Source organism: Bufo bufo, chromosome 7, assembly GCF_905171765.1.
Source record: "Bufo bufo chromosome 7, aBufBuf1.1, whole genome shotgun sequence".
Taxonomy (NCBI): domain Eukaryota; kingdom Metazoa; phylum Chordata; class Amphibia; order Anura; family Bufonidae; genus Bufo; species Bufo bufo.
In genome coordinates this window covers 52,778,687-52,922,865 of record NC_053395.1, presented here as the reverse complement: position 1 = coordinate 52,922,865, position 144,179 = coordinate 52,778,687, and the positions used below count along the sequence as shown (strand labels likewise).

General features: G+C 48.3%; 1 protein-coding gene across 1 annotated transcript; it reads left to right on the top strand.

The window, feature by feature from the left end:
- Positions 1 to 33,246: 33,246 nt before the first annotated feature.
- Positions 33,247 to 135,588, top strand: LOC121007531 (nodal modulator 3-like). Its single transcript, XM_040439519.1, is given in 34 exon segments — positions 33,247 to 33,521; positions 47,363 to 47,452; positions 50,251 to 50,296; positions 58,050 to 58,150; positions 58,342 to 58,448; positions 59,801 to 59,873; positions 60,378 to 60,530; positions 61,394 to 61,531; positions 69,529 to 69,618; positions 77,077 to 77,182; positions 77,886 to 78,036; positions 78,110 to 78,287; positions 79,450 to 79,591; positions 80,881 to 81,012; positions 84,701 to 84,837; positions 85,150 to 85,237; positions 88,961 to 89,024; positions 90,996 to 91,091; positions 91,545 to 91,754; positions 93,750 to 93,832; positions 93,941 to 94,100; positions 95,642 to 95,768; positions 95,859 to 95,972; positions 103,800 to 103,927; positions 114,743 to 114,794; positions 114,796 to 114,822; positions 114,824 to 114,886; positions 115,403 to 115,429; positions 115,432 to 115,488; positions 116,796 to 116,906; positions 119,250 to 119,351; positions 120,965 to 121,084; positions 122,203 to 122,295; positions 135,073 to 135,588. Coding segments are annotated over 34 exon segments (3,630 nt in total). The 5' UTR covers positions 33,247 to 33,389; the 3' UTR covers positions 135,205 to 135,588.
- The last annotated feature ends 8,591 nt before the right edge of the window (positions 135,589 to 144,179 follow it).

Sequence of the window (144,179 nt, the reverse complement as noted above, 5' to 3'; positions counted from 1 at the left end):
TACAGGCATTAGTCAATTGGGTGGCCGACAGTGGCTCCAGCACGTTCACATTATCTCCCACCCAGTCTTCTGCAGAAAGCGCACAGATGGCGCATGAAAACCAAGCCCATCGGTCTGTCACATCACCCCCATGCATATCAGGGAAACTGTCTGAGCCTCAAGTTATGCAGCAGTCTCTTATGCTGTTTGAAGACTCTGCTGCCAGGGTTTCCCAAGGGCATCCACCTAGCCCTTCCCCAGGGGTGGAAGAGATAGAATGCACTAACGCACAACCACTTATTTTTCCTGATGATGAGGACATGGGAATACCACCTCAGCACGTCTCTGATGATGACGAAACACAGGTGCCAACTGCTGCGTCTTTCTGCAGTGTGCAGACTGAACAGGAGGTCAGGGATCAAGACTGGGTGGAAGACGATGCAGGGGACGATGAGGTCCTAGACCCCACATGGAATGAAGGTCGTGCCACTGACTTTCACAGTTCGGAGGAAGAGGCAGTGGTGAGACCGAGCCAACAGCGTAGCAAAAGAGGGAGCAGTGGGCAAAATCAGAACACCCGCCGCCAAAAGACTCCGCCTGCTACTGACCGCCGCCATCTGGGACCGAGCACCCCAAAGGCAGCTTCCAGGAGTTCCCTGGCATGGCACTTCTTCAAACAATGTGCTGACGACAAGACCCGAGTGGTTTGCACGCTGTGCCATCAGAGCCTGAAGCGAGGCATTAACGTTTTGAACCTTAGCACAACCTGCATGACCAGGCACCTGCATGCAAAGCATGAACTGCAGTGGAGTAAACACCTTAAAAACAAGGAAGTCACTCAGGCTCCCCCTGCTACCTCTTCTGCTGCTGCCGCCTCGGCCTCTTCTGCTGCTGCGGCCGCCTCGGCCTCTTCTGCTGCTGCTGCCGCCGCCTCGGCCTCTTCCTCCGCCTCTGGAGGAACGTTGGCACCTGCCGCCCAGCAAACATGGGATGTACCACCAACACCACCACCTGCGTCACCAAGCATCTCAACCATGTCACACGGCAGCGTTCAGCTCTCCATCTCACAAACATTTGAGAGAAAGCGTAAATTACCACCTAGCCACCCTCGATCCCTGGCCCTGAATGCCAGCATTTCTAAACTACTGGCCTATGAAATGCTGTCATTTAGGCTGGTGGACACACACAGCTTCAAACAGCTCATGTCACTTGCTGTCCCACAGTATGTTGTTCCCAGCCGCCACTACTTCTCCAAGAGAGCCGTGCCTTCCCTGCACAAACAAGTGTCCGATAAAATCAAGTGTGCACTGCGCAACGCCATCTGTGGCAAGGTCCACCTAACCACAGATACGTGGACCAGTAAGCACGGCCAGGGACGCTATATCTCCCTAACTGCACACTGGGTAAATGTAGTGGCGGCTGGGCCCCAGGCGGAGAGCTTTTTGGCGCACGTCCTTCCGCCGCCAAGGATCGCAGGGCAACATTCTTTGCCTCCTGTCTCCTCCTCCTCCTACTCAGCTTCCTCCTCCTCTTCTTCCACCTGCTCATCCAGTCAGCCGCACACCTTCACCACCAACTTCAGCACAGCACGGGGTAAACGTCAGCAGGCCATTCTGAAACTCATATGTTTGGGGGACAGGCCCCACACCACACAGGAGTTGTGGCGGGGTATAGAACAACAGACCGACGAGTGGTTGCTGCCGGTGAGCCTCAAGCCCGGCCTGGTGGTGTGCGATAATGGGCAAAATCTCGTTGCAGCTCTGGGACTAGCCGGTTTGACGCACATCCCTTGCCTGGCGCATGTGCTGAATTTGGTGGTGCAGAAGTTCATTCGCAACTACCCCGACATGTCAGAGCTGCTGCATAAAGTGCGGGCCGTCTGTTCGCGCTTCCGGCGTTCACACCCTGCCGCTGCTTGCCTGTCTGCGCTACAGCGTAACTTCGGCCTTCCCGCTCACCGCCTCATATGCGACGTGCCCACCAGGTGGAACTCCACCTTGCATATGCTGGACAGACTGTGCGAGCAGCAGCAGGCCATAGTGGAGTTTCAGCTGCAGCACGCACGGGTCAGTCGCACTGTGGATCAGACCCACTTCACCACCAATGACTGGGCCTCCATGCGAGACCTGTGTGCCCTGTTGCGCTGTTTCGAATACTCCACCAACATGGCCAGTGGCGATGACGCCATTATCAGCGTTACAATACCACTTCTATGTCTCCTTGAGAAAACACTTAGGGCGATGATGGAAGAGGAGGTGGCCCAGGAGGAAGAGGAGGAAGAGGAGGAAGAGGGGTCATTTTTAGCACTTTCAGGCCAGTCTCTTCGAAGTGACTCAGAGGGAGGTTTTTTGCAACACCAGAGGCCAGGTACAAATGTGGCCAGACAGGGCCCACTACTGGAGGACGAGGAGGACGAGGATGAGGAGAAGGTGGAGGAGGATGAGGATGAAGCATGTTCACAGCGGGGTGGCACCCAAAGCAGCTCGGGCCCATCACTGGTGTGTGGCTGGGGGGAAACACAGGACGATGACGATACGCCTCCCACAGAGGACAGCTTGTCCTTACCTCTGGCCAGCCTGGCACACATGAGCGACTACATGCTGCAGTGCCTGCGCAACGACAGCAGAGTTGCCCACATTTTAACGTGTGCGGAATACTGGGTTGCCACCCTGCTGGATCCCCGGTACAAAGACAATGTGCCCACCTTACTTCCTACACTGGAGCGTGATAGGAAGATGCGCGAGTACAAGCGCACGTTGGTAGACGCGCTACTGAGAGCATTCCCAAATGTCACAGGGGAACCAGTGGAAGCCCAAGGCGAAGGCAGAGGAGGAGCAAGAGGTCGCCAACGCAGCTGTGTCACGGCCAGCTCCTCTGAGGGCAGGGTTAGCATGGCAGAGATGTGGAAAAGTTTTGTCACCACGCCACAGCTAACTGCACCACCACCTGATACGGAACGTGTTAGCAGGAGGCAACATTTCACTAACATGGTGGAACAGTACCTGTGCACACCCCTCCACGTACTGACTGATGGTTCGGCCCCATTCAACTTCTGGGTCTCCAAATTGTCCACGTGGCCAGAGCTAGCCTTTTATGCCTTGGAGGTGCTGGCCTGCCCGGCGGCCAGCGTTTTGTCTGAACGTGTATTCAGCACGGCAGGGGGCGTCATTACAGACAAACGCAGCCGCCTGTCTGCAGCCAATGTGGACAAGCTGACGTTCATAAAAATGAACCAGGCATGGATCCCACAGGACCTGTCCATCCCTTGTGCAGATTAGGTATTAACTACCTCCCCTTAACAATATATTATTCTACTCCAGGGCACTTCCTCATTCAATACTATTTTTAATTTCATTTTACCATTATATTGCGGGGCAACCCAAAGTTGAATGAACCTCTCCTCTGTCTGGGTGCCGGGGCCTAAATGTGTGACAGTGGCCTGTTCCAGTGGTGGGTGACGTGAAGCCTGATTCTCTGCTATGACATGAAGACTTATTCTGTGCTGACATGAAGCCAGATTCTCTGTTATGCGACCGCTCTCCTCTGCCTGGGTGCCTGGGCCTAAATATGTGACAGTGGCCTGTTCCAGTGGTGGGTGACGTGAAGCCTGATTCTCTGCTATGACATGAATACAGATTCTGCGCTGACATAAGGCCAGATTCTCTGTTACGGGACCTCTCTCCTCTGCCTGGGTGCCTGGGCCTAAATGTGTGACAGTGGCCTGTTCCAGTGGTGGGTGACGTGAAGCCTGATTCTCTGCTATGACATGAAGACAGATTCTGCGCTGACATAAGGCCAGATTCTCTGTTACGGGACCTCTCTCCTCTGCCTGGGTGCCTGGGCCTAAATGTGTGACAGTGGCCTGTTCCAGTGGTGGGTGACGTGAAGCCTGATTCTCTGCTATGACATGAAGACAGATTCTGCGCTGACATAATGCCAGATTCTCTGTTACGGGACCGCTCTCCTCTGTCTGGGTGCCGGGGCCTAAATGTGTGACAGTGGCCTGTTCCAGTGGTGGGAGACGTGAAGCCTGATTCTCTGCTTTGACATGAATACAGATTCTGCGCTGACATAAGGCCAGATTCTCTGTTACGGGACCTCTCTCCTCTGCCTGGGTGCCTGGGCCTAAATGTGTGACAGTGGCCTGTTCCAGTGGTGGGTGACGTGAAGCCTGACTCTCTGCTATGACATAAAGACAGATTTTGCACTGACATAAGGCCAGATTCTCTGTTACGGGACCTCTCTCCTCTGCCTGGGTGCCTGGGCCTAAATGTGTGACAGTGGCCTGTTCCAGTGGTGGGTGACGTGAAGCCTGATTCTCTGCTATGACATGAAGACTGATTCTGCGCTGACACGAAGCCAGATTCTCTGCTATGGCATGAAGAGACTGATTCTCTGCTGACATGAAGCCAGATTCTTTGCTATGGCATGAAGAGACTGATTCTCTGCTGACGTGAAGCCAGATTCTCTGCTATGGGACCTCTGTCCAATTGATATTGGTTCATTTTTATTTTTTTAATTTTTATTTTAATTCATTTCCCTATCCACATTTGTTTGCAGGGGATTTACCTACATGTTGCTGCCTTTTGCAGCCCTCTAGCTCTTTCCTGGGCTGTTTTACAGCCTTTTTAGTGCCGAAAAGTTCGGGTCCCCATTGACTTCAATAGGGTTCGGGTTCGGGATGAAGTTCGGATCGGGTTCGGATCCCGAACCCGAACATTTCCGGGAAGTTCGGCCGAACTTCTCGAACCCGAACATCCAGGTGTTCGCTCAACTCTACAGAATAGGCTTTGTCTTTGACGCAATCAACAAATTACAATTACCAAAACACAATGGGCTCTGCCTGTGATACAATTACCAAACATAATGGGCTAACTTAATCACTCACAGGCAGAAAACACACAGTTTTCCCCAACACACAGAAACCACCTCAAAACCACACATATCCCCATAATTTATACATCCATGGATAGCTCTGATCTGGGTGAACAGCATATCCAAAAATCACCCAGATCCGAGCAGGGGTTCCCGAATTCCATGGAAGTCACATTTGGCCGACCGCAAGCATGGCTTTCCTGCCCAAAACAGTTCCACAGATTTAGGCTGTGCGGCCGGCCTGTCTTCTCCTTCAAAGTTAATATATGGGCCATAATCCTGAGGCAAGAGGCTGGCAAGCATGCCCCTCCAAAAGCCAGTGGCAAGGTTATTTTCGCCACAAGGGCTATAACTCCTATCCTTGCCTAAATGCATATACTGCTGTCTGGGAGAGAATTGCACTGTGTACAGTTGGGACCGTGTTTTGCTGTATTTAGATGAACTACAATTCCCATTTTGCTATACAGTAAAGAGAGACGTGTATTTTTCTACCTCTGGCCTATTTTTCTGACTCCTACACCATACACTGGCCATTGCACTCTACACGCCCTGCCTTTAACCTATCCAGACACCTAACATCAGGGGCATAGGTTGGCCGGATAATTATACTGTGTCTGATAGTGCTCCTCAGTATTTATAATGCCCTCTGTAGTGCCCCCAGTATAAATACTGGGAGCACTACAAGAGACAGTAAAACTATTGGGGCACAAAGGGGGCATTATAAAGATGGGGGGCAATAACAACAAACAGTGTAACTATTGGGGGCACTACAGGGGGCATTCTAAATATTTGGGGCACTACAGGGAACATTATAAATACTGAGGGTGCCATTACTAATGAGTGTGTTCTGGAAGAAGATTAGATATTCAGTTCAGCAGACAGTTTCATATATGATAAGATTAGATACAGCAGCTCAGCAGGTAGTATCACACATGATGGAATTAGATAAACAGCGCACCTGCTTGGCAATTTTTGAAAGTCTCATACCAGTGAACCGAGAGGACACTGTGCATGTGCAGGGATCTCTCCATTCACTTCAAGATCTGTCCCACAGGTGGTACCCAAACCTATCTGACATTTATGGAATATTCTGGTGGTATGCCATAAATGTCCCAGATAGGGATATCCCTTTAATTAATTTCTTCTTTGAAGTTCATTTGTTACCCATCCTTTAAGGGTTCAGCCCTGTACCCGTTCAATACTCCCCTAGGATACCTATAGAAAACAGGTGCACAGGAGAAATGGTACTATTTAATATTTAAGAAAAAAAACACAATCTTTTTTTTTAAAGAAACATACAAAAAAAAAAAAATATTATAAAATGGTCGTGGATTTCTGTGGCTTTGGCACTTTAAGGGAGATGAAGGCTCCTTCTTCACTTTCTCCTGGGATTCTTGCATTGGAGGAGGTTGAGTGTCGCTCCTGAAGCAGATTTTTGGGGGCCGCAGAGGGTCATACACAGCTCTCACATTGTAAAGAAAAGAAAATAAAGATCAGCAAAACAATTCCCAAACACAAGGAGAAAAGTGGCTAAACTTACCTGATCTAGTCTGTGCTGCTTGTCAGAGGACCCTAATGATGATAGCCAGCCCTGGAGACTAAGGCTGGGGTCTGTGCGTCACCTCAATTTATACCCACTGTCGATTATGATGTCATATGTAAATGAGCCATGTCTCCCAGTATGATGCCACAAGTAAGTGAGTCATCTACCAGGATTCTAATGATGACATCACAAGCAGGGTCTCAACATGGCAGCGGCCATTTTGAATGTAATAAGGTAAAGACTACAGATAATGGGTTAGTACTTTGTTCTTGCAATACTCCAGAGCAGAGAGTATCTGCAAATGGTTTGTTCTTTAATCTAATGTTATTTAATGTTATGGTAAGTATTGTTTTGCTATGTATTGGACCTAGCATAGCCATGTATGGATGGCACTGCCAAGAGTTAATAATCCTGGCTCACTCCTTTGCAGCAGGTTGGGTGGGAAACCAGGATCCGCCCCCAGGAAAATTAGGGGGTGATTAGTGAGAGTTTAGAGAGAAAGAAATTTGTGCCATATGCCCCCTTTTCTTAGGCCCAGGAAACCTACTGAGAATAACAGATTTATGCAAGGTCCACAGAAAGAGGGAAAGACAGAGAGAAAAGCAGAATTTAGAGTCTGCACAGCCAAGCATAGGAATTAGTAAGGTAATCTGTGCCTACAGCCATTCAGACTTTGCTGCAGTGAGGGACACTGTTAAGACACCCTTCACACATGGACAGACGCTGACCAGATGTGCATTTAAAACCCTATATCCTGAAATGGATTGTGTACTGTAGCGTTGTCCTGTTGAAAAACCCAGTCGTTACCACACAGATGAGGGCCCTCAGCCATGAGCAATGCTCTCTGCAACATCTGGACATAGCCAGCGGCCGTTTGACGCCCCTGCACTTCCTGAAGCTCCATTGTTCCACTGAAGGAAATAGAACCCCAGACCATTATGGCGCCCCCTCCACTGTGGCGCGTAGAAAACATCTCAGGTAGGATCTGCTTGTCATGCCAGTAACGTTGGAAACCATCAGGACATTCAAGGTTACATTTTTTTTCATCAGAGAATAAAACTTTCTTCCACCTTTGAATGTCCCATGTTTGGTGCTCTCTTGCAAAGTCCAAATGAGCAGTTCTGTGGCGTTCAAGGAGACGAGGTCTTTGAAGACGTTTTTTGTTTTTGAAGCCCTTCAGTCTCAGATGCCGTCTGATGGTTATGGGGCTGCAGTCAGCACCAGTAAGGGCCTTAATTTGGGTCGAGGATCGTCCAGTGTCTTGACGGACAGCCAATTGGATCCTCCGGCTCAGTGCTGATGTAATTTTTTTGGGTCTTCCACTTGACTTTTTTGTTCCATAACCCTCAGGATCATTTAAGAAATTCCAAATGACTGTCTTACTGCGTCCCACCTCAGCAGCGATGGTACGCTGTGAGAGACCCTGCTTATGCAGTTCAACAACCCGACCACGTTCAAAAAGGGAGAGTTTTTTTGCCTTTGCCATCACAACGTGTGACTACCTGACAGAAAATGACAATGAATCCACATCTTTGCACAGATTTGGCCTTTTAAAGGCATGTGGTCCTAAAATTTGGATCAGCTGAAAAACAGCCTGTTTCAGTTTAATCGTTATTTTCAATTAATTGAATGCTCAAAAAATGTTTTGTCTCACTCCCATTTCTTCTTGTTGCATGTTGAAGCTCTACTTGGAACCTTGTTAAAATCCAACAATGTAAAATATTATTTTTTGCCATTTTTCAGGTGGTCTTAAACTTTTGATCAGGACTGTACTATTGCCAGCCATAGATTCCACCGAGGGAGACTTTAGCCAGAAAGTGTACAAAGAGGGCTATTCCGTATTTTTCGCCCTATAAGACGCACCAGCCCATAAGACGCACCTAGGTTTTTAGGAAGGAAAATAAGAAAAAAAATTTTTTTAACCAAAAGGTGTGCTTTTGGTGGGTTTGAAACTAATGGTGGTCTGTGGATGGCACTATTACTGGGGATCTGTGCATGGCACTATCATGGGGGATCTGTGAAGGACACTGTTATGGGGGGATCTGTGAAGGACACTGTTATGGGGGGATCTGGGGATGGCACTGTTATGGGGGAATCTGTGGATGACGCACTGTTATGGGGGATCCGTGGTTGACGCACTGTTTTGGGGGGACCTGTGGATGATGCACTGTTATGAGGAGATCTGTGACGGACACTGTTATGGGGGGGAGATCTGTGACGGACACTGTTATGGGGGGGGGATCTGTGAAGAATACTGTTACAGGGGGGATCTGTGGCTGACACTGTTATGGGGGATCTGTGGATGGCACTGCTATGGGGGTTCTGTGGATGGCATTGTTATGGGGGATCTGTGGATGGCATTGTTATGGGGGATCTGTGGATGGCAATGTTATGGGGGATCTGTGGATGGCAATGTTATGGGGGATCTGTGGATGGCACTGTTAGGGGGGATCTGTGGATGGCACTGTGATATATGTGCCATCCACAGACCCCTTACCCCATAACAGTGCCATCCACAGACCCCCCCCCAGCCCATAACAGTGCCATACATAGACCCCCCACCCCTTAACAGTACCTTCAACAGATGTGGATCCACAGATTCCGCCCACCCCACCGCTCCAGTGCTGCAGTATACAAATATAAAATGTCTCATTCAATTAAAAGTGATTAAACATGCCCCCTCACTCCTAATATTACTGTACACCCTAACAGCTTCTGTACAACGCAGGCAGGCAGGCCGGGCGGCCAGCGCGTCACTCACTGACGTCACGTGCCTGCGCTGCCTGCTTCATGTTTAATCACTTTTAATTGAATGAGACTTTTTATATTTGTATAGTGCAGAACTGGAGCGGCGGGGCCAGGGTACAGTGACTACACCACTCCGCCGCAATTGCCGGCCCCCAGCTCCTCCTCCCAGTCCCTCCCCACTCGCTCATACATCGCAGCCTGCGATGTAAAAACGTCAGCATTCGCCCCATAAGACGCAGGGGCATTTCCCCCCATTTTTTGGGGGGAAAAAGTGCGTCTTATGGGGCGAAAAATACGGCAATTCCTATCCTTGCCTAAATGCATATACTGCTGTCTGGGAGAGAATTGCACTGTGTACAGTTGGGACCGTGTTTTGCTGTATTTAGATGAACTACAATTCCCATTTTGCTATACAGTAAAGAGAGACGTTTATTTTTCTACCTCTGGCCTATTTTTCTGACTCCTACACCATACACTGGCCATTGCACTCTACACGCCCTGCCTTTAACCTATCCAAACACCTAACATCAGGGGCATAGGTTGGCCGGATAATTATACTGTTTCTTATAGTGCCCCTCAGTATTTATAATGCCCCCTATAGTGTCCCCAAAATAAATAATGGGAGCACTACCAGAAACAGTAAAACTATTGGGGCACTAAGGGGGCATTATAAAGATGGGGGCAATAACAACAGACAGTGTAACTATTGGGGGCACTACAGGGGGCATTCTAAATATTTGGGGCACTACAGGAAACATTATAAATACTGAGGGTGCCATTACTAATGAGTGTGTTCTGGGAGAAGATTAGATACATAGTTCAGCAGACAGTATCATATATAATAAGATTAGATACAGCAGCTCAGCGGGCAGTATCACACATGATGGGATTAGATAAACAGCTCACCTGCTTGCCAATCTTTAGATGTCTCATACCAGTGAATGGAGAGGACACTGTGCATGTGCAGGGTTCTCTCCGTTCACTTCAAGACCTGTCCCACAGGTGGTACCCAAACCTATCTAACATTTATGGAATATTCTGGTAGTATGCCATAAATGTCCCAGATGGGAATATCCCTTTAATTAATTTCCTCTTTGGAGTTCATTGGTTATCCGTCCTTTAAAGGGGTTTTCCGGGTTCAGAGCTGAACCCATACATACACATATTTTCACCCAGGCAGCCCACCTGATCTTAGCATAGGAGCATCTCATGCTCTGACGCACTCCCTTGCTCTGCGGTAGATCGCGCAGGGCATGGGCTCTTTTGTTTACATTAACACACTGCTGGGTGGAGGCTACAGCTTGGCAGTGTGTTTGGTGACATCACCGGCTCTCATGGGCGTGCTTTAGCGCTGCCCCAGCCGTTTTACTGGCTAGGGCAGCGCTAAAGCCCGCCCATCAGTGCCGGTGACGTCACCGGGCTTCCTGGCAGCCCCATGGAGAGCCCAGTTAGTCACCGGAACTCTGAAAAATGTCTTTGCCCTGCGCGATTTAGCGCAGGGCAAAGGAGAGCATCGGAGCATGAAATGCTCCGATGCACAAGTCAGGGGGGCTGCCTAGGTGAAAATGGAGGTATGTCTGGGTTTAGCTCTGAACCCAGACAACCCCTTTAAGGGTTCAGCCCTGTACCCGTTCAATACACCCCTAGGATACCTATAGAAAACAGGTGCACAGGAGAAATGGTACTATTTAATATTTAAGAAAAAAAACACAATCTTTTTTTTTAAAGAAACACATACAAAAAAAAAACTTTATTATAAAATGGTCGTGGATTTCTGTGGCTTTGGCCCTTTAAGGGAGATGAAGGCTCCTTCTTCACTTTCTCCTGGGATTCTTGCATTGGAGGAGGTTGTGTCGCTCCTGAAGCAGTGCGTCACCTCAATTTATACCCACTGTCGATTATGATGTCATATGTAAATGAGCCATGACTCCCAGTATGATGCAACAAGTAAGTGAGTCATCTACCAGAATTCTAATGATGACATCACAAGCAGGGTCTCAACATGGCAGCGGCCATTTTGAATGTAATAAGGTAAAGACTACAGATAATGGGTTAGTACTTTGTTCTTGCAATACTCCAGAGCAGAGAGTATCTGCAAATGGTTTGTTCTTTAATCTAATGTTATTTAATGTTATGGTAAGTATTGTTTTGCTATGTATTGGACCTAGCATAGCCATGTATGGATGGCACTGCCAAGAGTTAATAATCCTGGCTCACTCCTTTGCAGCAGGTTGGGTGGGAAACCAGGATCCGCCCCCAGGAAAATTAGGGGGTGATAAGTGAGAGTTTAGAGAGAAAGAAATTTGTGCCATATGCCCCCTTTTCTTAGGCCCAGGAAACCTACTGAGAATAACAGATTTATGCAAGGTCCACAGAAAGAGGGAAAGACAGAGAGAAAAGCAGAATTTAGAGTCTGCACAGCCAAGCATAGGAATTAGTAAGGTAATCTGAGCCTACAGCTATTCAGACTTTGCTGCAGTGAGGGACACTGTTAAGACACCCTTCACACATGGACAGACGCTGACCAGATGTGCCTTTAAAACCCTATATCCTGAAATGGACATTGCAGCCATTACTGCCAAGGTACAGTCCTGATCAAAAGTTTAAGACCACTAGAAAAATGGCAAAAAATCATATTTAGCATGGCTGGATCTTGATAAGGTTCCAAGTAGAGCTTCAACATGCAACAAGAAGAAATGGAATGAGACAAATCATTTTTTGAGCATTCAATTTAATGAAAACTACGAATAAACTGAAACAGGCTGTTTTTCAGCTGATCAAAAGTTTAGAACCACACCTCCAAAGAAAAACTAAACCCCCCCAAAATAGAAATCCAACTTCCAAACATGAACTCAGTAATGAGTAGCTCCACCGCTATTGTTTATAACTTCAAAAATTGGTTTCGGCATGCTTGATGCAAGCGTTTCCATGAGGTGATGGCCTTCCACGAAGGCCATCTACTGTCTGGAACTGTTGTCCATTTTTGTAAACTTCCCTTGCCATCCATCCCCCAAGGTTCTCAATTGGATTTAGATCAGGGGAACACGCAGGATGGTCCAAAAGAGTGATGTTATTCTCCTGGAAGAAGTCCCTTGTCCTGCGGGCATTGTGTACTGTAGCGTTGTCCTGTTGAAAAACCCAGTCGTTACCACACAGATGAGGGCCCTCAGCCATGAGCAATGCTCTCTGCAACATCTGGACATAGCCAGCGGCCGTTTGACGCCCCTGCACTTCCTGAAGCTCCATTGTTCCACTGAAGGAAAAAGCACCCCAGACCATTATGGCGCCCCCTCCACTGTGGCGCGTAGAAAACATCTCAGGTAGGATCTGCTTGTCATGCCAGTAACGTTGGAAACCATCAGGACATTCAAGGTTACATTTTTTTCATCAGAGAATAAAACTTTCTTCCACCTTTGAATGTCCCATGTTTGGTGCTCTCTTGCAAAGTCCAAACGAGCAGTTCTGTGGCGTTCAAGGAGACGAGGTCTTTGAAGACGTTTTTTGTTTTTGAAGCCCTTCAGTCTCAGATGCCGTCTGATGGTTATGGGGCTGCAGTCAGCACCAGTAAGGGCCTTAATTTGGGTCGAGGATCGTCCAGTGTCTTGACGGACAGCCAATTGGATCCTCCGGCTCAGTGCTCATGAAATTTTTTGGGGTCTTCCACTTGACTTTTTTGTTCCATAACCCTCAGGATCATTTAAGAAATTCCAAATGACTGTCTTACTGCGTCCCACCTCAGCAGCGATGGTACGCTGTGAGAGACCCTGCTTATGCAGTTCAACAACCCGACCACGTTCAAAAAGGGAGAGTTTTTTTGCCTTTGCCATCACAACGTGTGACTACCTGACAGAAAATGACAATGAATCCACATCTTTGCACAGATTTAGCCTTTTAAAGGCATGTGGTCCTAAAATTTGGATCAGCTTAAAAACAGCCTGTTTCAGTTTAATCGTTATTTTCAATTAATTGAATGCTCAAAAAATGTTTTGTCTCACTCCCATTTCTTCTTGTTGCATGTTGAAGCTCTACTTGGAACCTTGTTAAAATCCAACAATGTAAAATATGATTTTTTGCCATTTTTCAGGTGGTCTTAAACTTTTGATCAGGACTGTACTATTGCCAGCCATAGATTCCACCGAGGGAGACTTTAGCCAGAAAGTGTACAAAGAGGGCTATTCCGTATTTTTCGCCCTATAAGACACACCGGCCCATAAGACGCACCTAGGTTTTTAGGGAGGAAAATAACCAAAAGGTGTGCTTTTGGTGGGTTTGAAACTAATGGTGGTCTGTGGATGGCACTATTACTGGGGATCTGTGGATGGCACTATTATGGGGGATCTGTGAAGGACACTGTTATGGGGGGATCTGTGAAGGACACTGTTATGGGGGGATCTGGGGATGGCACTGTTATGGGGGAATCTGTGGATGACGCATTGTTATGGGGGATCTGTGACGGACACTGTTATGGGGGGGAGATCTGTGACGGACACTGTTATGAGGGGGATCTGTGAAGAATACTGTTACAGGGGGGATCTGTGGCTGACACTGTTATGGGGGATCTGTGGATGGCACTGCTATGGGGGTTCTGTGGATGGCATTGTTATGGGGGATCTGTGGATGGCATTGTTATGGGGGATCTGTGGATGGCAATGTTATGGGGGATCTGTGGATGGCACTGTTATGGGGGATCTGTGGATGGCACTGTGATATATGTGCCATCCACAGACCCCCCCCAGCCCATAACAGTGCCATGCACAGACCCCCCACCCCTTAACAGTACCTTCAACAGATGTGGATCCACAGATTCCGCCCCCCCCCCCCCACCGCTCCAGTGCTGCAGTATACAAATATAAAATGTCTCATTCAATTAAAAGTGATAAAACATGCCCCCTCACTCCTAATATTACCGTACACCCTAACAGCTTCTGTACAACGCAGCAGGCAGGCCGGGCGGCCAGCGCGTCACTCACTGACGTCACGTGCCTGCGCTGCCTGCTTCATTCATAAAGTAGGTGGCGCAGGCACGTGACATCAGGGAGTTACGCTGCCGCCCGCCCGGCCTGCCTGCATTCTACAGAAGCTGTTAGGGTGTACGGTAATATTAAAAGTGTGGGGGGGGGGGGGGGGTGGGCATGTTTAATCACTTTTAATTGAATGAGACTTTTTATATTTGTATAGTGCAGAACTGGAGCGGCGGGGCCGGAGTACAGTGACTACACCGCCCCGCCACAATTGCCGGCCCCCAGCTCCTCCTCCCAGTCCCTCCCCACTCGCTCATACATCACAGCCTGCGATGTAAAAATGTCAGCATTCGCCCCATAAGACGCAGGGGCATTTCCCCCCATTTTTTGGGGGGAAAAAGTGCGTCTTATGGGGCGAAAAATACGGCAATTCCTATCCTTGCCTAAATGCATATACTGCTGCCTGGGAGAGAATTGCACTGTGTACAGTTGGGACCGTGTTTTGCTGTATTTAGATGAACTACAATTCCCATTTTGCTATACAGTAAAGAGAGACGTTTATTTTTCTACCTCTGGCCTATTTTTCTGACTCCTACACCATACACTGGCCATTGCACTCTACACGCCCTGCCTTTAACCTATCCAAACACCTAACATCAGGGGCATAGGTTAGCCGGATAATTATACTGTTTCTTATAGTGCCCCTCAGTATTTATAATGCCCCCTATAGTGTCCCCAAAATAAATAATGGGAGCACTACCAGAAACAGTAAAACTATTGGGGCACTAAGGGGGCATTATAAAGATGGGGGCAATAACAACAGACAGTGTAACTATTGGGGGCACTACAGGGGGCATTCTAAATATTTGGGGCACTACAGGAAACATTATAAATACTGAGGGTGCCATTACTAATGAGTGTGTTCTGGGAGAAGATTAGATACACAGTTCAGCAGACAGTATCATATATAATAAGATTAGATACAGCAGCTCAGCGGGCAGTATCACACATGATGGGATTAGAGAAACAGCTCACCTGCTTGGCAATTTTTAGAAGTCTCATACCAGTGAATGGAGAGGACACTGTTCTTGTGCAGGGTTCTCTCCGTTCACTTCAAGACCTGTCCCACAGGTGGTACCCAAACCTATCTAACATTTATGGAATATTCTGGTGGTATGCCATAAATGTCCCAGATGGGAATATCCCTTTAATTAATTTCCTCTTTGGAGTTCATTGGTTATCCATCCTTTAAAGGGGTTGTCCGGGTTCAGAGCTGAACCCATACATACACATATTTTCACCCAGGCAGCCCACCTGATGTTAGCATCGGAGCATCTCATGCTCTGACGCGCTCCCTTGCTCTGCGGTAGATCGCGCAGGGCATGGGCTCTTTTGTTTACATTAACACACTGCTGGGTGGAGGCTACAGCTTGGCATTGTGTTCGGTGACATCACCGGCTCTCATGGGTGTGCTTTAGCTCTGCCCCAGCCGTTTTACTGGCTAGGGCAGCGCTAAAGCCCGCCCATCAGTGCCGGTGACGTCACCGGGCTTCCTGGCAGCCCCATGGAGAGCCCAGTTAGTCACCGGAAGTCTGAAAATTCCTTTCCCCTATTTTTCTGACTCCTACACCATACACTGGCCATTGCACTCTACACGCCCTGCCTTTAACCTATCCAGACACATAACATCAGGGGCATAGGTTGGCCGGATAATTATACTGTTTCTTATAGTGCTCCTCAGTATTTATAATGCCCTCTGTAGTGCCCCCAATATAAATACTGGGAGCACTACAAGAGACAGTAAAACTATTGGGGCACAAAGGGGGCATTATAAAGATGGGGGGCAATAACAACAAACAGTGTAACTATTGGGGGCACTACAGGGGGCATTCTAAATATTTGGGGCACTACAGGGAACATTATAAATACTGAGGGTGCCATTACTAATGAGTGTGTTCTGGAAGAAGATTAGATATACAGTTCAGCAGACAGTATCATATAAGATAAGATTAGATACAGCAGCTCAGCAGGTAGTATCACACATGATGGGATTAGAGAAACAGCGCACCTGCTTGGCAATTTTTGGAAGTCTCATACCAGTGAACCGAGAGGACATTGTGCATGTGCAGGGTTCTCTCCATTCACTTCAAGATCTGTCCCACAGGTGGTACCCAAACCTATCTGACATTTATGGAATATTCTGGTGGTATGCCCTAAATGTCCCAGATGGGGATATCCCTTTAATTAATTTCTTCTTTGAAGTTCATTTGTTACCCATCCTTTAAGGGTTCAGCCCTGTACCCGTTCAATACTCCCCTAGGATACCTATAGAAAACAGGTGCACAGGAGAAATGGTACTATTTAATATTTAAGAAAAAAAACACAATCTTTTTTTTTTAAAGAAACACATACAAAAAAAAAACTTTATTATAAAATGGTTGTGGATTTCTGTGGCTTTGGCACTTTAAGGTAGATGAAGGCTCCTTCTTCACTTTCTCCTGGGATTCTTGCATTGGAGGAGGTTGAGTGTCGCTCCTGAAGCAGATTTTTGGGGGCCGCAGAGGGTCACACAAAGCTCTCACATTGTAAAGAAAAGAAAATAAAGATCAGCAAAACAATTCCCAAACACAAGGAGAAAAGTGGCTAAACTTACCTGATCTAGTCTGTGCTGCTTGTCAGAGGACCCTAATGATGATAGCCAGCCCTGGAGACTAAGGCTGGGGTCAGTGCGTCACCTCAATTTATACCCACTGTCGATTATGATGTCATATGTAAATGAGCCATGACTCCCAGTATGATGCAACAAGTAAGTGAGTCATCTACCAGGATTCTAATGATGACATCACAAGCAGGGTCTCAACATGGCAGCGGCCATTTTGAATGTAATAAGGTAAAGACTACAGATAATGGGTTAGTACTTTGTTCTTTCAATACTCCAGAGCAGAGAGTATCTGCAAATGGTTTGTTCTTTAATCTAATGTTATTTAATGTTATGGTAAGTATTGTTTTGCTATGTATTGGACCTAGCATAGCCATGTATGGACGGCACTGCCAAGAGTTAATACTCCTGGCTCACTCCTTTGCAGCAGGTTGGGTGGGTAGCCAGGATCCGTCCCCAGGAAAATTAGGGGGTGAGAGAGAAAGTTTAGAGAGAAAGAAATTTGTGCCATATGCCCCCTTTTCTTAGACCCAGGAAACCTACTGAGAATACTATTAACCTACAAAAAGGCCACCTGTCAACTAAACAGCTACAAATACCACTTGTAAAGCATCCAAGATAGACCAAAACGAACAAGTGGAAATGATGTATCAAAATATTAGTTTATTATAAAATATAAAATATGGAGAAACTACAGGATGACATACAAAGATACGGAAAAGCACAGGGTCAATGACCCCAACCAATCACCAATGAGTCTGTGAAATATAACACACAGAAAGGTACGATCCATGAATCAAAAATCAGAGCTCAAGGAGAACCAGGATGGCAGAACACCAAATCGCCGCTATAAGGCTATGCACAAAAAGTGCAAATGACCATACCTGGTGATCCATGAGCTGACTCACACATAACACAGTGCATAAATATCTGGACCGACCAATATAATGATGGGTACTCGAAGTAAGAATAAATATCTCAGTCAGGAAGAAGATGGTAACAATATGCACAAAAAATATATATAAGGGACTCACTATGGATATAAGCAGAGATCCCATGGGCAGTGTGAAGCGATGCTAGTAACAGGACGTACCTGAGGACATGGTGATGGATGGAATGTCAGACCCTGAGCGCGAGACCTTTGGAAATGATGTATCAAAATATTAGTTTATTATAAAATATAAAATATGGAGAAACTACAGGATGACATACAAAGATACGGAAAAGCACAGGGTCAATGACGCCAACCAATCACCAATGAGTCTGTGAAATATAACACACAGAAAGGTACGATCCATGAATCAAAAATCAGAGCTCAAGGAGACCTTTGAGGTCTCGCGCTCAGGGTCTGACATTCCATCCATCACCATGTCCTCAGGTACGTCCTGTTACTAGCATCGCTTCACACTGCCCATGGGATCTCTGCTTATATCCATAGTGAGTCCCTTATATATATTTTTTGTGCATATTGTTACCATCTTCTTCCTGACTGAGATATTTATTCTTACTTCGAGTACCCATCATTATATTGGTCGGTCCAGATATTTATGCACTGTGTTATGTGTGAGTCAGCTCATGGATCACCAGGTATGGTCATTTGCACTTTTTGTGCATAGCCTTATAGCGGCGATTTGGTGTTCTGCCATCCTGGTTCTCCTTGAGCTCTGATTTTTGATTCATGGATCGTACCTTTCTGTGTGTTATATTTCACAGACTCATTGGTGATTGGTTGGCGTCATTGACCCTGTGCTTTTCCGTATCTTTGTATGTCATCCTGTAGTTTCTCCATATTTTATATTTTATAATAAACTAATATTTTGATACATCATTTCCACTTGTTCGTTTTGGTCAACCTACTGAGAATAACAGATTTCTGCAAGGTCCACAGAAAGAGGGGAAGACAGAGAGAAAAGCAGAATTTAGAGTCTGCACAGCCAAGCATAGGAATTAGTAAGGTAATCTGTGCCTACAGCCATTCAGACTTTGCTGCAGTGAGGGACACTGTTAAGACACCCTTCACACATGGACAGACGCTGACCAGATGTGCCTTTAAAACCCTATATCCTGAAATGGACATTGCAGCCATTACTGCCAAGGTACAGTCCTGATCAAAAGTTTAAGACCACTAGAAAAATGGCAAAAAATCATATTTAGCATGGCTGGATCTTGATAAGGTTCCAAGTAGAGCTTCAACATGCAACAAGAAGAAATGGAATGAGACAAATCATTTTTTGAGCATTCAATTTAATGAAAACTACGAATAAACTGAAACAGGCTGTTTTTCAGCTGATCAAAAGTTTAGAACCACACCTCCAAAGAAAAACTAAACCCCCCCAAAACAGAAATCCAACTTCCAAACATGAACTCAGTAATGAGTAGCTCCACCGCTATTGTTTATAACTTCAAAAATTGGTTTCGGCATGCTTGATGCAAGCGTTTCCATGAGGTGAGTGGGAACATTTCTCCAAGTGGTGAAGACGGCCGCACGAAGGCCATCTACTGTCTGGAACTGTTGTCCATTTTTGTAAACTTCCCTTGCCATCCATCCCCCAAGGTTCTCAATTGGATTTAGATCAGGGGAACACGCAGGAGGGGCCAAAAGAGTGATGTTATTCTCCTGGAAGAAGTCCCTTGTCTTGCGGGCATTGTGTACTGTAGCGTTGTCCTGTTGAAAAACCCAGTCGTTACCACACAGATGAGGGCCCTCAGCCATGAGCAATGCTCACTGCAACATCTGGACATAGCCAGCGGCCGTTTGACGCCCCTGCACTTCCTGAAGCTCCATTGTTCCACTGAAGGAAAAAGAACCCCAGACCATTATGGCGCCCCCTCCACTGTGGCGCGTAGAAAATATCTCAGGTAGGATCTGCTTGTCATGCCAGTAACGTTGGAAACCATCAGGACCATCAAGGTTACATTTTTTTTCATCAGAGAATAAAACTTTCTTCCACCTTTGAATGTCCCATGTATGGCGCTCTCTTGCAAAGTCCAAAACCCTCAGGATCATTTAAGAAATTCCAAATGACTGTCTTACTGCATCCCACCTCAGCAGCGATGGTACGCTGTGAGAGACCCTGCTTATGCAGTTCAACAACCCGACCACCTTCAAAAAGGGAGAGTTTTTTTGCCTTTGCCATCACAACGTGTGACTACCTGACAGAAAATGACAATGAATCCTCATCTTTGCACAGATTTGGCCTTTTAAATGCATGTGGTCCTAAAATTTGGATCAGCTAAAAAACAGTCTGTTTCAGTTTAATCGTTATTTTCAATTAATTGAATGCTCAAAAAATGTTTTGTCTCACTCTCATTTCTTCTTGTTGCATGTTGAAGCTCTACTTGGAACCTTGTTAAAATCCAACAATGTAAAATATTATTTTTTGCCATTTTTCAGGTGGTCTTAAACTTTTGATCAGGACTGTACTATTGCCAGCCATAGATTCCACCGAGGGAGACTTTAGCCAGAAAGTGTACAAAGAGGGCTATTCCGTATTTTTCGCCCTATAAGACGCACCGGCCCATATGACGCACCTAGGTTTTTAGGGAGGAAAATAAGAAAAAAATACATTTAACCAAAAGGTGTGCTTTTGGTGGGTTTGTAAACTAATGGTGGTCTGTGGATGGCACTATTACTGGGGATCTGTGGATGGCACTATTACTGGGGATCTGCGGTTGGCACTATTATGGGGGATCTGTGAAGGACACTGTTATGGGGAGATCTGTGACGGACACTGTTATGGAGGGAGATCTGTGATGGACACTGTTATGGGGGGGATCTGTGAAGAATACTGTTACAGGGGGGATCTGTGGCTGACACTGTTATGGGAGATCTGTGGATGGCACTGCTATGGGGGTTCTGTGGATGGCACTGTTATGGGGGATCTGTGGATGGCACTGTTATGGGGGATCTGTGGATGCCATTGTTATGGGGGATCTGTGGATGGCACTGTTATGGAGGGGATCTGTGGATGGCACTGTTATGGGGGATCTGTGGATGGCACTGTTATGGGGGATCTGTGGATGGCACTGTTATGGGGGATCTGTGGATGGCACTGTTATATATGTGCCATCCACAGACCCCCCACCCCATAACAGTGCCATCCACAGACCCCCCCAGCCCATAACAGTGCCATACACAGACCGCCCACCCCTTAACAGTACCTTCCACAGATGTGGATCCACAGATTCCACCCCCCCCACCGCTCCAGTGCTGCAGTATACAAATATAAAATGTCTCATTCAATTAAAAGTGATTAAACATGCCCCCTCACTCCTAATATTACAGTACACCCTAACAGCTTCTGTACAACGCAGGCAGGCAGGCCGGGCGTCCAGCGCGTCACTCACTGACGTCACGTGCCTGCGCCGCCTGCTTCATTCATAAAGTAGGCGGCCCAGGCACGTGACATCAGGGAGTTACGCTGCCGCCCGCCCGGCCTGCCTGCATTCTACAGAAGCTGTTAGGGTGTACGGTAATATTAAAAGTGGGGGGGGGGCATGTTTAATCACTTTTAATTGAATGAGACATTTTATATTTGTATAGTGCAGCACTGGAGCGGCGGGGCCGGAGTACAGTGACTACACCGCCCCGCCGCAATTGCCTCCTCCCAGTCCCTCCCCACTCACTCATACATCGCAGCCTGCGATGTAAAAATTTCAGCATTCGCTTCATAAGACGCAGGGGCATTTCCCCCCATTTTTTGGGGGGAAAAAGTGCGTCTTATGGGGCGAAAAATACGGCAATTCCTATCCTTGCCTAAATGCATATACTGCTGTCTGGGAGAGAATTGCACTGTGTACAGTTAGGACCGTGTTTTGCTGTATTTAGATGAACTACAATTCCCATTTTGCTATACAGTAAAGAGAGACGTTTATTTTTCTACCTCTGGCCTATTTTTCTGACTCCTACACCATACACTGGCCATTGCACTCTACACGCCCTGCCTTTAACCTATCCAAACACCTAACATCAGGGGCATAGGTTGGCCGGATAATTATACTGTTTCTTATAGTGTCCCTCAGTATTTATAATGCCCCCTATAGTGTCCCCAAAATAAATAATGGGAGCACTACAAGTAACAGTAAAACTATTGGGGCACTAAGGGGGCATTATAAAGATGGGGGCAATAACAACAGACAGTGTAACTATTGGGGGCACTACAGGGGGCATTCTAAATATTTGGGGCACTACAGGGAATATTATAGATACTGAGGGTGCCATTACTAATGAGTGTGTTCTGGGAGAAGATTAGATACACAGTTCAGCAGACAGTATCATATATGATAAGATTAGATACAGCAGCTCAGCGGGCAGTATCACACATGATGAGATTAGATAAACAGCGCACCTGCTTGGCAATTTTTAGAAGTCTCATACCAGTGAATGGAGAGGACACTGTGCATGTGCAGGGTTCTCTCCGTTCACTTCAAGATCTGTCCCACAGGTGGTACCCAAACCTATCTGACATTTATGGAATATTCTGGTGGTATGCCATAAATGTCCCAGATGGGGATATCCCTTTAATTAATTTCCTCTTTGGAGTTCATTGGTTACCCATCCTTTAAAGGGGTTGTCCGGGTTCAGAGCTGAACCTCTACATACACATATTTTCACCCAGGCAGCCCACCTGATGTTAGCATCGGAGCATCTCATGCTCTGACGCGCTCCCTTGCTCTGCGGTAGATCGCGCAGGGAAAGGGCTATTTTGTTTACATTAACACACTGCTGGGTGGAGGCTACAGCTTGGCAGTGTGTTTGATGACATCACCGGCTCTCATGGGCGAGCTTTAGCGCTGCCCTAGCCGTTTTACTGGCTAGGGCAGCGCTAAAGCCCGCCCATCAGTGCCGGTGACGTCACCGGGCTTCCTGGCAGCCCCATGGAGAGCCCAGTTAGTCACCGGAACTCTGGAAAATGCCTTTGCCCTGCGGGATTTAGCGCAGGGCAAAGGAGAGCATCGGAGCATGGACTGCTCCGAATCTCAAGTCAGGGGGCTGCCTAGGTGAAAATGGAGGTATGTCCGGGTTTAGCTCTGAACCCAGACAACCCCTTTAAGGGTTCAGCCCTGTACCCGTTCAATACACCCCTAGGATACCTATAGAAAACAGGTGCACAGGAGAAATGGTACTATTCTAATATTTAAGAAAAAAAACACAATCTTTTTTTTTTTAAGAAACACATACAAAAAAAAACTTTATTATAAAATGGTCGTGGATTTCTGTGGCTTTGGCACTTTAAGGGAGATGAAGGCTCCTTCTTCACTTTCTCCTGGGATTCTTGCATTGGAGGAGGTTGTGTGTCGCTCCTGAAGCAGATTTTTGGGGGCCGCAGAGGGTCATACACAGCTCTCACATTGTAAAGAAAAGAAAATAAAGATCAGCAAAACAATTCCCAAACACAAGGAGAAAAGTGGCCAAACTTACCTGATCTAGTCTGTGCTGCTTGTCAGAGGCCCCTAATGATGAGAGCCAGCCCTGGAGACTAAGGCTGGGGTCAGTGCGTCACCTCAATTTATACCCACTGTCGATTATGATGTCATATGTAAATGAGCCATGACTCCCAGTATGATGCCACAAGTAAGTGAGTCATCTACCAGGATTCTAATGATGACATCACAAGCAGGGTCTCAACATGGCAGCGGCCATTTTGAATGTAATAAGGTAAAGACTACAGATAATGGGTTAGTACTTTGTTCTTGCAATACTCCAGAGCAGAGAGTATCTGCAAATGGTTTCTTCTTTAATCTAATGTTATTTAATGTTATGGTAAGTATTGTTTTGCCTTGTATTGGACCCAGCATAGCCATGCATGGATGGCACTGCCAAGAGTTAATAACCTCCTTTGCAGCAGGTTGGGTGGGAAACCAGGATCCGCCCCCAGGAAAATTAGGGGGTGATTAGTGAGAGTTTAGAGAGGAAGAAATTTGTGCCATATGCCCCCCTTTTCTTAGGCCCAGGAAACCTACTGAGAATAACAGATTTCTACAAGGTCCACAGAAAGAGGGAAAGACAGAGAGAAAAGCAGAATTTAGAGTCTGCACAGCCAAGCATAGGAATTAGTAAGGTAATCTGTGCCTACAGCCATTCAGACTTTGCTGCAGTGAGGGACACTGTTAAGACACCCTTCACACCTGGACACACGCTGACCAGATGTGCATTTAAAACCCTATATCCTGAAATGGACATTACAGCCATTACTGCCAAGGTACTATTGCCAGCCAAACATTCCACCGAGGGAGACTTTAGCCAGAAAGTGTACAAAGAGGGCTATAACTCCTATCCTTGCCTAAATGCATATACTGCTGTCTGGGAGAGAATTGCACTGTGTACAGTTGGGACCGTGTTTTGATGTATTTAGAAGAACTACAATTCGCATTTTGCTATACAGTAAAGAGAGACGTTTATTTTTCTACCTCTGGCCTATTTTTCTGACTCCTACACCATACACTGGTCATTGCACTCTACACGCCCTGCCTTTAACCTATCCAAACACCTAAAATCAGGGGCATAGGTTGGCCGGATAATTATACTGTTTCTTATAGTGCCCCTCAGTAATTATAATTCCTACTCTAGTGTTTCCAGTATAAATATTGGGGGCACCACTAGAGACAGTAAAACTATTGGGGCACTAATGGGGCATTATAAAGATGGGGACAATAACAACAGACAGTGTAACTATTGGGGGCATTCTAAATATTTGGGGCACTACAGGGAACATTATAAATACTGAGGGTGCCATTACTAATGAGTGTGTTCTGGGAGAAGATTAGATACACAGTTCAGCAGACAGTATCATATATGATAAGATTAGATACAGCAGCTCAGCGGGCAGTATCACACATGATGGGATTAGATAAACAGCTCACCTGCTTGCCAATCTTTAGATGTCTCATACCAGTGAATGGAGAGGACACTGTTCTTGTGCAGGGTTCTCTCTGTTCACTTCAAGTCCTGTCCCACAGGTGGTACCCAAACCTATCTAACATTTATGAAATATTCTGGTGGTATGCCATAAATGTCCCAGATGGGAATATCCCTTTAATTAATTTCCTCTTTGGAGTTCATTGGTTACCCATCCTTTAAAGGGGTTGTCCGGGTTCAGAGCTGAACCCATACATACACATATTTTCACCCAGGCAGCCCACCTGATGTTAGCATCGGAGCATCTCATGCTCTGACGCACTCCCTTGCTCTGCGGTAGATCGCGCAGGGCATGGGCTATTTTGTTTACATTAACACACTGCTGGGTGGAGGCTACAGCTTGGCAGTGTGTTCGGTGATGTCACCGGCTCTCATGGGCGTTCTTTAGCGCTGCCCTAGCTGTTTTACTGGCTAGGGCAGCGCTAAAGCCCGCCCATCAGTGCCGATGATGTCACCAGGCTTCCTGGCAGCCCCATGGAAAGCCCAGATAGTCACCGGAACTCTGGAAAATGCCTTTACCCTGCGCGATTTAGTGCAGGGCAAAGGAGAGCATCGGAGCATGAACTGCTCCGATGCTCAAGTCAGGGGGGCTGCCTGGGTGAAAATGGAGGTATGTCCGGGTTTAGCTCTGAACCTGGACAACCCCTTTAAGGGTTCAGCCCTGTACCCGTTCAATGCACCCCTAGGATACCTATAGAAAACAGGTGCACAGGAGAAATGGTACTATTTAATATTTAAGGAAAAAAAACACAATCTTTTTTTTTTAAAGAAACACACACAAAAAAAACCTTTATTTATTATAAAATGGTCGTGGATTTCTGTGGCTAGAATGGCCTGTAAGTCAAAGTGTTTTAAAGTTATCACCACATAAAGTGACATTGGTCAGATTTGCAAAAAATGGCCTGGTCCTTAACCACTTCCCATCTGGGCCCTTTGCCCCCTTCCTGACCAGGCCAAATTTTGCAAAACGGACATATCTCACTTTATGTGGTAATAACTTTGGAACGCCTTTATTTATCCAAGTCATTCAGAGATTGTTTTCTCGTGACACATTGTACTTCATGATAGTCATAAATTTGAGTCAAAATATTTCACCTTTATTTATAAAAAAATCCCAAATTTACCCAAAAATTTAAAAAAATCGCAATTTTCTAAATTTCAATTTCTCTGCTTTTAAAACAGAAAGTGATACCTCATAAAATATTTATTATTTAACATTCCCCATATGTCTACTTTATGTTGGCATCATTTTGGAAATGTCATTTTATTTTTTTAGGACGTTAGAAGGCTTAGAAGTTTAGAAGCAATTCTTCAAATTTTTAAGAAAATTGCCAAAACCCACTTTATAAGGACCAGTTCAGGTCTGAAGTCACTTTGTGGGGCCTACATAGTGGATACCCCCATAAATGACCCCATTGTAGAAACTACACCCCTCAAGGTATTCAAAACCGATTTTACAAACTTTGTTAACCCTTTAGGCGTTCCACAAGAATTAAAGGAAAATGGAGATCAAATTTTTAAATTTCACTTTTTTGGCAGATTTTCCATTTTAATCAATTTTTTTCTCTAACACATCGATGGTTAACAGCCAAACAAAACTCAATATTTATTACCCAGATTCTGCGGTTTACAGAAACACCCCACATGTGGTCGTAAACTGCTGTATGGGCACACGGCAGGGCGCAGAAGGAAAGGAACTCCACATGGTTTTTAGATGCCATGTCCCATTTGAAGCCCCCTGATGCACCCTTACAGTAGAAACTCCCAAGAAGTGACCCCATTTTGGAAACTAGGGGATAAGGTGCCAGTTTTATTAGTACTATTTTTGGGTACATATGATTTTTTGATCATTCAATATAACACTTTATGGGGCAAGGTGACCAAAAAATTGGTTGTTTTAGCACAGTTTCTATTTATTTATTTTTACAGCGTTCACCTTAGGGGTTCAGTCAAGTGACATTTTTATAGAGCAGATTGTTACGGACGTGGCGATACCTAATATGTATACTTTTTCTCATTTATTAAAGTTTTACACAATAATAGCATTTTTGAAACCAAAAAATTATGTTTTAATGTGTCCATGTTCTGAGAGCTATAGTTTTTTTATTTTTTGAGAGATTTTCTTATGTAGGGGCTCATTTTTTGCGGGATGAGGTGACGGTTTTATTGGTACCATTTTGTGGGACATACGCGTTTTTGATCACTTGGTGTTGCACCTTTTGTGATGCAAGGTGACAAAAATTGCTTGTTTTGACACAGTTTTTTTTTTTTTTTTTTACGGTGTTCACCCGAGGGGTTAGGTCATGTGATATTTTTATAGAGCTGGTTTTTACGGACGCGGCAATACCTAATATGTATACTTTTTTTTATTTGTTTCACTTTAACACAATAATAGCATTTTTGAAACCAAAAAAATTATGTTTTAGTGTCTCCATGTTCTAAGAGCTATAGTTTTTTTATTTTTTGAGAGATTTTCTTATGTAAGGGCTCATTTTTTGCGGGATGAGGTGACGGTTTTATTGGTACCATTTTGTGGGACATACGCGTTTTTGATCACTTGGTGTTGCACCTTTTGTGATGCAAGGTGACAAATATTGCTTGTTTTGACACAGTTTTTTTTATTTATTTTTTACGGTGTTCATCTGAGGGGTTAGGTCATGTGATATTTTTATAGAGCTGGTTTTTACGGACGCGGCAATACTAAATATGTCTATTTTACTTTATTTTTTCTATTTTAATTTTTTTTTTTTATTCCTAACTTGGGAACTTTTTTTTTTTTTACATGTGAAACTTTATTTTATTTTATTTTTTCAACCCTTTATTTTTTTTATTTTTTTTTACACTTTTCATCCCCCATAAGGTCATACAAGACCTCTGGGGGACATTTGCTTCACTTTTTCTTTTTTTTTTCACAGTTGATTTCTCCTGTAACTGGGGCTGAGATAGTAGCCCCAGTTACAGGACAAATGCACCCCTATAGAGGCTGTACAGCAGCAATCCTGCGCTGTACAGCCTCAGAGCAGGGCTGATCGAGGTCTCTGAGAGACCTCACACAGCTCCTGCACTCTCCGGTCCTGTGTCTGCTCTGCAGACACAGCGCTCGGTGAGCGCTGTGTCTGCAGCGATCGTGAAGGCAGGGACACCTGGGCACTGTCCCTGCCTTGTCTTAGGGTTGCCCTGCTGTCACTGACAGCGGGCAACCCGATCAGCAGCTGCACGATTAGCGTGCAGCTGCTATTTCTGACAGGACGTTTTAAAACGTGCTGTCAGAAATAGACGTCCACCCATAGGACGTTTATATCCTATGGGCGGACGTGAGGCGGTTAAGGTGAAAATAAGCCCGGTCCCCAAGGGGTTAATTTTTATTTTTAACCCCTCCAGCCCTATTTTACTAAGCATTCTGTATCAAGAATGCTATTATTTTCCCTCATAACCATGTTATAAGGGAAGATAATAAAGATCAGGTCCCCATCCCAATCATCTCCGTGAAAATCACACCACATCCGCACAATATAGAGCATGCTGCGATTGTCACGCAACGCACAAGTGATGCGTGAAAATCACCGCTCATGTGCAAAGCCCCATAGAAATGAATGGGTCCGGATACAGTGCGGGTGCAATGCGTTCACCTCACCCATTGCACCCGCGCAGAAAACTCACCCGTGTAAAAGAGGCCTTAGAAGTTTAGAAGCAAATGTTGAAATTTTTTTGAAAATGTCCAAAACCCACTTTTTAAGTACCAGTTCAGGTCTGAAGTCACTTTGTGAGGCTTGCATAATAGAAACCACCAGGGATGGACTGGGACAATAAAGTGGCCCTGGACTTCAGCCAGACCGGCCCACTTTATTTTTCCCAAACACACTAAAAAAAAAACATGTGAATGGTGCTGTTATGGAGGGGATCTGTGAATGGCACTGTTATGGAGGGGATCTGTGAATGGCACTTTTATGGAGGGGATCTGTGGATGGCACTGTTATGGAGGGGATCTGTGGATGGCACTGTTATGGAGGGGATCTGTGGATGGCACTGTTATGGAGGGGATCTGTGGATGGCACTGTTATGGAGAGGATCTGTGGATGGCACTGTTATGGAGGGGATCTGTGGATGGCACTGTTATGGGGGGATCTGTGGATGGCACTGTTATAGAGGGGGATCTGTGGATGACACATACCGTATATAGCATCTTATGCTATGTGTCATCCACAGATACCCCTCCATAACAGTGCCATTCACAGATACCCTCCATAACAGTGCCATCCACAGATCCCCCCCATAACAGTCATCCACAGATCCCCCCATAATAGTGTCATCCACAGATCCCCCCATAACAGTGTCATCCACAGATCCCCTCCATAACAGTGTCATCCACAGATCCCCCCATAACAGTGTCATCCACAGATCCCCCCCATAACAGTGTCATCCACAGATCCCCCCCCCCATAATAGTGTCATCCACAGATCCCCCCCATAATAGTGTCATCCACAGAACACTGTTATGGAGGGGGATCTGTGGATGACATTGTCATGGGGTGGATCTGTGGATGACACATATAGCATAAGATGTTATATACGGTATGTATCATCCACAGATTCCCCATAACGGTGCCATCCACAGATCCCCTTCCATAACGGTGCCATCCACAGATCCCCCTCCATAACAGTGTCATCCACAGATCCCCCTCCATAACAGTGTCATCCACAGATCCCCCTCCATAACAGTGCCATCCACAGATCCCCCCCATAAGTGTCATCCACAGACCCCCCCCCCATAAGTGTCATCCACATGACAGACCCCCCCCCCATAACAGTGCCATCCACGGATCCCCCTCCCTATAACAGTGCCGTCATCCATAGATCCCCCTCCCCGCCACTCACATCTCACAGTAGTATACATTAATAAATCGGTATCCGATCCGGCTGCAGTGCAGGCTGCAGACAGTAACTTTAATTTTAACACAGGCAGCGCTCATCTCATCTCTTTAGTCTTTACTACAGTACCTTACAGGCTTACATTCATTCAGCTCCCGCCTCCAGCCTGAGCCTCCAGTAACAAGTGCGGGCGGCAGCGCTCACTCACTGACGTCACGCGCCTGCGCCGCCTAGTGGGAGGAGCAGGCGTGTGACGTCAGTGAGTGAGCGCCGCGCCGCCGCCCCCACACTGCCCTGCTGTTACTGGAGCTTTACCCCCCTGCCCCTGATGGCGGCCCTGGCCGGCCCATAATTCGATCGGCCCACCGGGATTCTCCCGGTACTCCCGATGGCCAGTCCATCGCTGGAAACCACCAAAAAATGACCCCATTTTGGAAACTACACTCCTCAAGGTATTCAAAACTGATTTTACAAACTTTGTTAACCCTTTAGGTGTTCCTCAAGAATTAATGGAAAATGGAGATGAAATTTCAGAATTTCACTTTTTTGGCAGATTTTCTATTTTAATCCATTTTTTCCCACTAACAAAGCAAGGGTTAACAGCCAAAAAAAACTCAATATTTATAGGGTCCATTCACACGTCCGTAGTGTATTGCGGATCCGCAATACACCCGGCCGGCACCCCCATAGAACCGCCTATTCTTGTCCGCAATTGCGGACAAGAATAGAACATGTTCTATTTTTTTCGGGAGCCGCGGACCGGAAGATCGGGGCCGCGCTTTGGAAATGCGGATGCGGAGGGCACGCTGTGTGCTGTCAGCATCTCTTCCGGCCTCATAGAGAATAAATGGGTCTGGATTTGTTCCGCAGGATCCGGACCCAATCTCCGGACGTGTGAGGGATTTTTATTTTTCTAATTTTAACAGCGTGTTTCTGCAATGAGCCGAACCGTGGGTGCAGTTACACGGACACCAATTATGCAGTGGGTCAGGGTATGAGTATAATAGTCTATGGTTTTTGTTCGTGACGCCAATTGCAGCGTGCGCAGGGTACAGTCACAGGGCCCTTTAAGGTGTTGCAACTCACGTACCAGGTTAGGAATGCCAGAGTGGGGTAATGTCTCTGTGTGATAGTGGCAATAGTGTCAACGGTGTCTCCTACCTTGGTACGGCTGGACTCCTGGATCCTGGCTCACTTGCAATAAATGAGTGTTGCTAGTAGGAGTAATTGAGGAACTTGGTAGCAATAATTGAGATCCAGACTTGGAATATAATTCAAACTACTTTTTACTGGATGCAGCATTAATCCGCATGAGATACAGCAATAGTCTTTGGTCCCAGCAGGTATTGGCAATGTATGGCAGGAATCTGTCTTCTGCTTCTATCATGTGCCTGGAGCTCTCTTGCAGGATAAGTCGTCTGCTTGTGGCTCTGTAATATTGCAGGAATCTATATATTCTGCTTTGTCTACCTTCTGCTGTCTATGGGACTGACTAGCTGAGGAGGAATTTGGCTTCTCCTGGTCTCTGGACGGCTAAACCGGAATGTACTATTCCAGTCTAGATACACTAAACTGAACTAAGTCTCTTCTAAACACATTGCTGCCACCTGCTGGTGTACATGGAAATTACAGCAAAGTATATTTAACAAGGATTCCAATGCACATTAGTGAGGGTGTGATGTTAAATTACACAGGATGACAATGCAGATAGACTTAACAGGTTGTAGCGGGGTAAAAGAGTTTAGTAACATAACTCTGGGATCTTACATTTCTTTGTAATGTACACATAATGCGCATGTTCACACCGTGCGGTTTTGGTGGACAACCTGTTTGACACTGGGTTTTCTCTCTTTTCTTTTCTTTTATGTTTTTCTCTCTTTATGCGGTCCATTGTACTGATTTGAATGCATTTATGGGATGCACAGATTTTATTTATGTAAGTGAGAAAATAGTAATGTTCAACCGCTGAAAAAAGTTTGTGGTGTTTGAAGATAAGTGTGGCAGGCGACTGATTGTGAGGTGTTCAGCCCAAGGTGACCTCCCATCCCCCTTTTCCCATAGTTTCCCTTCCCTTTCTTCTTATTTCCCTTTCCTCCCATGTTTTGCCCCCTCCCTTCCTTTTTTCCCATTGGAGGTTGACGTCCGTTTCTACCCCTGATGCTGAACACCACACAGGTAGTGTTTAGCGAACTTCTGTTTTAAGTTCGGCAGCTAAAGTTCGGCTTCCGGTTAGCGGAGGATCCCGATATGGATTCCGAATTCCGTTGTGGTCCGTGGTAGCGGAATCAATAATCGGCCATTATTGATTCCGCTACCACGGACCACAACGGAATTCGGAATCCATATCGGGAACACTACACACAGGGTTATGATTAAGAACGATGGCGGGTGCAATGCGTGGCGTGAATGCATAGCACCCGCACTGAATCCGGACCCATTCATTTCAATGGGTCTTTGTACATGAGCATTTTTTCACGCATTATCGCGTAAAAAACGCAACATGTTCTATATTCTGCGTTTTTCACGCAGTCCTGGCCCCATAGAAGTGAATGGGGCTTCAGTGAAAAATGCATCGCATCCGGAAGCCAGTGCGGATGCAATGCGTTTTTCAGTGATGGTTGCTAAGACATGTTGTTTGTAAACTTCAGTTTTTTATAACTCGCGTGAAAAACGCATCAAAACACAAAAAAAAAAAAAACGGACTGAACTTGCTTGCAAAATGGTGCAAGTTTCCCTGAACGCATCCGAAGCCAATCAGTCACGGATTAGGTCCGGATGCGTTCAGGGAAACTCGCACCATTTTGCAAGCAAGTTCAGTCAGTTTTGTCTGCATTCAGTTTATTCCACGCGGGTGCAATGCGTTTTGATGCGTTTTTCCACGCGAGTTATAAAAAAACAGAAGGTTTACAAACATCTCCTAGCAACCATCAGTGAAAATCGCACCGCATCCGCACTTGCTATGCGATTTTCATGCATCCCCATTCATTTCTATGGGGCCTGCGTTGCGTGAAAAATGAAAAATATATAACATGCTGCGATTTTCACGCAGCGCTCGTCTGCACAGCCCCACTGAAGTGATTGGGTCCGGATTCAGTCCAAGTGCAATGCGTTCACCTCACGCATTGCGACCGCGCTGAATTATTGCCCGTGTGAAAAGGGCCTGACTGTGATGAAAAAAAAATGACGTGAAATCCTCTTCAAAAGGGGAAGTTCGGCTGTGGAACATGTAACTGCGCTGCGGTTTACAAAACTGCGAGTGGACAGAACGAAACATGGCGTATAAATTACCATGGGTTTAATCCACTGAAATCAAAGGAATGTGGAGGATCTGCTCCAAAATTCACCCTTACCCCCCATTCTGTGCCACAACTAAAAATGCACCCAATTTTTTTTTCCAGGTGTGAACAGGGTCACAAAGTCCCCACTGACATGCACCAGATGGACGACCTCATCTAATTCTGAACTTATGAATGGCAAAATATTATACCTCTAAAAATCAAAAATTATAAAAAAAAACTAAAAAATCAACTGATGTAGTAAGTTGCTGCAGAACCTCCCGAAACCAATATGCGACTATACAGCCGTGCGCTGGCCGCGTGCAGTAATTCCTCCGCGCCGGCAGATGGCAGCACGTCACCTCACCGGCTCTCTATAGAATCGTGACTATAGTAACAACTCTAAGCTACAGCCTTCGGCCGGGTGCAGAGCGCATGCGTGAAGGAATCCGGGCGGCCCGCAGCTGACACCTCTCGCCTGTGTCAGCAAAAAGCAGGCGGATCGTAGCACAGGCCGGCAGCGTACTGAGCGGCCCGGGAGAGGGGAACCAACCGACGGGGGCATGGACGGCTGGGCGCTGTGGACGGTGCTGGGCGCCTTTTGCTTGCAGTGCGGGCTCGGAGCGGATGACATGGTGGTGGGATGCGGGGGGTTCGTGAAGTCGGACGTGGACATCAACTATTCGCTGATCGAGGTGGGTGAGAGGCTGTGGGGGCAGGGCCGGGTTCTGTGGGGTACCCCCAGGTGTCGGGGCTGTCCCATGTGCCGCCGCCGTTCATTCACTTCCTTCACCTTGGAGGTGCTGACCTCTGAACCCTGCTGTCAGAGGATCTAGTCATGGGGGTTATTGGCCTGTACTACAACCCCCACCGTGCAGTGTAGCCATGTGTGATCTTTATAGACATGGGATGAGAGGGATGTGCTGTGTGAGGTGCAGTGGGGGCTCTAAAGCAGCCCAGACACCCACCGCACCGGTCAGCACTCCTCATTCCTCCCCCCACATGCACGCTTGGCTAAGATTGCATGTATTCTGAATGGGAAGAGAGGAATAACCTATTGCCAGACAACCCTGGCGCCGCTGATCTCCGGTGAGAACTTAGGATCGGTCAACAAACATCCTCGTGTGAACGGGCCCCGAGGACACCTGCACATGATGCATTGTAAACTGCAGAGTAACACAGGGCGGCAAAGTGAATGAGATCTGACAAGTCTTGGGGCAATATGAGATCAGTCTTAATGGGCATCTGTCAGCAGTTTTATACCCATGACACTGGCTGACCGGTTACATGTGCACTTGGCAGCTGAAGACATCTGTGTTGGTCCCATGTTCATATGTGCCCGCATTACTGAGAAAAATGATGTTATACTATATGCAAATGAGGCTCTAGGAGCAACGGGGGCGTTGTCATTACACTTAGAGGCTCTGCTCTCTCTGCAACTGCTGTGACCTCTGAACCTTGATTAACAGGGCCAGGTATTATGATGTTTTTACTGCCTGGTCCTGTCAATCAAAGTGGAGAGAGGGCGCAGCAGTTGCAGAGAGAGCAGAGCCTCTAGGTGTAATGGTAACGCCCCTGTTGCTCCCAGAGCCTCATTTGCATATATTAAAACATCATTTTTCTCAGCAATGCGGGCACATATGAACATGGGACCAACACAGATGTCTTCAGCTGCCAAGCGCACATGTAACAGGTCAGCCAGTGTCATAGGTACAGATCTGCTGACAGATGCCCTTTAATATCAGACACATTTCCTATTCTGGTTCATAGACCTGTAAACTACGACTATCAAATCCTGAACCAGATTTATGCCACAATTCTGTCCATGCTGCAAGAAACAATTGTTTGATCCTCCGCCGGGTCTCAAAACTGCAAAGGAAAACGCAGATGTAAAAGTAGCCGAAGTTTCCGCCATCTGGAAGACTGGTGCATTTTCGATAGTAAATCCTTTTTCCGTCCAGAAATGGGCCTGTCATGCGGATTTTGAAATGGTTAGCAAGTCGATTGTTCCTGCTGTTCTTCATAGAAACCTAGAATGTGTCGGCAGATAAGAACCATTTGGCCCATCTAGTCTGCCCAATATACTGAATACTATGGATAGCCCCTGGCCCTATCTTATATGAAGGATGGCCTTATGCCTATCCCATGTATGCTTAAACTCCTTCACTGTATTTGCAGCTACCACTTCTGCAGGAAGGCTCTTCCATGCATCCACTACTATCTCAGTAAAGTAATACTTCCTGATATTACTGTTAAACCTTTGCCCCTCTAATTTAAAACTATGTCCTCTTGTAGCAGTTTTTCTTCTTATAAATATTCTCTCCTCTTTTACCTTGTTGATTCCCTTTATGTATTTAAAAGTTTCTATCATATCCCCTCTGTCTCGTCTTTATTCCAAGCTATACATGTTAGGTCCTTTAATCTTTCCTGGTAAGTTTTATCCTGCAATCCATGTACTAGTTTAGTAGCTCTTCTCTGAACTCTCTCCAAAGTATCAATATCCTTCTGGAGATATGGTCTCCAGTACTGAGCACAATACTCCAAATGAGGTCTCACTAGTGCTCTGTAGAGCGGCATGAGCACCTCCCTCTTTCTACTAGTAATGCCTCTCCCTATACACCCAAGCATTCTGCTAGCATCTCCTGCTGCTCTATGACATTGTCTGCCTGCCTTTTAAGGGGTTGTCCGGGATCAAAAAGATTTTTTCAAATCTAGTTTACTCACTATTACTAGCCGAGTCAAGATTCCCCCGATGTTTTTAGGTATTTTTTAACCTGCTGCATGGCTCCTATGGTCCCCCACAGATTGTTGACATGGATGTTTATTTCTGTGATGACTTCCTGCCGCACTGCACTGTGGGTCCCAGCGCAGCGCGGCATCTCCTGGTTTCTACTGTCTTTCAACTCGTCCCTGCCCCCACCCCCCCCATACATATTCTCCTGCCGCACATCGTCCACTCCCCCATCGATCCCCCTCCAGCAGCACATATTCCTCTTCCATATTTACACCCATAAACTCCTCCTAGCTCTGTCTTCATTCTGCCTCCATTCAGTAGAGAGATCCATGCCGGGTGACGTCACCGGACCGGAGGGGCGTGGCTTAACGCAATGTCTGCAAGCCTAGTTACCGCCCCTCCGTGCGCTCTGCATAATGAGTTAGACTGACGGTGACGTCACCGGGCTCCCTGCGAAGCCGGAAGAAGAGGCTTCGCTTGCCTGCAAGGGACCCGGTACGTCGCTCATTTTACAAAAATAGTCACTTCCGGCCAATAATTTGCAGTATCAAAACGGGGCTTCAGAAATATGTGGTGCAGGTAGGACATGCATGTGTGACATATGTATCTCACTCTGGTACTAATTCAACAATGTCCCCAATCCCGGACAACCCCTTTTAATTCTTCTGAAATAATGACCCCTAAATCCCTTTCCTCAGATACTGAGGTTAGGACTGTATCACTGGTTTTATATTCTGCTCTTGGGTTTTTACGCCCCAGGTGCATTATCTTGCACTTATCAACATTACATTTTAGTTGCCAGATTTTTGACCATTCCTCTAGTTTTCCTAAATCCTTTTCCATTTGGTGTATCCCTCCAGGAACATCAACCCTGTTACAAATCTTTGTGTCATCAGAAAAAAGACACACCTTACCATCGAGGCCTTCTGCAATATATATTAAACAATATGGGTCCCAGAACAGATCCCTGAGGTACCCCACTGGTAACATGACCTTGGTCTGAATATACTCCATTGACTACAACCCTCTGTTGTCTGTCCCTCAGCCACTGACTAATCCAGGGCTTGACAAATTTCCTTGGAATCTAGGAGCCAGCTAAAAAAGTTAGGAGCCAGCATCCACCACCACCCTGCATCCACCACCATCCTGTCAGGAAACTGCCCTATACTGCCACAAATCCCTCATTTTGGAAGGCTTTAACCTGCCAGCTGCGATTTGACCCTACCTGGAGCTCTCTAGGTGCCGGTGAACCGGAGATGTGATCGGGGCCTAGTTAACAGGCGGCACCCGGATCTAACACACAGGCCGGGACATAGATTTTACATACCTCCCAGCGAATAACTACAGGGAGAGGTAAAGACCGGAGCTTCCCTGGATGGGATCCCGCTGCAAATAAGAAGCCTGCGCAGTGTGGAGTGAGAGTCCCGTTGTGCCGAACGTTAGCAGCGCGTGGCAGAGCCGCCTGAAGTACGGCGCCATCTTAACAGGGAGCATCTCCGGTGGAGGATTAGAGACCCACTCTGCATTGATCGGAGCTGAGGCCCTCTGAGGTGAAAGGAGGCCTGCTGTTCATTGCCCCTCAGGCTTTGCATATTGAAGGTACTGTGTCTTTTCAATTCATACTAGAGGACCCAGCGCCATTAAAGGTGAAGTGCCACTAGCACATAAAGCATCTGGTCTCCCCAGTTATCTCTGGATCGATTTACTGTGAGGACTGAGTCCTAATGTTTTCAAATGTCCCTCCTTTTACCTGTTGAGAGGGGGTCTATCTATCCTACGTATTAGAGCCATAGGCTCAATGTTTTCAGATCATTAATTATGATCTATCCTGTCTGGACACCTTTATAGCTTATGTGAGGAAATGCTGCACGCAAAGGCATAGCATCTTTAAGTGATTTCTCCAGCTTCTAAAGGACTTAAACCACCTATCTTGCAATGGTTAAATACGGCCAACCTGTTTCTAGGGATCCTAACATGCCTCAGAAAACTCCGCATGGCAAAGGCAATATAGAGAAATTTATTACAAAAGCGTCTGCAAATGCTGAAACATCTGCTCATGTGAATCAACCTTTATCCTTAAGTGACACACTGCAGGATGAACCACAAGCTGCAGCACAGACGGATCTCCCTCAAGGGACTTTTTTCAGCAAACCCTTACCAATGCTCTGTCGCCTCTAGCACAGAATTTACAAGAAATTAAACAAGACCTACGCCATATTGGTCACCGTGTGGATAGTTTAGAGGACACCACAGCAGAACTCTGCAATCATTCCAGAGAAGTTGCCACTCATTTTCAAACATGTCAAGATCATCTGAACCAGATATACATCCAAATGGAGGACCAAGATAATCGTAATAGGCGCAATAATTTAAGAATCCGTGGCCTTCCTGAAACGTATACTGCAGAATCTCTACTTTCAACGGTGAAACAGATTGCCATATCTTTATTAGGAGACCACTACCCCCTCTCCATTGAAATTGAGAGAGCACACAGAGCACTAAGACCAAGACCTAACCCTAATGATCCCCCCAGGGACATTATTTGTAGATTTCTGGACTTCAGAGTCAAGGAAGATATGCTGGGGAAGGCTAGGGTATCCCCCTCTTGGTCTTTTGAAGATCACCAACTTGTGCTATTCCAAGACCTTGCCCCTATAACTCTGCACAAAAGGAAACAACTGAAACCCCTCACAGATTTGCTGCGAAATAGGAAAATATTATACCGCTGGATGTTCCCGTTTGGACTCTCTACCACGGTGGCGGGGAAAAGATTCTCTATCCGTCGATATGAGGACCTTACGGAACTTTTATCAGCACTGGGAGACCCCATGATCTCCATTGAAGATTGGTGCAGTGTCCAAAATCTACAGGCTTTTCCAGTAATACCAGCCCCGATCCCGTGGTCCACTGCACAAGCTGGCAGGCATGGGAAAAGTAATAAAAGAAAGAATGATCGGTTGTCCCCTAAACAACCCGATGAGGAGATAACATGAATATTTTCTAATATAAAAATTTTCTTATGATGTGGGAACTCTCATGTATCCTAAACTGGGACATCTACGTCCTTCTATTCTATATTCGATCTTTCATTAACCCTTACATAAACTGCCTAATATTCCTTCTTTTCTGTCTATAAAGTGAGCTGGAATGGGTAACACTTCTACTGTTGTAGTTGCTATGCCAAATCTATTATCTTTTCTGAATACTCTAACCTCAAAATCACTTATGGTTCTTATAAACTAAGGTGATCCTGTCAGGATCTTTCTGTTTAATTTGAAAACCTTTGCGCTCCTGAAAACTTATGGGCGCTTTCCTTTGGTTTTTGTACCAATATAGGCATGTTTGCCTAGTTTCACTTTGTGATCTCGTTAACTTCTGTTGTTTCTTCCAGAATCAATGTGATCCCGAATCTGCTGTGTCCGTCTCGCCGTCTGAAATCCGCCGTTCTCTCCAGTTTAACGCCAAGTACTCACTTGTCCCCACAAACCCACAATGGTACTACACCTAATGTCTATAAATGTAAAGGGGCTAAATTCCCCCTACAAGCGCTCTGCACTGTGGAATGATGCGAATAAGACTAAGTGTGATATAGTGCTAGCTCAAGAAACTCATTTGCTGACCAAAGATGTTGGTAAGTGTTCAAATAGGCACTACCCGCATCTTTATTTTGCATCAGCAGAAGCTAAAAAAGCTGGGGTTCTTATAGGAGTTAGGCGTTCGGTCCAATTTAAAGCACATCAAACTATTATTGATCAGGCGGGACGATATATTATTCTCCTTTGCTCTATCAATCATGCTGAATACACCATAGCTAATGTCTATGTACCTAATTCTCACCAAATTTCTTTCCTTACGAGGTTCTTTAAGAAGTTGCTGAATTTTGCCAGGGGTTCCATCATTCTAGGAGGGGATTTTAACCTGCCCATTGATCCTTTGATGGATTGTTCCAAGAAAACGGGGGGTCATTGGCCTGCGTTGGGTAAGCTTCTCAAAACTACTCCCCTACATGATATATGGAGGTACCAACATGCGACAGAAAGGGATTATACCTTTATGTCCCAGGTTCATATCTCCCAATCTAGAATCGACTATTTCCTTATTTCCAAAGACCTTCTTCATAAAACCTCTCACACAGCAATAGGTAATATTACATGGTCTGATCATGCTCCAATCTACCTACACATCTCAGATAATTATCCTAATCCTAACCCACCGCTTTGGCGCCTTAACTCATTTTTGCTGAGGGATGAGAATCGGCACCAAATATTCTCTAAAGCTTTGGACGAATATTTTGTTCTTAATGACACGCCAGATATTAGTGTCTCCACATTATGGTGCGCCCATAAAAGTTTCATGAGAGGCCTTTTCATTCAGACTGCGTCCAAACTTAAAAAGCAAAGAGATAAACGGATGCAAGATATTTTAGCTCAAATAGTGGAGGCAGAAATGCGATTTAAGGAGACACCTACAGATACACTATCAGCCCAAATCACAGACTTGCGCTTTCAATTACGCTCTCTCTTGCTTTGCAAATTTGAAAAGGCCCTAACCAGGTCAAAGGCAAAATGGTATCACTTAGGAGATAGAGCCGGAGCTATGCTAGCCCGCAGGCTGAAAAAAAGGGAAGTAGCCTCCCGTATAGACTCAATGAAGCAAAATAATGGAAAGATGACTACACACCCGATTGATATTGCGGATGCGTTTGCGGATTACTATAGTTCCCTTTATAATTTGAAAAATGACGATGGCACCCCACAACCTACCTCACATACCATACAGAATTTCTTAAAATCAGTATCTCTCCCAAGTATTGCCTCCCAAGATTTGGAATTACTCAATGCCCCCTTTTCAGAACGAGAAGTAGATATAGCTATTAAATCATTAAAACTGCACAAAGCTCCAGGCCCAGATGGCTTTTCGGGGGACTATTATAAATCCTTTAAAGTAAACTTGTTACCATACATTACGCGGCTTTTTAATACATTTCTGCTTCCGGGTGCTATACCCAAAGAGATGTTATGTGCTATTATCACAACAATCCCTAAACCAGGGAAACCTCATGATACTCCAGCAAATTTCCGACCCATATCTTTATTAAATAATGACTTAAAATTATTCTCTAAACTACTGGCCCTAAGGTTACAGCCCCTTCTTCCTAAATTAGTGTCCACTGACCAAGTTGGTTTCATCCCTGGCCGCCAATGTAGGGATGGAACTCGTAGAGTAATTGATCTGCTCCAAATAGCGGATTCCTCCAGTGCACCCACAATATTTATATCGCTTGACGCTGAAAAAGCTTTCGATAGGGTGCACTGGGGGTTTCTGACGGAGGTGTTAAATCATTTTGGGTTCCGGGGACCTATTCTATCGGCTATCTTAAATCTATATTCTCTGCCATCAGCTCGAGTTTTAGCATCTGGCTTTTATTCCAAAAGCTTTGATATAACGAACGGTACCAGACAAGGCTGCCCGTTGTCACCGTTGGTTTTTGCGCTAGTGATGGAGCCCCTGGCAGAAAGAATCCGCTTGGACCCAGGTATTTTAGGTATACATGTGGGTAATACATCACACAAAATAGGATTATACGCAGATGATGTCCTGTTATCACTTATGAACCCAGAGATATCTCTCCCAAACGTTATGGAAGTCTTAAATGAATATGCTCAAGCCTCCTTCTATAAACTTAATGTTACAAAATCGCATATTCTCCCATTTGCGATCCAAGAACCCCTCAAAAGGGAAATTCTGGCGAGGGCTCCATTTCAGTGGGCAGAGGATGGCATAGTTTACCTGGGCATACTATTAACACCTCGTATACAAAATTTGGTGAGAAGCAATCTCGACTCCCTGAGAAAAGAATTACTAACAGACTATGCCGAGTATTCTAAACTGTTTATGTCATGGCTGGCCAGAATTAATGCGGTCAAAATGATGATTCTTCCTAAGATCCTCTATAAACTTAGATGTATTCCTCTTATCATTCCACAAAAAATATTAAAAATATTGCAGTCGGACCTTATAAAATTTATATGGGGTAACAAAGCACCTAGGGTGGACCGTCGAGCCCTATACCCAAAACTGAGAGAAGGGGGCCTTGGAGTCCCGGACCTCATTCGTTATTATAAGGCGAACCTCATTGAGCAGACTAAAGAGTGGTGGGCGCCTTCCTCGCTACAGAGATGGCATGAATTAGAATCCACCTACACAAAACTGGGTTCTCTCCCAGGCTTTCTTGCCGCCCTTTCCCTAGAAGCGCCTAAATCTACACCCCCTCTCTTGACTATGCAAGCGGCAGTTTGGACCTGGTCCAATTATATAGAGAAAGGGTTGCTTTTCACACCTAAGAGATCTGAGATCCCACTGGTTGCGCTTACATATGGGGTCCCTGATCTCTCCTTAGATAAATGGGAGAAGGCAGGTATCACACGTCTGGATCAGTTGTATGAAGGTGATACTATGAAAACATTTGAGACCTTACATCAGAATTATGGTATACCTAACACTTGTTTTTATCAGTACCTACAAGTTAGGCATATGCTGCACAGAACGAGACTTCCCACTATTTCAATGAATGAAACGACCCCTTTTGGTAAATACTTTACTGGTACGACAGGTCAGGGGAAAGGCCTTGCTACTGCATATCATGCACTTGACCCTACTTTAGAAACAAAGCTTAACTTTATGGTGAAATGGGAAGAAGAATTTGAGAGCTCTTGGTCGGTCGGGAAGTGGAGGGATGCTTTCCACTGGACGATAGCTACTGCCAAATGTATTAATCACATTGAACAAAATAGGAAAATACAACTTAGATGGTACTTGACGCCGGCCCGCATAGCACACATGGATCCTGAATATAGTTCAAACTGCTGGAGGAATTGTGGGGAAAAGGGAAGCTTATCACATATGTGGTGGTCATGCCCTATTATTCTCCCTTTTTGGAGGAAGATTTTTGACCTTATCTCGACAGTGGCGGGCTTCCAGATCCCCCTCGACCCTCCATTAGCTGTGTTATCCATCGGAATAGGAGATTTACCTCACTCCCATAGACCGGTTATGATGGGCATTCTCTCAGCTGCAAGGAAGCTTATTGCAACCTCATGGAAGCTGCCCATTACTCCTCAGGTGCCTGATGTGATCTCACTAGTTAACCAGTATATGCAACATGAATATATATATGCAGATTCTTACTCTGAACGCTTAAAGGCTCACAAAAGATGGGAATTGTGGAGCTCATGCCCGTTTGCAGTTAAGATTCACTCTGTAGCTCTGTAGGGACTAATACTGTGGTATACATACATAGCGGGAGAGAGCGGTGGATGGAGGACGGTGGATGGATTACGGTATAGGGTAAGCATATATAGCGGTACACTAAAGTATAGAATAAAATATATCTTAGAAATGGATCACAAGTTCTGGATTCAATCTATTAGTCTTGTTCTTGAATTGACTATGTTACAATTTGTTGTATATGTCATCAATATGCTTAACATATATTAAGTGATAGTTGCTGGATTATACAAGTGACATTTATTAGCTGGTATTCTTCTGTTGGCTTAAATATGTAACATCACAATATAAATGTCAAAGTTGTACTTGCAAATCTTAACATTGTTCTGGCTTATGCAAATGACATATTTACTGTCTGATTTTCTTATGTTGAAAAATCAATAAAAATTGAAAGTTTAAAAAAAAAGTTAGGAGCCAGGCGGAGCCGCGTCATAAAATCTATATTGCGATATAATTTTAAGCATGTGCGATATATATCGCGATATATTGTTTTCTATATTGGGGGGGGTGTTTAAACTTTTTTTTTTTTACTTTTTATTTAATAACTATTAGCCTCCTTAAGGGCTAGAACCCTTGTCATATTCACCCTAATAGAGCTCTATCAGGGTGAATAGGACTTTACACTCTCCCTGCTGCCCTGTGCTTTGTGCACACAACAGCAGCCAGCCTCTCATGTGCCCCCCAGCCTCTCATGTGCCCCCCAGCCTCTGATCAGCCCCCTCTGGTAACAAACCCCCCCCCCTCCCCAGTATTAATCATTGGTGGCAGTGGCCACAGGGCCCCCCCCCCCCTCCCCTCCCCAGTATTAATCATTGGTGGCAGTGGCCACAGGGTCCCCCTCCCCCTCCATCATTGTTGGCAGTGGGCAGTTCCGATCGGAGTCCCAGGGGCTCCGATCAGTTACCATGGCAGCCAGGACGCTACTGAAGTCCTGGCTGCGATTGTATGTTAGTGAGCAGCATTATACTCACGTGCGCTGTGATCGCCGGGAGCTCCTTCTTCTCATAGGTCTGTGCGGCGCATTACTAATGCTATAAGCATTAGCAATGAGCCGCACAGACAGAAGAAGGAGCGTCCGGCGGCCACGGCGCACGTGAGTATAATGCTGCTCACTAACATACCATCGCAGCCAGGACTTCAGTAGCGTGACTCCTGGCTGCCATGGTAACCGATCGGAGTCCCAGCATTACACTGCTGGGACTCCGATCGGAACTGCCTACTGCCACCAATGCAGACAAACATTCCCGGCACCCGACCTCTGACAGGACGCTGCGATCTGCGCGATTAACCACAGCGTGCAGTCATAGGGGCCGGGATATGGCCGGCACATTGGTATTCAGGCATTCATTGGTGGCGCAGTGGCCACAGTCCCTCCCCTCCTCCTACTCTGTTCTCATTGGTGGTCAGCGGCAGCCGCGCACAGTGGGGAGGGAGGGACTCCTCTCCTTCTCCACTCTGCCGGCTCAGGAAACCATGGTGTGCGCCGAGAGCGCATCTTTGAAAACGGGCTGACAAATACCCAAGCGCCAGGACCAAATTCCTGGTCGCCATGGCAACCTGGCGCCTGAGATTTGTTGAGCCCTGGCCTAATCCATTCAACAATATGGGAGTCCAAGCACAAAGACTGCAATTTATTGATAAGCCTTCTATGTGGGACAGTATCAAAAGCCTCACTACAGTCTAGATAAGCGATGTCTACTGCACCTCCACCGTCTATTATTTTAGTCACCTGCGTTGTGTGTCCATCGAGTAGACATGTCCAGCTTCTGTTGGCTTTTAGGCCCCCTGCACATGAACGTGTGCTTCCCGTTGCCGTATTGCGGACCGCATTTGCGGATCCACAATACACGGGTGCCGTTCCGTGGGCATTCCGCTTCACGGAAGCACTACGGAGTGCTTCCGTGGGGTTTCGTCCCGTACTTCCGTCCCGCAAAAAGATAGGACATGTTCTATCTTTTTGCCGAACGGCCGGATCGCGGACCCATTAAAGTGAATGGGTCCACGATCCGCTGCGGCTGCCCCACGGACTGTGTTCGTTAATTGCGGCCCGTGTTTTGCAGTCCGCAGCACGACTACGGGGTGCACACGTTCGTGTGCAGGGGGCCTTATTGTCAGGTTAAAACGCCACCAGCTATCACCTCTGAGATGGCAGGTAACAGACGTGCGGCGCAGAGGGAAGCGGAGTACCCTTCCACTAGGCAGAGGGAGGAGTGGTGACCCCTAGCGCACCTGGCTGCCCTGACGTCCCTAGATGGGCTGCTAACCTATATGCCAATCACGTGCCTCATCCCTGGCTTACCCTGAAATAAGCCCTAGGTAGTGAATAGGGTGGGGGGGGGGGGGGGGGGAGCACTAGTCCTCACCACTGACATCTAGGGGAACAACAGGGAAAGGACAAACGCCACAAATAATCCCCAAAGGGAGACAACAACAGGAGTGAACCGGAGATCCAACGGCTCCACAGCAACTGCAACTCCACCAGAGGTCAGCATAGAAGATCTGGAAGGAAGGGAAGCAGAAAGGGAGAATGTATAGTGGCTGACAGAACAGCGGAAAGGAAAAGCTACGGATTCCTAAAACAAAAAGGATCGCAAACCTAAGCAGGAAAACCTGGACCGGAATCCATTCTCACCATTAGGTCATGGAGCGATCCCTTGAGAAACCGAGCGCGTAGCCACCCGCTGCGACCTTCGGACCCCAGGCACAACAGGATCAGCGATAGGTCGTGACACCAGCCGTACAATGAATGTCCACCAGAGCAGAGTCTGGAGTTTCTACGGCTTCTGGTGCATGCCACCAGCCACGAGTTCCAGGATCTGCTCAAAACCCAGTGTATTGGTGCAATATTAATCCAGTGGACATCTGTGAGGGAGGATATGCGGTAGAAGATCTGCAAGCAGAAATCACACTGTCTTGTGCAGTCATAGACTGTATTGTATCGTGTGGACTAGGGTTGTCACGATACCAAAATTTGGATTATTTTTTTTTTTTTTTTTTTTAGGCGGCGCCATATACATATTACACACACAGCTCTACCACATGCCCATTACACAGATAGAACTACTGTGTGCACATTACACACAGAAGACTGGTTACACTGACATAGCCCTGCTTTATACACACTTTCCATACATAAAGTACCTCTGCATTGTCCACCAGCACAGTCCTACAGGAAGCCTGTGTTCCCCTAACTCGTCCCACACACACGGTTGATCACATGACTATGACATCACCACAGGTCCTGTAACCACAGTGCAGTGTTTAGTACAGATGTCCGTGAGGGGCGGGGCTTCTTGTGTGCTGGACCTGGCAGCACTTCACCACCAATGTTTTTAATTGAAGATAATTTAATTTTAATACAGATACAGGGGGCCTCTATGCGGCACCTGAGGGGTTAACTGCCACTGATCGCAGCTCCCTGTCGTAGAGGTCGGGTGCTGGCTATGTGATTCTGCTGCTGGCACCCGCCTCCTGTATCTGCATTAACGGATTACTTATCTTCATTGGTGGCGCAGCCCCTCCCCTCCTCCCCTCTCATTGGTGGCAGCGGCACAGGAGGGAGGCTCTGCTTCCTTCTCCCCTGTGCTGCTGAGGGAACATGGCGCGCGCTGAGAGCAGCACGCGCCATGTTCTCTGATACTGCGCAGCCTGGTAGCTGTAAAAGGTAAATCCCGATATCGAATCGATACCGGTACAAAAGTATTGATTGGGTATCGATAATTCGATACCCGATGCAACCCTAGTGTGGGCATGTCATGTGCCCAGAAGTCACAACGCAGTGCCGGATCTGTCACCAACCGACGCCAGCAGAGCCTGAGAGACCCCACTGTCTTGTAATGGGGGCTGTCGTTGAATAATGTTGCATGCTGCCCGATGCTCCCCATCAATCCATGATGGAGCCTACAATGAACGCAGACTTATTCTTCGCGCGCTCGTCCGTTTCCCTATTTAGGTCCACGACCCCAGACCTGCCAAATACCTTGTGTGTGCATTCCATACCTCCTCACTCCCATCAATGGAGAGGACTATTCTCATCTGCAGTGCAGAATAGGACGTGTTCTATAATTTGCATAGCGGGCGCAAAAAAATGTGTGCATGGCTCCATAGAAATGAATGGGTCGATGTGCCATTCACAAAAAAAAAACGCAGATGGCACAAGGCTTTGGTCTAACTTCTCTTTAAATGGGTTTTCTGGGATTTTGATACTGATGACCTATCTTCAGGATAGGTCATCAGTATCTGACTGTGGCGGTCCGACACGTGGGACCCCCCGCTGATCAGCTGTTTGAGAAGGCAGTAGTGCTCCTGTGAGCGCCGCAGACAGCGCCGGACATTGTATAGTGGCTGTGCTTGGTACAATGGGAGAAGACCTGCGCTCTCAAACAGCAGGTTGTCGGGGTTCCCCCACCGATCAGATACTGATTACCTCTCCTGAGGATCAAGTTTCAAACATGCCGAAAAGTTTTTGGGAATTGATTCCTCCCCGTTCACTCTGATTGTGCCTTCTTTTTTCAGATCAAGTTATACACGAAGCAAGGCACGCTGAAATACCAGACCGACTGCGCTCCTAATAACGGATACTTCATGATTCCTCTGTATGATAAGGTGGGTAACCAGTCATACCTGCGCATTGCTGCTTGTGTGTAGATGTCTCCACTCCTGATATGAGATCAGATGGGAGTTTGAAAGTAAAATGACACTTTCATTGTCGCCCACTTGCTCATTTTTATGGGGTGCTAGGGCCGCAGTCCTTTTGGCAATCATTGGTCTGAGAAGAGTGGGAGTGTTTGGTAAAACCCAGCGCAGTGCCGCTGTTGGTGCCATCACTGTGTATCCTTTCCCACGGATTCCTTTTTTTTTATGGACTTTAGGCCAGTTTTAGAAGACCTCTGCTTGGGAACGTGATTTTCCATCCTGCCCTTATGATGGGACCTCTGTCAGCACAATCCATCACAGTGGGCAGGGACACACAGCATTAGAGGTTACAAGAGCAGAGTCCAGGATGGGAAATCGCTCCCCCACACAGAGCGTGTTTCTCACAGTGAACTCACTCTGAAACTAGCCTTATACTTGGAGAAATGCTGGGATTTCCCTGTACCCCCATAAGTATTGCCTCACCCGGCTAGCACACAAAGAATACTAAAATGCGAGCGGTGCAGTTCGACTTAGCCAATTAGCAGTTACTTTGCACAGTGCCTGTCTTTGATGTGATTTCTGAAATGGACCTAATTATGGTTTTAATGTGTAGTGTCTCCTCACTAGCTGAAGATGGGCTCATAGACTTCCTGCCTCCTTGTGGTAGAGATCATGGGGGTCTCAGTGCTGTGACCGGCACCGATCAGAACTTTTAATGTATTACTGTCATGTGTCAGAAGCTTACCAAACGGTGCGCCCAGTCTTCATGAGACTCCCAAACGGTGCGCCCAGTCTTCATGAGACTCCCAAACGGTGCGCCCAGTCTTCATGAGACTCTCAAACGGTGCGCCCAGTCTTCATGAGACTCCCAAACGGTGCGCCCAGTCTTCATGAGACTCCCAAACGGTGCGCCCAGTCTTCATGAGACTCCCAAACGGTGCGCCCAGTCTTCATGAGACTCCCAAACGGTGCGCCCAGTCTTCATGAGACTCCCAAACGGTGCGCCCAGTCTTCATGAGACTCCCAAACGGTGCGCCCAGTCTTCATGAGACTCCCAAACGGTGCGCCCAGTCTTCATGAGACTCCCAAACGGTGCGCCCAGTCTTCATGAGACTCCCAAACGGTGCGCCCAGTCTTCATGAGACTCCCAAACGGTGGGCCCAGTCAAAAAAAAAATATCAATAAAAGAACTTGCCTCTCCTGCTCCGGATGGCACCGCCATTCAGGAGATCCAGCGCATTCTTTCTGCTGTGGTGCACTGTGACCTTACGTTGCACGACGTCAGGTCATATTGTGTGCTAATGCACAGTATGTCCTTAGGTTATAAGTTGTCAGTACACGGCGCAGCACCTGGGGAAGACCAGGGAGCGGTGAGTAATACCAGCGCTAGCAGTGCTACACTCACCGTTCCTACTGTACTCATGAGTTCTTCCATAATGGGAGCACTTGTTAGTATTCACTTTATATGATGCACTGTCATCCCCTCCCCCCCCCCTAACTTTTGGGGAGGAAAAAGGGTTTCTTATAGAGCGACAAATACGGTTTTTATACCATATCTCTTACAGCTGCCGGTACATTGTTCTTAGTGTTCTGGACATAAAGATATTGGTCCACATTTACGAATCCTATCTTAGACAACGTAAACTTAAACCAGGCGTCGCAAAATGTGCCAAACTTATCGCAGTCACTTGCGCTCTGCAGTACTGTCGATCTGGTGCATTTTATTCTGTTTTCACACCTAAACTCAGAAAATTTCAGGAATATCACGTCTGGAGGTTTACCGGAGTTTGCCTTTCACACATGTAGGGATCAGCCCGGAGATGTGCCGTGTTGGGCGTGTCCTCACTACGGAGGAAATGTTCAGGGTGCCTAGATATGAGGCGGGTATTTCAATACTGCCACTGTGATTTTGTGGAACATTTTATTGCTGTTTTTACACATGCGCTTACTCGGACAAAACCTGGGTTTAGTACTAGGAGTCTGGAGATTAAAGGTCTGGGTAAAGTCCAGGACGGATATTGTGGATGTTTTGCGTTTCCGTGTAAACTCCAGAAAATGTCTAAGTGTGAATGGGGCTTTAGTTGGTTTACTGAAGACCATTATTTTGGCCAAAGACTACCGCTGGTTGGTAATAATTCTGACGACAACTTGACAAAGCCAAATCCCCTGTCTACACCCTTTTAAAAAGTCGGCGCCACCATTTTTGTGAGACGAATCAGCACTACCTTTGTCTAAATGGATGCGCCAAAAAGATGGCGCAACTGACGCCAGTGTAAATGTGTGCCACTCATTGCCTTTGCTGGCCGACCATGTAGGGACTGCTGGATGGGCTCATCGTTCTCTCTCCTGACCCCTCCATACACATGCATGCTTGGCTCGACATATGCACAGGAGTATCAAATGCCGTAATACTTCACGCGGTGAAATTCTTACCCTCGCTCGTTTCCTTCATTGTGTAATCGCACGATACCCTGAAGTAAGAAAATGTCTCATTTGAAGCCTTGTAGTTTGGACGGTAGTGGCCGGTCCTGCATGCGTGTTTATTACGTGTGTGTTTTTTGTTTGTTTTTTTTTTCCTCCCATTTTATACCCCATTTGTGTTTTGATGGAGGAGCTGATAAATCACATTGCGATGATACAAATATATCCGGAGTAACCGGTTGTGCCGCCCTCATCTGCTCTCTCTGTCTTGGGTCTGTGCCAAAGCCCGCTGCTGGAAACGTCTGCCTTTTGTCTGTCGTAATCGCCATTGTTTTGTCCTCTTGCAGGGGGATTTTGTGCTGAAGATTGAGCCGCCCCTAGGGTGGAGTTTTGGTAAGTTGCTGTAATAACTATGTTCATGTCCCTGTGGCATTGCTTGTGTACATAGTTCCCATTCCCTGGTTTCCCCTATTTGCATTCGTTAGATGTAATCAGTAAATCCCTGGACACCGCCATTAAATGCAGCTATGTTGTTAAAGGAGCGCGGCGACACGTTCAGCGCTGCATCTCATTTCAAAAATATATGTAAAATATGTTCGTCTACAGTATATAGTGCATGAGAGAAAATACCGGTTATTCTGCATCTATTATTCCTGTATTTTATATTTCATTGGTGCATGTAAAAATGGAGCCATTTTATAACTGTAAAAATAGCAATTTCTTAAATATCCCATGACTGTTAAAAATGAAAAAATAAAAATCAGACATAATATAGTACATGATGATAATTTCTTTCTTGGGCTACTTTCACACCTGCGTTTAGGTGCGGATCCGTCTGGTATCTGCACAGACGGATCCGTACCTATAAATGCAAACGCTGGTATCCATTCAGTACGGATCCGTCTGCATAACTTAGTCAAAAAAAGTCTAAGTGTAAGCAAAACGGATCCGTCCTGACTTTACATTGAAAGTCAATGGGGGACGGATCCGTTTACAATTGCACCAATATCCGTTTGGCTCCGCACCGCCAGGCGGACACCAAAACGCTGCAAGCAGAGTTTTGGTGTCCGCCTTCAGAGTGGAATGGAGGCGGAACGGAGCCAAACGGGTGCATTCTGAACGAATCCTTATCCATTCAGAATGCATTGGGGCTAAACTGATCCGTTTGGGGCCGCTTGTGAGAGCCTTGAAACGGATCTTACAGGTGGACCCAGAAACGCTAGTGTGAAAGTAGCCTAACAAAGCTAGAACCAGCCCTGCACCTCACCTGGGTCCAGAGATCTCCACATTCATTGCTCTGCTAGATTTATATCAAGCTGACAGCTCAAGGGGAGTGTCCTTTCTGCTGCAGCTCAGGGGGGCGTGTCCATGCTCTGCCTATCACAGCTCAAGGGGCATTTGAAGGATGAAACTGAGCATGTGCGGCCATCTCAGTGAGCAGGACAAAGAAATAAGGAAACAAAAAAACTGCAGGTGGCGCTATACAGATACAGTGTATTAAATAACTCTGTTACAAAAGGGTTCAGATCCAGGTGCTGGCTTGAAAACTGAAGAATATTTTTCGTGGGACAACTCCTTTAACCACCTCCGGACCGCCTAACGCAGGATCGCGTTCCGGAGGTGGCAGCCCTGCGCAGAGTCACGCATATATGCGTCATCTCGCGATGGGCGAGATTTCCTGTGAACGCGCGCACACAGGCGCGCGCGCTCACAGGAACGGAAGGTAAGAGAGTTGATCTCCAGCCTGCCAGCGGCGATCGTTCGCTGGCAGGCTGGAGATGTGTTTTTTTTAACCCCTAACAGGTATATTAGACGCTGTTTTGATAACAGCGTCTAATATACCTGCTACCTGGTCCTCTGGTGGTCCCATTTGTTTGGATCGACCACCAGAGGACACAGGTAGCTCAGTAAAGTCCCACCAAGCACCACTACACTACACTACACCCCCCCCCCCGTCACTTATTAACCCCTTATTAGCCCCTGATCACCCCTGATCACCCCATATAGACTCCCTGATCACCCCCCTGTCATTGATTACCCCCCTGTCATTGATCACCCCCCTGTAAAGCTCCATTCAGATGTCCGCATGATTTTTACGGATGCACTGATAGATGGATCCGATCCGCAAAACGCATCCGGACGTCTGAATGAAGCCTTACAGGGGCATGATCAATGGCTGTGGTGATCACCCCATATAGACTCCCTGATCACCCCCCCTGTAAAGCTCCATTCAGATGTCCGCATGATTTTTACGGATGCACTGATAGATGGATCGGATCCGCAAAACGCATCCAGACGTCTGAATGAAGCCTTACAGGGGCGTGATCAATGACTGTGGTGATCACCCCATATAGACTCCCTGATCACCCCCCTGTCATTGATTACCCCCCTGTAAAGCTCCATTCAGATGTCCGCATGATTTTTACGGATGCACTGATAGATGGATCGGATCCGCAAAACGCATACGGACGTCTGAATGAAGCCTTACAGGGGCGTGATCAATGACTGTGGTGATCACCCCATATAGACTGCCTGATCACCCCCCTGTCATTGATCAACCCCCTGTCATTGATCAACCCCCTGTCATTGATCACCCCCCCTGTCATTGATCACCCCCCTGTAAGGCTCCATTCAGACATTTTTTTGGCCCAAGTTAGCGGAATTATTATTTTTTTTTCTTTCAAAGTCTCATATTCCACTAACTTGTGTCAAAAAATAAAATCTCACATGAACTCACCATACCCCTCACGGAAACCAAATGCGTAAAAATTTTTAGACATTTATATTCCAGACTTCTTCTCACGCTTTAGGGCCCCTAGAATGCCAGGGCAGTATAAATACCCCACATGTGACCCCATTTCGGAAAGAAGACACCCCCAGGTATTCCGTGAGGGGCATATTGAGTCCATGAAAGATTGAAATTTTTGTCCCAAGTTAGCGGAACGGGAGACTTTGTGAGAAAAAAATTAAAAATATCAATTTCCGCTAACTTGTGCCAAAAAAAATAAATTTCTATGAACTCGCCATGCCCCTCATTGAATACCTTGGGGTGTCTTCTTTCCAAAATGGGGTCACATGTGGGGTATTTATACTGCCCTGGCATTCTAGGGGCCCCAAAGCGTGAGAAGAAGTCTGGTATCCAAATATCTAAAAATGCCCTCCTAAAAGGAATTTGGGCACCTTTGCGCATCTAGGCTGCAAAAAAGTGTCACACATCTGGTATCGCCGTACTCAGGAGAAGTTGGGGAATGTGTTTTGGGGTGTCATTTTACATATACCCATGCTGGGTGAGATAAATATCTTGGTCAAATGCCAACTTTGTATAAAAAAATGGGAAAAGTTGTCTTTTGCCAAGATATTTCTCTCACCCAGCAAGGGTATATGTAAAATGACACCCCAAAACACATTCCCCAACTTCTCCTGAATACGGCGATACCACATGTGTGACACTTTTTTGCAGCCTAGGTGGGCAAAGGGGCCCATATTCCAAAGAGCACCTTTAGGATTTCACAGGTCATTTACCTACTTACCACACATTAGGGCCCCTGGAAAATGCCAGGGCAGTATAACTACCCCACAAGTGACCCCATTTTGGAAAGAAGACACCCCAAGGTATTCCGTGAGGGGCATGGCGAGTTCCTAGAATTTTTTATTTTTTGTCACAAGTTAGTGGAAAATGCAGATTTATTTATTTATTTTTTTTTTTTTTTTCATACAAAGTCTCATATTCCACTAACTTGTGACAAAAAATAAAAACTTCCATGAACTCACTATGCCCATCAGCGAATACCTTGGGGTCTCTTCTTTCCAAAATGGGGTCACTTGTGGGGTAGTTATACTGCCCTGGCATTCTAGGGGCCCAAATGTGTGGTAAGGAGTTTGAAATCAAATTCTGTAAAAAATGACCTGTGAAATCCGAAAGGTGCTCTTTGGAATATGGGCCCCTTTGCCCACCTAGGCTGCAAAAAAGTGTCACACATCTGGTATCTCCGTACTCAGGAGAAGGTGGGGAATGTGTTTTGGGGTGTCATTTTACATATACCCCTGCTGGGTAAGAGAAATATCTTGGCAAAAGACAACTTTTCCCATTTTTTTATACAAAGTTGGCATTTGACCAAGATATTTATCTCACCCAGCATGGGTATATGTAAAAAGACACCCCAAAACACATTCCCCACCTTCTCCTGAGTACGGAGATACCAGATGTGTGACACTTTTTTGCAGCCTAGGTGGGCAAAGGGGCCCATATTCCAAAGAGCACCTTTCGGATTTCACAGGTCATTTTTTACAGAATTTGATTTCAAACTCCTTACCACACATTTGGGCCCCTAGAATGCCAGGGCAGTATAACTACCCCACAAGTGACCCCATTTTGGAAAGAAGAGACCCCAAGGTATTTGCTGATGGGCATAGTGAGTTCATAGAACTTTTTATTTTTTGTCACAAGTTAGTGGAATATGAGACTTTGTAAGAAAAAAAAAAAAAAATCATCATTTTCCGCTAACTTGTGACAAAAAATAAAAAGTTCTATGAACTCACTATGCCCATCAGCGAATACCTTAGGGTGTGTACTTTCCGAAATGGGGTCATTTGTGGGGTGTTTGTACTGTCTGGCCATTGTAGAACCTCAGGAAACATGACAGGTGCTCAGAGTCAGAGCTGCTTCAAAAAGCGGAAATTCACATTTTTGTACCATAGTTTGTAAACGCTATAACTTTTACCCAAACCATTTTTTTTTTTTACCCAAACATTTTTTTTTTATCAAAGACATGTAGAACAATAAATTTAGAGCAAAATTTATATATGGATCTCGTTTTTTTTGCAAAATTTGACAACTGAAAGTGAAAAATGTCATTTTTTTGCAAAAAAATCGTTAAATTTCGATTAATAACAAAAAAAGTAAAAATGTCAGCAGCAATGAAATACCACCAAATGAAAGCTCTATTAGTGAGAAGAAAAGGAGGTAAAATTCATTTGGGTGGTAAGTTGCATGACCGAGCAATAAACGGTGAAAGTAGTGTAGTGCAGAAGTGTAAAAAGTGGCCTGGTCTTTCAGGGTGTTTAAGCACTGGGGGCTGAGGTGGTTAAAGGTCTTCTGTCACCCCACTAAACTCTTTTTTTTTTTTTTTTTTTGTGTACTTATAATCCCTATCCTGCCATATTGCCATACATTATGTTGTTAATAATTTTCGTTCAGTAGATTTAGCAAAAAACTTACTTTTATGATATGCTAATTACCTTTCTACCAGCAAGTAGGGCGTCTACTTGCTGGTAGCAGCCGCAGAAAACCGCCCCCTCCTTCTGTTGAATGACAGGGCCAGCCACGATCTCCTCCTCCGGCCAGCCCTGTCAGCATTTCAAAAATCGCGCGCCTGTGTTGATTCGGCGCAGGCGCTCTGAGATAAGGAGGCTCGCCTCCGATGACGTCACTGAAAGAGAAGACGTCATCGGCGCAGGCGCACTGAGGGAGTGCTGAGGAGGCGAGCCTCCTTATCTCAGAGCGCCTGCGCCGAATCAACACAGGGGCGCGATTTTTGAAATGCTGACAGGGCTGGCCGGAGGAGGAGATCGTGGCTGGCCCTGTCAATCAACAGAAGGAGGGGGCGGTTTTCTGCGGCTGCTACCAGCAAGTAGACGCCCTACTTGCTGGTAGAAAGGTAATTAGCATATCATAAAAGTAGGTTTTTTGCTAAATCTACTGAACGAAAATTATTAATAACATAATGTATGGCAATATGGCAGGATAGGGATTATAAGTACACAAAAAAAAAAAAATTAGTTTAGTGGGGTGACAGAAGCCCTTTAAAGGATACGTCATTAATATAAGATTGGCGGGGGTCTGACTCCCGGGACCCCTGCTGATCAGCTGTACAAATAGGCTGCGGCGCTCCGTGAATAGTGTTGAGCGAACTTGTGTTTTAAGTTCGGCGTCTAAAGTTCGGGTTATCGAAGAATCGCGTTATGGATTCTGCTACCACGGAGCATAACGGAATTTAGAATCCATAACGCGATTCTTCGATAGCCCGAACTTTAGACACCGAACTTAAAACACAAGTTCGCTCAAGACTATCCGTGAACACTTGCGCCAGCTCCTAGGCCATGTGACGTCACGGTCATCGGTCACATGGCCTAGGAGCAGCTCAGCCCTGTTTAAATTAATGGGGCTGAGCTGCAATACAAAGCACAGCTGCTATACTATGTACGGCGCGGTGCTTGGTGAGCTGCGAGGAGGTTGTTTCAAACAGCTGAAGAAACTGTGGTTTCAACCATCTCGTCTGTGTCTGTCTTTAAAGACGACCTGTCACCAAAAAATACAATGTAATCTGACAGCACCATGTTCTAGAGCAGGAGGAGCTGAGCAGATTGATACACAGTTCTATGGGAAAAGATTCAGTAAAACCTGTAATTTATACAGTTATATCTGTGCCTTTTTCTACCCCCTGTGAAGAGCTATCGGTACAGGAGGGAGGGGTTATCAGTGACTGACAGCTCTCTATACACACAATGTTATTGATCAGTAATAACCCCTCCCTCCGGTACCGATAGCTGTTCACAGGAGGTGGAAAAGGCACAGATATAACTGTGTAAATTACAGGTTTTACTGAATCTTTTCCTACAGCAATTTATACAGTTATATCTGTGCCTTTCCACCTCCTGTGAACAGCTATCGGTACCGGAGGGAGGGGTTATCACTGATCAATAACATTGTGTGTATAGAGAGCTGTCAGTCACTGATAACTCCTCCCTCCTGTACCGATAGCTCTTCACAGGGGGTAGAAAAAGCAAAGATATAACTAGGGGTGCACCGAAATTCCGGCGGCCGAAAATGCACCTAATCCACTTCGGCCGATATTGTTACATATCGGCCGAAAATATGGGGTGTGGGATTTGTCACCCACCATCTGCGGGCGGGCGCCGGGCGGGCGGTTTACTTTGTCACTGCATCTTTATTTTACCTTACAATCGTGACGCTCCAGTAACTAACAACTCTGCAGGCAGAGCGGAGGCCGGCGTAACGTCACTTACTCACGTGACGCGCCTGCTCCGCCTCCTTTATTCATAAAGTGGGCAGAGCAGGTGCGTCACGTGAGTAAGTGACTTTACGCCGCCCTCCGCTCTGCCTGCAGAGTTGTTACTGGAGCGTCACGATTGTAAGGTAAAATAAAGATGCAGTGAGTGATGCTGTGAGCAGCAGGGCCGGGGCTGTTATGGGTAGGGGGATCGGTCTATGGCACTGTTATGGGGAGGGGGGGATCTGTGCACTGTTATGGGGAAAGGGATCTGTGCACTGTTATGGGGAAAGGGATCTGTGCACTGTTATGCCCATAACAGTGCACATATCCCCTTTCCATAACAGTGCACAGATCCCCCTCTCCATAACAGCGCCACCCACAGATCCCCCTCTCCATAACAGCGCCACCCACAGATCCCCCTCTCCATAACAGCGCCACCCACAGATCCCCCTCTCCATAACAGCGCCACCCACAGATCCCCCTCTCCATAACAGCGCCACCCACAGATCCCCCTCTCCATAACAGCGCCACCCACAGATCCCCCTCTCCATAACAGCGCCACCCACAGATCCCCCTCTCCATAACAGCGCCACCCACAGATCCCCCTCTCCATAACAGCGCCACCCACAGATCCCCCTCTCCATAACAGCGCCACCCACAGATCCCCCTCTCCATAACAGCGCCACCCACAGATCCCCCTCTCCATAACAGCGCCACCCACAGATCCCCCTCTCCATAACAGCGCCACCCACAGATCCCCCTCTCCATAACAGCGCCACCCACAGATGAATTTCATTCATGAAAAAGAATTATTAATAAAATCATTAAAAAAAAAAGTATTTTAAAAGTATTTGGGCAAAAAGGCGGTTTCGGTTTTCGGTTTTCGGTCAAGGGCATCCTGAATTTTCGGTTTCGGTTTCGGACCAGAATTTTCATTTCGGTGCACCCCTAGATATAACTGTATAAATTACAGGTTTTACTGAATCTTTTCCCATAAAACTATATATCGATCTGCTCAGCTCCTCCTGCTCTATAACATGCTGCCTGCAGATTGATTGTACTTTTTGATGTCCGGTCCTCTTTAAGCCCAGTGGTAGAAGTAGTTTTTTTCATGTTTTCTTTCTTATTTGCAGAGCCAACCAGCGTCCCGCTTCACGTGGATGGAGTGAACGACATCTGTACAAAAGGGGAAGATGTCAATTTTGTATTTACTGGCTTTTCAGTCAGTGGGAAGGTATGGAAAATATTGCTTGTTTTAATGGTGAAGGCTGATGTGGGGTCACTGCTGGTATCGCCTGCTTTCTTCTGTAAATGCTCAGATTTTTGTATGTGTGTGTGTGTATATATATGTGTGTGTGTGTATATATATATATATATAATTTTTTTTTAAGATTACCCATTCAAATCTGAATAAATTATTTCCAGGTGCTTAGCCGGAACCAGAATGTGGGTCCAGGTGGAGTTCATGTCGCCATGCGAAGAGCAGGGACTGGAGGCAGCTTTCAGACAACGGTTACTCAACCTGGCGGGAAGTAAGTTGGTCATAAAATAAAGTAAATGTGAATAAGGTCACATTGCAAGTTGTCACAGCCATGACCCGACAGTCACAAGAAATCCAAACCTGCTGGGTTTCTTGCAGCTGTCGGTTCGCATCAGTTTGCAAGTTGAAACACGACCCTGTTCACATCTGTTATGTTGCCGTGTACAGAAACATCATGACGCTGCGTTCTGTGTGATGTCGCAGCCCGGCCTGAAAGGGCGATCAGGTTCTGAAACCTCTTTTTCAAATACTCCCATTATGTATTACTGAGTTTAGGAGTATGGGGGTTGTGTTATCTCAGACATTGGCATATTGCTAGGTTTGGTGTTACCATAGGTGGGACGTGCTCCTATCTCCAGAACAGGACCCCCTGAAGTGAGCGGAGAGCAGCCTTGCATGAGCAACTCCCCTCCGTTTCTATGGGAGGTCTGAAAAAAGCCAAACAAGGGCGCCCGTCTGTTTCCGGCTGTCCCATAAGTGAGGCCTCTTCTAAAGATGGGTGCGGGTCTCAGAGGTGGGATCCTAGCAATATGCCATTAACGTCCCAGATGACAAAACCTCATGCACATGAACGTATTTTCTTTCCGTGTCTGTTCCGTTTTTTTTTTGCAGACCTTATGCGGAACCATTTCAATGGGTCCGCAAAAAAAGGGAAGTTACTCCGTGTGCATTCTGTTTCAGTATTTCCGTACCGCAAAAAAATAGAACGTGTCCTATTATTGTCCGCATTACGGACCAGGATAGGACTGTTCTATTAGGGGCCAGTACTCCCATAGAAGTGGGTTGAGAGAGCTACGCATGCACAGTGATTCCAGGTTGGGAATTTGGGAAACTCCTGTCCTGGAGTTAGATGTGGGGCTGCCCCTTTGATAGAGGGTAAAGATCCCATGTTTATTACTCTCTTAATGAAATGAACACTTGCTGTTGTGTTCCCCCAGGGGGGGGTCTCCACAAAAGGGTTACTTCGCCTGACAAAAACATTGGTGGATCAGTAGGCTGATTTGCCATTAGGAATGCGAATAGAAAGTGGAGCAGCCAATCAGACTCCAGCTCTTATTTTTTTTTTCAAGGCCTTTTTGAAAATGAAAGACTCATTTGGGTTGGTTGTAATGGGTTTCTACTCCACTTGCACTGGAGTTGCTGGGTATTCACATAGGCTCGCTGTAGACTCAGCAGGATCTGTAGGAGAAATGTTCGATATGCCGGCTGCGGGAACATAACTGCGTGACAAGAAAGCGTAGTAGCTTCATTACGCACACGGTGACACACCCTGAACGGTCGTCATTCAAATCACGTTAGCATATTTCCTTCTTACAGACTGTTATATTTGTTCTTTTTTTTAAGGTTTTCCTTCAATAAAGTGCTTCCAGGAGATTATGAGATCATTGCATCCCACCCCACTTGGACCTTAAAAGAGGTATGTCCATGCATTACATGTATGTCAGCACGTAGCAGCCGCTGCGGGGCAAGTGTATGGCTGCCCATGGCTTCTCTGCAAATAACAACTGGTCATCGGTGGGCAGGGAAGCCGAACTTCCACTCTGCCTTAAGATGGCCATACATGTCCATACTTGGCTGAGCTGAGCACATGGGGTCTTTCATACTATCGGCTCAGCCGAGCATGCATGTATAGTGAATGAGGAGAGGGGAGAAAGCCCGTGGCAGCGAATCATCTTCCTGTGAACAAAAGGTTTGGGAATTGAAATCCAACATGCCCGATCCTTTTCTCCTCCCGACATCATGTCGTGAGGCCCCATGCATATTAGAGGGTCGGCCAAACCTGTTGAAATCGGTGGGTTAGAGATCTATTGTGTATGGCCAGCTGTAATCTTATATGAAATGATGTCCCATCTTGAGCATAGGCCATCACTTGTACAGTCCTGGACAACCCCTTTAATTGTAGTTGATTTCTTTATTTCAGGCAGCAGCAATGGTACAAGTGAAAAATTCCAATGCCCAAATATCAAGCCCACTTGTTGTCGCTGGCTATGATGTGTCTGGTGCCGTTCGTAGCGATGGCGAACCAATGAAAGGCGTCATGTTTCTGCTGTTCTCATCATCTATCAGCCGAGAGGTAAAGTCACCTTGATGGTTCTTGACCATTTATTTGCGTCATCTCTCATCTGTGGGTTAAAGGGCTATTCCAGTTATAACATGTTAGAACTATCACATCGGTGGTGGTCCTGAAATGGATGGGGCGTCTGGTTGAAAAATACGCTCCATTCATTTCTACGGGAGCCCCTGATATAGCGGTAGGACCCCCACCAATCTGATATCTATCCTCTATCCATAGGATAAGGGATAACTAACGTGTTATAACCTGAATACCCCTTTAAGGAGCATCTGTCACCAAACTATACTGTAATCTGTGATATTACTGTCCTGAATTCTATCTTTCCTAAAAAATGTCAGTTACCCCTTACCCCCCCCAAAACCTGCGTCTTGGAAGCTGCTTTGTCAGTGTCTTGGAGCACACAAGCACCATTTAAAGAGGACATGTCTGTTTGGAAATAATTGTGCTCCCATAAAGCAGTTCTGGGGCATCCTTTCTTAGAACTCTGTGTTGTGCTGTTCCTCTGTTATTCCTTTTTATAAATAAATAAATGAATGAATAAATGGGAAACTGGATGTGACTAGTGGTGGGCCTGTCTCTACACGGTCTGATGCCCAATGAGGGCTGACTCTGTAGGAGCACACCCCTTTGGCAAAAAGAACGGTACCAACCATTTGTCCATTTATTCATAAATTTCCTGGAGGAATAACAGAGCAGCAGCACAAGAAAAGACGCTCGGGAATAATTTTATGGGAAGTAAAGCAGAAGTGTCAGAAGAGCCGACGGGTCCGCTTTCTAGGGCTCGTCCTGTCACCAGTCGTCTTAAAGTGACAGGTCGCCTCTTTTACTCCTACTTTGTTGACAAGCTGTACTTCTCGCTGCAGGATATTTTAGGCTGCAATCTGTCACCCGTTGAGGGCTTTCAGGAAAAAGAGGAGTCCGTTTCATACCTGTGTCACGCCACCTCTAAAGACGATGGATCCTTTACTTTCTTGTCACTGCCAAGCGGGGATTACAGCGTGGTAAGTGAGGAAAGTGTCTCTTCCTATCTGATGAAACATCTGCTGTCACATACAGACTAGACGGTTAATCTCCTCTTAGTGGAGGGGGCCATTAGCTAACTCCATCAACAAAGGCTCTCGCTCATTACGTTAATCTGTTCTCTTTCTACTAATGCCCAGCTCCGCCAGCCATACACGGGATCGCTCGTCCAGTCGATCACCGCAACATGCCAGACTGGACTGACTATACATTTATACATACGGGAATCTCCTTTTGAGCTGACCAATTAAAAAGAGGTGTCAAATAACAAATGTTCAGATGTGCCAGGTTATAGGATTAATCAGACCACGTGCCCACTGTTGGGCATCCTGAACTAAAATTGCTGTGCGTCTGATTTGGATCTGTCACAGCCTCCAAAAAAAAAAAAAAGTCGGACTGCCAGTACTCGCCACTAGAGGGAGCGCTGTTCTGCCTAAAGGGCTTCTCCTGTAATTATGCCATTTTACCATGTGCCAGCAGCCTGCCCAACTAACGCCTCTGCTGTCTCCATCTTCTGATCCCTGCAGTGTTTTCTTCCTGTGCTGCAAGGTCATGGTGACGAGCTCCGCTGCAGCCAATAACTGGCTTTAGCAGTGAGGGCCTGCTTGTGGCCACATCACCGCTGAAGCCAGTCATTGGCTGCAGCAGTAAAATAGAAAATTGCGGCACACGGCTCTTCGTTTGCAATTGAAGGCATTTTATGTATATCGCATCACATAGAATTTATGATCCAGTAATATCTCTGAAGCGCAATTGGTTATGGGTATTAGATTATGTGACCGGACGTTTCGGCCTGTCAAGGCCTTCCTCGGCGGTCTATTATCTTCCTGTGGCTTCAATGCGGTCTCTGCGCTGGATCACAGTGTCTGTGTGCGAAAAATGGATTTTTTGTACTCACCGTAAAATCCTTTTCTCGTAGTAGGCATTGGGGGACACAGCACCATGGGTATATGCCCAGCTGCCACTAGGAGGCTGACACTAGAAACAAAAAAGTGTTGGCTCCGCCCAGGTGGGCTATACCCCTCTGCAAGAGCCGAGATACACCAGTCGGTACAAAAGCAGTAGGAACGCCATACACCTGAACAAACAGAAAACTGAACGCCAACAAGTCTTCAACTGGGGAAACCCAACGACCACAAATCGCCGGGACCACAACAAGAAGAAACTCAGTAAGAAAATGGGAGGGATCTGTGTCCCCCAATGCCTACTACGAGAAAAGGATTTTACGGTGAGTACAAAAAATCCATTTTTCTCGTGCATGGCATTGGGGGACACAGCACCATGGGACGTCCCAAAGCAGTCCCTGAGGGAGGGAAGAACAACGCCATGTCGCCAATCTAAAGCACAGCTGCTTGCAGAACCTTGCGCCCCAGGCTAGCGTCAGCGGAAGCCAGGGAATGAATGTGATAAAACTTAGAGAAAGTGTGAACTGACGCCCAGGTGGCGGCCCGGCAGACCTGGGAAGCAGATGCCTGATGACGCACCGCCCAGGAAGCCCCAACTGCCCTAGTCGAATGAGCGGTCAACCTGGAAGGGGGAGCACGGCCCTTTGCGATATAGGCCTCCTTGACAGCCGACCGAACCCAGCGAGAGATGGTGGCCTTGGAGGCAGGCAAACCCCTACGAGGACCCGCCGGGACCACGAAAAGGGAATCCGAACGACGGAAAGGTTCCGTGAGGCGAAGGTACAGGCGAAGGGCCCGAACAACGTCAAGGCAATGGAGGGATTTCTCCCTAGGGTGAGAAGGATTAGGGCAGAAAGAGGGAAGGACGATCTCTTCATTGATATGAAACGAGGAGACCACCTTTGGAAGGAAAGAGGGAACGGGACGCAGCACCACCTTGTCCTGATGGAAAACCAGGAAAGGCGAACGGCAAGAAAGCGCCGCCAGTTCGGAAACCCGGCGGATGGAGGTGACTGCCACTAAGAAGGCCACCTTGAACGAGACAAACGACAGAGATATCTCTGCCAAAGGCTCGAAGGGAGAAGACTGAAGGGCGCCAAGGACGAGATTCAGGTCCCACGGCTCCACTGGAAAACGAAAGGGGGGGGCTCGACGAGCGACACCCTGCAGGAAAGTCCTAACCTGAGCCCGCGAGGCCACAGGACGTTGGAAAAGGACTGAGAGGGCCGAAATCTGTCCTCTGAGAGAAGCCAGGCGAAGACCCTTCTCAAAACCGGCCTGAAGGAAGGCCAGAACGTTAGGGACGGAGAAATGAAGAGGGCGGAAGCGCCCAGACTCGCACCAGGCAAAATACGCTCTCCAGGTCCGGTAGTAAATACGGGCTGACTGGGGTTTGCGAGCGTGAAGCATCGTCTGAATGACAGAATCCGAGAGGCCACGGGACTTCAAAACCGCGGTCTCAACGGCCACGCCGTCAAACGAAGCTGAAGTAAATTCGGGTGGTACAGAGGACCCTGAGAAAGGAGATCGTGGCGCAGAGGAAGTCGCCACGGAGCGTCGGCGAGCAGAAACACTAGATCTGCGTACCACGCCCTGCGGGGCCAATCTGGAGCCACCAGGATTGCCGAAACCCGGGCTGCCTTGAGACGCTTGAGCACTCTGGGCAGGAGGGGAATGGGGGGGAACAGGTACAGAAGGTTGAACTGAGACCAAGGCAGAACTAGGGCGTCTACCGCGAAAGCCTGAGGGTCTCTGGACCGCGCGACATAGCGCGGAATCCTGTGGTTGAGACGTGACGCGAAAAGATCCACGTCCGGAGTTCCCCATCGGTGACAAAGTTGGAGGAACACCTCTGGGTGAAGAGACCATTCGCCCGGGTCGACTAGCTGACGACTGAGGAAGTCTGCCGCCCAGTTGTCGACCCCGGGAATGTGCACCGCGGAGAGGACGGGAACGTGGTTTTCCGCCCAGCGCAGGATATGGGAGGCTTCCTGCAAGGCCATCACGCTCCTGGTGCCCCCTTGGTGGTTCAGATAAGCCACGGCGGTGGAATTGTCTGTTTGAACCCGGACCGGGAGACCGCGAAGACGTGGGGTCCAGTGAGACAGTGCCAGGAAAATTGCCCTGAGCTCGAGTACATTTATCTGCAGGGAGGACTCCTGAGCAGACCAAAGACCCTGGACTGTGAGAGAGTCGAGGACAGCTCCCCAACCCGAGAGGCTGGCGTCCGTCGTGATCACCCGCCAACTGGGGGGAAGAAAAGAACGGCCCAGGGACACCGTCCGAGGAAGCAGCCACCAGGAGAGGTCCTGGCGAAGCTGGAGAGGGAGACGAACCAGGCGATCGAGACCTGCCTGGGACTTGTCCCACCTGGATAGGAGAAACAACTGAAGGTCCCGGGAGTGGAATTGGGAATAGGGAATGGCTTCGAAGGAAGCCACCATCCTCCCCAGGACGCGCATACACGTCCTGATAGTCAAGGTGGACGGACCGCGGAGAAGAGTCACCCCCGCCTGAAGGGAGGCAATCTTCTCTGGGGGGAGAAACACCCGCCCGAGGCGAGTGTCGAAAATCATGCCCAGGAAAGGCATCCTCTGGCATGGGACGAGGGAGGACTTGGAGTGGTTGATGAGCCACCCGAACTGAGCAAGAGCTGAGAGGGTGATGTGCAGGCTGGACAGGTTGTCCTCCAACGACGGGGCCCGAATCAGAAGGTCGTCCAGGTAAGGTACCAAAGCGACCCCCCTGGTACGTAGAAGGGCCATGAGAGGCGCCAACACCTTGGTGAAGACCCTCGGAGCAGAGGCCAGGCCGAAGGGCAGGGCTACGAATTGGAAATGAAGAGAACCTACCGCGAAGCGAAGGAACCTTTGGTGGGAGAGGGCAATGGGTACGTGGAGATAGGCGTCCTGAATGTCGATGGACGACAGGAACTCGTCCGACTCCAAGGAGGCGATCACCGACCGGAGGGATTCCATACGAAAGTGGCGGACCCGGACAAAGTGATTCAGCGCCTTCAGGTCCAGGATAGGACGGAGCGAACCGTCCTTCTTGGGAACCGTGAACAGATTCGAATAGAACCCCCGAAAACGTTCTGATTCTGGAACCGGAACGATGACCCCTAGAGAGCGAAGGGAACGAATGGCCTGAAAAAAACCTTCTGCCCTGGAGGGGGACCTGGGGGGCGACGTCAGGAAGAACCGTCCCGGCGGAAGATCGGAAAACTCGATCCTGTATCCGGAGGAGACTACCTCCAGAACCCAAGCGTCTTCTACGCTTGCTCGCCAGCCGTCCTGAAAGGCGAGCAGACGCCCTCCCACCTTGACAGAGTCATGCGGAAGGAGGTTTAGTGGACTGAGGGCGAGCAGGTTTGGACTTGGCATGCCAGGAGGGCTTGGCCTTAAAGGAAGGCCTGGAGGACTTCTTGTCAGTTCGGGCAGCGGGGGCCCGAAAGGACCGAAAGGACTGCGCCCGAGAGGACGACCCAGGAAAGCGACGGCGGCGAGGCTGATTCTGGGGAAGAAGAGAGCTCTTACCGCCAGTGGCCTCCGAAATGAGCTCCTCCAAACGCTTCCCAAAGAGCTTCCCACCGAGAAAGGGAAGGGAAATCAGAGCCTTCTTGGAGGCGGAATCTGCCGCCCAAGAACGAAGCCAGATGGTGCGGCGAATGGCCACAGAGTTAGCGGCCGCACGGCCGGATCGGCGGGCCGATTCCATAGAGGCATCGCAAAGAAATTTGGACGCCTGGTAAATTTGAGAGGCAAGCACTGCCAGTTCCCCTTGATCAGAGTCTGGGGGTAAGGCGCGAACAAGCTGTTTTGCCCAGATAGCGCAGGCCTTAGCCACCCAGGAGGCGGCAAACGCAGGGCGGATGGCGGCACCCGCTGCGACGAAAACAGACTTGGCCAAAGAGTCGACCCGTTTGTCAGCGGGATCCGACAAGGAAGCCGCGTCAGCCAGGGGAAGGGTAGTAGCCTTCGCCAGGCGAGCAACCTGAGGGTCCACCTGAGGAGGAACCGTCCAGGTGTTGACAGACTCCTCAGAAAAGGGATAGGGGACGTCAGAGGCCCTGGTAAGATGAAGGCGCCGATCAGGATGACGCCACTCCTTAGCCAGAAGCGCGTCCAGATCCTCGTGATTCGGGAAGACCACAGTGGAACGTCTAGCCCGGCGGAAGGACACCGACTCCAGGGAGGAGGAGGAGGGAACGTCCTGCACATGGAGCGCGTCACGGACGGCTTTGATGAGGTCCTGAATGGCCGCAGACATCGCCGAGAACCGCTCTGATTCAGAATCAGAAGCGGAGGAGTCCCCTGGAACGGCGGAAGCGGCTGAAGAAGAAATTTCGCCCGACTCAGACCTAACCGGGGAGTGATCCGGGGTAGCTGAGGAAGAATGGGACCCGGCCGAGGCGGTGCGAGGTCGATTGCTGGACCTTGTACCAGAGCGGGAACGGACTTCCCCGGCGGGGGGGTCCCTGCCCGAGGCGGCCGCAATCTGAGCGGGCAAGCGGTCCAAGGACTGCGCTAGGGATTGGGAGAGGCTGGCAAGGTTACCTATAGCCTGGGATAGGGTAGCAGCCCATTCCGGAAGGACCGACAAGGAGGAGGCCACAGGGGCGGACTGGGTGGGCCCGGGGGGAAGGCACTGCACACAGAGAGAGGAAGACTGACCACATGGGAACTTCCTACTACACACAGAACAGGCGTAATGAGTAGAAATGGTGGCAGGGGGAGTGGGGGCCCGACCAGAAGAAGACATGAGGGCGGTATGGAGGAGCCTGCAAAGCAAAAAAGAAGAGTCAGCCAGAGGCTGCCTACCAGACCCAAGGTGCTGTGTCCCACAGAAGCACGTCCAGAGAGACGAGTCGCAGGAGAAGCTGCAGGCAGGACAGGAGCCGGTAGTAGAGGAAGCCACACCCCCCCAGCAGCCCGCGCTGGGGTAAGAAAAAGCGCGCCTCCCAGGGCGCCACCCACAGAGGGGAGGGAGAGGCGAAAAACCCGGGAAGGCAGGAGGCGGAGCGGAGCTCCGCCCCACGTGACCTGCGGCCTAGGCTGAAGAAAAGCCGGGGCCTAAAGTAGAAAAAACTGCCGGAAACGGACGCCCGCGATCGCGGTAACGCCCGGAGGCAGCAGCAGGAGCGGAGAAGCAGCGCCGAGTCCCCGGCGGGGTGCGGGGGCCCGGAAGGCCAGGTAGGAGCAGGGGAAAACCCGTAAGTACGGGAAGGAGCCGAAAAAACAGAACCGGCCGTCTTAAAGGGCCAGACCCTAGAAACGAGGGTGCCCCAAAAGGTTTTGCCCCACGCAGAAAAGAACCCCAGGCAAGCGTGCAGTGCCCCCTAAGTTGGAGGAACTCCTCCGGACCCAGGTGCTAGGCTAAAAAGGGGGCCAGGACACAAGGAGACACAGGGTGGAGGGGGAGGGGGAGACACTGCCATACTCACCTTCTGACGTTTTCAGGCGCAGCAATGACCACCCCCTCGGCGGACTCAACACGGGAGCCGTGGGTCCGCCGGAATTCCTCTGCGGAAGCAGATAAGTGGGGACTAGGTGGCTGCCGGGTACCTGAGTACGCGCCCGCAGGGGGGCAACTAAAGTGGAACACGATGGAGCCACCCCTGCATCAGGAAGAACCTGTAGAAAAAAAGAGAAAAAATAGAACAAAATAAAAAATAAATTCAGCAGGATGACCTGCAAGACAGGTCATGTCTGCCTCCTACGGACACTAGAACTAGACTGGTGTATCTCGGCTCTTGCAGAGGGGTATAGCCCACCTGGGCGGAGCCAACACTTTTTTGTTTCTAGTGTCAGCCTCCTAGTGGCAGCTGGGCATATACCCATGGTGCTGTGTCCCCCAATGCCATGCACGAGAAATAAGAAACCACATTGAAGCCACAGGAAGATAATAGACCACCGAGGAAGGCCTTGACAAGCCGAAACATCCGGTCACATAATCTAATACCCATAATCAATTGCGCTTCAGAGATATTACTGGATCATGAAATCTATGTGATGCGATATGAATAAAATGCCTTAAATTGCAAATGAAGAGCCGTGTGAGCAATTTTCTATTTTACTTACTACGACTGACAAGTCCTTGCTGGCACTGGCAACTACGGTGTGCGGTGCTCTACCTTTAAGACATTGGCTGCAGCAGAGCCTGTGACCCTGCCCATGAGGTGCCAGAAGGAAACAGTGCAAGGACTGGAAGATGGAGGCGAGGCAACACAGAGGGCCGGAGCGGCAGGGATCAGGTATGTATGAATCGTTAGCTTAGTCAGGCAGGCTGCTGGCACTTGGTAAAATTGTGTTATTACCGGAGGACCTCTTAAAAAGGAGTTGGCCACTGCCGTTCACTAGAACAGGGGTCCCTAGCCCCAGTTATAGAGGCGTTTGAATGGAGCTTTGGTCATTACCATCTGTGGGACTGACTGAGATTGCGGAGTACTGCACTCATCTATCTGTGGTAGTCCCATAAACGTGAACTGAGCGGGGAATACACATCGTTCCATTCACACATGAGGCTGTAGGGCCCCCAATCTCGTGATTGTTGGGCATCCAAGCGGCCGATCCACCAGCTGTTAATAGGTGTCCGCTATGGATCTGCAAAAAACGCTTCCGTTACAATAATACAACCGTATGCATCCGTCATGAACGCATCCGGTTGTATTATGTCTTCTATAGCCAAGACGGATCCGTCATGAACTCCATTAAAAGTGAATGGGGGACGGATGTGTCAGAGAAAACGGAGGACGTCTCGCTCCGCATCCCAGGTAGCGTTTTGGTGTCCGCCTCCAGAGCGGAATGGTGACTGAACGGAGGCAAACTGATGCATTCTGAACGGACACTGATCCGTTTTGGACCCCTTTGTGAGATCCCTGAACGGATCTCACAAATGGAAAGCCAAAACGCCAGTGTGAAAGTAGCCTAATGCAGTCGTGTGTTGTGTAGATGGGATACGTGTGTGTTGTGCATGTTCCAGAGTCAGCCATGCCATTACCTTTCATGGACTCTATTTGAATGTTCTTTTCATGCATGCACTTTTAACCCCTTCCTGCATTTTTATTTTTCTAGATCCCATTTTACAGGGGGGAGAGGATTACATTTGACGTTGCACCATCCAGGATGGATTTCACTGTAGAACACGACAGCCTTAAGTTACAGGTAGAATAACAATCTATATTAGCACATACGTCTGGTTTATTTCGTCCTCTTACAGCGGCTGTCCCTAATATAATTATTACAGTGTTGCTCCAACTTATGCAGTAAGTCACCAAACTTCTGACATCCAAAGAACTGTAGATGCCTCTACCTATATGTGTCTCCTAAAGCTCCCTTTTGCCTAATTTAACCCTTCATTAAAGCATCTCCTTATAAATAGAAGCAGTTCCATAGGCCCCAATTCACCCAATTTCTCTGCAGTTTTGTGCACTATTTTTATACAGAAGCATCTAGTAACAAAGTAAATCGTATATGGCCTGTGGGTGACAGATGCAGTTGTATTGGCTATACAGTAGCATCCACCGAAGGTATGGAGCAGGAAAACCCTCCCAAATGTGCACCTCTGATGGACACAGCAAACGCGTGCAGAATATGTTGCCATCAGAGGTCTTACATGGTGGCCATTCAAATGAATGACCGAGCAGCTGTCCTCAGTGGTGACCCACACAGGAACCCTCCTCCCCATGGGATATCCATATGCCAAGTGGAAAGGGTTAATCATTTTGAGAGAAATCTTAAGGATTGGAAATCAACAGTATAACGGGACTTGAGCAGGGGTAAATACTTTTTCATATAGTTGTAGTTTACGTGCGTCTTTCTGGAGGACCGCCACTCTTAAGAGTATGTCCATTTAATGTTTTCTGACTGTTTCAGGGTTAATAGCCTTTGGCTGTATTGTGTAGTATGCAATTTAGCAAAGTAACTCTTTCTTTAAGGGGTTTGATGACCTTGTCCTCGGGGATCTGACAACGAGCACCTCCACCGATTAGTTGTTTCGGGTTGTCACAGCGCCAGAAGCTAGGCAGTGTGGCGAGCCTCCTGCTTCCACCCCTTAGGCCCCTTTCAGACGAGCGAGTGTCTTGCTGCGGACTTGCAGCGAGGCATCCGGCCTGAATTTCCAGCACTGCCTGAGTCACATAGCATTATATCAATTTAGCTGACAATGACTTAATGCTTTCAGTGTTATCCAATTCATTCCAGAACTGTAAGGGTTACATAGCATCATAAATCGCTATAATGCTATGTGACCCCGGCAGTGCTGGAAGTTCAGGCCGGGTGCTCGTCTAAAAGGGGCCTTAGAGTGTTGGTCCCCCTGTGCAGCTGATCGATGGGTGTGCTGGGTTTCGGATCACCGCCAATCTGATATTGACCTATCCATAATTATCTGTAGCCTGGAGAACCCAAACTTTTGTGCACCCTTAGTATTGAGTGAGTATTTAGACATCGGTGTAACCTTTATGACAGGGATGCTCCACCTGCGGCCCTCCAGCTGTTGTAAAACTACAACTCCCACCATGCCCTTCTGTAGGCTGTCTGGGAATGATGGTAGTTGTAGTTTCTCGCCCATATTCCTTGGGGGACACAGGAAACCATGGGTATAGCTCTGCTCCCTAGGAGGCGTGACACTAAGTGAAAGCTGTAAGCCCCTCCTCCATCAGCTATACCCTTCAGCCTGGAGAAGAGACTGCCAGTTTTTGCTTAGTGTCCAAGGAGGCAAGACACCCCCTGCTTAGGCAGGGTTGTTTTCCTATGATTTTTTATTTTTGCGTTATTTGTTGTTTTTAATTCGATTTTTTTCTACCTACAGGGACAACAGAGGCGCATTAGACCCCTCTGTTTCTCCCGGGGTTGAGTTGCGCCAGTGCCGGTAATTCCGCACTGCCGCCTCCCCCACAGAAGACAAGGTGGACCAGGGCAGCCTCGCTCCCCTGCGTCCCGCCAGCTCAGGGTCGTCCGCACGCCAAGTCCCTCCCCCGGCTTCCTGCCACTGCGGTGCCAGGAGCTGAAGGGGCGACCCCCGCTGGATGGACTGAGGGCGAAGACAGCGTATGGTGAGAGTGGCTGCTCCAGCCTCCCCTTCCTCCCTCCCACCGCTGCTACAGGCCTCCTGGGCTCCCATGGCCACTGCTACATCCCCCTTGGCCACTGCTACATGGCCACTGCTACATCGTGCGTCCACCCCCCCCCCCCCCCCCCGGGCATATCGGGACCGTTACCGGCAGGGGAGTTTATCTGGGCAAGTCCTTGGCAGGGACGCTGCCTTCAGGGGACGGCTGCAGGAAAAAAGCAAGCCGTCTGCCACATCCAGGCGCGGCGGGGGCCGCTTACTTGGCGTGAACGGCGCCATTTCAGGCCGGCACTTCATCATCCTTGGGGGTTAAAATCATTTTGCCGCGCGCGGCTCTGCTTCTTCTTCAGCGCGGCAGAGGGGGGGCGGAGCTTCCTACATGCGCTCCGCTACTTCCGGTTTCATCGGGCTCCACTTCTCAGTGCTGCGTGGAATCCTTTCTGCCGTGCGATCCTGAAGCCATTCATCTCCGTGCTGCTGCCTCTCCTCCACAGCCTCCTCAGTCTGTTCCCCTTACCGCTGCCACTTGCATCATCCGGGTCTGGTAGGACTGTTAACCCCCTCCGTGCCACCACTTTTCTTGGGGTCTCCCACTTTAAGTGCAACATCTTTTTTTCCACCATGTCAGACCCTTCTGCAGCCGCCAAGCCTTGGTACCATGCCTGTACCGCTTGTAGGGAACCCTTTCCCCGGGGGCAGTCTGATCCGCACTGTACTGCATGCCGAGCTCCACCGCAGCCTCAGTCGCCCGCTGTGTCGCTCCCTGCTGCCTCTGACCCGCCTGACTGGGCTAGATCCCTGTCCCAGGCCGTGGAAAGCCTCACTCATGTCGTGGGCCGCCTAATAGACAGGCCACCTACCCCGCAGGACGCCTCTCTGACTGTCGCGCCCTCCGGGTCCACTGCTTCTGCCGCTGCAGGGGGTTCACTCTCTCTTAGTGACCCCTACCGAGCTAGGCACTCTCAGAAGCGTATTAGAGTAGAGCGAGCCTCCTCCTCTGAGGCCTCACTCTCCCCGCCACGCGTGCGCACCCAGACGAGCCTCTCCTCTCCAAAGGATTCGCTCTCTGAAGGTGAATTGGCGGTTTCAGATTTGGAAATGGACTCGGCCCTGCCGTCCAAGCTAGCCTCAGCGATGGGTCAGCTCATCTCTGATATTCGTGACACCTTTAAGGTGCAGGATGATCCCCCTAGCTCTGACGCAGCTAGCGTCTCCTTTATCAGACCCAGGCAGGCCTCAAAAGTCTTTCCAATCCACTCTGATTTCTCCTCTGTGGTGTCTAAGGCTTGGGCTCGCCCGGACGCCCGTTTTGTCAGCCCCAAGAAGCTGGACATTTGCTATCCTTTCCAGCCGATGTCGTGGCCACATGGTCTTCCCCACCCAAGGTGGACCCCCCTGTGGCCCGGCTGTCAAAGAACACTGCCATCCCTGTTCCCGACGGGTCCTCTCTTCAGTCAGCGGAGGACCGTCGCATGGAGACCCTTTCCAAGGGCATTTTTGCTGCCTCCGGTTCTGCTCTCAGACCGGTTTTTGCCTCTGCTTGGGCAGGGAAAGCAATCTCTGCTTGGGGTGCGCAGCTGGAACAGGAGTTGGACTCGGACGTCCCCATCCAGGACCTACGTTCCTTGGCCCAGCTTATTATTCGGGCCGGGAATTTTGTTTGTGAGGCCTCCCTTGATGCGGGAGCCCTTATTGCACGCTCCTCCGCCCTGGCAGTTTCCGTCAGGAGGGAGCTCTGGCTGAAGGTTTGGAAAGCGGACGCTGCCTCCAAACGTTCCTTGGCGGGGCTACCGTTTGCGGGTTCCCGCCTTTTCGGGGTCCGCCTAGACGAACTTATTTCGGAGGCCACGGGTGGTAAAAGCACCCATCTTCCTCAACCCCAAGCAAGGGGCGCCCCCCGCGGACGCCCTGGTGCGTCTCGTTTTCGGTCCTCCCGCAGGGCCTCTGGGGCTCCCACCACAGCTGCCGCTTCGGCTCCTCCCCAGGACAAGCGTAGGAAGCCGTTTTTTCGGGCCCAGCCCTCCTGGCGCAAGCCGCAGGCTGCCCGCACACCCGCAGCAAAGCAGTCCTCTGCCTGAAGGCGCGCCCCCACCCACCCGGGTGGGGGGCCGGCTCCTCCTTTTCAGGGACGTCTGGATGGCTCACGTCTCCGACGCCTGGGCCCTCGAAATTGTGTCCTCCGGATACAAAATCGAATTTGCATCCTTCCCTCCAGATCGGTTCTTTCGCTCCCGCCCGCCGCGGGACCCGCAAAGCGCGGCTGCGTTCTCCGCGGCCGTTCAAGCCTTACTGGACAGGGGGGTGATTACCCCCGTTCCTCTAGAGGAAAGGTTCCAAGGGTTCTATTCGAACCTCTTTGTAGTTCCCAAGAAGGGAGGTTCGGTGCGGCCCATTTTGGACCTCAAAAAGCTCAACCGTTTTCTCCTCCTTTGACGCTTTCGGGTGGAGTCCCTCCGTTCCGCGGTGGCTTCCCTGGAGCAGGGAGATTTCATGTCTTCCATCGATATACAGGATGCCTACCTCCATGTTCCGGTAGCCCGGTGTCACCATCGCTTCCTCCGATTCGCCGTGGGGGACCTCCACTTCCAGTTTGTCGCCCTTCCCTTTGGGCTGGCAACTGCCCCCCGGGTGTTCACCAAGGTCCTGGCCCCGGTTTTGGCCTTACTCCGTTCCAGGGGTGTTTTTCTGCTACCGTACTTGGACGATATCCTCATCAAGGCTCCGTCCCTTTCTCAAGCGGTTGCCAGCTTGGATCTCACTCTAGAGACTCTGGCGAGGTTCGGTTGGGTCATCAACTTCCCCAAGTCCTCCCCCCCCCCTCCAGACAGCTAGTCTTCCTGGGAATGCTTTTAGACACAGGAGCGGCGGAGGTACGTCTTCCCTCGGAAAAACGTCTGACCCTCCGTGGGGCGGTTCGGGGTCTCCTTCTCCACCGTCGACCGTCCTTCCGCTTCTGCATGCGGGTCTTGGGGCAGATGGTTGCCTGCTTCGAGGCGATCCCATTTGCGCAGTTTCACTCCCGCCCTCTCCAACGGGCGATCATCTCCTCCTGGGACAAATCGCCGGAGTCTCTGGATCATCCCTTCCGTCTATCGCCTCCGGTGCGGTCATCTCTCCGCTGGTGGTTACAGTCCCCTCTTCTGGGCAGGTCCTTTCTGCCACTCAACTGGTTGGTGGTTACAACAGATGCCAGTCTCTTGGGCTGGGGAGGCGTGTTTCCTCCCCGATCCGTCCAGGGCATTTGGTCTCCATCGGAGTCCAAACTCTCGATCAATGTCCTGGAGCTGAGAGCGGCCCTTCTGTCTCTACGACACTGGACTCATCTGCTGAAGGGTCATCCTGTTCGTGTACAATCGGACAACGCCACGGCTGTGGCGTACATAAACCACCAGGGGGGCACTCGCAGCGCTGCAGCAATGCGGGAGGTCACCAGCATTCTCCGTTGGGCGGAAGCCCACGTCCCGGCCCTATCTGCAATTTTTATTCCAGGGGTGGACAATTGGGCGGCGGACTTCCTCAGTCGCACCACCGTCGACCCCGGCGAGTGGTCTCTTCACCCGGAGGTATTCGAGGCCATTTGCCTTCGTTGGGGCATACCGGACGTGGACCTCATGGCCTCAAAATTCAATCACAAGGTCCCCGCCTATCTGTCCAGGGCCAGGGATCCGGGAGCTTGCGGAGCCGACGCCCTCGTTCTTCCTTGGCGAGGCTTCGCGCGCCCATACATATTCCCTCCCATCCCTCTCCTGCCCAAGGTCCTTCGGAAGATAGCGGCGGAAGGCGTCTCGGTGATTCTGTTCGCTCCGGACTGGCCCCGCCGGTCTTGGTATGCCGACCTCATGCTGCTCCTGGCAGACGCGCCCTGGCCGCTGCCCGCCAGGGAAGATCTTCTCTCTCAGGGACCGATCTTCCACCCGCGTTTAGGGTCCCTACGTTTGACGGCGTGGTTGTTGAGACCACCGTCCTGACGCGTAGGGGTTTTTCTGCGGACGTCGTCCGCACCATGATCCGCGCCCGTAAGCCGTCCTCTTCTAGGATCTATTATAGGACCTGGAGGACCTTTTTGGGGTTCTGTGCCGATCTGGGGATTCCTCCGCTCCGCTTTTCTCTCCCCACCGTTTTGTCCTTCCTGCAGAGCGGACTGGCCCAAGGGCTGGGTCTTAGTTCTTTGAAGGGTCAGGTGTCTGCGCTGTCCATTTTGTTTCAGCGCCCACTGGCCCCCCTTGGTCCTGTCAAGACCTTCCTTCAGGGCGTGGCTCACGCGGTTCCCCCGTACCGTCCTCCGGTACCGCCCTGGGACCTGAACCTGGTTCTCTCAGCGCTCCAGGCTTCCCCTTTCGAGCCTCTGCGGACGGTTTCCTTGCGACTTCTGTCCTGCAAGGTTATTTTCCTTGTAGCCGTCACCTCTCTTCGGAGGGTGTCCGAATTGGCTGCACTCTCCTGTCTGGAACCTTTCCTAGTGTTCCACCAGGACAAGGTGGTTCTTCGTCCGGTCCCTTCCTTCCTTCCTAAGGTGGTCTCCGCCTTTCATCTGAACGAGGACATCGTTCTCCCCTCTTTGTGTCCTTCCCCTTCCCACCCGCGGGAGAGGAAGCTTCATCGCCTGGACGTTGTCAGGGCGCTCAAGATTTACCTGGAAGTAACCAGCTCTTTCAGGCATACTGACTCGCTCTTTGTGGTCCCGGAAGGGTCGCGCAGAGGGATGGCCGCATCCAAAGTGGCTATCGCCCGTTTTGTCAAGATGGCTGTTACTGAGGCTTATCTCGCCAAGGGCAAGGTTCCGCCCCTTGGTGTTACCGCTCACTCCACTAGAGCGGTCGGGGCTTCCTGGGCTCAGAGGAATCGGGCTTCTACGGAGCAGATTTGCAAGGCGGCCACTTGGTCCTCCTTGCACACCTTCACCAAGTTCTACAGGGTGCATACTCATGCGTCGGCTGACGCTGCTTTAGGCCGTCTGGTGTTGCAGGCGGCAGTTGATTGATGCCTCTGGTGTTGGTTGAGTTTGTTCTGGTCCCTCCCTTCTGGGACTGCTCTGGAACGTCCCATGGTTTCCTGTGTCCCCCCCAGGAATATGGGCGAGAAAAGGAGACTTTTGTATTACTTACCAGTAAAGTCTCTTTCTCGCTCTTCCTTGGGGGACACAGCACCCGCCCTTCATTTGGGTTACAGTTGTGGTTCCGGCTTGGTTGCCCCCGTTGGGGCTCGACAGTTCTTTTTCCGGTTGGTGGTTATCTTTCACTACTTGGACACGCAACTGGCAGTCTCTTCTCCAGGCTGAAGGGTATAGCTGATGGAGGAGGGGCTTACAGCTTTCACTTAGTGTCACGCCTCCTAGGGAGCAGAGCTATACCCATGGTTTCCTGTGTCCCCCAAGGAAGAGCGAGAAAAAGACTTTACTGGTAAGTAATACAAAAGTCTCCTTTTTACAACAGCTGGAGGGCCGCAGGTTGATCATGCCTGCTTTATGCTATTGTGAATTTGTTAATATCATATGACCTTTTTTCTGCCAGTCTTTGGGAAATAAACCTATTTTTTGCCTTCCTTTATTGCAGCCGATCTTTCACGTCATGGGATTTTCAGTCACAGGACGTGTGTTGAATGGGCCAGATGGTGAAGGTGTTGCGGATGCTGTGGTTACACTTAACAACCAGATGAATGGTAATGGCAAGGCTCTTCACTATGTCGGGGTGGGCCTACTATTAAGAAGGCAGAAAAGGGCATCATGCCCACGGCAGTTCCGAGCTGAGGTGCAGTAGGAAAGAATATCCATCCCTTCCTGATCAGTGGGTGCCTGATTGCCAGGACTCCTCTTGTCTAGAGTGATTGGTAGGGGTCCCTGCTCCCCCATTTGAATGGAGCCGAGGTCACGCATCTTGATTGCCGTTCCATTCAACTCTGTGCTCCTGCCAGCTTTCTGACCACTACTTATCAGGCCTTTACCCTGTAGACAGGGGGATGTGTTGTTCTATGGAAAACCTCTTCAATCACTCCGATACCCCCCCAGTCCCAGGAACGAAGAGACCTAAATCCTTTTGATGTATTCCGGTTAACTTGAATGCAGCTGTGCTGGTTCTCCACACACAAGGACCCCCGAGAAGGGGATATGGCCATGTCAATCCCATCTCTTTGTTTTTGGGATTGGCAGGGGGAGTTACAGAGGTCAGACTAGCATGGAAGTGCCCCTTTCTCTATAAAATAAGTCACAGTTCGCTGAGTGACATCATTTTTCACTTGGCCCTAAAAGGCAGATTCAGGAGAACTCCTTATTGAGGCTTATTCTTATAATATGTGCCTTTTGGCTCTAGTAAGGCAGAAGGTGATTTTCCGAGTGCCTTAGACTTTTTTTAAAATCTTTACATAGTTATGACCAATGCTGATGGATCCTTCCGTCTGGAGAACATGACTGCTGGTACATACAGCATTGATGCGCGGAAGGAACATATATTCTTTGATACGCTCACGGTGAAGATTGCTCCAAACACGCCACAGCTTGCTGATATTGTGGCAGCGAGGTAAGTAAGACGTCCTGCGTATTACGGGCTGGGATGCATAGACCCAAAGTCACTTGTTTTTTCTCTTTTCCAGATTCAGTGTGTGCGGAGATATTTCTATCACACATTTTCCTGAAAGTATGAAGACGATGAGTAAATATAAAGTCACGCTGACATCCCAAGACAAAGACAGGACGTCCGTCCTGACAACGGAGTCCGACTCTCATGGAGCCTTCTGCTTCCAGGCTAGAAGAGGATCGTACAATATACAGGTGAAGCAGCACAAGATATGGCTCTATACATAGGGTAGTTTTTACCATCTGTGCTAAAGAGAAATGGACAGCTGGTGCCAATACCACCCATAGCATGCACTGATCAGTAGACCAGTCATGTGAGGGACCAGTCACATGGTATGAAGTGATTGTTAAAGGGATTTTTCTACAGGGTGATTGATTGCTAGGGGCAATACCGCCACCCCCGCTGATCATGAGAACCAGGTCTTGGGAGTGGGTGGGCATGTGTGCTGCCTCTCCATTTAGACTATGGAATGGGCACCCTGTTAATACATTGTAAATGTGCAGCTTTTAAAGGAGTTGTCTATGAAAACATGACCTATGCTCAAGATAGGTCATCAATATCAGATCTGCGGGAGTCCGACACCCAGGACCTCTGCTGATCAGCTGTTAAAGGCTGGGTGCTCCATGAGCACTGTGGCCCCTTCCTAGGCCAATAAATGGCATTGGTGGACACAGCACCATGGGTATATGCCCAGCTACCACTATGAGGCGACACTAGATAACAGAAAAGTTGGCTCCGTCCAGGTGGGCTATACCCTCTCCAGAGCCACTACTAGGCTATTGAGTTTCAGTCTAGTGTCCTGCATGCTGGATGACTTTCCGTTTGTCTGCCGGAACAGCGTGCTGTCGTTTCACCCCAGAGATGTGAAACTAGCCTAACTTGCAGTCTGTCGGGATTTCCTCCAAGATTTTCCAGTAGAGTTTTCCTTTGGAGATTTCTATCAGACTGTAAAAAAAATGTGCTATAAATCTCCATACTGAAGATTAATTTATTCTGTTGAGCAGTGTCAAAAATTCGTCATTAATCTATTAGTCCGTTTGGTTCTGTTACACGCTAAATATTAAAGGGCTTATTCCCTTATCCTTAATACACAGCTTAGTACTCGGGTGTATCAGGCTGTCCCACAGAGTCAATGCAGTGGCAATACGCAAGCGCAACCTGCTGCTTCTTTCATTCTGGGGACTCTGAACCCCCGTTCTTGTGATCAGTAGAGGTCGCAGTGGTCCGAGCCCCACCCATTAGATCCACAGGATTGGTTATAGTTTAGTATCTTGGGACAACTCCTTGTCACAACCTGTATAATGTCACCTTGAAGAAGTCTTGATCCTAATATTGAAGATAATGTCTCTTTTTCAGGTCTCCATTCCAGAAGCTGAGGCTAAAGCCGGACTGGCATTAAAACCATATGTGTTCCCTGTGACTGTGACAGACAAACCTGTAATGGATGTGGCATTCTCCCAATTTGTGGCTTCTGTTTCGGGCAAAGTATCTTGTCTCGGTATGTTTCATTTTGCATAATGTCAGTAGATGGTTTTTACTGTCCAATAGGTGCGGTTCACACCTTTCTTGAGAATGGGCCACCATCTTGTTGCCGCTGTGAATGGAGAGGTGGTCACGCATGCCCGGCTATATCTATTCACATCTGGGATAGTTATGGACTTTGTTTAGGCCTCTTTCACACTTGCGTTATCCGGATCCGGCGTGTACTCCACTTGCCGGAATTACACTCCGGATCCGGAAAAACGCAAGTGTACTGAAAGCATTTGAAGACGGATCCGTCTTCCAAATGCGTTCAGTGTTACTATGGCAGCCAGGACGCTATTAAAGTCCTGGTTGCCATAGTAGGAGCGGGGGAGCAGTATACTTACAGTCCGTGCGGCTCCCCGGGCGCTCCAGAATGACGTCAGAGCGCCCCATGCGCATGGATGACGTGATCCATGCGATCACATGATCCATGCGCTTGGGGCGCCCTGACGTCACTCTGGAGCGCCCGGGGAGCCGCACGGAAGGTAAGTACACTGCTCCCCGCTACACTTTACCATGGCTGCCAGGACTTTAGCGTCCCGGCATCCATGGTAACCATTCAGAAAAAGCTAAATGTCGGGTCCGGCAATGCGCCGAAACGACGTTTAGCTTAAGGCCGGATCCGGATCAATGCCTTTCAATGGGCATTAATTCCGGATCCGGCCTTGCGGCAAGTGTTCCGGATTTTTGGCCGGAGCAAAAAGCGCAGCATGCGTTCCGGAACTGAAGACATCCTGATGCATCCTGAACGGATTTCTCTCCATTCAGAATGCATGGGGATAATCCTGATCAGGATTCTTCCGGCATAGAGCCCCGACGACGGAACTCTATGCCGGAAGACAAGAACGCAAGTGTGAAAGAGCCCTAAGTTACATGTATGAATAAATAATAAATTCTGTTTAAAGGGGTTTTCTGAGACTTTAGAACTTTTGACCTATCACCTGGGACCCCCCGACAATTAGCAGTTTGAGAAGGCAGCGGCGTAGCCTTCTCTCAGCTTTTCCTAGACCAGTGACTAGCACTGAGAAGGCCGCGCTTCTCACAGGAGCATCGGTGCCTTCTCAAAAGCTGATCGGCTGGGGTTCCTGGTAAAGGACCCCCACCGATCAGATACTGATGTCCTATAAGTCTTGGAAAACCATTTTAACCTTTATTTTTATTTTTTATATTTTTTATGTTCAAACATTTTTGTAGTTTGTTTTGTAGACTTTTTAGTTTTCTTGTCGGTGTATTAAAATATGCCATGTCTTTCTGATTCTTTAGATGCTTGTGGGGATCTGACTGTGACATTGCAGTCAGTGAGCCGGCATAGAGAAAAGCGTTCTGTCCAGGTCTCCAGCAAATCAGAAGGGGTGACTTTCACTTTTGAGGATGTTTTACCCGGCAAATATAAAGGTAGAGAAATATATAATGTGTAAAACAAAAATACTGTTTCCAGGTTATAAATGGTAGCCTACTTTTGACAATGCAGGGTGCACACGGCTGGTGTCCGTGTTTTTCAGATGCGTAGTTTGCGGTCCGCAAAACTGATATGGCTGTGTGAATACCCCCTTTAAGCAGATTGTTACCTACTTTCATAATTGAGGTTATTGAAAATACTATTGTAATACATCCCAGTACAAGTTTACTGATCTCATGAGGTGCATCCTAGGGTTGCACCGGGTTTCGAACTATCGATACTTTTAGACCCGGATCGATTTGATGCCGGTTTTTACTATTTTCCGACACCAGGCTGCGCTACTGCGCGCGCCATGTTCTCTTCAGCAGCACAGTGGAGAAGGAGGTAGTCTCTCCCTCTCCACTGTGACGCAGCTGCCACCAATGGGAGGAGGCCACTGCGCCACCAATGATTATAATTTATAATACTGGAGTTGGGGGGGCACACTGTGCCACCAATGAAGATAATTAATTTGTTGATACAAATGTAGGATGCGGGTGCCGGCGGTATCACATACCTGGCACCCGCCCTCTATGAAAGGCGATGCGATCCGCCGAACTGTGGCAAATAGCCCCTCAGGTGCCGCACCTGAGGGGTTAATTGACGGGGATCGCAGCACCTTGTCATAGAGGGCGGGTGTTGGGTATGTGATACCGCTGGCACCCGCATCCTACATTTGTATTAACAGGTTAATTATCTTCAATGGTGGCGCAGTGTGCCGCCCCAACCCCCCCCAATATTATAATCATTGGCAGTGGTCACAGGGTCTCCCCCTCATTGGTGGCAGTGGCAGCTTCCAATCATAGCCCCAGCAGTGAAATCGCAGGGCACCGATCGGTTACCATGGCAGCCAGGGACGCTACTGAAGCCATCCATGGCTGCCACGGTAAGCTCCCTGCTGCCGTGTTCACAAAGCCCAGGGCAGCAGGGAGAGTGTAAAGTCCTAGAGCACTATTAGGTTGAATAGGACAAGGGATTAAAAGATCCCAGGTTCTAGCCTCTAAGGAGGCTAATAGTAAATTAAATAAAAAGTAAAAAAAAAAAAAACACCAAAATATTAAGTTTAAATCGCCCCCTTTCCCAATTTTGCATATAAAATATATACCGTATTTTTCGCCCTATAAGACGCATCGGCCTATAAGACGCACCTAGGTTTTTGAGGACAAAAATAAGAAAAAAAATATTTTTAACCAAAAGGTGTGCTATGGTGGGTTTTGAATTAATGGTGGTCTGTGCATGACACTATTATGGGGGATCTGTGGATGACGTACTGTCATGTGGGGGATCTGTGGATGGCGCTGTTATGGGGGATCTGTGGATGGCGCTGTTATGGGGGATCTGTGGATGGCGCTGTTATGGGGGATCTGTGGATGGCGCTGTTATGGGGGATCTGTGGATGGCATTGTTATGGGGCGGGGGATCTGTGGATGGCATTGTTATGGGGCGGGGGATCTGTGGATGGCATTGTTATGGGGTGGGGGATCTGTGGATGGCATTGTTATGGGGTGGGGGATCTGTGGATGGCATTGTTATGGGGTGGGGGATCTGTGGATGGCATTGAATGGGGTGGGGGATCTGTGGATGGCATTGAATGGGGTGGGGGATCTGTGGATGGCATTGTTATGGAGTGGGGGGATCTGTGGATGGCATTAAATGCGGTGGGGGATCTGTGGATGGAACTGCTATATGTCATCCTCAGATCCCCCTCCTAACAGTGTACCCCAAAATACACCGTCCCTCCGCTCACCGCAGTATTTATAAACATGAATCCTCATCCTGTAACTAACGCTGCGCTCTCCCATGTTCCCATGTCCCCTGTATCCCCACAGCACTTACGAACAAGCTCCCATAGCAGGCAGAGCGTCTGGCAGCGTTACGTCACTCACTGACTGCCTGCTCCGCCTGCTTCATTCATAAAGTGGGCGGAGCAGACGCTTAACGTCAGTGAGTGACGTTACTGCTGCCGTCCGCTCTGCCTGCTATGGGAGCTTGTTCGTAAGTGCTGTGGGGATACAGGGGACATGGGAACACGGGAGAGCGCAGCGTTAGTTACAGGATGAGGATTCATGTTTATAAATACTGCGGTGAGCGGCGGGGCCGGTGTAAGAGTACAGTGACTGCACCTAGTTCCGGACTCCAGCCCCTCCTCTCTCCCGGCTCATACATCACAGTCCGCGATGCTGCAGCGTCGCAGACTGCGATGTAAAATGGAAGCATTCGCCCCATAAGACGCAGGGGCATTTTCCCCCTACTTTTGGGGGGGAAAAGTGCGTCTTATGGGGCGAAAAATACGGTAAACAATTAGAAAAATAAACATATTGCATATCGCCACGTCTGAAAAAGTCCAAACTATTAAAATATTCAAAAATATCTCCTATGCGGTGAACGCTGTAACAGAAAAAAAATAAAAAAACACGCCATTCGCCATTTTTTTTAGTTGCTTGTCCCTCCCAAAAAATAGGATAGGACTGTTCTATTATGGGCCGGACATTCCATAAAATGCGGAATGCACGCTGCTTTTTTGGTCTTTTTTTTTTTTTCCGCATGGTAGCCAGTATCGCAATACTTTTTCATGGTATCAAAATCTAATCAAAATTCTGGTATCATGGGCTGTTCTGTATTCGCAAATGTAGTCAAGGCCCTTTGATCTTTAGTCGTCTGTCGTATACCGTGTGATACCGGCCTGGATTTCTTCTGAGTGCAGGAGCGCACGGTGTCATTGGTTGCTATGACGCCGTGCGCTTTCTGCTGCTGCCGGTATATGATCTATACCAGTGCATTACTGTACTGCGGCGGCAGCAGGAAGCTCGCAGCGTCATAGCAACCAATGACACCGTGCGCTCCTGCACTCAGAAGAAATCTAGGCCGGTATCCTACGGATCGTGTCCCACGGACGTGTGAATCCAGCCTTTAAAGAGTAAATTTAATGGTGTTTGAATGAGACAGTAGATCTAAGTCATCAGTATCAGGTTGGCGCGAGGTTCTAACTCTTTGCACCCCTACCAATCAGTTGTGGCTTTGTCCCCTGTGTATTGGCTGGAGGTTGTTACTGCAGTGCTGCTCCCATTCACGTGTATCTGCAGAAGTCAACCCTGCCTTCTACACAGAGGACTTACCTGTTTCTGGTGCTGGCGTTTGTGAAAACAGTACGTCAGCAGGGGGTCAGACCCGCATAGATATAATACCGATGCTCTATCTTAAGGATAGGTCATCCGAAAGTACGTTCTGGAGAACCGCTAAAAAGGGTTACTAAACCCCAAAGGCCCGGACCCCTCATGCAGGTTATACTTGACTGCTTCCCGGCATAACAGGCCATGACTGGGACGAGCCTCCCTAGCATAGCGGGTGACGCTAGAGAGGCTCATTCCCGTCGCGGCCTGCTATTGGCTGCCCCAACAGGGAGATGCAGAGGAAGCCGTGCGGGCATCGGGAGTTGCGGTTGCTGGGGAGCGGGGTAAGTGTAACCTGTATGAGGGGCCCAGGCATTATAGGGGTTGGATAACCCCTTTTTACTCCACACATTGACATACAGTACACAGCCATTCTGTCCTAATATAGGGTGTAGCATATTTTAAATTCATGAGCTTTGTAATCCTTACTTGATATCCCTAAAATACATGGTTGTCTTTTTTTTCTCCCCCCAAGCGAGCATCATTCAGGAAGACTGGTGCTGGAAGAATAAGTCTCTGGAGTTTGAGGTTACAGAGGATGACGTTGTTGGCATTGAGTTCAGGCAGACTGGTTACATGCTCCGATGTTCCCTCTCACATGGCATAACTCTGGTGAGTGAAGACCTTGCATGAAGATGCATTCTAGATCTCACTGCCTGCTCTTCATGGCTCCTTTTGCTGAATCTCCTACTCTCCTTGATGCAAAATCATTACTTTAAATGGGCCTGGAGTTGCCAGTCTGATGTCTTAGCAACTAAACGTAGAAATTGAATACTGGCGGACTATACGGGTGGTATTTTAGTCTCCCCCAGTGGAATCGGTGCTATTGTGTTTAAGAAGTAAGAGGATCGATTGAAATATTTTTTTCTTTTGTTGATCTCCTTCATGTTCTATTTTATAATTCCTGTAAATTTCTTTCGCCAGGAATTTTTCCAAGATGGAAATGCCCCAGAGCATGTTGGTGTGTATAATCTAACAAAAGGAGTCAATAGATTCTGCCTATCAAAACCAGGTACATTTTTTAATTATTATTATTTTTTTATAGATTTTGCTTTCAGATTCAGCTTGGTTGCCATTAAAAGATTAACCACTTCGCCACCGCTGTACCACTATATACGTCAGCGGCAGAGTCTTTAAAGATAGCATCCACTCGGGTGTGGAGCGGGTGCCATAGCCTCCAGGTTTCAACTGTTTTAAACAGTAGACTCCCGGAAGCAATATTTGTGATCGTCGATTATGTCGATCGCAGACATTAAATTTTTCAGATGCCGTGGTCAGTTGTGACCAAGGCCTCTGATGTGGCTTTTCCTGAAAGCACTGTGCTCCTGGGGCCTGAATGGCTTCCCCACGCAGAGATTAGGGAAGCTGTTCCTTCTCTGTAATAGCCTCTGTCTCTAATAATTGGAGACTATGACAACTCTAGTTCTTAAGGAGACCTTCAGGTGGGAGGGCTCCTTAGCAACATAGCAAATCTCCCATACACTGCAATGATAATTCATTGCAGAGTATAGGAGAAGCAATTTTCTGATTCTGAAGAGTCTCCAAAAGGGCACGTTAAAAAAAATAAAAAAAATAAAAATAATTCACATCACCCCTATTATAAAAATAAACAAACATGATATGCATCGCTGCATCCCAAAACATACTATTATAATCAAAATGTATTTATCACATATAGTGAAAACCGTAACTGAAAAAAAAAATCGAAATCACCTTTGTCACTTCACCTTGAATAAATTGAATAATAAGTGATCAAAATGTCATACACACTCCAAAATATCCATCAAAACTACAGATTGCCCTAAAAAAAAAATGAAGCCGTCATACAACTTGGTAGACGAAGTTTTGGGTGGTCAGAATATGCTGATGTAAAAAAAAAAAAAAAGGTTTTTCAAACCTATTGTATTAAAACAGAAGAAAAACTATATAAATGTAGCATTGCTGTAATTGTACTGACCTGTAGAATGAAGGGAACAGGTCTGTTTTACCACATGGGGAACACCATAAAAATGAAAACCATAAAACTATGGCGGTGTTTGGATTTTTATTTTTATTTTTCTTCCAATTCCACCCCATTTGGATTTTTTTTTTTTTTTTCTAGCTTCCCACTTCATTGTATGCAATATTAAAAGGTGCCATGAAAGTACAACTTGTCCTGCAAAAACAAGCCCTTATACATCTATGTGAACGAAAAAATAGTTATGGCTGATGTTCTCTGTGCTCCTCTGGATTCTCCACTTCATTTCTCCAAACCCACCTGCCCTGTTCTGCTTGGGCAGTGTGGGTCAGGAACTGCCCATGATGTCATTCAGGCTCCCCCTACTACTTCAGTATGCCCTAATGGACAGGGGGTAGTCTTGGTGAGATGTCCGTATGGACAGGGGGTAGTCTTGGAGAGATGTCCGTATGGACAGGGGGTAGTCTTGGTGAGATGTCCGTATGGACAGGGGGTAGTCTTGGAGAGATGTCCGTATGGACAGGGGGTAGTCTTGGCGAGATGTCTGTATGGACAGGGGGTAGTCTTGGCGAGATGTCCGTATGGACAGGGGGTAGTCTTGGCGAGATGTCCGTATGGACAGGGGGTAGTCTTGGCGAGATGTCCGTATGGACAGGGGGTAGTCTTGGCGAGATGTCCGTATGGACAGGGGGTAGTCTTGGCGAGATGTCCGTATGGACAGGGGGTAGTCTTGGCGAGATGTCCGTATGGACAGGGGGTAGTCTTGGCGAGATGTCCGTATGGACAGGGGGTAGTCTTGGCGAGATGTCCGTATGGACAGGGGGTAGTCTTGGCGAGATGTCCGTATGGACAGGGGGTAGTCTTGGCGAGATGTCCGTATGGACAGGGGGTAGTCTTGGAGAGATGTCCGTATGGACAGGGGGTAGTCTTGGCGAGATGTCCGTATGGACAGGGGGTAGTCTTGGCGAGATGTCCGTATGGACAGGGGGTAGTCTTGGCGAGATGTCCGTATGGACAGGGGGTAGTCTTGGCGAGATGTCCGTATGGACAGGGGGTAGTCTTGGCGAGATGTCCGTATGGACAGGGGGTAGTCTTGGCGAGATGTCCGTATGGACAGGGGGTAGTCTTGGCGAGATGTCCGTATGGACAGGGGGTAGTCTTGGCGAGATGTCCGTATGGACAGGGGGTAGTCTTGGCGAGATGTCCGTGTGGACAGGGGGTAGTCTTGGCGAGATGTCCGTGTGGACAGGGGGTAGTCTTGGCGAGATGTCCGTGTGGACAGGGGGTAGTCTTGGCGAGATGTCCGTGTGGACAGGGGGTAGTCTTGGCGAGATGTCCGTGTGGACAGGGGGTAGTCTTGGCGAGATGTCCGTGTGGACAGGGGGTAGTCTTGGCGAGATGTCCGTGTGGACAGGGGGTAGTCTTGGCGAGATGTCCGTGTGGACAGGGGGTAGTCTTGGCGAGATGTCCGTGTGGACAGGGGGTAGTCTTGGCGAGATGTCCGTGTGGACAGGGGGTAGTCTTGGCGAGATGTCCGTGTGGACAGGGGGTAGTCTTGGCGAGATGTCCGTGTGGACAGGGGGTAGTCTTGGCGAGATGTCCGTGTGGACAGGGGGTAGTCTTGGCGAGATGTCCGTGTGGACAGGGGGTAGTCTTGGCGAGATGTCCGTGTGGACAGGGGGTAGTCTTGGCGAGATGTCCGTGTGGACAGGGGGTAGTCTTGGCGAGATGTCCGTGTGGACAGGGGGTAGGCTTGGCGAGATGTCCGTGTGGACAGGGGGTAGGCTTGGCGAGATGTCTGTGTGGACAGGGGGTAGGCTTGGCGAGATGTCTGTGTGGACAGGGGGTAGTCTTGGCGAGATGTCTGTGTGGACAGGGGGTAGTCTTGGCGAGATGTCTGTATGGACAGGGGGTAGTCTTGGCGAGATGTCTGTATGGACAGGGGGTAGTCTTGGCGAGATGTCTGTATGGACAGGGGGTAGTCTTGGCGAGATGTCTGTATGGACAGGGGGTAGTCTTGGCGAGATGTCTGTATGGACAGGGGGTAGTCTTGGCGAGATGTCCGTATGGACAGGGGGTAGTCTTGGCGAGATGTCCGTATGGACAGGGGGTAGTCTTGGCGAGATGTCCGTATGGACAGGGGGTAGTCTTGGCGAGATGTCTTATTTAACATTATGGTGATCAGCAGCTTTAGTGATCAGTGTCTTTACTAACCAAATTATAATTAAAAAGTTAAGACTGCCAGAAGAGGGTTGAACTGAACTGCATCCTTAAAATGAATGCCTGAGTTTAAAACTTTGCCCCATGCTAATAAATTGGATAAAATAAAAAATAATTCCATACTCGCCTGTTTCTCTCACACCGTTCTTGCACCTCCAGCTGCAGAGGTGACCTTAAGGTATATGGCATGTAACCGCTGCAGCCTATTGCTGGCCTCAGCAGTTTATGGCACAAGGCTTTTGCACTGATCACATGCCGTATACCTCAGTGTCACCACTGCAGTCTTGTGTACAAAGAATGGGAGGATGACCGGAGATACGGCGCGAGAGAAACAGGCGAGTATAATATTATACATAAACAGTATTGTGAAAACAAAAAGGGCAGTTTTATGGAGCATTTCCATCTCCTTGTGATTGCAAGGGGCAGTAATCTGTCAGTATAAGCAGTATTTTTAATTAAAAGCATACTGGGATTTCAGTAAAATGATTTTTTTATTTTTTGCTGACTCTCTCCTGAATGCAGCCGCTCATTTCCTATTTTAATTAATTTTCTTTCCAGGTGTTTACAAGGTCACCCCGCGGTCCTGCCATCGGTTTGAACACGCTTATTACACCTATGATACGTAAGCTGATTTTTATATTTTTTTTCTTTTACATTTTTATTTTTTTAAATGTGTTTACGTTTTGTGTAAGGTCAGCAATTATTGCCAGAAGTAATTACAATGCAATGCAGCTGTTGCAAAACTACAATTCCCAGCATGCCCTAATAATTCCCAGGCATACGGTGAGTTGTAGTTTTGCTGGAGGGCGGCAGGTTGGGCATCCCTGGGTTAGACTAGTCTGTAAAAAAAAAATTGCAAATTCAAGTGATGGTGTCGCCCACATTTGATGTGTACATTTAAAGGGATTCTGTCAGCAGTATTGGCCTTGCAAAACTGCTGGCAGAGCTAGTTAAAGGCTGGCGAGAGCAGTAGAAACATATGTTTAGTGCAGCTTAATCAAGAGTAGTGTTAATGTGAAATTTTATACTGCCAGTGCACTCTTCTGTGGAGCCGCTCACAGCAGGGAGCACTTCACAGTGAAGCTCCACCTCCTGGACACTTGCAGGAGCAGAACCTGGCAAAATAAAGTTCATGTTCCCTCCTGATAATAAAAGCTCTGCACAAGGTATGGTTTGTTCTGCTCTCCCCTGGCCCCCTACCTACCTCCATTCAATTCAATGGGGCTGCTGAAAATAGCCAAGCACTGGCACGGCTATTTCCGTCGGGCCCCATAGAGGTGAATGCAAGTGGTGGCTGCACAAGCTATGGGGATTCAAAAAATTGCATAGCGTGCCGGTCGACAATTTTAGGCGGGCCTATAGGAAAGATTGGTGGTGGCCGGACCACCACTTTGCTGGCTGTGTTTGAGATAGGTGGGACCCAGCGATATGCCCCAACATTGTCTGAGATGGGAATACCCCTTTTAAAGGGGTTGTCCACCTTTTTAATATAAGCATCAACCCCTGCCAGTCAGCTTTCTGGCAGTGTATATCATATAAACCTTTATGAACACAGGTACCCATACTCTGTATATATACACACATAAACCTGAACATACATAGACATACGTCACGCTAGAATGCACACAACACTTATGTGCATCAGATGACTGGTGGGCGATTGGTGAGGTTATAGAGCAGGCATCAGAGACCTCCAGCACTCCAGCTGCTGTGAAACTACAACACCCAGCATACAAACATGCTCGGCTGCTCTTCTAAGGCCCCTTTCACACGGGCGAGTATTCCGCGCGGATGCGATGTGTGAGTTGAACGCATTGCACCCGCACTGAATCCCGACCCATTCATTTCTATGGGGCTGTTCACATAAGCGGTGATTTTCACGCATCACTTGTGCGTTGCGTGAAAATCGCAGCAAGCTCTATATTCTGCGTTTTTCACGCAACGCAGGCCCCATAGAAGTGAATGGGGTTGCGTGAAAATCAGGGTGTCAGGCGGAGAAGGCGGCTGCTCTGTTCAGCAGACTGTTCCCCAGGGTATTGACAAGATTTTTGCTAATGGAGGGATACGGTCGTGTGTATGAGCCCTAAGTCTGCCAATCAGTCTGCATAAGGCCCTGTATAGCGGTCTTGCGCTGAACTTCAATGTTACACCAGTGAGCATGGCAGAAGCTTCCTGTGGGGCTGCCTGGCGCCATCTCTTTTGGGTATTTTCAAAAGATGCTCATGCTAAACACCCTGCAAATACTCTGGTATTTTTTTTTTTTTAATTAGTTGCATTTAGAGATTTTTATTGTGTTTTTAAGCCTTTTTTAAATAAAAGATTTATGCCTTTTTAACATTAGCGTTCTTAATATCGGTTGTTCTGCTCCATTATAGGAGCAGAACAATGGAAATAACTGAAGTGCCGTAGCAAACTGATCCCATTGACTATACAAGGATCCTTTCGGAAGAATGCTTTTTTTTTTTAAGCAGAGGAAAGTCCTGCATGTAGGACTTTTCTCTCCACTGTTTTTGATGACATCTGTGATGGAGCCTTCAGTGTAGATGTGATGAGTTTTCTTTAACCCTAATGTCGCTTTGTTCATATTTGACAGGTCCTCGCCTAGTATCCTTACCCTTACTGCAGTCCGACATCATGTCCTCGGAGCCATAACAGCCGATAAACTAATGGATGTGACCGTCACCATTAAGTAAGAGCAAGAACAATTGCAGTTTGGATTTCTATGCTATGCTGAGCAATGGTGGACAAATTGCAGCAACTGTGTAACTATTCATTCAGCTTATTATATGACTGAGTAGTTCTCAGCCCTGATACTGGTTTATCACTGAGACTGCAGTAATGCCTAAACGCCTTTGGTAGGTTCATGCCACAATATGAGAGAATGTGTGTCAAATGCTACCTTGGACTTTGCTGCTGCCTAATCTTAGATGCCATTGCTATCTTTCCTGTGGTGGGTTCAGGCACTCACCAGCGTCTGTCCACTCTGTAGCAGGAGACTAAAGAGGAGTGCCAGGGGTGGAGGACCAGCATGTTTGTAGGTGCCAGATGTGCCCTCTGCAGTAACTGTTGTCTTCAAAGATCAAAACACCAGTTTGTGAGCAAACCAGATCATTTAATGTATCTACGTCTTTCCTTCAATCAGATCTTCCATAGACACTGAACCAGCCCTGGTCTTGGGACCTCTGAAATCCATTGAGGAGACACGCAGAGAGCAGCAGCTGGCTGAGATTCAGGCTCGTAGGTTGGAGAGAGAGAAATCCGGGGCAGAGGCGGCGGACGTACAACCGCCAATCCAGGAGGTTGTAGAGGAGCTCCGGGGGCCCTTTACATATGAGTTCTCCTACTGGGCAAGGTAACGACATGGTCATTTCCAGCTGAATCCTAAAGTGGTCACACGTGAGATTGCTGACAACTGGCTACTGTTTTTTCCCTGACTACTATTCTGCATGATCTGTTCGGTTGACCCAAAAAAGTTCTTAAGGATAAAAATAAAATGTGCTAAGCCAGAAATGTCCTATGTCATGAAAGCTGGCATGTCTGTTTTAGTAAAAGGTTAATTATTTTTTTTTTAATTCCCCCTCAAGAATTTTTTATAATATATATATATTTTTTTCCTTGATAATACTGTTCGTCTGGTATTCTTGTTGAAAATACCATTCTCCTTGTTAAAGGGGTAATTTGTCACAGCATATACAGCTGTCTATGCTCCACACGATACATGACTGTATTGTCCTCCACTTGTCCAGCCCCTGACTGCCCTGGTATCAGTGAAGAAAACATACTATAACAAAAAAAAGCAAGTGGGGATCATATAACCAAGATAATATCAATTTATTATATAAAATATGTAGAAAAAAAGGGCAAGATGGAAAACAGTATACAGAGAAGAGAAGGGCAAAATATACACAGCTGAACTCTCATGTATCTCCACAAGGCAATTCAGCACTTAGTGGGTACCAGGTCATAGACTAGGCTGTGGATATATTGCCAGTTATATGTTGTCTATGGCCGTTTAGGACGCTGCTGTGTATCTCACGGACATCCAGGGACATTCCATTGTGTATCACGTTAACTAGTCCCCTACTGGGGTGGTAGTAATCATCAGTGATAGTTTTTGGGTGCCCGTGAGTCACAGTATCTGACCTGGTACCCACTAAGTGCTGAATTGCCTTGTGGAGATACATGAGAGTTCAGCTGTGTATATTTTGCCCTTCTCTTCTCTGTATACCGTTTTCCATCTTGCCCTTTTTTTCTACATATTTTATATAATAAATTGATATGATCTTGGTTATATGATCTCCACTTGCTTTTTTGTTATGATATTGGATGTTTTTCCAGGTGGACTGTTGTGCTGTCAAGTTTAGACAGAGAGGTTTTGTCGGTTTACAAGAAAACCTACTAACCTGATATCCTGTGTGATATTCTGTACGGCGGCGAACGCTTCCTCTGGTTACTTCTAGGTATCCTCTATTCTGCGAGGGTGCTGAACGGCAAATGGACATGTCTGGCACATGCGCAGATACAGGGGGTTCTGCTGCCTGAATATATGCATGTGTTGGATGCATCCATTTGTCGTTCAGCGCAAAATATGAAGGTACCCAGGAGCAGCCATAGGAAGAATGACCGGTGATGGTTTAATTCACTGACATCAGGGTAGCTTGGGGGGTTTGTTAGGACAGCTAGGGGGCAGTATACAGTCATGTATGCTCCATACATTTCCAAATGACATTGGAAATGCTCATAAAATATATGAAAACTGAATGGTGGAAGGAAAAAGTTATTGCGGTGGCAGGCATTAAAGAGGTTATCAAACATTATATCAGACCTCACAGGGTGGCCGACCCACGCTGGTGATCATACCGGTCTCTATTGCTCCATGGCCGGCTCTTCATCTCCATGGTGTACTGATATGAACATCCTGTAGATAAGGAGCCTGTGATTGCTGCAGCCAATTGCTGGCTGCAGAGGTGACCTGCTTACCTTGTGTCACGATAAATAGTGATGCGATGCAAGGGAAGCAGGTCACTGCTGTGGCCAGTGATTAGCCACAGTGGTCACGTGCGTGATGCCTTCTTAAATTGCTGATCAGTGGGGGTCTTATGTGTCGGACCCCCACTGATCAGATACTGATGTCATCAGACATTTTTATTGGCAAGGTGATCCTGCTGAGAGCTGAAGTCATCTCTACATTTGCTCAGGGGATGGACTCTGTCACTAGCAATTGCCCAGTTTTTCTCTCAAAGGAAAGCTCAAGAAGTAGCCTGTCCAGGCTTTAAGGGAGAGAAGATACTCTGATATAAGCAAAACCCCTTAATTGACAGTATATGTATATTTTTATATAATTTAGATCGGGCGAGAAGATCACAGTGACCCCTTCATCTAAAGAACTTCTCTTCTATCCCCCCTCTGTGGAGACTGTCGTCAGTGGAGGTAATGAAACGGGGAAGATGTGTCCGGTTATGTCACACTGCTGATTTCCACACCTTGTACGCTTTATGCTGCCGATTTCCCATCCTGTGTTTGATTTCTCTATTGCAGAAAGCTGCCCAGGAAAGCTGATTGAAATTCATGGCAAAGCTGGCTTGTTTCTGGAGGGACAGATACACCCGGAATTAGAGGGAGTTGAGATTGTAATCAGTGAGAAAGGAGCCGCTTCCCCTCTCATTACCGTTTTTACTGATGATAAAGGTTCATACAGGTCGGCGCAATTATTTTTTGGGTTTACCGATTACACACCCGAACATAAAATTTGCTATAAAGCGATTATGGATACTATACAGCAGGCATGCTCAACCTGCGGCTCTCCAGCGTTTGTAAAACTACAACTCCCACAATGCCCTGCTGTAGGCTGTTCGGGCATGCTGGGAGTTGTAGTTTTGCAACAGCTGGAGGGCCGCAGGTTGAGCATGCCTGCTATACAGGATATAATTGTCAGTCAAAATAGCCGTGATAATCAGTCTGTCATAGGTAGGCTCAACTTCACCAAAGTAGAGGGTCATCTGATATCATAAGGGCGTAAGCAAAAGTATGTTCAAGTTATGTAAACCAAGTGACCTATGAGGGTGCATGCTCACTAATTCTTTATCTATGGGCTTTTCCTTCTTATAAAGTGTCACATGGCTAGGATATGCATCTGTGGGGTTCTGACCTCTATCGCCGTCACCCTCATTGATCCTGACTACAAATAGGTCCTCGGAGCAGATGAAGTGCTGTGCCCTGCATAATGGGTGGACCGCTTCTCTGCAGAGAATAACGGTGAAGGGGCCTCCTTGCTGGGACTTTCATTATATTGCATTTCCTAGTGATATGCCGTCACTTTAGGGGGCTGTGCCATGAATTCTACATTTTTCAAACCAGCACCTGGTTCTGAATACTTTTGTAATTAAAGTATTTTTAGTATAGACACTGAACTATTCAATAAAATGTATTTGTCTAGTGCCACCTGCTGGTGGTTGGTTTCCCAATTTCTTATCCACCTACCGAGTTTAAAGGGGTTATCCGATATCAAAATATCCCCCCCCCCCCCAAAGGGGCTTGGCGATGCAGCGGATGCCGTGAAGAGATCCGGAGCGATGCGGTTGCCGGGGAGCAGGATATTTTAGATATCTGGTAACCCCTTTAAACCTTTAACTGCCACCAGCCATATCTATCTCTGTTAGAAGCTGTAACAGTTAAAGCTCATTCAGAGGGCCGTATGCTGTCCACAAAAATGCAGATCCGTTTTTTTTTGCGGACAGTTCTGCATTCAGTATTTTTGTGGATCCATAGACTTCAATGGGGCCATGTCCTGATTTTCACTGACAAGTATAGGACATGTTTCATTTGTTTTGCGGAGCCGTGGAATGGAAAAGGCCCCCATAGAAGTGAATGGGTCAGTATCTAATCCGCAAAAAAACAGATCCGCATTTTTGCGGACAGCATACAGCCGTCTGAATGAGCCCTTACAGAGAGAGAGCTGCAGCAGAAAGGGCGCGCCCCCTGAGCTATCAGCTTATAATGAATGTAGCAGAACAATTGGAGAAATGAATGAGGAGATCTCTGGATCCATGTGAGGTCCAGGGCTGGGTCTGTCCCGTACTATATGGGGTCTGATTTTTCATTTGTACATCAATCATGGCCTTACGGATAGGAATAGCCCTTTTATGCAGCAGGAAAATGATAATTTCAAAGGTGTTTTTATAAGATTTAAAATGAACATTAAGTGTTTGTAATCTTGCAAGTTGCCTGTTTTTTGCCCAGTGTGGGACCCTTACACAGTGACCTGCAGTACACCATTTCTGCTCAGAAAGAAGGCTTCGTCCTGACGGCTGTAGATGGGACCGTGGGAGACTTCAATGCTTTTGCCCTTGCAGGTGTTACATTTGAGGTATTGGTAGAAGCCATTTTCGCAAAAGTTTTTGGCAAAATTCTACATAAACATTTATTTCGGACTAACTTGGTTCTTGGTTCTGCACAGATCCGGTCAGAAGATGAGCAGCCCCTGGCTGGAGTTCTCTTATCGCTCAGTGGTGGAATGTTCCGCTCCAATCTCCTCACCCAAGACAACGGGATGTTAACCTTCTCCAACCTGGTAATGCCAGCCTTTCATTTACCGCCTTCCAGTTACTTTTTGAAATCTAAATGCAGAAAAATGAATCTCACACGTGATGGGACATTTGTTCTACTTGCGTCTGTATCAGAATTTCTTCCTAGTCTGCACATAGACATGAATGCCAGATGCACCTATTCATACCCCTGGGTCTCCACCAAACTCCTCCTGACTGGATACAGCGGCCAGAGGTGATTGGAAACAGCCGACCTCTCGTTATACGTTGTCTGCATAGATCCCATAAAGAGAATGGGAGTTTAAAGGGCTTTTCCGGAATCTTTCCAGCATCTCATCGTCTGAGGTCCAAAAACCGGGACCCCTGTTGATCAGCTGTTTGACAAGGCACTGGTACTTGCAGTAGCGCTGCGGCCTTCTCCCTGCTTAGCCTAGGTGTCGGACCCAGATACTGATGACCTATCCAGGAGATGGGTCATGAGTAAAAAGTTCTGGAAAAACCCTTTAACAGAAACGGCATAGTACGGCGAAGCGTTTCCGTAACTTGTGAGATACAGAAACAGCATAGGTAGCCCACTGTGCACTGCCGTTACTGTAACCTCTGCTCGCTTGTATGGAAGCCGCAGAAACGGTGTATCCCAGTTTACCATCAGGCTGCTCACTTGCATATCGCACTGGGAAAAGGTGCCAACACAGTGTTAATAAATGAAATGCCTTGTTCTCCTCAGTGATGGCTAACCTCCGGCACGCCAGCTGTGGTGAAACTACGACTCCCAGCATGCTCCATTCATTTCTGTGGAGTTCTGAGAACAGCTAAGCAAGTGTACATCTTGGGAGTTGTAGTTTTACCACAGCTGGAGGGCCGGAGGTTAGCCATCACAGTGAGTGGCCATTGTGGATGTAATAGCAAGACATAGTAAGATAGTTTAGTCTGCTATCCTGCAAAGTCAATCCAGAGAAACGAAAAATAAACCCAATGAGGTTGAAGTCTTAAAGGGTTTCTGTTATTTGAAAAATGGGTACTAAGCTGGCTGACAATAGCGATGTGCTAATATCAGCTGAACATAACTATATTAGTGCCATCTCACTGCCTAAAGCCTTTATTGAGAAAAACATACTTTCTCGCCCAATTCCTTGGGGGACACAGGAAACCTTGGGTATAGCTCATCTCCATAGGAGGCGTGACACTAAGTGAAAGACTGTTAAGCCCCTCCTCCAGCAGCTATACCCTCAGCCTGGAGCGAGAGACTACCAGTTTTTTGCTTAGTGTCAAGGAGGCAAGACACTCCCTGCACTGCAGAGCTGTCTTTGCTAAAGATTTTATTTTTTCTCTTTTTATTATTTTCAATTTTTTTCCTTTTTTCAACAGGGACAACAGAGTCGCAAAGACCTCTCTGTTTTCCCGGGGTTGAGCTGCGCCAGTGCCGGCTATCCGCACTGCTGCCTCCCCCACAGAAGAAAAGGAGGACCAGGGCAGCCCAGCTCCCCTGCATCCCGCCAGCACAAGGGTCGCCCGCCTGCAAGCCCCTCTCCAGCTTCCTGCCACTTCGGTACCAGTGGCTGAAGGGGTGTCCCTGCTGGATGGACTGAGGGTGAAAACGTCGACTGGTGAGGTGGCTATGCAGCCGTTCCTACCCCCCCTTGTTAGGGCTCTAATTTCTGCTGTCCGCTCTGCCTAGCCTTGTCACCTTTACAAGGCTTCCTGTCGGCTTCCCCCCTTTGTGTGTGGAGCAGAGCGGAGCGGTGCTCGTGGGGGAGGGTTTATTGCGCAAGATTTACCTCAGGTGCGGCGGCCATGTGGGGCCGCCTTTTGTTATCTCGGCCAGTGCTGCCGCTATGTTCAGCTGCCGGCTGACTTCTCTTGCCGGCTACCCGTGTGTCGTTCGCCTCCGGTTTATATGGAGGTGGACGGGGGGCAAATATTCTCTTCGGCGGCATATTTGTTTGAATCGCGCACGCGAAAGTTTGCGGGGGGGCGGAGCTTCGTTCCGCTTCTCCAGTGCATGTTAGGCTTCAGTCGGGGGGGCGGACGTCTTTCTTCCCGCTCTTCGCTGGCCCCGCCTCTTCTTCGTGCCAGCCTTGCCGCTGCTGTTGCCGCTGCTGTTGCCGCTGCTGTTGCAGTCCGCTCCCACTGTGACCTGGTAGGACTGTTGACCCCTTCTAGCTCTGCAGCCCTCTGGCCTGGACGCATTTTTATTTACTTCAGCCAACATGTCTGACCCCTCAGCGCCGGCTCGTCCTTGGTATCATACCTGCACCGCATGTAAGGCGCCCCTTCCTCAAGGGCAGCCTGACCCGCATTGCTCGGCTTGCAAAACCCCATTACAGGGTCCGCCATCTGTTGTGTCACCCCCTGGCCTATTGGATCCCCCTGACTGGGCTAGATCCCTTTCCCAGGCTGTGGTCAGTCTCTCTAACGTTGTGGGCCGCCTTGCAGAGGTATTGCCCCTATCGCAGCCGGATATTTCCCCTGCTGGGCCCTCCGGGTCCGCTATCTTAGCCGACCCGTCTGAGTCCCTCTCTCCAGGCGACACCTCCAGAGCCCGTCAACCCCAGAAGCGGTCCAGGGCAGAGCGCCTATCATCCTCGGATGCTTCAGTATCACCCCCAAGGGTGCGCTCTCAGTCGGGCCCTTCCTCAATACAGGATATGCCCTCTGAAGGGGAACTAGTTGATTCAGATTGTGATATGGACTCGGCCTTGCCTTCAAAACTGGCTTCTGCTGTGGGCCATCTTATTAACAATATTCGTGATACCTTTAAGATTCACGATGATCCTCCTAATGTTTTTCCTTTTTTCGCCAAAAACAGACGTCTGCGGTTTTTCCCCTCCACGCTGACTTCTCGTCGGTGGTTTCCAAGGCCTGGGCCCGTCCTGATGCCCGTTTTACCCCGCCTAAGAAGTTGGATATCTGTTATCCATTCCCGGCGGATTGCATTACAAACTGGGCGTCACCACCCAAAGTCGACCCCCCGGTGGCCCGTTTGGCCAAAAGCACGGCTATTCCCGTTGCTGATGGCTCTTCCTTACAATCCACTGAGGATCGCCGTATAGAGGTCATTACCAAAGGTATCTTTGCAGCCTCCGGTTCCGCCCTCCGGCCGGTCTTTGCTTCCGCTTGGGCTGGAAAAGCGGTTTCAGAGTGGGCTTCTCAGCTGGATCAGGAGCTTGAATCCGACGTTCCTATTTAGGACCTCCGTGCTCTAGCCCAACTTATCGTTCAAGCCGGCAAATTCGTCTGTGAGGCATCCCTGGATGCGGGAGCTCTCATAGCCCGTTCGTCTGCCCTGGCCGTTTCAGCTAGGAGGGAGCTTTGGTTAAAGGTTTGGACGGCGGACTCCACGTCAAAGCGGTCTCTTACTGGCCTTCCCTTTACTGGTTCTCGATTGTTCGGGACCCGCTTGGATGAAATCCTATCCGAAGCCACGGGGGGGAAGAGTACGCATCTTCCTCAATCTAGGACTAGGAGCACCACTCGAGGCCGTCCCACCTTTTCTCGCTTCAGGTCTTCCCGCAGGGCTCCCGCACCTCACACCTCTTCAGGTCCATCCCCTAACTCTGTCCAGGACAGACGTAAGAAACCTTTTTTTCGGACCCAGCCCTCCTGGCGCAAGTCACAGCCTGCTCGCCCTCCCGCGACCAAGCAGAACACTACCTGAAGGTGCGCCCCCACCCACCCGGGTGGGGGGACGTCTCCTCCTGTTCAGGGACTTCTGGCAGGCGCACGTCTCCGATGCCTGGGCTCTCGAAGTTGTGTCTTCCGGGTACAAACTCGAGTTTGCGTCCCTCCCCCCAGTTCGGTTCTTTCGCTCCCGGGTTCCCCGGGATCCCCAAGGAGCAGCCGATTTTCTTTACTGCCACTCGCACCCTTCTGGACAAAGGGGTCATCGCTCCGGTTCCCATGGAAGAAAGATTCAAGGGGTTCTATTCGAACCTTTTTGTGGTCCCCAAAAAAGAAGGCTCGGTTCGTCCCATACTGGATCTAAAACGGTTAAACCGTTTCCTTCGTCTTCAGCGATTCCGGATGGAGTCTCTCAGGTCGGTGGTGGCCTCTCTGGAAAAAGGGGAGTTCCTGGCCTCTATCGACATCCAGGACGCCTACCTTCATATTCCAATCGCTCGGTGTCATCAGTGCTTTCTGCGCTTTGCAGTGGGGTCCGACCACTACCAGTTCGTTGCTCTCCCCTTCGGGCTGGCGACGGCCCCTCGCGTTTTCACAAAGGTCCTTGCCCCTGTCCTCGCCTTACTTCGTTCCAGGGGAGTTTTTCTTCTTCCATATTTGGACGATCTCCTTATCAAGGCACCCTCTCTGTCACTGACATCCGCCAGTGTGGACCTCTCGCTACAAACCTTACGCCGGTTCGGTTGGATTATCAATCTTCCCAAATCCTCTCTTGTTCCATCCAGGCAACTGATCTTTCTGGGGATGCTGCTGGATACAGATGCAGCGGAGGTTCGGCTTCCGTCAGAGAAGCACCAGCTCCTTCATCGGTCGGTTCGGAGCCTTCTGACCCACCACCATCCTTCCTTCCGGTTCAGCATGCGGGTCTTGGGACAGATGGTGTCCTGTTTCGAAGCAATCCCCTACGCGCAGTATCACTCCCGCACCTTTCAGACTGCCATTCTGTCCGCATGGGACAAGTCCCAGGAGAGTCTGGATCGGCACTTTCCCCTCCCCCCCCCAGGTTCGCTCCTCTCTCCTCTGGTGGTTACGGACCCCTCTCCAAGGGAAGTCCTTCCTGCCGATAACTTGGTTGGTGATTACCACCGATGCCAGTCTGCGGGGTTGGGGGGGGGGGTGTTTCCTCCTCGGTCCGTACAAGGCACTTGGTCTCCATCGGAGTCCAAACTGCCGATCAACGTTCTGGAGCTGAGGGCGGTTCTCCTCTCACTCCGGCATTGGACTTCGCTGCTTCAGGGTCACCCTGTTCGTGTCCAATCGGACAATGCCACGGCTGTGGCATACATAAATCATCAGGGGGGCACTCGCAGCGCGGCGGCGATGAGGGAGGTGTCTCTAATCCTTCGCTGGGCGGAAGTTCATGTTCCAGCCATTTCGGCCATTTACATCCCGGGGGTAGACAATTGGGCGGCGGATTTCCTCAGCCGGACGACGATCGACCCGGGCGAGTGGTCTCTGCACCACGACGTCTTCGAGTCTCTTTGCCTCCGTTGGGGTCGTCCGGACGTGGATCTCATGGCCTCCAGATTCAACCACAAGCTTCCCACCTTCATGGCCAGAACCAAGGATCCGGACGCTTACGGCGCGGACGCGCTCGTCCTTCCCTGGACGGAGTTCTCTCTCCTCTACGTTTTTCCGCCCCTGCCTCTTCTTCCACGAGTCCTTCGGAAGATCGCGGCGGAAGGCACGCCTGCGATCCTAATAGCCCCGGATTGTCCTCGTCGTCCTTGGTACGCCGACCTTATGTTGCTCCTGGCAGACGCTCCCTTGCCTCTGCCTCTAAGAGAAGACCTCCTCTCTCAAGGGCCGATCTTCCACCAGCATTTAGGGTCGCTACGTTTAGCGGCGTGGCTATTGAAACCGCGGTCCTAACGCGGCGGGGGTTTTCTGCTGACGTGGTCCGTACCATGATTCGTGCGCGCAAACCGGCATCGTCCAGGATTTATTACCGAACCTGGCGGGCCTATTTGAATTTCTGCGAGACCTTAGATGTTCATCCCCTTCGGTTTTCTCTCCCCACGATTTTATCCTTCTTGCAGTCTGGTCTGGACTTGGGTTTGGGTCTCAGTACCCTAAAGGGTCAGATCTCAGCGCTTTCGATCCTCTTTCAGCGACCTCTGGCTCCGCTCGGTCCAGTTAAGACTTTTCTTCAGGGGGTTGCTCACTATGCTCCCCCGTATCGCGCTTCCGTTCCATCTTGGGATCTTAATGTTGTGCTGACGGCTCTCCAATATTCTCCTTTCGAGCCTCTGCGCAGGGTTTCCCTTCGCTTGTTGTCTTGCAAAGTTTTTTTTCCTCGTTGCCATCACGTCTCTTCGGCGTGTGTCTGAATTGGCGGCACTTTCTTGCGTAGAACCCCTCTTGGTTTTTCACCAAGATAAGGTGGTTCTCCGCCCGGTTCCGGATTTCCTTCCGAAGGTGGTGTCCGCTTTTCACCTGAATGAAGATATTGTCCTTCCTTCTCTGTGCCCGTCCCCGTCTCATCCTCGGGAACGGGATCTTCACCGTCTGGATGTTGTTAGGGCTCTGAGGATCTACTTGGATGTAACTAGACCCTTTCGGCGCTCGGATTCTCTATTTGTGGTTCCGGAGGGTCCGCGCAGGGGGCTGGCGGCATCTAAAGTGGTTATTGCCCGCTTCATTAAGATGGCTATTGCTGAGGCTTACCGTGCTAAGGGCAGGGAACCGCCCTTTGGTGTTACCGCTCATTCTACCAGAGCGGTCGGGGCTTCCTGGGCTCAGCGAAATCGAGCTTCGGCTGAACAATTGTGTAAGGCGGCCACCTTGTCTTCTTTGCACACTTTCACCAAGTTCTACAAGGTGAACACTTATGCATCGGCGGATGCTGCTTTGGGCCGCCTGGTCTTGCAGGCGGCGGTGCCTTAATGCCTATGGTGCTTTAATTCATCTTGGGTTGTGGTCCCTCCCTATTTGTGGACTGCTTTTGAACGTCCCAAGGTTTCCTGTGTCCCCCAAGGAATTGGGCGAGAAAACGAGATTTTTGTATAACTTACCAGTAAAATCTTTCTCGCTCTTCCTTGGGGGACACAGCACCCACCCATTGTTTTGGTTGCCCTGACGGGTGTTTTTTGACTTGTTGGTGTTAATTTGATTGATCCTTGCCTTTGTTTTAACTACTTGGGCACATAACTGGTAGTCTCTCGCTCCAGGCTGAGGGTATAGCTGCTGGAGGAGGGGCTTAACAGTCTTTCACTTAGTGTCACGCCTCCTATGGAGATGAGCTATACCCAAGGTTTCCTGTGTCCCCCAAGGAAGAGCGAGAAAGAGATTTTACTGGTAAGTTATACAAAAATCTCGTTTTTATAATATGCTAATTAGCCTCTGGGGGGGGTGGGGGCGGGTTGAACCTGCTCCTAGACGCTCCGTTTGCCCACCTCTTTTCACGCCCTTCTTTTCTTGATTGACAGGGCAGCGCTGCTCTCCTCCCGCCGGCCGTGTCTGCAGTGTAAATCTCTCGCCATTCAGTATTCTGCGCAGGCGCAGTGAGGGAAGGACGCTCGGCGGCTCCTGGCTTCCTCACTGCGCCTGCGCCAAATACTGAACGGCGAGAGATTTACACTGCAGACACAGCCGGCGGGAGGAGAGCAGTGCTGCCCTGTCAATCAAGAAAAGAAGGGCGTGAAAAGAGGTGGGCAAACGGAGCGTCTAGGAGCAGGTTCAACCCCCCCCCCCCCCCTAGAGGCTAATTAGCATATTATAAAAGTTTGTTTTTCTCAATAAAGGCTTTAGGCAGTGAGATGGCACTAATATAGTTATGTTCAGCTGACATTAGCACATCGCTAGTGTCAGCCAGCTTGATACACATTTTTCAGGTGACAGAAACCCTTTATGGAAAAAATGACTTCCTGATCCAAAACCTAATAACTCCTTGGATCAACTACCCTTCTCCAGAAATCTAATACCTACAACCTGTAATATTATTACACTCCAGAATACATCCAGGCCCCTCTTGAATTCCTTTATTGTACTCACCATCACCACCTCCTCAGGCAGAGAGTTCCATTGTCTCACTGCTCTTACCGTAAAGAATCCTCTTCTATGTTTCTGTAGAAACCTTCTTTCCTCCAGACGCAGAGGATGTCCCCTCGTCACAGTCCTAGGTAGGAATCATTATGTACACATGAATACTAATTGCATTTTTCTCTTTTTAGAGCCCTGGTCAGTATTATTTTAAACCCATGATGAAGGAGTTTCGTTTTGAACCTTCCTCTCAGATGATAGAGGCACAAGAAGGGCAGAATTTGAAGATTAAAATCATTGGCTATAGGACGGCATACAGGTGGCTGTCTTTACTACTCGCACAGCTGTCTGACTCCAGATGTTTAACCTGTCAATTTACTTATATTAGTCAAATATTAAAGGGGTTGTGCAGTGGGTGAAAATTTGATGACCTATCCTCAGGATAGGTCCAATCTCAGATCGGCAGGCGTCCGATCCCCGGCACCCCTGCAGGTCTGCTGATTGAAGCAGTAGCAGCCATCATGCAAGCCCCGTTTCCATTTCAAAATGACACCGCTTCTATTCTCGCATGCAGAGTCGGCTCTGTGTAATTACAACTGCTCGTCCCATTCAAAGTGAATGTATGGTAATGACACTGAGACGCCAGAGGACAGTGTAGTTTTGAAGCGCTTGCTGATCGGCGGGGGTGCCGGGTGTCAGGCCCCCGCTGATCCGATATTGATGACCTATCCTGAGGATAGGACGTCAGTATTTAGCCACTGCACAATCCCATTGATACGGTCTCTTGATTTTGTAGTAAGACATTATACACCAATACTTTCATTCATTCCTATTCACTTCCGTTTTTGGGTTGTCCCTGTGTAACCCTGAAAACTTCAGGTATGATTATTCAACAATGTTATTGTCCCCTAAACATTCACGGAGAAGCACACTTTGGCTACTATGCATGCTTTTTTACTGGGAGTATTGGACCCAGTCCCCCAAACATGCCTGTTCATTGTGGGAGCAGTTCCTGAACCAGGACCATGTGATCAGTGTACAGCACATCGTCAGTTCTTGTGGTTTTGTGACCCGTTTGAGAACGAGACACATTTATGAACAAAACTACTTTGCACGGTAGCATTTAGTCTCCCCCTTCCTAAGTCTTGGAGGACCTCTTTAACGCTGCTCCGTTCAAACCACGCTTGACCTGCCCATCTTTTAGTGCACTCTCGTTCCGTACAGACATAGTCAGGTCTTTTGGTCTGGGAGTGATTGGTAGTAAAATAAAAAGAGGTTTCTCGTTCATTCCATTGGGGGACACAGACCATGGGTATAGCTTAGAGATATTACTAGGAGGGACACTATGCAAAAAAAGAAGCTCCTCCTCCTCGGGCTATACCCCCAGGCACCTCCAGGAGAACTTCAGTCTTTGCTTAGTGTCCGTTCAAGGAGGTTGACATTTATTCTTCTCCTGTTTGTTATTTTTTTCTGGTTTCAGATGGGGACGCAGGTCAGCATTGCGCTTTCCTGGCCCCTGTGGAGGGTCTGCCACGGTCTTCTGAAGGTTCCTGGCTACCTCCCATTCCCCCACAGAAGAAAAGTGGATCCAGGCTCGACATGTTAGCTCTGGCATCCCACCAGCTGCTGGGACACCTGCTGCCTACCCTCCACCAGAGCACTGCTCTCCTTGATTGGAGTCAGACGTCTGAAGAGGTGAATCCCTGCTGGTCTGGACATCGAGGGAGCATGCTGTGCAGATAAGTATTGCCTGCTTCAATCTCCCTCCTTTCCCCCCCTCCCCCCCACCCCTTCATGTCGTCTGTCTGGCGCTCTGTGACCTGAGGTGAGCTAGAGAAGGACCGGCTGGGGGCATTTTTTCCCGTTGGGAGGGGGCCCTTCTGGGGAGGGCTGGTGATTCCACTGATACCTGCCTGCAGCTCAGACTATGGCCGCACCGGCGGCAATCTTGGCACTGAAGGAGTGTATTTTATCTTATGGCCGCTGCGCTCTCTGCAGCTCCCGCCGGCCTGCTCCTCCCGATATTAACCCCCGCTGCGCCGTTTCTGGCGAAGGGGTGTATTTGAAGTGCGCGCGCGCGCGCTTATTTCGCGCGCTTATTTCGCGCCGCAATGACGCGTCCAAGGGGGCGGAGCCTCGGCGTCCAGCTCTGTCTCTCCCTACGCCGGAGACTCTGCTGGATTGCGGCCGTGCAGCTCCTCAGTTCTCGGTGACCGGAGACTTCTGCTGTTGCCTGGGTGGTAGGAATTGCAGCAACCTGGTAGGAAATCTTTTTGGAATACCATCATGCCTAAACCTGGGGCCCCTAAGCCTTCCAAGGCTTCCTCTCAGGCTCCACTGGAGTCATGTAAAATATGCCTTAGGCCTTTTTCTGTCACTGGTTCCTGTGACTCATGCCCTGCTCCCGGACAGGATCAGCCTCCTTCTCTTGCTCAGCCCGGTCCTCCCTCTGCCCCTGCGGATCCAGCGGTACCCGCCTGGGCCTCCGCCATGTCTAATGCGGCAGCTGATCTGGCCTTAGTTGCCAAGGCAGCCATGTCCTTCATGGAGCGCATGGCGGCTACTACTCCAGTGGCATCCACCACTCCATCCCCTCTCAGCGACTCTCACAGAGGGCGTCTGACTTCTAAAAGGCAGCGTGAGCGGCAGCATTCCTCCTCGGATGACTCCGCTTCTCCCCCTCGCCTTGAGGCATGCCCGGTTGACTCTCCCCCTCGCAGGGAGCGCAAATCCGATGGGGAATTGTCCGGATCGGACGAAGTCACGGAGCGGGAACCCCTGCCTAAGCTTTCCACCATGGTAACCGAGTTGGTGGCAGCTGTCCGTGACACTTTTAATATACAAGGGGATTCTCCTCCCTCCACTAGTCGGGAGTTCTCCCTTTTTCCACCCAAGAAACAGGAGTCCGCCGTGTTCCCTATTCACGAGGAATTCACTGCGGTCCTATCAAAAGCTTGGGATCGACCTAATCAAAAATTTTCGGCCACCAAGCGTATGGATACGCTTTATCCTTTTCCAGCTGACACAGTGGAAAAGTGGACTTCTTCCCCTAAGGTAGATCCTCCGGTGGCCAGGTTAGCCAAGAACACGGCCCTTCCCGTCCTAGACGGTTCCTCTCTGCAGGATGCGGTGGACAGACGTTTGGGATTCACTTTCCAAGTCCATCTTCTCGCTGGCGGGCGCTTCCCTGCGACCGGCCTTTGCGTCGGCTTGGGTCGCCAGAGCCCCTTACAACGTGGTTGCAGCGCCACCACCAGGATCTGTCAGAGCAGGACGCCTCTGCAGATACTCTGGATTTTATCATCCAGATGTCTCAAGCGTCTAAATATCTCTGTGAGGCTTCAATGGACATCGGCTCCCTCTTTGCCCGTATTTCGGCCCTCTCTGTCATTCAGCGCAGGGAGGTCTGGCTGAAGGTGTGGGATGCTGATGCCTCATCCAAGCGATCCCTCGCTAACCTTCCCTTTGAAGGGTCCAGGCTCTTTGGGGCTCAACTAGATGAATTCATTTCTGCCGCAACAGGGGGCAAGAGCACTCATCTACCCCAGCCCAGGACCAAGCGTCCCTTTCGGTCTCGGCCTTCAGGTTTCCGGGGCCAGTCCTTTCGTCGCTTCTCCACTGCCAGGACGCCGTCATCCTCATCGGCAGGGGGGTCCCAGGACTCCCGCAAGAAGCCTTTCTTCAAGCCCCAGCCTTCTTGGCGGCCTCGGGCGCAGTCAGCCCGTCCTCCTGCTCCCAAGCAACCCTCCGCATGAAGGGGTGCCCCCACCCCTCGTGGTGGGGGGGCCGTCTGCTCTCCTTTCAACAGGTCTGGAGGGCTCACGTTCAGGACGCCTGGGCTCTGGAAGTGGTGACGTCCGGCTACAAGTTGGAGTTCGCGTCCAGCCCGCCGGAACGTTTTTTCCCTTCTCGCGTTCCGGGGGATCCAGCCAGGGCCTCGGACCTCTTTTTTGCGGTCTCCTCTCTTCTGGACCGTGGTGTCATTTCCCCCGTTCCCCCAGAAGAGCAAGGGACAGGTTTTTACTCAAACCTGTTCGTTGTTCCAAAGAAAGAGGGGTCAGTACGTCCAATCTTGGATCTAAAACTTCTCAACAAGTTTCTACGGGTGCGGAAGTTTCGCATGGAGTCCCTTCGCTCCGTTATTGCTTCTCTGAGTCCAGGAGAATTTCTCGCGTCTGTGGACATTCAAGACGCCTACTTGCACGTCCCTATTGCAGAGTCCCACCATCGCTTTCTGCGCTTTGCCATAGGGGGGCGTCATTACCAGTTCGTCGCCCTACCTTTTGGGTTGGCAACCGCCCCTCGAGTTTTTACGAAGATTCTGGCGCCTCTCATGGCGCTTCTTCGCACCAGGGGCATCTCTTTGTTACCATACCTAGACGACATCTTGATAAAAGCTCCGTCTCTTCCACAGGCCGAGGACAGCATCCGAATCACGGTTCAATCCCTGGAACGGTTCGGATGGCTGATCAATCTCCCCAAGTCCTCTCTGCACCCCTCCCAGAGACTTTCGTTCCTGGGGATGATCTTGGACACCTCGATTTCTCGGGTGTTTCTTCCAGATTCCAAGGCTTCCCAGATTCGTCTGGCAATGGTGCTCCTTCTACGCTCTCCACGTCCCACCATCGGGAGTGCATGCGGGTGCTGGGCCTTATGGTCTCCTCTTTCGAGGCGATTCCGTACGCCCAATTTCACACTCGTCCGCTACAACAGATGATCCTTGCCCTCTGGAACAAGAACCCTCGGGGTCTAGACACTCCTGTTCGTCTGTCCCGGCAAGTTCGAGCGTCTCTCCCTTGGTGGCAGTCTCCCCTGAACCTATCGTCAGGAAAGTCCTTCCTTCCGTTCTCCTGGACGATAGTCACCACCGACGCCAGCCTCATCGGTTGGGGAGGTGTTCTCCGGAACCTCACAGTTCAGGGTGTCTGGTCGACGGAGGAATCCCGTCTCCCGATAAACGTTTTGGAATTGAGGGCGATTTTCCACTCCCTCTCCCATTGGACTCCTCTCCTGGCGACTCGCCCGGTGCGGGTTCAGTCGGACAATGCCACGGCTGTGGCTTATGTCAACCATCAGGGCGGGACTCGCAGTCGGGCAGTAATGCGGGAAGTAGCGAGGATCCTCTTATGGGCGGAGTCTCATGTTCCAGTATTGTCGGCAGTGTACATCCCGGGAGTCGACAATTGGACGGCGGATTTTCTGAGTCGCACCAAGGTGGATCCGGGAGAGTGGTCTCTCCATCCGGAGGTGTTCGAGGACATCTGCCACCGATGGGGCCGTCCGGACGTAGATTTGATGGCTTCCCGGCTCAACCACAAGGTGCCGGTGTATCTTGCCCGCGCTCGAGACCCACGGGCGGACGGGGGTGGACGCGCTGGTATTTCCATGGCAGCGGTTCAGCCTCCTTTACGTCTTCCCTCCGATTCCTCTGTTGCCGAAGGTGCTGCGCAAGATCGAGGCGGAGGGGATACCAACCATTCTCGTCGCTCCGGATTGGCCTCGTCGCGCCTGGTTCTCCAGCGTCGCTCGTATGTTGGCGGACGTCCCGTGGCCTCTGCCCGACAGAGAGGATCTCTTGTCTCAGGGGCCGCTCTTCCACCAGAATTCACGGCAGCTGCGTTTAACGGCGTGGCTGTTGAGACCGCCATCCTGAGGAAGAGAGGCTTCTCTGATGCGGTGGTAAGAACCATGATCAGGGCTCGAAAGCCGGCTTCTTCACGAATCTATTATCGCACCTGGAAGGCCTTCTGGTGTTGTGTGAGAAATCGGGCTACTCGCCCCTACGTTTCTCTGTCCCAGTGGTGCTGTCTTTTCTCCAGTCCGGCCTCGACATGGGTCTGTCGCTCAGTTCTTTAAAGGGTCAGGTTTCTGCTTTGGCTATCTTTTTTCAGAGGTCCATTGCCTTTTTGAGACCTGTAAAAACCTTCCTGCAGGGGGTGGCGCATTCGGTTCCTCCGTATGTGCCTCCCTTGCCCCCCTGGGATCTCAACTTGGTTCTGCGCGCCCTTCAGGCGGCGCCTTTTTGAACCTCTGAGGGAGATCTCTCTGGTTTTACTCACCTGGAAGGTAGTTTTTCTGGTGGCCATAACCTCCATCAGGCGAGTTCGGAGCTGGCCGCACTTTTCCTGCCGGGAACCTTTTCTGGTCTTTCACCAGGATAAGGTGGTGCTCAGGCCGGTGCCCTTCTTTTTTGCCAAGGTGGTTTCTCCCTTCCACCTTAACGAGGATCTTGTCCTGCCCTCTTTTTGTCCTTCTCCGGTGAACCCCAAGGAATGTGCTCTCCACTCCCTGGACGTCGTCAGGGCCCTGAAGGTGTACCTGGGGGCTACCGCTTCCTTCCGGCGTTCAGACTCTCTCTTTGTGATTCCTGAAGGGTCCCGTAAGGGCCTGGCGGCTTCCAAGGTCACCGTGGCGCGGTGGATCCGTTCCGCTATTGCTGCGGCATATCGCGCTCGCGGCCACGTTCCGCCGTCGCGGATTACCGCTCACTGCCTCCACAAGGGCAGTGGGTGCTTCCTGGGCTAGACGCAATCGCGCATCCGTTTCCCAGTTGTGTAAGGCGGGCCACTTGGTCGTCCTTACATACTTTCACAAAGTTTTATCAGTTACACTCTCTGGCCTCGGCTGATGCTGCTCTTGGGCGCAGGGTATTGCAGGCTGTGGTTCCGGTTTGGACTACTGGACGTTTATTCCTGGCGGTGTTGGATTTGTTCTTTTTTCCCACCCCATGGACTGCTTTGGGACGTCCCATGGTCTGTGTCCCCCAATGGAATGAACGAGAAAAGGAGATTTTTGTGAAACTCACCTGTAAAATCTTTTTCTCGTAATTTCCATTGGGGGACACAGCTCCCGCCCCCTTTTTTGGTTTACGCCTTAGGGTGTGCTGTGTGATGGTTTCCATAATGTTTTGTTTCCGTTCTCCTTCTCCTACTGCTTTTGCAACGACTGAAGTTCTCCTGGAGGTGCCTGGGGGTATAGCCCGAGGAGGAGGAGCTTCTTTTTTTTGCATAGTGTCCCTCCTAGTAATATCTCTAAGCTATACCCATGGTCTGTGTCCCCCAATGGAAATTACGAGAAAAAGATTTTACAGGTGAGTTTCAACAAAAATCTCCTTTCTTCATAGGTTGATATTGTCAGAACAATGGGTGTAAGTCCAGTTCCAGAGACTGTAGGACAGGTACCCCCCGTAGGGGGGACGTGCTGAGATCAGACAAAGAAAAAAATCGGAAAATCCACTCGGCTTAGTTATACAGATCGGTGTCTGGATCGGTAACCTCGATGGTCCAAAATTGATTTATAACTTGTATGTGTTGTGTAAGACGCAAGCTCATAGTAGAGAACCGTACACAGCAAGATGATTGGTCCTAAATTTACTGTAGGTCCTCAAGCTAAATATAAAATAAGGCGATGACTTCAGTAAATGATGTGAGAAAATATGATTCAATTATAAATTCATTGGCGTTTCCATAAAATACTCCAGCCTGGTACACAGGTTTAGCTTTAGGAGTAGAAAAGTGGAGGCTCGGGATCTTCACAATAGAATTTTTACTTGTGGTTTATTATTCTTGAAGGCAGCCTATCACTGTCTGCGTTACCCTTGTCTGTCAAATTGTATTAATTATTTATATTTCTTCCAAATGACGCCATAATACCGAGGGCTTCCGTGTTATTTATTTTTCAGACTATAAGACGCACCCAGGTTTAGACAACATAAAATAAAATAAAATATTTCTACTTACTAAATCTTCCCTGATGCTTTAATAAAGTGGAGGGGACAAGGTCATTTAAAAGGGATTTTCCGAGACTCTGGATAGGTCATCAGTATCTGATTGGACGGGGTCCGACACCCAGGATCCCCGCTGATCAGCTGTTTGAGAAGCAGCAGCACTCGCGCAGTAGTGCTGCGGCCTTCTCTCAGCTTTACCTAGTCCATGTGAGGTCACGTTTGTAGGTCACATGGCCTAGGCGCAGCTGAGCCCCATGGAAGTGAATGGAGCTGAGTGCAATACCAAGCACATCCACTATACAATGCACGGCGCTGTGCTTGATGAGCAGGGAGAAGGCTGCAGCGCTCACAGGATCATCGCTACCTTCTCAAACAGCTGATCAGTTGGGTGTCAGACCTCCAATGATCAGCATTTAAAAACTCGGGGGGGAAAAAACGCTTTTAACTTTGGGGTCTAAAGTTGAGGGGGGTTAATAGATTTGGTCAGCAGCTGTTAACCTTATTGTGTGATCTGCTGACCATTAACACAAACAGCAATGGTGCATGTGGTCACCTCATGTACACAACCATATTTCGTATCCATGTCTGATCACATGGATGACGTGTGCTGTCCGCATCCATACGTCCATTCCGCAAATTATAGAACATGTTCTATTGTCCGTATTGTGGACGAGATTAGTCATTTTTAGTGATGGGAGTGAGAAAAAAATGTGGATTGCACACGGAAGGTATCTGTATTTTGCGGATCCATGGTTTTTGGACCAGAATTTGGACACAGTCATATCCATGAAGCCTAATTTTGTCTGTCGTCATTGCTCTATACTGTTCCCCCATGCTTCTTCTAGATGATTTATTGTATTAGGTGTTTTTTTTATTTATTTTTTATACTTTCCATGAACATGACCTATAAAACGCACACTGGTTTGCTGCACGTATCATGCAACATACAGTTGCAAGAAAAAGTATGTGAACCCTTTGGAATATATGGATTTCTGTACAAATTGGTCATAAAATGTGATCTGATCTTCATCTAAGTCACAACAATAGACAATCACAGTCTGTTTAAACTAATAACACACAAAGAATTAAATGTTACCAGTGTTTTTATTGAACACACCATGTAAACATTCACAGTGCAGGTGGAAAAAGTATGTGAACCCTTGGATTTAATAACTGGTTGAACCTCTTTTGGCAGCAACAACTTCAACCAAACGTTTCCTGTAGTTGCAGATCAGACGTGCACAACGGTCAGGAGTAATTCTTGACCATTCCTCTTTACAGAACTGTTTCAGTTCAGCAATATTCTTGGGGTGTCTGGTGTGAATCACTTTCTTGAGGTCATGCCACAGCATCTCAATCGGGTTGAGGTCAGGACTCTGACTGGGCCACTCCAGAAGGCGTATTTTCTTCTGTTTAACCCATTCTGTTGTTGATTTACTTCTATGCTTTGGGTTGTTGTCCTGTTCCAACACCCATCTTCTGTTGAGCTTCAGCTGGTGGACAGATGGACCTTAAGTTCTCCTGCAAAATGTCTTGATAAACTTGGGATTCATTTTTCCTTCGATGATAGCAATCCGTCCCAGGCCCTGACGCAGCAAAAACAGCCCCAAACCATGATGCCCCCACCACCATACTTCACAGTTGGGATGAGGTTTTGATGTTGGTGAGCTGTGCCTCTTTTTTCTCCACACATAGTGTTGTGTGTTTCTTCCAAACAACTCAACTTTGGTTTCATCTGTCCACAGAATATTTTGCCAGTACTGCTGTGGAACATCCAGGTGCTCTTGTGCAAACTGTAAACGTGCAGCAATGTTTTTTTTGGACAGCAGTGGCTTCCTCTGTGGTTTCCCCCCATGAAATCCATTCTTGTTTAGTGTTTTACGTATCGTATATTCGCTAACAGAGATGTTAGCATATGCCAGAGACTTTTGTAAGTCTTTAGCTGACACTCTAGGATTCTTCTTCACCTCATTGAGCAGTCTGCGCTGTGCTCTTGCAGTCATCTTTACAGGACGACCACTCTAGGGACAGTAGGCAGCAGTGCTGACCTTCTCTCCATTTATAGACAATTTGTCTTACCGTGAACTGATGAACAGCAAAGCTTTGGAGATACTTTTATAACCTTTCCAGCTTTATGCAAGGTCAACAATCTTAATCGTAGGTCCTTCTGAGAGCTCTTTTGTGAGAGGCATCATTCACATTCAGGCAATGCTTTCTTGTGAAAAGCAAACCAGAACTGGTGTGTGTTTTTTATCGGGCAGGCTGTACCAAACACCTCCAATCTCATCTCATTGATTGGACTCCAGTTGGCTTGACACCTCACTCAATTAGCACTTGGAGATGTCATTAGTCTAGGGGTGGGTGTCACATACTTTTTGCACCTGCCCCTAGTGAATGTTTACATGAGTGTGTTCAATAAAAACATATTTAAATTCTTTGTGTGTTATTAGTTAAGCAGACTGTGATTGTCTATTATTGTGACCTTAGAATGAAGATCAGATCACATTTATGACCAATTTGTGCAGAAATCCATATCATTCCAAAGGGTTCACATACTTTTTATTGCAACTGTATATATCATATACACACAGCCACATCATTACCAAGTGATTTTCTAATTTTTCTTTTCGTTTTTTACTTACTGCTTTGCCCAGGGCTATAAATTTGTGGGACAAGTTGTAATTTCTAATGGGCTGGCATAAAAAACAGCAGGCTGTCGCATAGGGCACCTGTCCACCCTCCTGATATGCCCAATGTTATGGGCAACATCCATGCAGCGGGCCGACCCATTCAACTTGAATGGGTCCGTGGTCTGTCCGCAACCGCAAAAAAATATGACATGTCATATTTATTTGCGGGTGCGCAACAACGAAAGCAACACCACGGAAGCACTCCGTAGTGCTTCCAGTGTTCCGTTTCCGTGACTCCTTTCCGCATCTCCGGAATTGCGGACCCATTCAAGTGAATGGGTCCGGCATCCGTGATGCGGAGGTGCATACTGGCCAACGGCCATGTGCGTGAGGCCTTATTAGTACAGTGTTGACCTATTAGTGAGACTAAATCATTGTCCTTATGATCATCATATTTGTTTTAAAGGGAACCTGTCTCCTAAACTGACACCATCCCGTTATACCCAATAGTAATAGGTTTCTAAAGGATGCTGGGGTGTAAAGCGCCCATTGCAGCATCAAGTATAAAATGAAGTCTGTTAAAGGGTCCCTGTTATTTTATAAAGGCACTTGTGTAAACCAGGAAAAGCCCAATGGGTGTCTGCTCAGTTTCTGCCCCCTAGTGGCAGGTTCTTCACTTATGGTTTTTGTCCCCATTGACATCAAGTAACTTGGATCAAGTCCTGGACAATGGATTTCACTTCTTTGAGTTTGACGGTTCCTCTGCCCTCTCTTTCAGCTGTTATGGAACGGGTTCCTCTCTGAATGGTGAACCGGAGCAGGGGAGGTCTGTTGGAAGCGATGGGCCAAAACGACTGGCTTGATATATGGTGAAGACACGGTCACGGATGAGGAGGGCAAATTCAGGCTTCGAGGGTTAAGGGTCAGTATGGAAGTCGTACCTGTAGGGGGTCACAATTCTATCACATCCCAGAGAAAATATAAAGAACACATGTAATAAAGATTGGGACTGCCCGTTGTTAGCAGCTATCCTAGGCTGTACAGGGCGGGAGATATGGAAACATAAAGATGGGGTATAGCCGCCTTAGGGCTCGTGCACACTAATGTTTTTTTTGTGGCCCGTATGCGGAACTATTCACTTTAGTGGGTCCCCCCAAAAAAAAAAAAAGCTAATGACTGCATTCCGTATCCGCATGGCCATTCCGCAAAAAAGATAGAACATGTCCTATTCTTGTCCATTTTGCAGACAAGGGTAGGAATTGTTACAATGGGATTCCGATGCCACACGGACGTCATCCGTATTTTTTGCGTATCCGTGTTTTGTGGATCGCAAAATACATACAGTTGTGTGCATTGAGCCCTTCCTCTTATGCTAGCCTTCGGAAAAAATCCAGGTCGGGAATATTTATCTGAAAGTCTTCCCCGTTTTTTTTTTCAGCCTGGATGTGTCTCCTCTTGTTCAGTTAGAAGGAGGAAGGCAATGACCATATTGAACGTGCTTTGCCTTCATATCGGGCCATACAGGTGAGTTCACCGAGTGCTTTGGACTTCCCGGCGAGTCTGGAGTAGACTGGGGGTTTATACACAGCAGCCAATCAGAGGAGGCAGGAAAGCGGCGGTCTGAACGGGGCGTGTCTCTGACTACCTCAGACTCCCTGTAGACAGTGCAGCCAAACTGTAGTCAGAGCATGGCCAGCTAAGCAGTGTGCACAGGGAAAAACAAATGGCAAGTGCAGCCGCTCAAGCGACCGGGACGTTGGTTAAATTGTCAGCTCTAGGACTTATGTTTGGAGGTTCTTGTCTCTTGGCGGAGTCACTAGTTATGTCTAAACTCCGCTCTTGGCCCGTCAAGTTTAATCGGTGCTGCCTACGCAGGAGGGACCCCGGTGCGGTGGAAATACTTTGAGCAACTGTAGTAAGACATCTTATTAAGTTACCCAAAGGGGGTTTTTGACAATTCCTTTGTGTTTTGGAGGGCTCCTCGTCATTTAACTGACCCCCAGCAATTAGTGTCATCTGTTGAGAGGGTTCAATTCCTCTGTAGCGCCACCACAGGGGATAGGAGTATTTACATCGTGCTGTGGTCCAGAGGATTGGGCAGGGTCCCTTCAGAGATGCTCTTTAATAACCTGCTATTGAACGCAGGTCTCAAATGGGGGAGACTTCTTCTTATGACGCTGAATACCTTATGTTCTCTCTCATATCCTGCTGTTATTAGACCGAATGTAACCTGATAAGCAGTGACCGTCGCACTTTCCCAACAGATTTCCCCTTTAAAGGGGTTGGCAACTTGTGGACCAATGTGTATAGAAGATGATTATATGGGCACTTAATAATATAATCTTTGGTTGAAATTCTGCACCATTTTCTGTATTTTATAAGATATGCCCCTTTATTTGCCAAGTCTTTTGTGCTGTCCACACAGAGGTCTTGTCCATAAGTCATGTGACCAGGCAAATCGCCTCCATGTGATGTCTCCTCCATTCCAAGTGCAAGTGCAGATGGCAGGTGCAAGGTATGTGAATATAGGAGCCATCACATGGAGGTGATTAGCTTGGTCACATTCTCTCGGAAAACCCCTTTAGGGTCCATTCACACGTCCGTAGTGTATTGCGGACCCCCATAGAACTGCCTATTCTTGTCTGACACTGTGTGCTGTCCGCATCCATTCCTACCCCATAGAGAATGAATGGGTTCGCACCCGTTCCGCAGAATTGCGGAACGAGTGCGGACACATTCACGGACGTGTGAATGGACCCCTAAGCTTTTGTGTGAACTGCATGCTTTCGATCTCCAGTAACATTGTATGTGTTTTTTTTTTCCGTTATCAGGTTGGAAGTAGTGATCTAGAAGATGTAAACATTATTGCTTTCCGTCAAATCAACCAATTTGATCTGAGTGGAAATGTAATGACGTCCCCCGAACACCTCTCTACTCTTCTGGTAAGTCCCATCCATGATGCCTTATCCTTCTGTTAATATATGATGATATCTTAAGGCTACTTTCACACCTGTATCATGCCCGTCATAGCATCTCAGTACTGGAGAAAAAACTCTTCCGTTTTGTTCCCATTCATTGTCAATGGGGACAAAACTGAACTGAACAGGACGGAGTGCTCCAGAATGCCTTCCATTCAGTTTGATTGTGTTCCCATGCCGGACAGAAAACCCTTCCGGCAAGACACACAATTTAAGTCAGTGGTGCAGGATCCGTTTTCTCGGACACAAAAGAAACCGGATCCAGCACCCATTGACTTACACTATTTTTAATGCTGGATCCGTCATTGCTATTTTAAAGATAATACAAACTGATCCGTTCATAACGCATTCGGCCGGTTGTATTACCTGGACTAGGGATGCCCAACCTGCGGCCCTCCAGCTGTTGCAAAACTACATCTCCCAGCATCCCCTGGACAGCTACAGCTATTAGGGCATTCTGGGAGTTGTAGTTTTGCAACAGCTGGAGGGCCGCAGGGTTGAGCATCCCTGAATTCTGGACGGAAGCGTTTTTGCCTATCCATGCCGGATCCAGCAGTAAACGCATATGTGAAAGTAGCCTAAGCTGTGTTTAGGGTGTTTTTACTAGGCTTTATTCTGCAGTCCTACTGATCAGACATTTACCCTGTGGATAGGGGGAGATATGTTTAAAGCTTGGCCGACCACCTTTTATTGACCAATTTAGTTAAACAGTTCAGTGTTTTTTTTTTTTGTTTTTTTTTTACTTTACTGCCTGATGTAGCAGCGTTTTATACTGTTAAGACATAAATTAAATGATTGGACCACCAGGGGGAGCTCCTGACCTTCAAATATATTAAACCCATTTATTAAAAAAAAAAAATATCTTCTTGGCCTGGCAATTTTGTCTCGAATATTTTAGAATAGAAACCTATATTGCCCGTTAGTACCAATTACAGTGGCTCACAGTTTATTACACCTGGAATATTTTTTTAAATTTTTTTTATTTTTTGGCGAATCCTTTTAAACTAGGAAAGGATCAGCTCAAGACTAACATCCATGGTTTATAAACCATATGGATATAGTGTTTGGTGGTTCAGGTGTTATGAATGTATAATCTCATGCACTTCTCTGCCCCCCCATCACCACTGCCCACTGATGTGTTTACATTTTGAATTCATTGAATGACTTGGTGTGTAATACTGCATTTCCCCTGCAGCAGGGCGCTGCAGAGGAAACATTTTGCCTCTCAAAAGTCCAATGCGCCGACATAACAGAAAAAACGCCTAAAGCCTTTCATTAAGGTCAAACGTACCTAAAAGCACACAAAATGATATTCACCGTGGGATAATTGCAGGCTGTTGTGCGAGCAAGTAATGATTCCTAGGCGGGTCATTATCTGCCGTCTCCAGTCCCTCACCTGCTGCAAACCTTTCCTTCCAGATTTCTTTTGAGATCACTCTCCACAATGTCTTTACATCGCTTGTCCTGCACTTACTTGAAGGACGTACTTCTGCTGTATTTCGAGTTGTGTATGAGAGGGAGTTCAGTTGAAGGACCTTGTTTGATCCTTTGTGATGAGGCCTTCAGCGAGGAAAGTGATTCGTTGTTAAAAATATAAAAAATCCTATGCCACTTGAAAGAATACAACATGACGGTGACCCCTATGTACTAAGGCGGTTGTGCCTAAAATGTCAAATGTTCCTAACGGAATAATCGATTGAGCCTCTCTTGGTGAGCGAGCAGGAAAGGGGGGGCCGCTGAGCAGGAAGGGCATGGCGTACGATAACTTGTGCGAATGTCGCCAACCAATAGTTAATGTAAATTTAGACAAGTGTTTAACCATATTCCACATTTCTCATCCAGCCTGACCCCTGTGATAGATTTGCTGCAGCTTTAAGTCTCATTCACACGTTCGTGCTTGAATCCGTGAAAAGGTGGTCAGTAATTCCCTCGTGAAGATGGGATCGTATTGGGTCTGTGTCCGTTTTTTTGCTGTCTGTGTGTCATCCGTGTTTCACTGACGCCGAACAGCTGGAATTTTTTTTTTTCAAAGCATCTCTTCCGAATGATCCGTGAAACATGGATGGCATCCGTGGTTTTCACGGACCCTTAGACTATAATGGGCGTGATGGATCCGTAAACACGGACAAAAGAGAGCATGCATCCGCGCTAAAAACATGGACTCGCGGACCATGCTAAAACACTGTGTGAATACACACACACACACACACAAAAATGAATGGGGACGTGTGCTGTCCGTGAAGAACACGGACGTGTGAATGAGGCTTTAGTCTCTAAGATTTGCTTATTCTTCTCTTTCAACTCTAGGTAAAGCTGTATAAAAGTGAAAATCTGGACAACCCAATACAGTCGGTGTCTCTAGGACAATCCCTTTTTTTCCATTTCCCTCCCCTACTCAGAGATGGCGAGGTAATTTTAACATTTTAGGAAATGTGACATATGTATGTGAAGAGTAGTTCATCACACTACTGTTTTAACTCTTTAATCCTTGCATTTTTAAAGGGAACCTGTCACCACCAAAATATCCCACTAAACCGTCTGCAGTACCTTACAGCTGAAGCCATCTGCTTTCTAATGTTGTCATAGGCTTCATGTAGACCGTATGTTTTTTTTTTTTTTTTTTTGCGGTCCACCAAAAAAAAATATTTTTATACATTTTTTTTTTTTGGGTGGATCCATTGACTTCAATGGGTCTGTGGTCCGCATTTTGCTACCAAGAATAGGACATTTATCTTTTTGTGGAATGGACACATGGATGCTGACAGCAGGTGGATGACTGCTGTCATGCGGACTCTTAGAAATGGGTCAGTGTGCAATCCGGAAAAAAAATGTGGATCAGACACGGATATAGTCGTGTGCATGATGCCTTAGACTAATTCGTCCAATGGGCAAGAAAAACAACTTTTATTTATTCTGCAAATGAGGAGCTTGAAGTCGAGGGGGCAAGAAATCATCCTTGCCATGCCCCCAATTCTCCAGGAGATCCTACGCCATACAATCTCGTTTTGGGCGCCTGCGCAGTGAGCCATGCTGTAGTGTACTTGGCTTCAGCACGGCTCACTGCACAGTCACCGAAAACGAGACCGTACAGCACGAGCATGAAGAAAAAGGCCATTAATCAAATGGGCAGGAAGGGGACTCGGCAAGCTGGACCTCAAGCTCCTCATTTGCATACAGAATATAAGTTATTTTACTGCGATCTTGCGCATTGGACGAATTCGCCCCAAAAAATCCTTAGAAACTGGAAGATTTCAGCTGTGAGGTACGGTGGGCAGCTTAGGGGGCAATTTGGTGTTGACAGGTTCCCTTTAAAACGAATTCACGGCTGTGTCCTCCTAGCAAAAGATGTTTCCACAGGTGTCAGTAACAATATATTACCCTTTAGGCTAAAGCAACACCTAGACCAGGGATCAGCAACCTTCGGCACTCCAGCTGTTGTGAAACTACAACTCCCAGCATGCTCCTTCCACTTGAGTGGGAGTTTAGAGACCAGCCAAGCAAGTGTGCATGATGGGAGAAGTAGTTTCACAACACCTGGAGTGCCGGAGGTTGCTGAGCCCTGACCTAGACCAAGAGGGTCAGCAACCTCCGGCACTCCAGCTGTGGTGAGACTACTCCCAGCATGCTCCATTCAGTTATGTGAGGGCTCTGAAAACAGCCAAGCATCTATGGATGCTGTGAGTTGTGGTTTCACCACAGCTGGAGTGCCGGAGGTTGCTGATCCCTGACCTAGACTGTGTGCAGTAAGGGCTTATTCACAGGTCAGTGAATCATGGACGTGTATTGCTCAGAAATGCCAGCTTTAAAAAATTCACTAGTGACTCACTTCACTGGAGCGATTTTGAAGAGACTTTCAAGCTACTCGGTGTATTCCTGTGGACAGCAACTTCCCAGCGTTTAGAAAAAAAAAAAAGTGTATGTATGTATATGTGTGTGTATATATATATTATATATATTATAAAATATCTCCCCACATCTTAAATGGACACAATAGCATTTATACCTTGCCTGTTTTTTTTCAGACCTATGTTGTACAGCTGGACTCTACTCTGCCTAAGTCTCAGTATGACTACACCCTGCCCCAGTTTTCGTTCAGCACACACGACTACCATAAACACCTCTCCTTCCCCTTCTATCCTACGGTGAGTCCATATTTATGTGCTTTATATTATTGGAACCTGATACTAATATATCTTTCATGAGCTGGAGTGTGAAAAATGGTCCAGTTTTCATAGATTTCCAAACGTGATCATATAATTCAAGTGTATTTAGCATCTGCGTCCCATGCAGGAGATATTCACGTGCATGCATAATCTATTTGGGGTCTGTGAGCAGCTGTAAATGTCTAAGAAGAAACAAATGGTTCAGTTGTCGTCCCCATCCTACACATGCAGATACATGACTGCTGTATAAGCAAGTTGGTCCTCATAGCCTCAGACAAGAAATGGATTACATAGACATCTATGATTTTTGGGGGGGTACTATCTCTCCTTGGGGAGAGAGCGCCTTAATACTTATAGGCCATACATGCTCCTCTGGAATTCTGGGAAGAAAGGGAAGCTCATTTGCATTCCTTTCTTCATAGACGTCTATGGCACAGCTAGCTGACTGCTGCACTTGTAGGTAGGTGCAGGTACTTACAGCAGGTTGGAGCAGCCAGATGTTTAAATTGTACCCCCAGTGATCCACTTAAAAACCTCTTTGGATATGCACTTCAGTGCGTAAATCCCAGTTTCTTATGTAGAATAAAAACATTATTCTATTAGCTTTATACATTTCCAGTCTGCATACCCAATTTATTTCGATATAGGGCAGAGCAGAAGGAAGTTTTAATTACTGCAGCTATATAATTTGTCACAGCTGGAATAGGAGCTTTCTGTGGAGCCCTGTGATCACGGGAGCATCAGCAATGATTCAAGCAAGCAGTCAGCGACCACAGCAGAGACAGGCTGGCAAGTGTTACGTGGGCTAGGAGACTTAAAGAGTGACTGGTTAACCTACAGTTCCACTGTACCTATATTAGCCGTGGGATGTGATGTATACATCTTTAAACGGGTATTCCAGTTACAGAAAGTTATCCCCTATCTACAGGATATGCTTGACCTGCTGCTCCATTCATTTCAGGGGACCCCCGTTCTCGTGATCTAATAGTTATCCCCAGTCCTGTGGATAGGGGATTACTAGATGTGACCAGAATGCCTCGTTATACCTGGTGAATTAGACTGTATGAATGAACGGCATGATTTTCTTTGACTTGCAGAGAAAGTTACCTGAACAAGATGTCGTCCAGGGCTCCTACCTGGCGCTGCCTCTCACCTTACTGCTGCTGTTGGCCGGTTACAAGTACGATAAGGTAACTGCAACCAATACACTGTACAGTCACGGTTATTCCAACCCTCAGCATCTGTACGGTAGAAGTGCTTAGATGGAGCATGGAGCTGGTCATGAGGTTATGATATGGGCTTCAGAAAACAGGAACATGTGACATCCTGGCATATTTACTACTCTAATACATTGATTACAGCAGGGAAAAATATTGAAACCTTTTTGAGATGTAACATGTTATAAAGCATCCACAAAGGTAATAAGGAATCCGTCTTTGCTGAGCTTGAAAGTATGAGAGCAGCTTTAGGGTAGGTTCATACCCAGGGCTCCAGATGGCGACCAAAACGGTCGCCAATGCGCCTCAAAATTTGCAGATGGCGACAAGACTTTCTCGCCCATATTCCTTGGGGGACACAGGAAACCATGGGTATAGCTCTGCTCCCTAGGAGGCGTGACACTAAGTGAAAGCTGTAAGCCCCTCCTCCATCAGCTATACCCTTCAGCCTGGAGAAGAGACTGCCAGTTTTTGCTTAGTGTCCAAGGAGGCAAGACACCCCCTGCTTATGCAGGGTTGTTTTCCTATGATTTTTTATTTTGCGTTATTTGTTGTTTTTAATTCGGTTTTTTTCTACCTACAGGGACAACAGAGGCGCATTAGACCCCTCTGTTTCTCCCGGGGTTGAGTTGCGCCAGTGCCGGTAATTCCGCACTGCCGCCTCCCCCACGGAAGACAAGGTGGACCAGGGCAGCCTCGCTCCCCTGCGTCCCGCCAGCTCAGGGTCGCCCGCACGCCAAGTCCCTCCCCCGGCTTCCTGCCACTGCGGTGCCAGGAGCTGAAGGGGCGACCCCGCTGGATGGATTGAGGGCGAAGACAGCGTATGGTGAGACAGGCTGCTCCAGCCTCCCCTTCCTCCCTCCCACCGCTGCTACAGGCCTCCTGGGCTCCCATGGCCACTGTTACTACATGGCCACTGCTACATCGTGCGCCCACCCCTCCCCCCCCCCGGGCATATATCGGGGAGTTTATCTGGGCAAGTCCTTGGCAGGGACGCTGCCTTCAGGGGACGGCTGCAGGAAAAAAGCAAGCCGTCTGCCACATCCAGGCGCGGAGGGGGCCGCTTTCTTGGCGTGAACGGCGCCATTTCAGGCCGGCACTTCATCATCCTTGGGGGTTAAAATCATTTTGCTGCGCGCGCGGCTCTGCTTCAGAGCGGCAGAGAGGGGGCGGAGCTTCCTACATGCGCTCCGCTACTTCCGGGTTCATCGCACAGTGCTGCGTGGAATCCTCTCTGCAGTGCGATCCGAAGCCGGTGCTGCTGCCTCTCCTCCACAGCCTCCTCAGTCTGTTCCCCTTACCGCTGCCGCTTGCATCATCCGGGTCTGGTAGGACTTTTAACCCCCTCCGTGCCACAGTACTGTCGCTTGGGTGTTATCCCCGTTCCTTTCCTTGGGGTCTCCCACTTTAAGTGCAACATCTTTGTTCCACCATGTCAGACCCTTCTACAGCCGCCAAGCCTTGGTACCATGCCTGTACTGCTTGTAGGGAACCCTTTCCCCGGGGGCAGTCTGATCCGCACTGTACTGCATGCCGAGCTCCACCGCAGCCTCAGTCGCCCGCTGTGTCGCTCCCTGCTGCCTCTGACCCGCCTGACTGGGCTAGATCCCTGTCCCAGGCCGTGGAAAGCCTCACTCATGTCGTGGGCCGCCTAATAGACAGGCCACCTACCCCGCAGGACGCCTCTCTGATTGTCGCGCCCTCCGGGTCCACTGCTTCTGCCGCTGCAGCGGGTTCACTCTCTTTTAGTGACCCCTCCCGAGCTAGGCACTCTCAGAAGCGTATTAGAGTAGAGCGAGCCTCCTCCTCGGATGCCTCCCTCTCCCCGCCACGCGTGCGCACCCAGACGAGCCTCTCCTCTCCAAAGGATTCGCTCTCTGAAGGTGAATTGGCGGTTTCAGATTTGGAAATGGACTCGGCCCTGCCGTCCAAGCTAGCCTCAGCGATGGGTCAACTCATCTCTGATATTCGTGACACCTTTAAGGTGCAGGATGATCCCCCTAGCTCGGACGCAGCTAGCGTCTCATTTATCAGACCCAGGCAGGTCTCAAAAGTCTTTCCAATCCACTCTGATTTCTCCTCTGTGGTGTCTAAGGCTTGGGCTCGCCCGGACGCCCGTTTTGTCAACCCCAAGAAGCTGGACATTTGTTATCCTTTTCCAGCCGATGTCGTGGCCACATGGTCTTCCCCACCCAAGGTGGACCCCCCTGTGGCCCGGCTGTCAAAGAACACGGCCATCCCTGTTCCCGACGGGTCCTCTCTTCAGTCAGCGGAGGACCGTCGCATGGAGACCCTTTCTAAGGGCATTTTTGCTGCCTCCGGTTCTGCTCTCAGACCGGTTTTTGCCTCTGCTTGGGCAGGGAAAGCAATCTCTGCTTGGGGTGCGCAGCTGGAACAGGAGTTGGACTCGGACGTCCCCATCCAGGACCTGCGTTCCTTGGCCCAGCTTATTGTTCGGGCCGGGAATTTTGTTTGTGAGGCCTCCCTTGATGCGGGAGCCCTTATTGCACGCTCCTCCGCCCTGGCAGTTTCCGTCAGGAGGGAGCTCTGGCTGAAGGTTTGGAAAGCGGACGCTGCCTCCAAACGTTCCTTGGCGGGGCTACCGTTTGCGGGTTCCCGCCTTTTCGGGGTCCGCCTAGACTAACTTATTTCGGAGGCCACGGGTGGTAAAAGCACCCATCTTCCTCAACCCCAAGCCAGGGGCGCCCCCCGCGGACGCCCTGGTGCGTCTCGTTTTCGGGCCTCCCGCAGGGCCTCTGGGGCTCCCACCACAGCTGCCGCTTCGGCTCCTCCCCAGGACAAGCATAGGAAGCCGTTTTTTTCGGGCGCAGCCCTCCTGGCGCAAGCCGCAGGCTGCCCGCACACCCGCAGCAAAGCAATCCTCTGCCTGAAGGCGCGCCCCCACCCACCCGGGTGGGGGGCCGGCTCCTCCTTTTCAGGGACGTCTGGTTGGCTCACGTCTCCGACGCCTGGGCCCTCGAAATTGTGTCCTCCGGATACAAAATCGAATTTGCATCCTTCCCTCCAGATCGGTTCTTTCGCTCCCGCCTGCCACGGGACCCGAAACGCGCGGTTGCGTTCTCCGCGGCCGTTCAAGCCTTACTGGACAGGGGGGTGATTACCCCCGTTCCTCTAGAGGAAAGGTTCCAAGGGTTCTACTCGAACCTCTTTGTAGTTCCCAAGAAGGGAGGTTCCGTGCGGCCCATTTTGGACCTCAAAAAGCTCAACCGTTTTCTCCTCCTTCGACGGTTTCGGATGGAGTCCCTCCGTTCCGCGGTGGCTTCCCTGGAGCAGGGAGATTTCATGTCTTCCATCGATATACAGGATGCCTACCTCCATGTTCCGGTAGCCCGGTGTCACCATCGCTTCCTCCGATTCGCCGTGGGGGACCTCCACTTCCAGTTTGTCGCCCTTCCCTTTGGGCTGGCAACAGCCCCCCGGGTGTTCACCAAGGTCCTGGCCCCGGTTTTGGCCTTACTCCGTTCCAGGGGTGTTTTTCTGCTACCGTACTTGGACGATATCCTCATCAAGGCTCCGTCCCTTTCTCAAGCGGTTGCCAGCGTGGATCTCACTCTAGAGACTCTGACGAGGTTCGGTTGGGTCATCAACTTCCCCAAGTCCTCCCTTCCCCCCTCCAGACAACTGGTCTTCCTGGGAATGCTTTTAGACACGGGAGCGGCGGAAGTACGTCTTCCCTCGGAAAAACGTCTGATCCTCCGTGGGGCGGTTCGGGGTCTCCTTCTCCACCGTCGACCGTCCTTCCGCTTCTGCATGCGGGTCTTGGGGCAGATGGTTGCCTGCTTCGAGGCGATCCCGTTTGCGCAGTTTCACTCCCGCCCTCTCCAACGGGCGATCCTCTCCTCCTGGGACAAATCGCCGCAGTCTCTGGATCATCCCTTCCATCTATCGCCTCCGGTGAGGTCATCTCTCCGCTGGTGGTTACAGTCCCCTCTTCTGGGCAGGTCTTTTCTGCCACTCAACTGGTTGGTGGTTACAACCGATGCCAGTCTCTTGGGCTGGGGAGGCGTGTTTCCTCCCCGATCCGTCCAGGGCATTTGGTCTCCATTGGAGTCCAAACTCTCGATCAATGTCCTGGAGCTGAGAGCGGCCCTTTTGTCTCTACGACACTGGACTCATCTGTTGAAGGGTCATCCAGTTCGTGTACAATCGGACAACGCCACGGCTGTGGCGTACATAAACCACCAGGGGGGCACTCGCAGCGCTGCTGCAATGAGGGAGGTCTCCAGCATTCTCCGTTGGGCGGAAGCCCACGTCCCGGCCCTATCGGCAATTTTTATTCCAGGGGTGGACAATTGGGCGGCGGACTTCCTCAGTCGCACCACTGTCGACCCCGGCGAGTGGTCTCTTCACCCGGAGGTATTCGAGGCAATTTGCCTTCGTTGGGGCATACCGGACGTGGACCTCATGGCCTCCAAGTTCAATCACAAGGTCCCCGCCTATCTGTCCAGGGCCAGGGATCCGGGAGCTTGCGGAGCCGACGCCCTCGTTCTTCCTTGGCGAGGCTTCGCGCGTCCATACATATTCCCTCCCATCCCACTCCTGCCCAAGGTCCTTCGGAAGATCGCGGCGGAAGGCGTCTCGGTGATTCTGGTCGCTCCGGACTGGCCCCGCCGGTCTTGGTATGCCGACCTCATGCTGCTCCTGGCAGACGCGCCCTGGCCGCTGCCCGCCAGGGAAGATCTTCTCTCTCAGGGACCGATCTTCCACCCGCGTTTAAGGTCCCTACGTTTGACGGCGTGGTTGTTGAGACCACCGTCCTGACACGTAGGGGTTTTTCTGCGGACGTCGTCCGCACCATGATCCGTGCCCGCAAGCCGTCCTCTTCTAGGATCTATTATAGGACCTGGAGGACCTATTTGGGGTTCTGTGCCGATCTGGGGATTCCTCCGCTCCGCTTTTCTCTCCCCACCGTTTTGTCCTTCCTGCAGAGCGGACTTGCCCAAGGTCTGGGTCTTAGTTCTTTGAAGGGTCAGGTGTCTGCGCTGTCCATTTTGTTTCAGCGCCCACTGGCCCCCCTTGGTCCTGTCAAGACCTTCCTTCAGGGCGTGGCTCACGCGGTTCCCCCGTACCGGCCTCCGGTACCGCCCTGGGACCTGAACCTGGTTCTCTCAGCGCTCCAGGCTTCTCCTTTCGAGCCTCTGCGGACGGTTTCCTTGCGACTTCTGTCCTGCAAGGTTTTTTTCCTTGTAGCCGTCACCTCTCTTCGGAGGGTGTCCGAATTGGCTGCACTCTCCTGTCTGGAACCTTTCCTAGTGTTCCACCAGGACAAGGTAGTTCTTCGTCCGGTCCCTTCCTTCCTTCCTAAGGTGGTCTCCGCCTTTCATCTGAACGAGGACATCGTTCTCCCCTCTTTGTGTCCTTCCCCTTCCCACCCTAGGGAGAGGGAGCTTCATCGCCTGGACGTTGTCAGGGCGCTCAAGGTTTACCTGGAGGTAACCAGCTCTTTCAGGCGTACTGACTCGCTCTTTGTGGTTCCGGAGGGGTCGCGCAGAGGGTTGGCGGCATCCAAAGTTGCTATCGCCCGTTTTGTCAAGATGGCTGTTACTGAGGCTTATCTCGCCAAGGGCAAGGTTCCGCCCCTCGGTGTTACCGCTCATTCCACTAGAGCGGTCGGGGCTTCCTGGGCTCAGAGAAATCGGGCTTCTACGGAGCAGATTTGCAAGGCGGCCACTTGGTCCTCCTTGCACACCTTCACCAAGTTCTACAGGGTGCATACTCATGCGTCGGCTGACGCTGCTTTAGGCCGTCTGGTGTTGCAGGCGGCAGTTGATTGATGTTGGTCTAGTTTGTTCTGGTCCCTCCCTTCTGGGACTGCTCTGGAACGTCCCATGGTTTCCTGTGTCCCCCAAGGAATATGGGCGAGAAAAGGAGACTTTTGTATTACTTACCAGTAAAGTCTCTTTCTCGCTCTTCCTTGGGGGACACAGCACCCGCCCTTCATTTGGGTTTACAGTTGTGGTTCCGGCTTGGTTGCCCCCGTTGGGGCTTGACGGTTCTTTTTTCCGGTTGGTGGTTATCTTTCACTACTTGGACACGCAACTGGCAGTCTCTTCTCCAGGCTGAAGGGTATAGCTGATGGAGGAGGGGCTTACAGCTTTCACTTAGTGTCACGCCTCCTAGGGAGCAGAGCTATACCCATGGTTTCCTGTGTCCCCCAAGGAAGAGCGAGAAAGAGACTTTACTGGTAAGTAATACAAAAGTCTCCTTTTTTAGTCTTGTCGCCATTTGCGACTGTACCGCTGCGATCCTGCGCAGCCTAAGTTCTCTTCACTAGCACACCGCACAGTGGAGAAGGAAGGAATCCCTCCCTCTCCACTGTGACTCTGCCGCCACTACCACCAATGGGGATATAGCAGGGGAGGAGGAGGGGAGGAGCTGTCGCCACTGCGCCACCAATGAATGTAAAACATAAGTATAGGCAGCGGTATCACAGACCCGGCACCCGGCCTCAATAACAGGGCAGGCGATCCGCGGCCATTAACCCCTCAGGTGCCCCAGATCGCATGCCCTGTTATTGAGGCCGGGTGCCCGGTCTGTGATACCGCTGCCGACACTTGTATAAATGAGTCAAAGAGGACCTTTCATGGGTCCAAAGAATATGAACTTATCAGCAGGCTGCATAGAGCGGCGCCCAGGGATCTAAGTGCACTTACTATTATTCCTGGGCGCCGCTCCGTTCGTCCGCTGTGGCCCCCGGTATTTTCAGCATTCAGAGGAAGGAGGAGGAGACGCCAGTGTGTCTCCGTCTCCATAACAGCAGCGCTGTCCAATCACAGCACAGAACTCAGAGCCAGGGAGAAAAAAACCTCCCTGGCTCTGAGCTCTGCGCTGTGATTGGTCAGCGCTGCTGTCAGGGAGAAGGGGACACACTGGCGTCTCCTCCTCCTTCCTCTGAATGCTGAAAATACCAGGGGCCACAGCGGACGAACGGAGCGGCGCCCAGGAATAATAGTAAGTGCACTTAGATCCCTGGGCGCCGCTCTATGCAGCCTGCTATTAAGTTCATATTCTTTGGACCCACGAAAGGTCCTCTTTAAACAATCATTGGTGGTGCAGTGCGCTCTCCCAAAGCCTCTTCCCCCCCCCCCCCCCCCCCCCCCCATTATCACTGGCCACAAGTAGTCCCCGTCTCCCCCCCATTGTTATATGGTGGCCACAGGGTCCCCATCCCCTCCAGTGGTGGCAGTGGCAGATTACACTGCTGGGGCTCAGATCGTTACCATGGCAGCCAGGACGCTACTGAAGCCCTGGCTGCCATGTTCAGCTCCCTGCTGCTGTGTGCACAGAGCACAGGGCAGCAGGGAGACATGTGAGCTCCTATTCACCCTGATAGATCTCTATCAGGGTGAATAGGACAAGGGAAGAAAAGATCCAGGTTCTAGTCCCTAAGGGAAGAAATGGTTATTAAATAAAAAGTAAAAAAAAACACCAAAATACTAAAAGTTTAAATGGCCCCCTTCCCAGTTTTACATATAAAATTTACAAACAATAAAGAACATATTACATATCGCCACATCCCAAAAAGTGTGAGCTATTAAAATATTTAAAAATATTTCCGCTCGGTGAAGGCCGTAACAGAAAAAAAAAAACTCTAAACCACGCAATTCGCCATTTTTAGTCACCTTGTTCCCCAGAAAATGTCCCTGGATGTGAGAGGCATGTGGTGCTGTATTCTCCTATATGTAGTGCACCTGCGTCTCATCTTCTCAAAGTCCTTTTTTTTAATTATATGCATTTTAAATTTGGCGACTAAAAAATGTAATTTGGCTCCTAAATTTTTTAGTTTAGGAGCCAATGGCTCCTGGTCATTTTTTTTTGTCTGGAGCACTGATACCTCCCGTTTCACTGATCCGGTGTGCTGTCTTGGTAGAGAACAGCCTGCCAGAGTTCACTGGATACGACCTAGCCGGATACTGGCATTCACTACCGTACCCCATTGACTATAGTGGGAGTCATCTGCTTTTCAGCATAAGTGCCGGTTTTCCATGGATTGCCTCTAGATCCCAGTCAATGGGGTCCGATGAAGAACGGCAGTATCTGGCTAGGCCGGATCTGTTGAACTCTCTGCCAGAACAGCCTGCCGGATCCATTAAATCTGAATATAAATAGCAGCACGCATGTGTGCCAGGTAAAGCCTCTACACCAGGGTGACTACTGCCCTCAAGGATTAGTAAGGGTCTTATGTCACATTCTACGTAGGTGTGCATTAGGTTAGTTAACATAGGGGTTGAGTTGGCGCCAAAAATGAGCTTGAATTATACTAAACGCCATTCACTTGCTGTGGAAATAGTCTGCGCACATTTGGGAGCATCCTGTGGAGGATGTCCACTTTGCCAGGCTACCCAACAATAAGGGTCTGGCTACGCCACGACATGTTTTGCATAAAAAATATGCAACTTTTTTGTAATGAGTCAGTGGCAAAAAATCCAACTTGGATGGATATTTTTGCGACTGTCACGTTGCAGCATGTTGCATGGCGACACCATTGACTATCATTACAAAAAAAGTCACGTGACATGTCACCATCATTTTTGGCTGCGCATCTTCATGTCTCCATGTAGTCGGACCCTATGCTTATCATCGGATCCCTCACAAGACCCCTATCAAACAGAATTCTTAGGGTGGAGTCCATCAGCATGTGGAGGAGATATGTGGCATTGCCTCTTTCCCTTGGGCTGTCCATACATGGTGGAGGTAGTGATGCTCTTTATAGCCACCCTCTGCTAATAGATGGAGGGTCCTAAATTGAAGATTAACTCTGAATTCCCCGATAAACTAGATGACCATTTATTTTTTAATGCTCCCCGTCTCTGGCCTGCTTAGGAAAGGAGCAAGTCCAATAATACGTTCATCGTGTGACTTTATGCACAATTTCCTGATATACGCTGTGAACCTCCAGGCATAGTGAACATGTAGGGGGTCATTTATCACTCTGAAAAATGCCTAAATTAGGTGTATTTCAGGCGCAGATTGCTGCCAGTTGCTCCGCAATCCACGATTTCGCCCCGCTCACGCCAGGTCTAAATAAGTGCTCGTGGCGGAGAAGGAGACGGGCTGGCAGGCCTGTCTCATTTACCATTTTCTGCGCCTGTTTCAGGCATAGAAAAAGGTCTGGGTGTAATACAGCTCGGAAGCAGTCTTACAATTAAAACTGGCGCTGGATTCGCCGAAGTTATGGAGAGGCCGGCAGATCCACCGCCAACTTAGGGCTGTATTAGACGCCGGTCTTAATAAATGTGTCCCGTAGTTTTCGCCTGCAGATGATCTCCTGGATCACAGTGCTCCGACATCGCTTTGGTGCTGACCTTCGTCTGTCGGAACCTACAGTACGTCTAAGTCATACGTACATTGTTATACAGCCCCGTAATATAAAGTATACGAGACAACCACATGTTCGGAGACTTCCATTAATGGGGATTCTCAGAGTTTTACTCGGCCTTTATATTTTAAGTTTGGATAGTTTCTCTCATTTCCAGTAACTTTCCCAATAAATGAACCCTTCCCTAGGGCGTTCCGCTACCTTTAAGTAGACTGCATCTGAAACCTCTCATTACGAGGACGACCTTTAGTGTATTGATAGTGATGGCTTAAGAGCCTGAGTAATGAGCGCTGTGTGCCTGTGCTTTCTCGTTACATAGGATGCCGGGGAGATGCCTGGACGCATCCGTCACACTTTGTTAACTTGACATGTGTAAATAGTTTTTGGCCGGAGCATAGGTCAGACTGTGTCATTAATTGCACAGAAGAGATCCAGCTCTGAGAGTTCCATGTGCTGCGTCCTGTTACATTGTAGCAGGTTGCATTGGAAAATTTTAAATGCTTTTTTTTATTTTTAATTTTATTTTACAGCCAAATGCATTAGGTAAACCCCGGGTATAATTAGGAGTCAGAGGAAAGTGCCGGCTTCTACGTATGGGTCGCACTGTCATTTGCTAACACGTATTAGGCCGGTCAATTAGAGTCACAGTAGTCCCTGACTCTAGCAGGGCTCCTATTAATCAGAATGTAAATGCACGCGTCTGCCTGATTGTTTAAATTGCCTAGAAGATGATGTTCGGATGTGCTGCATGCAAGCCAAATGGGAAATGGCCTGCTCCTCTGTTGTAGGTAATAGTTGATGGATTTGATAGATTCCATTTAGTCAAGAAGAGCTTTAAAGGTTTTTAGAAATCCATTTATAGTTGCTTGTCCACATTGATGGCGACTTACTAGGTTATGGGGGCTTCAGACGCAACCTCTGTGCAGAACGGAGAGCATTACATGAAAGGCCATTTAGGGGAAATGTGTGGCTGCAGCGGCCCCTGATCATCACAGCGGATTGCTGGGGGTGCAAGAAAACGGATTGCTTCGCCTGCTTCTGTCATCTGTGAACCCTCAACAGTATGGAGGTTTAAAGGGATCATGCCTATTAAGTACAGCATGGAGAGGGCTTGCATCAGTAATTTTCATCGATATGCTCACCCCGACTCCCCCGCTGTTCGCCCTCAAATTGCCCATGCAGAGCATACAGAGGACCCATGAGCATGCCACATAATGGAAGTGACCCCAGGAGGAGTCCTCGGGGGGGCGGACGGACACCGAAGTTAATATAGGGATAAAAATGACCGAAGTCACTGGCGTGTGTGCCATTCGTGCGTTACTGTAGTTAAAGGGGCTATCCCATGATTAATGTAAAAAATGAAAATCGGGCATCATATAGTACATGGCAATCTGTAGAACCAGCCCTGCACCTCACAGATCTCCACGCTCACTGCTCCAATTGTTCTGCTAGATTTATTTCAGGCTGGCACGGAGCATGTATGTCAACCTCAGCAGGACAGAGAATTTAGAAAAAGGGCAGACCGCAATTGGCGCTATACAGAGATTTTATTAAAAAATAAAAATAAAAAAAGTATTCAGATCCAGGTGCTGGTTTGAAAAATGTAGAATATTTTTCGTGGGACAACCTCTTTAATAAGCCTTGTCCAAGGTGACCGAATCCCCTTAAGGTAGAAATTCAAGTAGTGGGAAAAAGAAGGAAACAGCGGGTTTATTTTAGTGTCGTATTTTACGTGTGCTAAGCTTGATTTTTTATTTTTATTTTAAAGAGCACTTGTCAGCAGGATCAACTCCATTAAACCAGGCATACTGCTTGGTAGGGTTGATCATGCTGATTACAGTGATGCCAGTGTTATGAAAATCTGTTGGGATGTTCCCGAGAGAAGACTTTTATTCCTTATTCAGATGATGGCTTCAGTGCACCGAGGGGCAGGGGGCTAGACCCCCAGTCCTATGTTTTCTAGTGCTGTCCACCTCCCTTGGTGCACTGAAGCCCTCATTTGCAGAAGTAATAAAAGCCTTTTTTCTCTCTCTCTAAGGAACACTACAACCGATTTTCACAAGACGGGTATCATTTTAATCAGCAGGATCCCCTTTACTAGGCAGTGTGATCGGTTTAATAGGGTTAGTCCTCCTGATAGGTACTCTTTAATTCCTTCCTTAATACATATTTTTTTAATCTGATTTATTTATTTTTTTAATACTTTTAATATTGGCCTAATAACCAGTAAGCCCCTCAGCCCACTTGCACATGGCTTAGGCTGCTTTCACACTAGCGTTTCTCTTTTCCAGTATTGAGATCTGTCATAGGATCTCAATACTGGAGAAGAACTCTTCCGTTTTGTCCCCATTCATTGTCAGTGGGGACAAAATGGAACAGAACGGAGTGCTCCAAAATGCATTCCGTTCTGTTTGGTTGCGTTCCCATACCGGAGAACAAACCGCAGCAAGCTGCGGTTTTCTTTCCACCATGGGGTGCGGAGCACAACTGATCCGGCATGACCCACAATGCAAGTCAATGGGGACGGATCCGTTTTCTCTGACACAATAGAAAATGCATCTGTCCCCTATTGACTTTCAGTGGTGTTCATGACGGATCCGTCTTGGCCATGTTAAAGATAATACAACCAGATCCATTCATGACGGATACAGACTGTTGTATTATCAGTACGGAAGTGGATCCAGTAAAAACGTAAGTGTGAAAGTAGCCTTAAAGAGGACCTTTCACTTGTATACAAACTAAAAACCATCTATATCAGTGCCCAGGGGTCCTCCTGCACTTACTAGTATGTCTGGGCGCCGCTCCGTTCGCCCGGTATAGGCTCCGGTGTCTGCGCTCACTGGACTGATTTTTTGTATGAGGCGTGTCCCTTGCTGCAGCGCTGGCCAATCGCAGCGCACAGCTCATAGCCAGGCTATGAGCTGTGCGCTGCGATTGGCCAGCGCTGCAGCAAGGGACACGCCTCATACAAAAAAATCAGTCCAGTGAGCGCAGACACCGGAGCCTATACCGGGCGAACGGAGCGGCGCCCAGACATACTAGTAAGTGCAGGGGGACCCCTGGGCACCGCTCTGCCCACTGATATAGATGGTTTTTAGTTTGTATACAAGTGAAAGGTCCTCTTTAAATAATGCCAATGCTATCCGGAAACCCCAAAGCGAGCTTCTCTTTGATAAATAACTACCACTCGCACAATTCTACAGTGTCACTGACACTGGCTGCCACCTTTACTACTGCCATCTTTCACAGTGCATGCTACATACCAGTAATGTATAGACAGTGAGCTGGAGCCCTGTTTATTGTTTGTAGATTGGTGCATAGAGGAGACCAGGGCTCACAGTAAAAAAATGTTTTCCCCATAAAGTCACCTGTCTTCTCCGGTCATGATTCCCTTGCCTTCTTCTTGCTAGTTGGTTCCCCTGCTGCTGCAGCTGACAAGCCGTCTGCAAGGAGTTCGTGCTCTTGGACAGACAGGAGCTGACACTGCCAACCCAGAGGATGCAAAAAGACTTCAAAAAAGACAAAAGACACGAAGGACGTGAAGAAGCGGTACCGTGGTGTGAAGTGACAGTCATGCTCCAGACCCTTGGGGACATGTTATGGAAACTCCTTGGCTTTAAAGAAATTCCAGACTTCAAATAACAGTTTCTCGGCACTACATGACCCCCCCCCCCCCCCCTCCCCTCCTCCTTTTTAAATGTAACTTGTTTTGTACATTGTGGATGTATATAAGCAGATCTTGGAACATGATTTAACTTGGAATTGAAGAAATTTGACCTTGTTTTGTAATTTTTTTTCCACTGGAGATAACTTATTTTTTATCATGAAATACCTGGTGGCCGGCGACTTATACATAAAGCAAAGTAATTTCGTCTTTGCAAATGGTTTCCCAAGGAAGCTTAAATAAAGAGTAACATGGTTTCCCCTTTCTACATTGCTGGGTTACTGAGTTTTATTTTTGAAGTCGTGGGCCATAGTGGTCACCAAATGTAGAAGTGAACTCCTGGTCTGCATGTGTATTCTGTGTGCGGTGCTTGTGCCTGTCGTCTATGTTGCCTCATGAATGCATGGGTTCAACTTTTCCAACTTTTCGAACTGTAGGATTACTCGGCTGCCATTCAAATGAATGACTGTTCATTCAAGGGTCCTTTTAGGGACCGGCTACATGCTGCAATCGGACAGTGGCAAAAAATCCATCCAGGGCTGATTTTGTCTGCAACTTTCGCGTTCGCAACATGTTGAATGTCCTACAGCGACACCATTGAGATAAATTTTGTCACGCAACACATTTTGCCATGTAGCCATACCCCTTTGTGTCAATCAACTTTACACGTTAATACCAGATAACTGGCCCGCGGAAAGGTGACTCTGATCAACCCAACAAATCAGCAAATGCTCAGATTTCATCTTGCATATGGCACCACAATTCTTTGTTTGTTCGTCACGTATTAACAGGGGATGTGCTGCCGTCTATATGCAAAGGGAATGGGGGCAAATGACCATAAAAACAATCATTCATCCCTCATTCACTTCATATTAGGCCTTGTGAAAGACACTTGAAACTATCGCCACTTGCCTTTTTATATCGTCGATTGAAACACTCTTGCAGGCTGTAATCGCCCCAGTTGTCAGTCATAGGTGTCCCGAACAGGAGACCTTCCATATGCTCTATTAAGGCAAATGGACAGAGGTAGTTTTCATCAGACAGCACCTTTTTAAAGTGGAACTCCAATACAAGTTTTCATCATGGTTAAATTTTCACCCTTCAAAAATTTTACCAAATGGAGATTCTAGATCGTCTTCTTCCCTATGAAGGAGGGAAGGGGTTCTTTCTTCCTCAAAAGAATGACTTCCTAGTGGTCCGTGCATACTATGTATAAATATAAATAAACTCAGTTGATTATGATGTTGAGAAAAGGGATGATCCTCAAATAGACAATAAACCAGAGCAAATTCTCTAGATTAAGTGTGGTCTTCTCAACGTGGTGTGTTTTTTTTTTTTTTTTTTTTCCCAAGAGGATCACTGTAGATGCTTTCTCTGCCAGACCTTACCAGATCCAGCTATGGGAGTATATGCTTTTATTGAGGATGAGTGGATTGTAATAAAACTCCTTGTACTGTAGTTCCCTAGTTTGTCAGCAGAGAAAGCAGACCAGAACCCCTAAAGCTGGCCATACGCATTGTATGCATGATTGGCCAGCTGTATAATGTTTATAGGGGACCTCTCAACTTTTTCCTGATGGCAGATTGATAAATATCGAGCAAGTTGCTTAAAACCATGCCCAACGCTTTGGTTTTCGGGGACATAAGCCGCTGCCAGAGGTGTGTGGCAGTTGCTTTCTCCCATTCTTCAAACATGCATTTTTGTGGGAGATCGGGAGAGAGAGCTGTTAGCCGACTCTTGGAAAGGGGTATTCCGGTTATGTGAAGTTATCCGCGGCACACGCGCAGTGCCTTCACACGTGGTGGAAAAATCCTGCAGAAATTATGCCACATAAAGACTCCCCCCCCCCCCCCCCCTTGTTATCCTTTGGGGGTGAAAAGAGTCAGTCCCTGCCCTGTGCTCCCCGTAAGTAATGATGTGCTGCGCCTTTTCCAAAGCAGAATGTCTGTGTGGATGTAATCTGCACAGAAAACCACCCCAAAATCTGTGCGTCAAAATCTGCACTTTGGTAAAGATTCGCACCTGCGGATTCTCTCTCAGATTTTTCTGCCACCTGTGACAGCACCCTTATACTTCTTGTTCCTGCTGGATCCACCTTCGGCTTTGACTAAAAAAAAACTGCTACAAAAAAACTTGTGTGACACCACCCTTCCAGTCACCTTCTTTTTGGATGACACTCGGTATGTGGGGTGTGAATGTCTCTAGCTGTCCCCGCTGAATAGCTGTGCAGGCGTTAGGCTGGGTTTACACACTGCGCTTTTACCATATTTCAAAAGGTGGTGATTGTGGATAACTGCATGATGTTAATGTTTTATCTAAGTTTTTAGATTTTGGAGGGTCTCCATGATCGGTGGTGTGGAATAATAATGTTTCTGTATACACTGGAGTTCTGTTCTCAATGTCTGCGCAATGTCCAAACCCAGCTATTATTGACATCCCTTGAGACCATTGGCTTCATGCAGGAGGTGACCTCCCCGACTCACAGGGGCGGCCACATCCTGGACTGGATTCTGACATCCGGGGTGGAGATACAGGTCCAATCCATACATGATCTGGTGTGGACTGATCATAAAAATATACTTTTTACTCAAACTATCCCCCCTTTAAAAAAAAAGCTCCTCAAAACGGGGTTCTCTTCCAGGCTTTCTTGCCGCCCTTTCCCTGGAAGCGCCTAAATCTTCACCCCCTCTCTTGACTATGCAAGCGGCAGTTTGGACCTGGTCCAATTATATAGAGAAAGGGTTGCTTTTCTCACCTAAGAGATCTGAGATTCCACTGGTTGCGCTTACGTATGGGGTTCCCGATCTCTCCTTAGAGAAATGGGAGGAAGCAGGTATCATATATTTAGATCAGTTGTATGAAGGTGACATTATGAAAACATTTGAGACCTTGCACCAAAATTATGGTATACCTAATACTTGTTTCTATCAATACCTACAAGTTAGGCATATGCTGCAAAGACCGAGACCTCCTATTGTTTCATTGAATAAAATTACCCCTTTTGGTAAATACTTTATTAGTACGACGGGTCAGGGGAAAGATCTAGCTACTGCATATCATGCACTTGACCCTACTCTAGAAACAAAATTGAACTTTATGGTGAAATGGGAAGAAGAATTTGAGAGCTCTTGGTCGGTCGGGGAGTGGAGGGATGCTTTCCACTGGACGATAGCTACTGCCAAATGCATTAATCACATTGAACAAAATAGGAAAATACAACTTAGATGGTACTTGACTCCAGCCCGTATAGCACACATGGATCCTGAATATAGTTCAAACTGTTGGAGGAATTGTGGGGAGAAGGGAAGCTTATCACATATGTGGTGGTCGTGCCCTATTATTCTCCCTTTTTGGAGGAAGATCTTTGACCTTATCTCGACAGTGGCGGGCTTCCGGATCCCCCTTGACCCTCCATTAGCTGTGCTGTCCATCGGAATAGGAGTTTTACCTCACTACCATAGACCGGTTGTGATGGGCATTCTCTCGGCTGCAAGGAAGCTTATCGCGACCTCCTGGAAGATGCCCATTACTCCTCAGGTATCTGATGTGATCTCACTAGTTAACCAGTATATGCAACATGAATATATATATGCAGACTCTCACTCGGAACGCCTAAGGGCTCACAAAAGGTGGGAATTGTGGAACTCTTGCCCGTTCGCAGTTAAGATTCATTCTATAGCTCTGTAGTGACTGATGAGGTGGTATACATATATGGCGGGAGAGAGCGGTGGACGGAGGACGGCGGATGGATAAAGGTGTAAGGTAAACACATATGGGGGCACGCTAAAGTATAGAATAAATTATATCTTAGAAATGGATCACAAGTTCTGGATTCAATTTATTACTTTTGTTCTTGGAATGACTATGTTACAATCTGTTGTATATGTCACCATTATGCTTTGCATATATTATGTAGCATCACAATATGAATGCCAAAGTTGTACTATGCAAATCTTAACATTGTTCTGGCTTATGCAAGTGACATATTTACTGTCTGATTTTCTTATGCTGAAAAATCAATAAAACTTGAAAGTTTTTAAAAAAAAAAAAAAGCTCCTCATTTTCCAGTGAGAGATGAGACTCTCACCCAACAAAGAAATTAGAAAATTCTTAATTTGGAGGAATTTGGCAATAGCTTTAAGGAGAATCTGAATAACAGATTTATTCTGCTCCATAGAATCCACGGAAGCAACAGCTTTTAATGATTGTATAGAGGCCACACTAAACACCTTAGCACCTATGAAACATAAACGGCAACCTCGTCCACCTATTAAAAAAACCCGCCTTGGTCCACTGTTGAATTAAGAGAGGATAAAAAGACTACCAGAGCCCTTGAAAAGGCCTGGAGAAAAAAATCCCATAGAAGACACCAAAATTAAATACAAAATAAGTATGAGAAAGTATAGAGATAATATTAAAAATACCAAAAGAACATACTACTCAAATAAAATAGGCAATGCGGCTAACAACACCAGAGAACTTTTCAAAGTGGCTAAAGAACTAGCCAATCCTAGATGTAAGATTGCAACGACGGAGCACTGTGCCAGCAAATGGCCGACTACTTGGCTGAAAAAATCAAGAAACTTAGGGACAATATCCCTATGGTTCATAGGACGGACGAGACACTTTCTTCTTCACTCTCAACCTTACCCTATTCCCTCACAGAATTTCAGTCCATCTCTGAGGAGAGAACGATTGAAATCATTGGAGCTCTTAGATCCTCCTCCTCGCCTCTAGACCCATGCCCGGTGGCCGTGGGGAAGTCCGCCGCGGTTGCAATGGCACCATACATTCGAGACATTATAAATAGTTCCTTTTCCAGCGGTCAGGTGCCGGCTATTCCGAAGCAGGCAGTGGTGACACCCCTGCCTAAGAAACCCGTGCTACCTGTGACCGATCTGAGTAACCTTAGACCGATTTCGGGACAGCCATTCGCTGCAAAGATAGGCGAGAGGGAGGTTGTTGCACAACTACAGGGATATCTGGAGGCCAATCACATTCTTGACGACTTCCAGTCGGGATTCCGACCCGGAAGGGGTACTGACACCGCTCTGGTCAATGTCCAGGACGATCTACTGTTGGTATTAGACCAGAACGACTCTATGGTCCTAGTCCTTCTGGACCTATCATCCGCTTTTGACACTATTGACCATCAAGTGTTACTGAACCGGTTGAAAGTGGTAGCCGGATTAGATGGAAAGGCCTTGGCATGGATGGTCTCATTTCTCCAGGACAGGGTACAACGAGTGAAGCTGGGGGTATTTCACTCAGCCGATCTCCCACTGTCCTGTGGACTACCACAAGGCTCGGCACTATCCCCAGTCTTGTTCAACATCTATCTGAGACCATTGGCCGACATCATCAGGTCGATCTGGCCGGATGTCTCTTGGAGATCGATCACTGGATGAGTGCCAATCATCTAAAGCTTAATGGCACCAAAACTGAATGTATTACATTCAGTGACCAGAAAATTACACCCTCAGCACCCCAATGGCCATTGTCTTTTGGACCTGTCCCTGAGACAGCCATCCAGGTCAGGGAATTGGGAGTGGTCTTGGACTCCAGATTAACCCTGGCTCCTCAGATAAATCAGGTGGTTAGTACCTGTCACTACCAGCTGAAACTTCTGAGGAGGATCTTAAAATACATCGAAGCCCCTCTCAGGAAAGCCTTGGTCGGAGCAGCGATCAGCAGTCGGTTGGACTATTGTAATGCCTTGTACATGGGACTCCCTAGGAAGAACTTGTATAGACTTCAACTTGTGCAGAATGCCACTAACGGGTGTTGCCTGTCGAGAGCATATTACTCCCTCTCTTAATGCCTTGCACTGGCCAGCAACGGGTCATGTTCAAGATTGGATGCTTCATGCATAGGGTATTCCATGGTGTAGGGGCCCCTGTACCTGCGACGTAAATTCACCAGGTACGCCCCGTTGAGGACATTGAGGTCTAGTAACTCTGCGAATTTTAACATCCCGCAAGTTAACAAGATCAGACGTGGAGGTAGATCCTTTTCGTCTCAAGGGGCCAGATTTTGGAACCACCTACCTCTGGCCCTGAAAATGATTCCCAGTCTTCTCTCATTCAGACGTGCACTGAAAACCTTACTTTTCAAACAGGCGTTTGATCTTCCTATATAACACTTATTTTTGGTTCATATAATTTTGCGGGTTTTCCTAAATTTTAGACTATAAATTCACGGTTGGTAATGTCCCTTCTATTTTAAAGATACCTTTTCCCCACGTTTATTAATTTTGTTCTCTTTACATTCAATATAACTAACTTATGACTAGTTGCATCTTCTGGCAGTCTGTGCTCCTAGACTAAATTCTAAGTCTTCAAGCTGCTGTAGATTTTCAAGTCATCTTCTACACCAGAAAACTGGCACAAAAGAAGATTAATATCCCTGGCCTGCTGACGGGAAAGTAGAGTAGAAACGCCACTTGGAACAATATTTTGTTGCAATGGTGTTTAAAAAGTCACAAACACGGTTTTGCTACTTTTTTCCCCACCAGAAAACTGGTGCTCTCCCCTATATTCCTTACAGAAATCATCGTGCCCCATAGTAACACTTCCTCTCATTGAAGACACACTGCAGGGATATGGAGACTTCTTTTCAGGAAGTGCTTCATGGGAAGGGTGAGCTTATTTGCATACTTTTTCTTATGGAATAGTGGGAGGAGCTAAGTGCACCTGAAGTTATACTGCTAATCTTGAATTTAAAAGGGCAGATCTACTAATCCTATAGATGGCATAAGCTTAGCCAGGCTGTCTAGACCTGCACTAGATTTATCACAGGGGCACATGCACACGAACGTATTTTTGGTCCACATCCGATCCGCTTTTTTGCGGGCCCATTCACTTCAATGATGCGGACAGGACACTGCGTGCTCTCCGCATCCTTATGTCCATTCCATGGCATCCGTTAAAATATAGAACATGTTCTATTATAGCGCGGAACGCCCACGGCCGGTATCCATGTTTTGCGGATGGCAAAACAGGTCACGTTCGTGTACATGAGCCCTAAATGTGGTGCAGGGACGGACACTTTTCTCTGACTCTAAACCAACTACTGGTTGGATTAGTTTGGATCAGATTTTTCTCCAGAATTGTGGAGCAATTTGGGCCTATGTTGCATATTGGGCTACACCCCTCTGTTGGTCTAGGGGTACATGATTGCTATAAACAGATGTGCCAAATTGCCTCACACTTTGGTGCAATTTACCCAAGAATCTACAGTCGGGTCCATAAATATTGGGACATAGACACAATTCTAACATTTTTGGCTCTGTACAGTCGTGGCCAAAAGTTTTGAGAATTACATAAATATTGGAAATTGGAAAAGTTGCTGCTTAAGTTTTTATAATAGCAATTTGCATATACTCCAGAATGTTATGAAGAGTGATCAGATGAATTGCATAGTCCTTCTTTGCCATGAAAATTAACTTAATCCCAAAAAAAACTTTCCACTGCATTTCATTGCTGTCATTAAACGACCTGCTGAGATCATTTCAGTAATCGTCTTGTTAACTCAGGTGAGAATGTTGACGAGCTCAAGGCTGGAGATCATTATGTCAGGCTGATTGGGTTAAAATGGCAGACTTGACATGTTAAAAGGAGGGTGATGCTTGAAATCATTGTTCTTCCATTGTTAACCATGGTGACCTGCAAAGAAACGCGTGCAGCCATCATTGCGTTGCATAAAAATGGCTTCACAGGCAAGGATATTGTGGCTACTAAGATTGCACCTCAATCAACAATTTATAGGATCATCAAGAACTTCAAGGAAAGAGGTTCAATTCTTGTTAAGAAGGCTTCAGGGCGTCCAAGAAAGTCCAGCAAGCGCCAGGATCGTCTCCTAAAGAGGATTCAGCTGCGGGATCGGAGTGCCACCAGTGCAGAGCTTGCTCAGGAATGGCAGCAGGCAGGTGTGAGCGCATCTGCACGCACAGTGAGGTGAAGACTTTTGGAAGATGGCTTGGTGTCAAGAAGGGCAGCAAAGAAGCCACTTCTCTCCAAAAAAAACACCAGGGACAGATTGATCTTCTGCAGAAAGTATGGTGAATGGACTGCTGAGGACTGGGGCAAAGTCATATTCTCCGATGAAGCCTCTTTCCGATTGTTTGGGGCATCTGGAAAAAGGCTTGTCCGGAGAAGAAAAGGTGAGCGCTACCATCAGTCCTGTGTCATGCCAACAGTAAAGCATCCTGAGACCATTCATGTGTGGGGTTGCTTCTCATCCAAGGGAGTGGGCTCACTCACAATTTTGCCCAAAAACACAGCCATGAATAAAGAATGGTACCAAAACACCCTCCAACAGCAACTTCTTCCAACAATCCAACAACAGTTTGGTGAAGAACAATGCATTTTCCAGCACGATGGAGCACCGTGCCATAAGGCAAAAGTGATAACTAAGTGGCTCGGGGACCAAAACGTTGACATTTTGGGTCCATGGCCTGGAAACTCCCCAGATCTTAATCCCATTGAGAACTTGTGGTCAATCCTCAAGAGGTGGGTGGACAAACAAAAACCCACTAATTCTGACAAACTCCAAGAAGTGATTATGAAAGAATGGGTTGCTATCAGTCAGGAATTGGCCCAGAAGTTGATTGAGAGCATGCCCAGTCGAATTGCAGAGGTCCTGAAAAAGAAGGGCCAACACTGCAAATACTGACTCTTTGCATAAATGTCATGTAATTGTCGATAAAAGCCTTTGAAACGTATGAAGTGCGTGTAATTATATTTCACTACATCACAGAAACAACTGAAACAAAGATCTAAAAGCAGTTTAGCAGCAAACTTTGTGAAAACTAATATTTGTGTCATTCTCAAAACTTTTGGCCACGACTGTACA